General features: G+C 37.4%; 3 protein-coding genes across 3 annotated transcripts; 2 read left to right on the plus strand and 1 right to left on the minus strand.

The window, feature by feature from the left end:
* Nucleotides 1-7,099: 7,099 nt before the first annotated feature.
* Nucleotides 7,100-12,562, plus strand: LOC139316819 (complement C1q and tumor necrosis factor-related protein 9A-like). Its single transcript, XM_070943659.1, has 4 exons — nucleotides 7,100-7,156; nucleotides 7,455-7,625; nucleotides 9,461-9,523; nucleotides 11,766-12,562. Exons 2-4 carry the CDS (start codon nucleotides 7,460-7,462, stop codon nucleotides 12,560-12,562), a joined length of 1,026 nt encoding a protein of 341 aa, XP_070799760.1. The 5' UTR covers nucleotides 7,100-7,156; nucleotides 7,455-7,459.
* A 1,663-nt stretch (nucleotides 12,563-14,225) lies between these two features.
* Nucleotides 14,226-73,500, plus strand: MIPEP (mitochondrial intermediate peptidase). Its single transcript, XM_070943902.1, has 19 exons — nucleotides 14,226-14,482; nucleotides 18,054-18,227; nucleotides 21,259-21,347; nucleotides 22,979-23,065; nucleotides 24,348-24,411; nucleotides 25,438-25,620; nucleotides 28,528-28,684; nucleotides 30,082-30,130; nucleotides 30,661-30,721; nucleotides 31,261-31,313; nucleotides 35,801-35,954; nucleotides 36,482-36,559; nucleotides 39,957-40,161; nucleotides 42,275-42,384; nucleotides 54,377-54,451; nucleotides 58,668-58,787; nucleotides 66,625-66,746; nucleotides 68,627-68,700; nucleotides 73,293-73,500. Exons 1-19 carry the CDS (start codon nucleotides 14,315-14,317, stop codon nucleotides 73,388-73,390), a joined length of 2,121 nt encoding a protein of 706 aa, XP_070800003.1. The 5' UTR covers nucleotides 14,226-14,314; the 3' UTR covers nucleotides 73,391-73,500.
* Nucleotides 73,501-103,168: 29,668 nt separating this feature from the next.
* TNFRSF19 (TNF receptor superfamily member 19) lies at nucleotides 103,169-135,680 on the minus strand. The gene is made up of 9 exons (XM_070943903.1): nucleotides 135,582-135,680; nucleotides 123,225-123,314; nucleotides 121,665-121,775; nucleotides 119,868-120,046; nucleotides 118,526-118,611; nucleotides 105,749-105,913; nucleotides 104,867-104,992; nucleotides 104,133-104,235; nucleotides 103,169-103,529 (listed from the first exon to the last, which is right to left on the minus strand). The coding sequence occupies exons 1-9, from the start codon at nucleotides 135,678-135,680 to the stop codon at nucleotides 103,169-103,171; spliced, it is 1,320 nt and encodes a 439-aa protein (XP_070800004.1).
* Nucleotides 135,681-144,179: the final 8,499 nt, after the last annotated feature.

A 144,179-nucleotide genomic window follows, 5' to 3' on the forward strand; every position in this document is an offset into this window, starting at 1 on the left:
TGGATTTTGAGTCTAATTCCAAAATAGCATTGGTACTGGGTTAGAGAGACTGAAATTCTGATTCACCTAGAAAGCACTCAGCCAGGGGGACGATGCCTTAAAATAGTTTTGGTGCTCAGTTGTTCATCATGCTGTTCATACTTGCTTTTGATATTAGCCATACTTGTTTTTGATATTACCGTCTCAGACAAATGGCTGTCCAACCTCTTCTGAATAACCTCCAGTGTTAGAGTACCCACAACTTCTGAAGGGAAGCTGTTCCATTGATTAATTGTTCTCACTGTCAAGAAATTTCTCCTTAGTTCTAGGTTGGTTCTGTCCTTAATTAGTTTCCATCCATCTTGGAGGCCAGCTAGATCCACCTGTTCAATGCATGATCTCCGAGAACATTTTTGACTGATCCAACCACAGTCTGGGGACCCCAGAGAAGGGGACTATGCCTAATAAGATATTATATCCCTCTTGGTCATGTATAAACCATCTTAGTAACTCAGCTCGTTCCCTTAAAATGAACATCTTTAAAATTTGAAAAAATCCATATTTTTAAAATGTGCCCCTAAAATTGTGTCTTAACAATTGGGACTTGTAACAAAAGTCTATAATGTATTTTAGATGGCTGACCAGCCATTTTTGGTTTGGGGCTCACTATGTTAAAATATTTTTTGTTGTAGTTGAGCGTTGTAGGGGAGTATGGCTGGGATGAGGTGATGTCATCAGAAGACAAGTGCATTTTTTAAAATTATCATTTTGGCAGGTTGAAAATTGGGCAAAGGTTTTCTTCATAGATGCATTAAGTGTATTAGAAGTTTAATATATCTATTTCCTTTTTATTTACCACCTAATATCAATAAGTCACAGCATTTTATTTATGGTGGTTTGCAGCCACACTTCAGTACTGTGATTTTGAGAGTATGAGGCATAGATTTTTCTACCTTTAATCATAATATCAAAATAGCCATATTTCTTTCCAGGAAGACCTTCTTCTCCCCATCTCACTTTTTTCTATTTCCTCCCCAAAAAGTTCTGTTAAACATGCTTTAAGTCCTCTTTACACTGTTTAGATGGAGGGACTGCTATTTATAATTACAAGAGGCCACCATTTCTGTTGGTACTCTTAGTTCAGGACGAGAAGTAGTGAGGGATAGCTGCTATTTTGTCTAGACAAAAGAAAGAGGATTAAAACAACATCCTCTATTCTCTGCATGTGTCCAGTTCCTTTTCCAGTAAATACTAGATTTAGTGGTTGAAATGAATAGAATAGAATTCTTTGAATTTGTAGATGCACTGATACATTCTTCAGAAAACCCTCAAATGTCCTAATGTTTTCTTTTATTCGTATCCTTTTCATGTATTTATAAATTATGTTTACACTTGTATCTGTCATTAAATACATGCTTGACGAAATAAATAAATAAAAAATAAAAAATGTTACAAAGAGAGGGAAATCATACTGTTCATATTAGGAAAGAATAATGCTATGCTCAACATTTTGCTTGGCAAACTGTTTTTGTTAATAGTCTGTTAGACAGCTTTTTGCAGCCTAATTGTGTACTGTATGAAGGAAAAGCTTTTGTAGCTTGCAAGAGTATTTGAAGAGAGAAAATTATTAGGTTTTTTTCAATATTGATAATAATTTGGCCTGGAATACTACAAAAACCTGATAGGAATGATCACAGTTTAGATTACTACAAGAACTCTTGTAAGCTATTTATCCTAACAAATTAAGTGTCTAATATTTCCTGACTAATATTTTATCGTCATCTGCTGATTAAATTCTGAAAAGCCAAGTTAAGGTTTGTATTTGTTCTCATGTTTTCTACTTTTTACCTCATCCCTTACCCAAAGCATATGAATTTCTATAATTTTTTTCCCATAAATTTCAATTTTCTTACATTTAAAAACCCTGATTTCAAAAACATACTGCTAATAGTATACAACTCTTATTTAAGAAACACAAAGGCAAAATGAACATGCAAAGGTAAATTAAACCTGACTGGTCTATCTGGAAATTAAAGTACATTTCAGAATGTTGTGTTTCCAATTGATAATAAACTTGGCTTGATCAGAATTTCAAATTTTAAACAGTGTAATTGATTTTAAAGCTGTGTACCAATTCCACCCTACATTCAGAAAAGTGGATATTGAATTTGATTGTTGCTTGGTTTAACTTCTTAGATGCCTTCCAAAGTCTTTGTCACAAGAGGGTGAAAGCATAAATTATTATAATAAACAAAATTAAATAACCAGCATCCATGGTTTGAGATTTCTCATATTAAATATTGTGCACACCTGGAGTCCCCTATTTTATAGGATCAATTTCTATAATTCAGGACAGTAGCCATGCTGGTTGGGTATGACAACATCTGTTGAATTAACGTGTGAAGACTGAAGGGCATTTTTACACAGCATCTTTAATTTAATCCTAGATTAATAAGAGTTCTCCTTGTGTGAATGAACTGAAAAACAGAAAATTCCACCCTGCTTTTCTTGAGAAAGAGAAGTGCCAAATTCTGAATCCTTAATTCATTAGTAACTTACATTTTAACAAGAAAGGTGGGCAATATTTCAAATTCAAAATATGTCTTAAATTCAAATGAGTTGTTCTGATTTATGGAAGTTTCCCAAGCTGTCCTGACTATCTTGGAAGTGTCTTGGATTCAAAATGGGACTGCTTCATGTTCAGAACACTACAGAATAGTCAAAACAGCACTGGAATATTTGCATTCTGTCTGGAACAGTGATTTTAAACTAAAAACCATTTCAAACTCAAAATGGAAGATGTTGAGCTCAAAACACTTAACGTGCCACTACTTTCTTCAAATAAGTTAACTAGAGGTTATCTTCTCATGAACTAAACTGAAAAACTTGGCTAGTATTATTATATAGTATATTGCCAATTTATTCATGGACAGCTCTTAAGTATTATGCAAAATATTTACCCTTTGGGTTTCAGAAACCAGAACTTTTAACTTAAAATAAACCTTGGCTATAAAAGTTGTATTTTAATATTTTAAAAAATGAAGAGGTTGAAATTTTGTTGGTGGGGACATTTTTTTTTTAAAAAAAAATAATGTTATAGATGCTAACTTGGAGCTCCAGCCAAAGGATCTTAGCCATAATAAAAACAATATTTTTGACAATTGCTTGTTTTCCTGTGTACATGAGTTTGTTTATAATGGATGCATTCTGGAAAAAAAAATCAATTTAAAACTATTAATATGTGTACAAAGTATTCAGCTTGTATATTTTATTTTGCAAGCGTTCTGTGACTTTTTTCTTTCATACAGCTTGTGCTTTCTGCATCTATACAGGTAGTCCTCCACTTACAATCAATTGTTTAGTGTCCATTTGAAGTTACAGTGGCACTGAATAACATATGGAATTATAACCATTTTTCACAATTATGACCATTGCAGCATCCCCATGGTCACGTGATCGAAATTCAGCCGCTTGGTAACTGGCGTGTATTTATGACAGTTGTAGTGTCCCAGGATCATATGATGATCTTTTGCAACCTTCTGACAAGCACAGGCAATGGGGAAATCAGATTCACTTAACAACTGCAGTTGTTAATAACAGCTGTGGCAAGAAAGGTGAACAAATGGGGCAAAACTCAATCAACAATTGTCTTGCTTAGCAATGGGAATTTTGGGCTCTTTTGTGGTCATAAGTCAAGCACTACCTGTATTTGTTTCAGCCATAGGTCATGGCTTCGTTTTAAAAAGGCTGTGCAACCTGAAATTTAATATGTGTATATGGGCCCTTCAGCCTGCTATGTATTTGCTGTAATCCCACTGGCCAGATTTATCACATTAATATGTTATATCAAATGTATTTTCCTGCAATGTATATAGAAATGTACATTCCTTTTATCGTCTTCGAACTTTATATTTTAATGTGCATAACATTTACCAGCAGTGTCTTATATAAATGTTACTGTACAATTTATTTTGTTTGTGTGATTTTTTTTCACAGTGCATGAAGTGAAACTTTAAAAAATGGAGTTTATTGGCAGCAAATAAACTTGTGCTTTTATTTATCTGGCCTACTTCTGTTTTCAAAAAACTTTTTAAGTAGGTTCTAAATGTTCATAGAAATGCATAGTGCATAAGTATTATGTGCCTTATTTGCCATGTTCAACTCAAATGAAGTAAGGGACATACATTCTTGCATTCTACATTAATATTGCTACATTCACATGTTATATTGTCATAATTGCTTTTGCCTAAACATGACATGTAAATCCTAGCATGCTCTCTATATGATCTGCAACTTAATGGGTTTTGTGAATTCAGCCAAGTGTGTCATTTGATAATCTACACTTAAACTATATGTTTGTGTGTCAAATGACTAAGAAAAGGAGAGGAACAGTTTTGAGTTTTCACTAAAATTACTCCTTTGTCATCAGCCTAATACTAACACCAAGAAATAATTTCACCACTAATAATTTGCACAAGAGGCATGGGATATCAGATGTGGACCACTGAGTCTTGGGGCTATTTTTAAATATATATATTTTATCCCACCTTTATTATTTTATAAGTAATTCCAGATGGCAATATTTGATAATACTACTCCTTCCTCCTATTTTCCCCAACACTACAACCCTGTGAGGTGAGTTGGGCTGAGAGAGAGTGACTGGCCCAAAATCATCTAGTTGGCTTTCACATGGTCATTCACAGTAAACCATAAAATAAAGTGGGTTGTTCAATTATGTGTACATATTCTATTTGCTGCATTCCATTCAGAAATAGTACAAGTGACATGTCAGGCACAGAGGAACACTGGGTGAAATGGGAGGGACTGTTCTTAAGGCCACAACTCTTGGTTTTTTTTTTGTTTTTTTTTTTTTTTTGTCTTCTTGCTTCATCCTGCACCTGGGACCTGACACTCAGAAGAGTTCTGGAGCGCTCTTTCTAAAAAGTTAGTTATGGGTGTATTTATTTTAGTATATGCTTTCTATCTCATTATCCAAAACAATTCTTGGTGAAGAATGGAATGGAATGGAATGGAATGGAATGGAATGGAATGGAATGGAATGGAATGGAATAGAATAGAATAGAATAGAATAGAATAGAATAGAATAGAATAGAATAGATCAATATGAAAAAAACTAGTAAACAAAATATGATAAACTGGTGTTCAGAAATAATCTTAACTCCCAAGATAATGTTTAGAAACGGCCTCATAATTACTTACAAAAGTAGTAGTATTATTTATGCCCCTATTAGCTTCTCTGTCAACCATTATAATGTACCTTGTCATTTGATTCACTGTTCATAACAGTCTAGAAGACGATTTAATGTGAAATCATTGCCAAAGGCATTTGTTTAGTGAGCTTTCTGTCATATCTAAAATGACAAGACAGCAGTAGAGATTTTGAAAACTACACCTTTTTTTAAATCATTTCTGTGCTCTGAACATGTTGTCACTGCTTGTCTCTGTAATCAAAACAAAACATTTTGTTCTTTTTTCTCAACGACAAAACAGTCCAGTTCTGTTTGAAAAAGCACCTTTGAGACTAACACTGCTTATTTATGAGGCTGATTAGTTATTAACAAGTGTCTTCCTTTTTTGGGGGAAATGTTAATATATTACTCGTTTTGCTGAAATAAAAATGACCAGCTTTAATCTTCTGATTTCCTGCAATTGCAAAGGAGGAATTATTTCCTTATCTTTAGGTCTTCTGTCTCTTGCTGAAGTTGAAGTGATCTGTTCAACTTTCCCTAATTTTCATTGTCAAACCATTTAATTCTCCAGAAATTTTTGAGGAACTGTACCATAACCAACAAACTCTAAAGAATTTGAATAAGCCATTGAGATGCTATTACAGTTGCCAAAATTTTTGGGATTAAATCAGACCTCCCCAAATGAATATCCATTGGTCAAGGGTTCTGTGTTCACATGTTAACTTGTATTATTGACATTGAGAATACAAAAGGAGGAATAGTTGTTATACCCTTCATGGATATGGTATCATTATGTAGTCATCAGGTAGCCAAAGAGGCCCAGTAGCTCAGTGGCTTAATGACACTAGAGATGATCTTTACTCCAGAGGTTAAAATCCTAACTAAAAGCTCCTGTCACTCGCCTCAGCTTCTGCCTACATAACAGTTTGAAAGCATGTTCTATGAAGTAGATAGATAGGTACCACTTCGATGGGGAGATGGGTTAGTGTTCTGTGCAGGCAGTCAGATTCCTTCCAGCTCTGAACCTTCCTGGTTGCGGTGCCCATTTATCAGTGACCTCAGAGAAGGGAGGGGGCCTAGAATGATGCTGTAAGAAGAGCCACTCAACTTACTTTCTGGTGCTAAGCCACCTTGGGAAGCACAAAACTTTGCCCTACAATAGAGCTGGTAAATTGACTGCCAAACTACTACACTGCAATAGCATTGTGGTCTCCTGGCTAATGTAACAACACCATACAATCATCATCATCATCATCATCATCATCATCATCATCATCATCATGTAGTCCTTAATTAAGTTCTATCTTAGTGAAATGAAAAGATTAATAGCAGTTCTGGTCTTGTAGAAGAGTAAGGAAGTTGTTTTTGTACATTCTTTTTCAAAGGGGCAAGGATCTTTTTCCCTTGAAACATACATACCAGGGGTGGGTTCTACTTACCTTTACTAAAGGCAGAAGCTTCTGCGCAGGCGCAGAAGCATTTTGATGATGTCGGGGTCGGTGGGCAGAGCCTCCCGCCGGTTTTACTACTGGTTCTATGGAACCGGTGCGAACCGGGGGCAACCCACCACTGATACATACATACATACATACATACATACATACATACATACATACATACATACAAGGAAACATGTATACAGGGAAGCAGAAGCTCAGATCAGTACAATTGCATATCCAATATAACTTCGAAGCCCCCGTTGTGTAGAAGGTGGTAGAATGCTGTGCAGTTATTATCAGCATTTGGCAGTTTTGCTGATGATTAATATTTAAATACTAAAATCATTCTGCATCAACATCTTGGCATCTATCTCTACATTAATCATTGAACATTTCTGAAGACTGAATAACACTCTTTAGAACTTAGTAACCAATTAAATGATTATCCTTATTTTTCCTTCATGTACAACCATTGGAGGAAAGTACAATATGTCTAAAAAACATCCATCTGAGCAGCAATAAGTCAAGGTAAGCCTTGAATGCAAACTAGTTAGAATAATTTCCTTCATAAAACCTATTATTCTTTCACATTACCTATGCTAGTCTTCCTCAAACAGCTACTATTGGTGATATTGGCTGGAAGATAATGGAAGTTCCAAATTCAAGACACTTGATGTACTAAATGTATATTTTTCAGGATTATGAATAATGGTCACTGAAACTCTAATACCTCTTTATGACTCAAGTTTAGCATTTACTTGGAAAAGTGTGGTAGCTAGTGATTTTATAAAACCAGCAATATATTGATTCTTTTATTTGAAATTAGATAAGATGAAACTCTGGATTCTTTTGCTGGCTGTTGCAGTCAGCACAGAAGAAACGCCAGGACAGAACAGCTGTGTTGAAAGATATCCTGGAATTCCTGGGAATCCTGGACACAATGGCATTCCAGGACGAGATGGACGAGACGGAACAAAGGGTGAAAAAGGAGACACAGGTATCATAATGTTTTGTTGTAATGAACTGTATGTTCATTACAATGTTTCTGAAGCATGCATAAAAACATATCCTCAATACTCCAATCTTTGTCCGAAGCTGTAATGGTCAATCAGCAGCCTGATAGTTGACTCCTGAAGTTCATACCAAATAGCTAATGAAGTTGTTATAAAAATTTAATTTAAATCAAGGGAAAGTTAAATTTAATACACATTTAGAAGGAAAGAAAGAAGAATGATTGGGTGTGACTGAAATCTGCAGCTGCTTCCCTGTCACAACAGCAGAATTATCCAGGTGATAAAACCAACAATCCCTATCCCTAACAGATTGATAAATGTCAACGAAATTTTAGTGTCACAAGGAATAAATTCTTATGGTCCACCATATGTAATGTACTGAATATACATACTAGAGCTATAGTATTGCCATTCAAGGCATTGCCTCATTGACACAAGCAGGAGATGCCTCATTGATACAGAGTCACTGCCAGTGACAAAATTAAGCATATGTACATGTTAAATACTACCCGAGGAGAAAATGGTCTGATTCAGACAAAATGCTAAGCTATGGTTTGTTTAACTATGTTTTATTCAATTAACTATCATTACCTAACTTCAAATTACCTGCTAAACCATAACATTATTAATTCATTTTTTCTGAGTTTAAAGAAATAACCCTAAATCTATAAAATATCTTAAAATACTCATACTGTACATATTAAAAATTACCATTCATTAAGCCTCTTAATTTCCTCTTAATTTAATCTAAAACATAGTAAGATATCAAAGATAAATCACCTTAGATTTTAAAAAATACAATACATCTTTAGTCAGGTTCAATCCAATATCTTTCTACCTGTAACACACTGCACACACTCACTGCACAATTTCAATTGAAAGTAACGTGACAGGTCGTTGATTGTTTCAGCCAAGGAGTCATGAGAACTGAAAGAGCAATACAAAATATGTTAGAAGTATTTTTAGCTGCTGCAATCAACCTCCGATTAATTCTAAAATCACAGGTCCAACAAGGCACGACCAGCAGACTAATGCACAAAAGTCTCATTAATTATTATTATTTATTAATTCAATGTTTTTATTGGTTCCTAGTATGATTTGATTGCTTATTAGTATCCTATGACTATCACTAAGTGTTGTATCTTACGATTCTTGACGAATATATTTTATTTTTTCTTTACGTATACTGAGAGCATATGCACCAAGGACAAATTCTTGACCAATAAAGAATTCTATTCTATTCTATTCTATTCTATTCTATTCTATTCTATTCTATTCTATTCTATTCTATTCTATTCTATTCTATTCAGTTCTATCCTGCTTTTTCTCTAAGAACTTAGAACAGTGTATCTGTAATTTCCTCTAATTATGCCATACAACAACACCCTTTTAAGACAGGCTGGGTTCAGAATGACTGGCTCAAAGTCATCTACTAAATTTTCACAGGTCTAGCCCAATACATTCATCCTTTATATCACACTGATACTTTATTATGTGGTGAAGAAGTGTGTGCAGAATACATTAAACCTGAGCCAACCCATCTCATTTAGCCAGTTATGAAACACAGGATACTCTTTCTTTGATTTTCTTTGTCCTTTAATTATTGATATCTGCCCCACTATATGGACCAAAGTAATCAACTCCACAGGAATTCTAGAACTATTCTTTATAGAGAGGCTATAACAACAAAATCTTGCAAGTCTGATTGTGCTATAGCATCTCCTTTTCTTTATACTTCAGTGAATTAGGAAGGCATCTGTTTGAAGTTCTGAATGTTATCTCATGGATATGAACAATTACTATATTTTGCTACTATTAGGTGACCCAGGAAATCCAGGAAAGTCAGGCCGAGATGGCATCAATGGAAATAAGGGAGAACCAGGTAGGAACCAAAACTGGTCTCATCCAGAATACAAGGTTGTGCTTATCTACTAGGAATGTCCTGTGATTAGGTGTTGACTACGATACATACCTATGTTTTGTTTCAGGAAAACAGATAGAATGATTGTTGATCAAACAGCTATATAATAATTATTTTTTTATTTAAACTACCATGTTTCCCCAAAAATAAGACCCTGTCCTGTATTTTTTTGAACCCTGAAATAAGCCCTTGGCCTTATATTTGGGGAGGTTTTATTATTTTGGGGCACATGGAGCAAATTGGGGCTCCTCTTGCCGTCTTACCTGATTTCCAGCTCTGCGTTTAAATAATTTTTGGGGAGGGCTTATTTTCAGGGGGGTTATTTTAGCGCATATGCTCAAGGGCTTATTATCAGGAGATGCCTTATTTTTGGGGAAACAGGATATTTATTATAACCTCATGGACAAATTGTCCAAGATGCAATTTTCCAATTCAGTCAAATAACAACTGATAACCATCATATCTATTTATAACATTTTATAAAAAGCCAGAAAAACGGGGTCTATCAGCCTTCCCTAATCTGATGTCCTCCAGATATGGTAGATTTAGATTATCCAACAGGAACCAGGTTGAGGAAAGTTGAGGCCCATAAATTTCTCACTCCATGAGAAGAAAATGCAATGCATCAGATTTGGTGTCTTGCCAGTTACTGGAGTCCCACTGCAGTTTGGAAGGCTTAGCATCTGTGGTGAAATCCAATTTTTTTTACTACCAGTTCTGTGGGTGTGGCTTGGTGGGCGTGACTTGGTAGGCATGGCAGGGGAAGGATACTGCAAAATCTCCATTCCCACCCCACTCCAAGGGAAGGATACTGCAAAATCTCCATTCCCTCCCCACACCTGGGGGAAGGATATTGAAAAATCTCCATTCCCACCCCACTCTGGGGCCAGCTAGAGGTGGTATTTGCCGGTTCTCCAAACTACTCAAAATTACCACTACCAGTTCTCCAGAACCTGTCAGAACCTGCTGGATTTCACTCCTGCTTAGCATGCAGCACTGATCATGACTTTGGTCCACTTTGGCCATTTTATCAGATGGCCAAAGTGGCCAAAGATATCTCAATATCTTTCATATTGAGAGCATATTTGATTTCCTGACAGCATAGTGATATTCCTGTACTCTTCTACTGGTAGAATCTTCGGTACATAATTTGATTTTAGATGTCATGGACCAAGACGTTATACTGGTAGTTTTTAATACAGTACTTTTTGTCCAGTGCTTTGGAATTAGTTCTAGAAAAACACTTTTATGCACACAGAAGCAGGAATTTATCACCTGTCTCAAACTTTTTAAAGGGAGTTTTTTTTATAGATACAGGCAGTACTCAATTTACAACAGTTTGTTTAGTGACCGTTCGAAGTTACAATAGCCCTGAAAAAAGTGACTTAGGGCCATTTTCCATACTTATGACCATCTCAGCATCCCCATGGTCATGTTATTTACATTCCAATGATTGTTTTTCACAGTTACAACCTTTGCAGAATCCCCATGGTCACGAGATCAAAATTCAGATGCTTGGCAACTGGTTCATATTTATGACGGTTGCAGTTTCTCGAGGTCATGTGATCCCCTTTTGAGAACTTCTGATGAGCAAACTCAATAGGGAAGCCAGATTCACTTAACAACTGTGGCAGGAAAGGTCATAAAATGGGGCAAAACTCACTTAAAAATTGTCTCACTTAACAACAGAAATGTTGGGCTCAACTGCGGTTTTAAGTTGAGGACTACCTGTATATATATTTTTGTTAAGCCATGATGCTACATTAAACACAGCCAAAGATTACATCATTTTCTGCCATTGGACCTTAGGCTGGAGTACAAAACTTAACTCTGTCAAGAGCCTGGATATGGTTTCTGGCCGGGCCCAAGCAGGCCTAATGGTGTTAAGGAATTTTAGAAGGAAAAACACACTTTTGGTGGAAGTCCCCAAAGACTCCAATTATCCAAACTTGTTCTTTCTGACATAATTTGAGACCCTCTTATTTCATATGTTTGCTTGGGAGATCCTCGCAGCTTCTTCTTTTTCCTTCTAGTCCTGAAAAATCAAAGGCAGCCACATCTCATCTGCTCTTGGTTTTGTGTTAGCTAATACAGGAATAACAAACACCTCTTCCTATTATCTTGGATTTCTGCTTCCATCCCTCAGGTGACTGATGCTTTCACAACTCTGTAAAAGATTAACTGGTCTTTCCTTTCCATTTAGGGGCTGACGGCAGAGTTGAAGAAAAAGGGAACAAAGGTGATAAAGGAGAGCGAGGCTGGCCTGGGAAATTTGGGCCAAAAGGAATTCCTGGACCAGTAGGAGACAAAGGTCAACAGGGGGAGCTAGGACCGCAGGGAAGGAAAGGGATAAAAGGGGACCTTGGGCCAATTGGCCCCAAAGGACAAAAAGGTGAAATTGGAATTCAAGGTGAAATAGGATTAAAGGGGCCCATCGGTCCAAAAGGCCACGTGGGTCCTAAAGGAGAGATAGGGGGCCCCGGACCAAAGGGCAGTAAAGGCAATCAGGGAGAAAGGGGTTGGAAGGGATCACAAGGAGAAAAAGGGAATCTTGGCAGTACCCCAGTTATTGCCAGAAGTGCTTTCAGTGTGGGCCTTACCGCTAAATTTCCTCCACTCAATGTTCCCATCAAATTTGATAAAGTCTTATACAACAGCTTCGACCATTATAGCACCGAAACCGGAGTGTTCACCTGCCAAATCCCTGGGGTCTATTATTTTACCTACCACATCACTGTTTTTTCAAGGAATATGAGAGTAGCTCTAGTTAAAAACGAGCACAGAATGCTCCACACTGCAGACATGTACCAAGGGGCCGAAGACCAGGCATCTGGAGGAATCGTCCTGGAACTTCAGAAAGGGGATCGGATATGGCTGCAGTCTTATGGAGGAGAGACTTTCAATGGATTGTATGCAGATCCAGATGATGACACGATCTTCAGTGGCTTTCTTCTATTTAGTACATCAGAAGCACCAGCATCTGCGTCCTCCAGCATATAAACTGCTTGCTTGGTTTTGAATATGTCAATTATATGGCATAGCTTTGTTTTCACATGAAGTTTCCATCAAAGTTCATGAAGCCAAATCAAGAACTCCCAGTCAATTTTTTTTTTTTTGCAGAATGATGCTGAATACCACTTGTGCATTATTTTGTTTATACGGTTCCTAAGTATATTTTTGCTATTTTTTTCAGAAAATCTACAATTGCACCAACACTAATACAAAATGCTAATATCTTACATAATTATTTAATCACAGTATTCTTTTAATCGAGTAAACCTGTTTTAACTTTTTACAAAAATATTTTAGACTGTTATAATCCACTGTTATATATTTATACCTAAATATGTTTAAATAAAACAAAATTAGTTTTTTTTCAAGATAAGAAATAATCCTGGGTTTCTCTTATTTTTCATTTCTACTGTCCTCAGTCTTCAGTAGAGTGATTCCTTGATCACATATCACATTCAATCATTATTTGTTTTAACCATGCTTTCTTGTGTATATTAGAAAAAGCCAGGTTTGTCCTTTAGAAAAGAAAAGTAATAATCCCTTGCTTGGGGAAAAAAAATCTAGTTTATTTAAATTTTTAGTTGCTGTTGTCCTGGAGTTTTGTGGATTGCTTGGAATCCGAAAAAGGTACAAAATCAAATCAGAAATAAACCAAGGAAATAAAAAGCAAAAGGGTTGATTTTGGAAAGTTGTTAAAACAGGTGAGACAGATTCACTGGAAAGAAAACTTTAAAATAGGTTTTGAAGATTTGTTTATAGATATTAAGAAATAGTATATTTTTTTAATTTGTATTTTTAGAAAAAATGACCAGGTCGTGTATATAAGAAAAGAAAGAAAGAAAAATATGATTTACTTGTTTAAAGATAAATAGAGAGTTGTTTTTATTGGGGTTTTGCTGATTACAATTTAAAGATGAATTTATTATTAATAATAAATTATTATTTATTAATTTAATAATTAATTTAAAATAGTAAATATTAAGTAATAATAAATAAAAATAAATAACAAAATATAATAATTATATTTGTGAATTTAATTATTATTTGTATTTGTGATGCATTTTTGAATGTTCAGTTGACTGAGTTTCATATTTCATGAATAAAGATAATAATATGTCCAGTTGACTGAATTTTTAAATGTATAAAAGAGATTATAATAATAATAATAATTCATCCTTCCTGATAGACTGGAAAAAAGTAAAAAAAAAAAATCCCCCCAGAACAAAAAGATGGAAAACCAAATCTGTATTGTAAAAGAAAATGATGCAGGTGTGTCTAGTTAGCAGCCAAAATCTCATTCGACTTGGGAAAAGTTTACATTTTATCTGTCGGAGGAAAAAAAACAAACTACTATTAATAGCTGTCGTTGGTGTTAGGTAGTGGAAGAGCAAGTACGCCTTCCTCTGCAGCATTCTGCATCTGCTAGTCACGCAGAGGTCTTCAAACTTGGCAGCTTGTGGACTTCAACTCCCAGAATTCAAGTTTGCCAAGTTTGAAGACCTCTGTAGCTAGTGCTTTGGCTGGGGAATTCTGGGAGTTGAAGTCCGTCCTGTTCCTACCGAAGGCGCCTTAACGAGAGTGTAAGGCCGAGCAAACCCGCCGGAGGGCGGGGGAAAAGCAGGTTGCGCCGTCGCTCCTTCTCACGGCCGGGCCGCGGAAGAGGCCGTCCCCGCAATCCGGAACCGTTTGGCCGTTTTGGAGGCGGTGCGTCTCTCCGAGGCGAGCGGTCTCCTGGCTACCATGTGGGCTGGATGGCACCGGGTGGCGCGCAGGGCTTCGGGCTGTTTGAAGCAAGCGAGGCTGGGCCGGCTCGGCGGCGGCACCCAGAAATGGGTCAGCACCAGCTGGTCCCCGGTGGCCGCCGCCTTCAATGCCCAACAGCAGCGGCTGGCGGTGGGGCAGAAAACGGTGAGAGGCGGACTTGGAGTGAGATGGGGCCGAAAACGTCCAGAATATCCTTTGGCTTCTTTGTAAAAGAGACTCCGCAGCTTTCTTCCAAATGAGCTGGATTACAGTTTCCGTAATCCTTTGCCATAGCCATGCCATGGCAAGGGATTATTATGCATGTTGGGGATGCTGAGTTCACAGAGCTGGAACGGCACAACAACAAAACAACAACAATACAACAACAATACTAACAATAATCATGGCACAGTCAGCCAGATGTTCAGACTGGCTTTGGTATTTTTGTCTACCTACTGAGTCCTTACCAAGGACCTGGCATAGGCAAATCTGGATGTTTGACAGTGTTAACAGATATCGTGGCAGGATGGAAGCTGTTCCCAGTAAAGCTACCTTCTGCATTTTTTTTTAATTATTATTATTATCTTTTATTCCTTAAAAATGAAACTCAGTCAACTGGACATTTAAAAATGTGTCACAAATCCAATTGACTTGTGCTAATGGTTGATACAGGTTGCTGCCACCTCCTAGGTATCAACCAAGTACCTTCTTAAAATATATGATGTTCTGAGTAGCACAGTTTTATGCAGTTCCGCTGATGTTATTGCAGGAAGCTGCAATTTCTTGAAGTGTTTTGTGAAATTCTTGGACATGGTACCAAGTGCCCCGATGACAATGGGTATCACTCTGACATGTTTCATCCATAGCCGTGTAGTTTCTATGGCCAGGTCGCAATATTTCATGATTTTTTCCAGTTCTTTTTCTTCGACTCTGGCGTCTCCTGGTACCTAGTGCTAATGGTTGATACGGGTTGCTGCCAGCATCCTAGGTATCAATCAAATACCTTCTTAAAATGTACGATGTTCCAAGTAGCGCAGTTTTTTGCAGTTCCGCTGGTGGTGAGGTGTTGTTGTTATTATTATTATTTACTTTATTCATTAAACATGAAACTCAGTCAACTGAACTATTATTATTATTATTATTACTACTACTACTACTATTTATTATGTGCTGTATTAGAGAGATGGAAGGGCGCATTATTATTTGGTTTGGTTTGTTGCATAGTCAGCCAGATGTTTAGACTGGATTTGGCATTTTTTATCCACCTATTCCCAAGGATTTAGCATAGGCAGATGTGATTTAATGGCTACTATTATTATGAAAGTTGGCGGTACTATGAGAGTAGGAAAGGGGCATTTAACTATTATAACTCATCGCATGGTCAGCCAGATGTTTAGACTGGATTTGGCATTTTTTCCCTACCTTTCTACTTCTTTCCAAGGACAGGCAGATGGGCATGTTTGTCACTATTGTTTTTTTGGTGCTTTTGAATCAGTATTGATTTCTCAATATTCTGAGAGTACTCAATACTCTCAATATTGATTCAACAGTTCTCTGAACTGTTACTATTATTATCCATATATTGTGTGGTGGGTTGGGCTGAGAGAGTGTGACTGGCCCAAAGTTACCCAGTGGGCTTTCATACCTTTTCCTAGTTTTAAGACCAGCACCTTTACCATTATACCAGGCTAGCTCTCTTTGGGGCACAAATTTTAAAATGATTGGAAGCCCAATCCGCTGACAAGTGAAGAATGAAAGCCCTCTTAACATTGAACTTGGTTTATAGAGTTCTTCCTAAGGTGCACTAGAATCTGCCTTTCTGGAATTTAAAACTGTCAATTCCAATCTGAATCTCATCAGATTTGTGGGCTTTTAATTCTTGGCCTCGGTTATGTTAAGGGATTCTGGGAATTAAAAATCACTTCCGGAGGCTGCCCAGTTGCTCAAGGATGCTAAAAATCATTTTGTGGTGTTCTGGATAGAGGCTAGGTTGTGGTTCTCAGCATTGGGGAAAGTTAAATTGAAACAATGCATGACAATATACTGTTACCTTTTATTTTACAACTCTTCATATAATACGACTTTCAAGCAGGCAGACACTGCTACAGTAGTGCTTAAAAGTTTGTGAACCCTTTTGAAACCTTTCTCCACGAGTCCTAAAACTAAATAAATTAGGCCAATTAAACTAATTAGTCAAAAAGTTTATACTTGTTAATTTATTTATTAAGGAAAAAGATCCAAAGTTACTTATTTGTGAATGGCAAAAGTACATTTATCCAACACATGTACTCATTTAAGGACTTGCCTGAAGAATTGTTGGAAGAAGCGAAAAAAGATGTTAATCATTTCTTTCACTTTCTCTAGAGATCTCAGTTCAGATCTTTGGAACGTGTGGGACAATATATTTTCCCCTTAGTTACTGCTCAGAGTCATTACTGCTGATTTTCTGCCCTTTGTTACTGTCCGCTATTCTCAACATCAGCTTCGAGCTTAATGATTCGATATAGGACACACTAAAATCTAAATTAACCTATCACATTTTCCACTGCTGAGTTTTGGGAGCCCAATTAGATGGTTAGCTTCATAGTACAGTACTGATAGTCCTTCGTTAATGACTGTTCTATTTAATGACTGTTCAACCTTACTATAGCACTGAAAAAAATAAGTTTACAATTGATCCTTTAACTTATGACCATCGTAGCTTTCACACAATCACATATTCACCATTTGGGTGTATTGCAACCAGTGCACATTTATGATGGTTGCAATATCTCCATTCATAACCAACATCCAACAAGCAAAATTAATGGAGAAGCCAACAGTAAGTCACAAGTTGTGATCACATAATGTTGTGCTTAATGACTGCAGATAATTCACTTAATGACCAGTGATTGGTAGTTTATTGTTATTCATATAAATCAAATTACAGTTTCCAAAGGTAGTTAATTGCTTATTAAAGGTAGATTAATTATTAACAGCTACTTGAATTTTCTAAGTAAGCATCCAGATACTAAAGAAAATTTCTGGATAAAAAAAGAGAATTCAGTTTTAAGATACACCAAGTTTTGCAAAAAAAAGAATAGAAAAGAAAAAAACTAAGGTTGGGAGGAGAAGAATCCCCCCCCCCAAAAAAAAGAATATATCTCAGTGGCTAAATATTGACAATAAATGGGGAGATCATCAAGGAATGGAATAGAAAGAAAAAGCCTAAGAAGTAGGATACCATGTTTGGACTGCAAAAAATATATAAATGTAGAATGTTATGTGAGAATGGGAGACAAACTTCTGATTTGCAGATTTCATTTTTAATTCCTATTTAAACAGTAAACATTCATTTACTATCAGTATAAGTCTGTATTGGCACTCCCGACATGATAGAATATTATTCTGACCTTTTGATTGCGATTACGAGGACTGGTTTTGCTGGGAAAGATATATGTGAAGTTTATTGGAACACTCCAGATTAACAAACTCTAATTTTTCAGAATTAGATGCTGAAAAAGTAATTTAGGCTCCAAATCAAAATTGATTGAGAACTCAGGAAAATGTGCAAAGGAGTTGTGCTTAATATAATTATCCTTTTGGTTCTTACTGTATTACTGTAAAGGTATTTATCTGGCAAAATTACATTGTCAATAGGATTTTGGTTCATCATATTCAGTTTCTAAAATTCTATTGTAGAATAGAATATTACACTTTAAAAAATATGTTGATAATGTTTTTTTCTATGGTTTAGGGTCTGTTTGGTGTACCAGAACTTAATTGTCCGGAAGGATTTCAAGAAGCTCAAAAAAACTCATTGCAAGAAGCAGAACGACTGGTCCAAAAAGCATGCGTTACACCTCCTGGGAAAGAGATTGTAATGGTTTTTGATCAGCTCTCTGATGCTTTATGTAGAGTAGCAGATCTGGTAAGACAGTATTACATCTTTGAAATTGTGTTTTGTTAATCCATTGATACTGGTGTATTTCTAGGTTAATTTGAATTCTGAAACTTTCTGAAATGTAACATGAAATAATTAATTATAAATTAGTGTACTAAACCCATACTTCTATGGAAGGTTTCATTCATTTTTTCCCCTATGTAATCAAATCCCCTCAATGTAGATTTTACACAGTGGTCATTCACGTCTGTTTTTAGTCCAGTTTAGTTCATCACCCATCTCTCTATTCTTGATCATCCTGATTTACCACACATAATCCTCAAATATCCCACTCCCATGTATTTACTTACTTTAAACATACTTTTGTTTCTCTTGACATATCTTCCATACACTAGAGCAGGGGTGTCAAACTTGTGTCGTCACGGCGTTGTCATGTGACATATCGTGACTTTTATCACCTTCGCTAAACCGGACGTGGGTGTGGCTAGTGTATGACGCATCCGGCCCACAGGCCGTGAGTTTGATACCCCTGCAGTAGAGCAATCAGCAGACTGCTCTTCTACACAGTCTGAAACATTTGTTCTTTGTAGCATGCTGTTTACTCTCTGCTATCTTTTTATCAACATTACCAAGGAGACGTAATATGTCCTTCTCTCTTCATTCCTTCTTAGTTCTGAATCATTCGGGGGGAGGGGGTGTTTCCTAGCATTTCCTCACAAGTGCAAGGTTCATATTTTTGAGGTGAGTAGGTATCAACCAAGTAACAAGAAATGAATGATTGAGGAGTTGTCTGAATCTGATATTATGGGCTGAGAGAGTGACTGGTCCAAAGTTACCTTTCATGCCTAAAGGAGGATTAGAAGTCTAACCTGGTGCTTTAATCACTACACCAAACTGGCTCTCAAAATAGAAGTCTCTGCTCCAGAGGCACTGCTGGATAATTCTTTAAGCATTCCATATTTCTCATGCAAGCCTTACTTCTATTATATAACTCCTTTTTTCTTTACCATAGACCCGTGATGGCGAACCTATGGCACGCGTGCCTGAAGTGGCACACAGAGCCATGTCGCCTGGCACGCGTGGCATTGCCCGTTCCTCTTTCGGGTTGATTGTCACGTGCACATGCACTCCAGAAACCCGGAAGAGTAGCTGGCTGAAACAGGAAGTTCACTTTCGGGGGGGGGGGGCGCATGTGACCCAGGCAGCTTCTCTTCAGGGTTGTGGCCTAGGCACACGTGTGCGCTCCCTTTTCGGCACTCGGTGCCGAAAACGTTCACCATCACTACCATAGACCAGTGGCACCCAAACTTTTGGGCACCAGGGACTAGTTCTGTGGAAAGAAGTTTTCCTGCGGACTGGAGTGGATGTGGTTTTGCGTGCTGCCAGCATCCTGTGGATGGGGCTTCACTTGTTTGCATGGCCTGGTTTCTGGCATGCTGTGGCCCAGTGCCAGTCCACGGACCGGGGGTTGGGGACTCCTGCTTTAGACTTTCTCAATATACAAGTATTTTTTTTTTGTCATATTTATACATTTCTGAATGATCTGATGGATTAGAGCAAAAATCTGATATTCTCAGATTCAAAAAAGTAACATGACAGCTTTCAAATTTTGCACATTAGCTTTTTTACCCTTCCAGTAAAAATTGAAAAGATAGAAAAGACCTTCCAGGCATTCTTAAATTAATTTCCATATAATTTTTGGCTTCATCTTGCTACGTTTCCCTTTATACTAGGTAAGAATAATGATGTTCTTCCAGGCTTGAGACACAAATGTACACATCACATTGCTATTCTATAAGCAGACCATATCTATATTTTAACATTTAACCTTGGACTGTAAGGCGATCAAACCAATCAGTCCTAGAGGAGATCAACCCTGACTGCTCTTTAGAAGGCCAGATCCTGAAGATGAAACTCAAATACTTTGGTCACTTAATGAGAAGGAAGGAGTCACTGGAGAAGAGCCTAATGCTGGGACTGATTGAAGGGGATGGCAGAGAATGAGGTGGCTGGATGGAATCACTGAAGCAGTAGGCGTGAGATTAAACGGTCTCTGGGGGGTCCATGGGGTCATGATGGTTAGTTGCAGAGTTGGACATGACTTTGCATCTAACAACAACAATCCCTCTAATTACACCATCTATAGTTTCAGGCTTACCTTTTTTCAGCATTCTCACAGCATTTGTGAGAATGCTGTTTTTATAAACAGCATTTTTATAGGAAAATGTTGTTTTTATAACTTTTTTCTTGGGCGCTAACATAGCATTTGTTTAAATTTACTCTTCTTAAATCATATTTCTACTTTCAGCAAAATTGTTTTGCATATTCTGTGCCTCTTTTAAACTTATCCATTCCTTGCTCTTTTGATGACATTCTTTGCATGTTTTTTTGTTGTTCACATTATACAGTCACTACCTCTTATCCTCATTTTTAGTAATTCATCTCGTCTATGTATTATTGTTTTATCCCATCATTCCACTTAGAATATTGTTTTAATTCTTTCTATTAGTGTAATGCCAGATACTGTATTTCAAGCAGTTTTCACATTGCTTTCCTTATGTCTATTTCCCATTCCTTTTTGTTGGAAGATTTACATTTACATTTTACATTCCATGTTTCAGTCTTCCACATGACATGGTTTTCACTGGTGGGCCCATAAATATTGTCCTCTACAACTTTTCCCCCCAGATTTCCCCCCCCCCAGATTTTTTAAATACCGTAATAGATATACTTACATTAGAACTTGTTATCTGTTGCATGTACATGTTGTCAAACAGCTGCTTGACAGTATTTACAGTAGAACATTTACTGGTCTTGTATACAATCTTGCCTTGAAACTGTCATGAACAATGAATCTACAAATTTTTTCTTCAACCATGTTACAGAAATATTAAGGTAAGGAATAATTTTAGTTGTAGTTCTTTGAAAACTCATGTATGTTTATCAACATTTCAAATCATGCAATGTTTATGCAGTTAGCAACTTTTTTTTAACCAATGTTAATACAATATTTTCTCATTTTTTTTTTGTGCTTTCATATTTTTTTTTACTATAACAGGCTGATTTTGTGAAAATAGCCCACCCTGATCCTGCTTTCAGAGATGCTGCTGAGGAAGCCTGCAGAAGCATTGGTACTATGGTAGAAAAGTATGCTTTATTCAATATTTTAAAATTTGTATCAACCTTCTACAATTATCTTCCAGATGTGTGAACTTCTGCTCCCTACATTTCTAAGCAGCCTGGATATTAATTGAGAATTCTTGGAATTGAAATCTGTGTAGCTGAAAGGTGCTCAGATTGGGGAAACCTGGTTTGTCTAGTTAATCTGTGCTGTAGTGATCAATAACTCAATAGCAGAAAATAGCACCTAACAACATTGGCTGAGTTTATAAAAAATGCTAAGCAAGATCGAACTTACTTAATATTAGGATGGATAAATTTGTTAGGGAATTGCCAGCTAGATTGCAGGGAGGGGGGGGTCAAGCAAGGATCTAGGTTGGAGCCATTGCGCAGCCACAAATGGCATGTGATTTTCCCTCAAATATAAAGCCTTAATCTGTTCATTTCCCAGGAGAAGGCAAACAGTCTGGTGAGATTTTTATAACATAGGTGATAAACAATAACATTACAGCCATGAGCTGTTCTGATTGCTTGTGCTGTACTGCAGGAAATAGTCTTATACAATTTCTTAATGTGTATAATCATTGATTCAGTAGTGAAATCTAAATTTTTTTACTATCGATTCTGTGGGCGTGGCTTGGGCGTGGTGTGGCTTGGTGGGCGTGGCAGGGGAAGGATTCTGCAAAATCTCCATTCCCTCCCCACTCCAGGGGAAGGATACTGCAAAATCCCCATTCCCTCCCCACTCCTGGGGGAAGGATATTACAAAAACTCCATTCCCACCCCACTGGAGCCAGCCAGAGTATTTGTCGGTTCTCTGAACTACTCAAAATTCCTGATACCAGTTCTCTGAACTGCTCAAAATTTCTCCTACCGGTTCTCCAGAACCTGTCAGAACCTGCTGGATTTCACCCCTGGGTTGATTCAAGGTATAATGTGTGCCTCTATTACTCACTAATCAATAGCAAGGTATTCTAATTTATTCCCATGAAGTAACATCTAGTCTACTAAGAAATAAAATATTTCCAAAGAAAAGCCATGGTGAAATTATAGTTCTTTATAATGGAATTATAAGAGCTAATATATGTTTCTTGAAACTATATTCAGCCATTAAAAACATGTTGAGTGGTTATAAGGTTGCTTGTCAGTTTAATCAGTTCTTATATTGTTCACACATAGTGATTGGCAACAAGTATGATTTGTTTTTTGCAATATGTGAAACAATCCATTATGCCTTAATGTCATACATGAACCAGATCTTTAAGTTGCATAAAGCCTTTAAAAAAATGGAAAAATCACAGAAAACACAGGAAGGCAGTAATTGAATAATTGGATGAAAATATCATGCAGATGTTCTGGAAAAAGTGAGTGTATAAAATATGGTAATTCCACATTAACGTCCAAGATTGGAATCACTCTAGGATTATATTTCCTGTTGCCTTGTTTATCATTTTAATAAGTTACTCACATACTTTGGGGAATGCTGGAAAAAAAAAGTATTTGTGATGTAAATTGCTTTTGCTGTCTTCTTTCTACTGGCTATGTCCGTGATAACTTTTTCTGAAGTTGAATAAGTTTATAAAACCTGATAGAAAATACAGAAATTAGTAATACCTAACTGTAAATGTAATACTGACTATATTTTTTTATATTTCTAGATTAAACACAAATGTAGATTTATGTCAAAGTCTGAGAAGATTGTTAATTGATAAAGAGGTTATGGATTCTCTTGACCCTGAAACAAGGTACATTTTAATTTTTACAGTAAGAATTTTCTTGTAATGTTCAAAGTGAATATGCAATACTATATTCCACTATATCAGCACACATCTTACTGCGGAACATATTGTGAACTTGCTTTACACTATATAATATCTATGAATGCATTATTTATCCCAGTCTTGAAGCATTTTTACTAAACATGCTGGAATCTGATATTTTCAAGTGTTATTATTTGCATTGATACCTCTATTATTTCCATTTTTCTCCTTTAATAGCTGTTCCTTTCTTCAACTGCATCATTTAATGTCCTTTCAAAACCTACTTCTGATTACAAAGAAACATTTGAAAAATTGCCTCTTGTTCATCATATTTGGCATTCTTGATTATTCTGGACTGCTTAAATTATTTTTGGTTTCTACTTTGTCTTAGTTCTGATTCTTTTCTTTTTCTGTATGCTTCTTACCATAGTTGACTAAGACTATACTCAATCTGGTATAAAAGTTTGGCCAACAAGACAATGAAATAATGCACATATATGGGCATGTACATACAGATCAAATGAAATAATGTGTTTCGTTTGATCCACGAAGTATGGTTGCCTTTAGTTCTTGGCAGATTTAGTTTCTTTTTAATTGTTTAAAAAAGTAGCTTGTGCTACAGGTTGTAACTGAATAGGATAAAATATGCAGCAGTGATTAATTTAAGAAAGAGCTGATAGATGAAAGGTGTGTGCTTATGTGTGCTTTGAATAATCTCTTCTCTTTTGAATTCAAATTACTTTATTGTCCTATTAACTAAGACGTATAAAGAAGCATATTCCATTATCTAAAAGGTGGATACATATATATGATTATTTGTTTCCAGCATCATCTGTCAATCAATAAATTACAAATATTATTGTTGTGTTAGTTATCTGGCATCTATTTGCAGTATTTCTCTAGTAATTATAATATTCCTGATAACTAAGGTTCCATGCTAACTTAAAACAAGCAATATTTACTTTCTGTGATGTATTTCTAAATATATAGTCATAAAACTGAAGAGGCATGTCTTAATTTTAAATGAATTTCTATCAAATACAGTAATTAAATAATAGAACAAATTGTACACATCTTTGTTTTTCATATGATACTATGAATAAAGAAACAAGTAGGCTGCAGTATGTAGCTGCTTACCTTTTGTAAGCGTTGTTGAACTGAATAATTTTTGTACAAAATTTACTTCTTAGTATTTGATTTGTAACATTTGGTTTATATTATTATTTATTTGACATTATTTTCTGACAATGAAATTTTATTCTTTTAGGCGAGTGGCAGAGCTTTTCATGTTTGATTTTGAGATCAGTGGTATTCATTTGAATGAAGAACAGGTATTTATTGTTTACAAAGATTAAACTAGGCAGTCATTTTGATGCCACATATTCCTTAACTAGATGGCTTGCAATAATTGAAAAAACAGCCAATTAAAAACAAACATTATGTTGTATACCTTCATTTCCTCATTTTTGACCAACTTCTATTGGGTATGCATTTTGCATGGAGTACACGGTCCTGAAAATCATGAGGACCCAAGCCAAAGAGGGCTGTATAGGTAATAACCATCACTCTGAATTAGACCTGATATCAGGGGTGAAATCCAGCAGGTTCCGACAGGTTCTGGAGAACCGATAGCGGAAATTTTGAGTAGTTTGGAGAACCAGTAGCGGAAATTTTGAATAGTTTGGAGAACTGGCAAATACCACCTCTGGCTGGCCCCAGAGTGGTGTGGGAATGGAGATTTTGCAATATCCTTCCCCCAGGAGTGGGGAGGGATTGGGGATTTTTCAGTATCCTTCCCCTGGAGTGGGGTGGGAATGGAGATTTTGCAGTATCCTTCCCCAGTCATACCCACCAAGCCACGCCACGCCCACGAAGCCACGTCCACTGAACCGATAGTAAAAAAAATTGGATTTCTCCACTGCCTGATAACCATTAACAGCTGCCTCAATTCTCACAACACACACGTTACACCTCAATCATTTGCTGGAAACCAGTTGGATCCATAAGTTGTCTAGTGTAGATAAGATAAATATTATGCTTTCTGAACTTGGTTGTTTTCTTGCAGACATTTCATTACGAAACTAGGCAATGTCATCAGTGCTGGAAGGGAATGGGTTTTGAGCTCATTCTATGTACTAGTGGCTTGCCCTGTCAGTGTTGGTGGTTCCTTGATTAGACTATTGTTTACAAACCAGCCATCAACAGGCACGTAGTATTAATTGCCTGTGGAATTTATGGATGCTACTATTTTCAGTTTTTTCTGTAAATATTTTAATATTATGAAATTCATTCAATATATTTCATATTATGAAATGTATGAAAAAAATATCTATTTTATGTTTTTTCCTTATTTGCAGCGCAGGAATGCAGTAAATCTTAATGTCAACATTTTGGATTTATGTAATGAATTTCTCCTGGGGTCTCATCTTCCAAACAAGATTGAGAAGCATGTGTTACCAGAACACATTCGCCATAACTTTGCAGTTGAAGGCAGTTTTGCCCAAATCAGTAGTCTCAGTGCAGAAAGTCCAGATGATTTGGTATGTATGCATAAAATGTATTATAGCCCAATATGGTTTGTATAATTGTTTAGCAATACATATGGGTAGCTTTATAAGTGGCCATCTTTACAGTGTACTATTTTAAATGAAGCAAAATAAATCATCCAAGTAGTAGAACCAGGAAGGAAGTATTTTCTGTAACTTGAAGTGAGGCATATTCAGATTACACATGGAGAGCTGCAAATTGTTTTTAAATTTACATCTGCTCTAGTGTATAAAGTGGACGGAGTGGCGAGTTCAATTTTTATGATTAGAAAAGAGAAAAAGGTGCTGCTAATTCTCCTTCATTTTATTATAATATTCTCTACATATTGGGGCACTTGTGGAAGCATCAGTAGTAAATAGAAGAAAATTTCAATTTTCAATCTCCAGAGGTGAAGCCAACAGAAAACATTTAACTACACCATTTCTAATTTAGAAGACTTCTTTTTGTGGGATCCTTGGAGCTCTTTGAGTTTGGTTGTTTTCTTGCAGGCATTTCATTACCAAACTAGGCAATAGTTTGCTCTCATTTTATATACTAGTGTCTTAACACTCTCAGTGTCGGTAGAGTGGTCTTGGTGGTTCCTTGATTAGGCTTTGTTTACCAATCACCCATCAACAGGCACATCGAGATCAACTATATCTACATACCATTCAAAAGAGACAACCTAAAAGCTAAAAAGGAAATAAAAAGACCAAAACCAGCAATCAACATCCAGATGAACAGAGATTAACACCAAGATTAACACCGACAATAATCAAGAAGTAAATAATACCTCAATCAAGGAACTACCAACTCAGACAAATAAGATGTAAGCAACATCCTAATCAAGAACCCAGAGCTCCCAGGTTTCTTCTTACTTTAACAGAGTGTAGTCTGGTGAGCTGGAGGATGCTGAATATGGAGATATGTTGAAGGACAAAGGAAGAAGGAAGAAAAAAGAATCAAGTGTAAACAAAGAAGTCCTGCATTTTCTTTTCCTATCAAAAATTGAGGCCTCTACCTTGTTTCTGATAGAAAGCGGTCAAAGATGTTTATGTCTGGGACTGTCATCCTTAATAACCAAAGCACCCATTCTATAGTGAGGCAAAGGAGGCAAGAATCAAAATGGCCCTTAGCATGATGCCATTACTTCCCAGATGGGCATGTGATTTGAGAAACTCCATTACGACTAGAAGCACTAGTTTCTAGGGGTATTGTTAATTTACAAGAATGAACTAGAACAGAGGTCTTCAACCTTGGCCACTTTAAGACTTGTGGACTTCAACTCCCAGAATTCCTCAGCCTTGCTGGCTAAGGAACTCTGGGAGTTGAAGTCCACAAGTTTTAAAATGATCAAGGTTGGAGACCCCTCAACTAGAATGTACAGGAAAGCCGAATGATAGGTTTCTTTCATCACCTGCCTCCAAGAAAAAGGAGGATATTTCAGAATTTAAGGGATCAAGCAGAGCTTAATCACAGGAACACAACATAATTTATACTGCAGAAGAGGTAATCTCTGTTGTACTTTTTCTGGCATTGGGGTGGGTGCTAAAGAAAAATGGAGATTGGAGAGCTAGAACCTCAGGCATAGGGATAAAATAGATTCATCGGGCATTGAAACTTTAGGATACATGCATTAAACTCAATTATGAAAGCCTTCCTGCTGGTTCTGAGAATTTGGTTGAGGCTTAATTATACAACACAGCCAGAATCTTCCATCAGAAGTTCTTCAGGTTTGTAAATTGGAGCAATAAACTGCTGTTCAAAGCATTCCCTTTCAGGCCTTGTGTTAGATGAAGGGAAAATGATTCCTCGGGGGGACAGGAAGCTTCACCTTGTCTTGTAGGAAGAAAAAGGTGGTGTTAACCCTATCCAGCTCTTTTCTCTTGGCTGTATCTTCTGACAACCTGTGAGAGAGCAGGCTGACCAGAAAATTGCTAGCACCTGTGCTGTTTGTAGCACCCTTTTCTTTAAGCCTTCTCACAAGTTCACTTATCAGCATGGCAAAGCTGACTATCAAGGCTGTGATACACATGAGGGAAGGAAGGTGTATGTTGGTGGAAGTAAAGCAACCAGAAAGAGATGGGCTTTTTAAAACTACTTGCAAGAGTTGGAGTAGCAGGAGTAGTAGCAGCAGTGGGGAAAAGTGGAGAATAGTGAACAATAATAAGTGAGCTCTTAAGTATGTTGTTTAAGGACTTGTGTTATTAACTCTTTTGGTATCTTGAAGCCACCAAATTAAACTATGCAGTGTTATAATTTAAAACACCCCAGGACATGGCCAAATAGGTACTTTGTAAAAAATTTAAAAAAAGGAGGAAAAATACATACATAAAAATAGTCTTCGTTTGTCATATGGAATAATATTGATCAGTCTTTTCATTCTATAATAAAGGACTAGTTCATTATCACAGAGGGAGAACAGATGGACATTGCACCTGAAATCTGCTAATTGAGGGCATAGTTGTAAACTGTTTATTTTTTGGAGTTCCTCTAATATAGAAGCCTTTTCATACATGCAGATGATAGTTTAACTGTCAGTGTTTTAGTGTTAAATTTATGTTTTTACCGACAAAGAAATAAAGGGAGACTGGTATAGACCTGTTTCTAGCTATTTAGCTCTCATCAGCTAGCCATACCCTTCTGGGATTCAAACCCAGGCTACTTGCATATTAGTAGATGTATTAACCTCTAAGCCACAGGCTCTCCTCCCTTTGTTGGCTATACCAGGGGAAAGACTTTTTGTCAGGGCAACTGATCTACATAATTATGGGATGGAAGCAATATGCTCTGTTCCATAATTGGGTAGACCAGGTTGCCCTGATAAAAAACACTTATCAGTGTTTTACTATCATTTATTTTGGTTTTAATTATGCTTGTGTCTATGTGTATTCATTGCTTTTATTGTTGTTTAATACTAGGTACGTGAAGTCGCCTACAAAGTTTTTCTATACCCGAATGGTCAGCAACTGCAATGTTTAGATGAACTGCTTGCCAGTAGAAATACTCTGGCCCAGTTAGTTGGCTATGATACATTTGCTCATCGAGCTCTTCAGGGAACAATGGCCCAGACCCCAGGTAAATGAATCTTTGCACTGAAAGAGATGAGAGAGATGAGAGTCAGTGCTGGCTATGCAAGCTACTGCATGGAATTAGGACCAACTTTTTGCTAGCAATATAATGGTTACATTTTGTAATCTTCTAGAAGTTTATGGGATTTTATTTTTTAAAAAATAACTTTTTGCTAAAGTAGATTGCCACCATACTATGATCAACACTGTATGTTAATTTGATCTTTTACAGAAACAAATTCCAAGTAACCAAATGTCAATAAAATCATTAAATAGAAGCACTTTTATTGTTTTATACTTTGTCATTTTTGCACTGGTTATTGATACATATTAAATTTACTGGTTTTGCGTGTATAGGTTCAGGGAATAGTCCGTGTTTTGGTTTAAATACTAATACAGGTAGTCCACCTTTAGCAACCACAATTGGCACTGGCATCTCTATCCCTAAGCAAAACAGATGCTAATGCCACCTCCTTACTTTCCAGCTCAAAACTGACAAGATTAAACAGTTTCACATTTTTGTTTTTTGTTTGCTTTCTAACTGCTCTCCCACCCTTTGGAATGCTCATCCTGGGATAATTAAGGAATTAATGTTTATATATTACATTCATTGGAGAGAAAGGGATTACAAGAGAATAATCAGACACACAAGGAAAAGACGTATCAAAAGTAATTTACTGAGACCAGCAGCCGTGAACACACATTGCACAAACTGTAATTCTCCCCCTCTCACCTTTCCCAAAATGATCTGTTTGTATAACATACTAGCAACTGCCAGCATATTGCTTTTGTTGCATATTATCCATAGTGTGCCTGCTTCTCATAATTCTTTTCTCTCCAAACTTTCTGCAAGGAACAATAAAAAGAAAAAAAACAACAACATGTCAAGCAGAGGACATAAACTGACTGTAACTGACTATCATGTAACAGGACTGACACCTTTTCTCCCTAGAAGTCAGGGTTTAAACTTCCTGTTTCATGGGAAAACCCTCTTCCCTTCAGTCATGTCTGATGCTAGGCTAACAGGCAACAGTACCTTGTAATTTCAAACGATAGCTGAATAAGGTAGTTGGCAAGCAACAACTACCATAACATCTTATATGCAGTATTAAACATCACTATTTATTAAATTGTGCCCATTTTATTTGTGTCCGTCTCCACAGGGCTCAAAATAACCTTTGTTATCTTCAGAGATTTGGATTTATATACCAATATATTTTCAGTTGTAGTATTGTTTATAGCAATTTTGAGTACTGAAATACTGATTACTAATGTATTCAGTCTTTTTCAATATGATTTTAATTCGGTTTTTAATTATAGCCAGTTTAGTAAATATGTTTATTTTATATAAAGCCTAGAGTTATGTTGTTATTTCTTAAAAGTTTCTTATATTTCTCTTTTTAGAGACAGTAATGCAGTTTCTAACAAAGCTTTCAGATAAATTATCCAGCCGGTGAGTCTTTTTTTTCAAATTTAATTTTATTAATTAAGTAAGCAATTTCGTCTTGTATTAAGGCAAAAATCCTTTTATAATTTTATAGTAATAGGACTTAAAATAGGTTTCTTATTAGTTTCTTTTTCAGATCTTGATTAAAATATTAAACTGTTTTAAAAGGTGTTAAATATAAATGCTTATGGAGCCAGCTTGATGTAATATTAATATATTAGCTAGAAATTAGGAGACCTGAGTTCTAGTCCTGCCTTAGCCACAAAGCCAGCTAGATGATATTGAGCCACTCAGGCTCTGTCCTAAGACAATGATAAGACATTTCTGAAATCTTAATTATTTTCTAATAATGGGAAGAAGGAAAGATTCCCATATAATTTCTTAGTATTATATATTACTGGAACAGTCCTAAAAAATGAAGAAATTGCATTTCTCTCTCACACAACATTTTATTGTTTCTGCTTGAGTTATATTTATCTTTATACAAATTAATTAAAATTATTTAAAGAAAAGTTAATTATAAAATTGTTTTGTAGCACTCAAAAGGATTTTGAAATGATGGAAGGTATGAAAATGAAACTATATCCTTTCAAATCAGTAAGTGATGCATTTTTTCTCCTTATAACTAATCTAAGTTGAACCTTAATTTGAAAAATATTTTCAATAATTCCAACAATAAATTGACTTGATATATAACTTTCCTTTTTCTTTTGTATTCATGTCATTTCAACATTTGGTTTCAAGATTAATATTTTTAAGAAATAACATGCTGAAAGATAGATACTACTTTCAACGTAACAAATAAAAACTTAAGATAGAAAATATAATATGATACCTTAAGTTAAACCTCTTCAGGGTTGAGAAGAATGAGATCAGACTTGAAAAACTATACAAATTTTATAAAGTTAACTGAGTCATTATCTTCTTTTTTGTTTCTGTTTTTGTATATTTTGAATACTTTAATTATACAGACTTAATAAAATAGTGTGTGTATTCAAAAACTAGGGTTAAAGCTTTCAGAAACACAACCCTATGTAAAGTATATTATAATATCATTCATAATAAGTTAACCACCGACGTGATACCTGCTAAAATACTTTGTTAGTGTTTCAAAATTTGGTTTCTTTCATTTTCAGAAATTAATGCCTTGGGATCACCCATACCTTAGTGGTGTCTTGCGTGCTGAGAGGTGAGCATTGGGCCATTCTGATAACCTCTCTAGTTTTTATTAAGAGTTGTTAGGCATGAAAAATTAGGTTCACTCTCTGATAACTCCTTTTTTGGGTTCTTCCTGTCCAAATAATAATTTAAGGTATTTCCATGTCAATACCTTAAATTGGAACTTAAAACCAAAGAGCAGAGAAATCTACCAATAATCACTTTAGGTATCTTCAGAGTCAGTTCAGCGGATCCTATAACTGCAGTGAATTGTTTTGGAAGGGCAAGGAAATAGGCAAATCTTATCGGGTACAGCAAAATCTTTTCAGCCTAGCTCTATGAATACGGCAATAGCATTTTCAGATATTTCAACACTAGGGGGAGTTCTTGCCTAAATTTCACTATTTTTTTCACAACTGTAAAGTTTTATTTTGGATGAGCAGTCTTTTAGATTTACTATCACGTACAAATAGTGTAATTTGCGTTCTACTCAGAATTGTATTTTTAAATAATGGTCTGTGATACGATTGCTTTTACTCTCTATATTAAAATCCCTCAGTACTATATTTTTGAAGAACCATGAAGCAGGGTTTTTCAGAGAGGCATTTAGAGATATCCGAAGGATTTTGCTGCCCAGATGGTGACACATTAGGAACTTTTTGTTTCAGCTTATACAATTAATTTTGTGTATTTTAATATAATACCATAATTGTAAACTGCTTTGGGTTTTCAGAGAAGCATATAAGCTGAAGTAATGCAATTAAATTAATAAATGACTTTTGTAAAAAATAAAGCTCTTGGGAAAAATAAGTTTGCTGCATATATTTTAAAAATTGCTAGACCATTTTTAATTAATTAAGATGTGTATTTTCTTGTACCAGAAACAGGCAATGTGAGGCTCTAGAATTTGAACCCCAGACACAATGAAAACTCCTTAATCTCCCAACACGTAGACAGATTCAACAATAGTTTCAACTGAGAAACTAAGAATCCTAGTCCAAGCTAAACAAAAAATGCTAGGGAGTTCCTGGAAGTTTGGCATTCAGACAGGTCAGCCTTCCATAGACATATAGAGATAAACCAAATTTACACACCATTCAAAATGCACACTAAAAAAGTTAAGAAGAAAACAAAAAAGACCAGAAAACATCCTGTCCAGCTGCCAACATCCAGATAAGGGAATTAATAGCAGACAAATAAACAAGCAGGAAACAATATCCTTATCAAGGAACTACAAGGAGAAAACCACACACCCTACCAACACTGGTTTTTATAGTATTGTATAAAAACAGGGAGCAAACCCAACACTCACTAGCACTCATGATGTTACCTATTTGGGTAATGAAATGTTTGCAAGCAAACAACCAAGCCCAGAGAGCACCAAGGACTCAGTTCAACCCTGAGCTACATACATTTGTTTCTATTGGAACGTAATTTATTAGCACAGGACTTAATTTTAGTGAAACATGCTCAGGCGTCTGCTATAAGACTCCAATCCTGTATATATTTATTTGACAATAAATCCTACAGGACGTATTAAGACATAGCTATGAATCAATTAGGATTGGTCTGTGCATGGATTAGCTAATTTCCAATCTTGATTGAAAAAGTGCTTTGAGGATACAATTCATAAGCTTTTGATAGACTGTATTTCTTACTAAGGCTGTAATAGTATGTTTAGGAATAAATCCCATGAAGCTGAGCAGGGTTTCCTATGTTTGCTTATTTAGAAGTCTCAAACATCAAATTAAACTTAGTTGGTTTGAGGGCACCCTGCAGGTCTAGGTGATCATTTTTGGGTGGTCTGTATTATTTCAACTGTTAAAATGGTAGCTAAGTATGCATTTCTATGGATTTTGAAAAATACAGATTTTGTTTATAAATGAGGAAAAATGCACGTACACATGTACACACATATGGATGCTACACAATAAATATTGTAGGTTAAAGATCTTAGACATTGATTATCTTTTAAGACTGTTTAAGGGTGCAGTCTGGAGAATCTCTCCCTCCACCTCTATCTCCCTCCACCTCTATCTACCTACCGGTACCTACCTAACTATCTTAATTTTTTCCAAATTATCAGGAATGCATTTCTTTTAGGCTATTCTGAACAGTGTATGTGTAATGTGTTACAGTATATTCATACTGGAGATGAGTTATTAGAATTGGGATACGTAGCTCTTTATCAAAGACCACAATTGAAATGTACTTTATTCAGGTCAGCTGTGTTGGAACAGAGTTCATGAAATGGCTATACAGTATATAATACACTGTAGATCTTGGACTGTGGAAAATATTGCTTCAAAATGTGTCTTAACCACAAAGCCATGGGTGATTGTGAGTTAAATCCAATAGCTTGGCCTAAGATGAGGTAATTTTGTGGCCAAAACTGACTGTATGATCAGGACCTCTAGAGAAAGTATGTTGAGGAACCTCCCATCCTCAAGAGAGTGGGCAAAATTGAAAGGATCTCTCTGTGGTAAATTCCCACTCAGTGGAACACCCTTTACCTAAAGGTTTATTATTTTATTGACAACACAATACAGAATCTTTACTGTGGTTGATGAATGCCACATGATATCTCAGCTGAGTAATTTGTAATAGATATTTGAACGTAATAATTTTCATAATTATTACGGCTATCAAAAACCCATTCAGTGAAGTTGATGGCAGTCATACACAACATATTTTCCCCAAACGTTCAGTATAATTGAGAGTAATTTTATATGCCTGTATTTTGTTTAAACCACTGAAAGCATACAGGCTTTGATATAATTGTTTATCATAGTCCACTGAAATTATTGCCCTTTAGTAGCATATTCTTTAATGTTTGAATCGTGCTGTTCATAAGAATAATGAACAAACTTTACTTACTTCATTGGACCAGTTGACCTGATTTCTTGCCTATAAAAATTTTACTGAGCCAAACTGAAATCCTTGGATTCTCTCCCCTTCACAAACCTCCACCGGTCCTGCAAACTGTTCCTTTTAATGTGAATCAGGATTTCAGTTCAAATAAATCAATGTCCTCTTTCATTTATCAGCTTTATTGCTATGTATGTTGGGTTATCACACAATAAAAAGTTTTCTATTCAGTTGTTTAGGTGATATATTAGTCCAATGTTACTTCTGGTGTAAATTGCAAAACAATTTATTACAATACAATACATTACAATGTAATGCAATACATCTACATGATCAACAATAATTACATTACATTTTATTAGGAAGCCTGCATGCTGTAGAAAGACTTGAATGTCATTTTGATTCTCAAAATGCTTCCAGGTTTCAGATGGATTTCCAAAGCTTAATGAATAGCTGTAATCCATAGTTCTTTTGTAAGGCCTGCAAGTCCAGAAAGAAAGACAAAGATAAGCAGGAACATTAGAGAGAAGGTGGAAAAGAATTCTTTGCTCAGTATTTTGGGAATACTTAAGGTTCCCAGGAAGCATTTGCAAAACCACCCACATGTATTTGATTAATTTAACTATGCCTTTTATTTTGATCACAGGGATTATACATTTTTCTTATGAACTGGTTTATTGGCCACTATTACTTATGCAAGTAACCTGCCACATACATTTCTAAAAAAATGTTTTAAGGCTTTTGATTATATCTTTTAAATGGCCTTTATATGTCTAGTGATAAATGATATATGTCTGAATGCCAAGCTTCCAGGAATTCCATTGCATTTTTGGATTTGGCTTGATCTAAAATATTATCAGTTGCCGATTGAAACTGTGGTTGAATCTGTCCAAAATTTGTGAAATTAAAAAGTTTTCATCATACTTTCGGACTGCCAGTTGGTCATTGTAGATGCATTTTGCCAGTCTTCTAGCTGTCTTTTGTAGATGTTACTATGTCCTTATATTGTTTACTATATTCTCAACACTGATAGTTTTCTACCATCAAGTCGTCTTACTTCATATGGCATAATCAATACATTGACAACCAAATATATTGTAGACTACTAATATTTTGGAATGTGCTTATTAGGTTTTGTGTAACTATTCTGATCTGACATCATGCCTAATACAAGATGTTGAGTGAGTCCATCATCCAGCTGTTTTCTCTCCTCACTTCTCACATCCATTGGTAACGTCCAGTGTGGTGTCAGTAGGCTGTTGACTTTCCTTGCTTTAGAAGGAATATCCATTGATGTGAGTCAAATAAGCATAGAGAGCAGTGGAAATAAAACTATCTAAAATGTCTTTTTCATACATAATTTAAATTTGGGGAAGAAGCCTAGCAATTTCCCTAAAATTCCAGTCTCGTTAGCAAATGCATGTATATGAGATAGCAGTTTGTTTTATTTTTATTTTATTTTATTTATTTGTATCTTGCCTTTATTGACAATGAACATATCCAATACACCTTCCACTCCTATTTTACCCAAGAACCCTGTGAAGTGTGTTGAACTGAGAGTGACTGACCTGAAGTCACCTAGTTTGTGATGTATTTAAGAGGGATAGCCTCGTGTTCTTTTGTAATACATGTTCTTTTTGGATGTTTTAGGTATAATATTGAACCAAGTCTGTATTGTCCCTTTTTCTCTCTTGGGGCATGCATGGATGGACTGAACATTTTATTCAATAAGCTTCTAGGAATCTCTCTTTATGCTGAACAGCCTGAGAAGGGAGAAGTGTGGTGTGAGGATGTTCGTAAACTGGTAAGAGGTTTAATTTCGAATTGTCTCAAAGTTAAGAGACAAAAGCAATAAAGATACTACATCTAGAAAGTAGGAATAAAAATAATAATCTTTCTCCACTATCTATTTAAAACTTTGATTACACTACTTGAGTTGACTCTACGCTAAGTTAGTTCTGCTTTAATCTTGCTGAAATTCTGTTTCATCAATCATAATTTATTTAAGTAAAACTTGGAGAAATTATTGAAATTGAAGTGTTAAATCTGTGATTGAGGAAAAAAACACCGGTCAGATTTACTAGGTTTATACGCATTTGTAGACTTCAGGCTCTAGCAATTGCTGAGTTGGTTTCTGTGAGCAGCTAGGACTCCACTAAGAGTTCATGTGACAAAACTAATTCAGGCTGATTCTGTCTTCAACCTGCCTCCATTATTAGATGAAAATCAAATGTGGAATGCCGTTAAGCAGTTTTTATATTTAGTTTTTGGTATGAAATTATCAGCACTCACTACATGGCAAATTTTTCAACTTTCACGTTTTATTTTTAGGCAGTTGTCCATGAACAAGAAGGATTATTGGGATATATTTACTGTGACTTTTTTCAAAGGCCAGACAAGCCTCATCAGGTAACTCTCTAACATCAACGATCACTTTGACTTTATCATCCCCACCCTCCAAAAATTAATACATGGTAAAATATAAAACGTATTTGATTATTCAGAGCAAATCAAGGATATGCCACTTAAATTAAAATACATTTGGTTAAAAAAAACTTGAGTTAAATAAAATCCAAGGGTTTTTTTAAATTATTTTTGCAATAATAACATGTTTAAGAATACAAAAATACATGTTTAAGAATACAAAATAGTGCAGATGATTGAGAGTCAGAATACACTATGTTAAGGATATTGGTGTTGTGTTACCAACCAGCAGCGTAAATGCACAAGGAAACGTTGCTGAGAGCAATGAATAAGAGATATGCAAACTGGTTTATCAAAAGCTTACTTTATAGTAGAAAAACAGTCTCATAGTCTTTAAACAAATTCCAAGTCTTTGCCAGTTAAATCAGTCCAGTAGTTACAGAATCTTCTTATCCAACAAACAGTAGTTGGTTAGAATAACAAACTCACTCTGGTTCACAAACCACGATGGTAGCAGATCCATCAAACGATGATTAGCAGAATGCAACTCCTCTCAATGGTAGCATATCATATCAGCTTCATCATCAAACTGAATACGTTACAATACCTTGCTTAAATACTCTCACAACCAGTCATTACCTAATTACAGCATGACTCAGCATTACAATGAATCAACAAGAAAACATTTAAAGTAACATAATATATTTTCAGATTAAAGGTACAGTACACATATATTGCCTGGACAACTAGTTAGGCTCAAACCATATCCTAACACACTACCTACCTTTTTTTATGTCTCCTGCGTTAGAAGTAAATACTTTCAAATTCCTTCTGTGCCACCTCAGACATCCAGAACTGCCAGGGTGACCAGCTCCTGAATTACGGCCTGAAAAGAGGATGATTTTCAGTGACCATTGTTTTGGAAACAACTTAATATTTAACATAACTTTAAATGAGGGAATGAAAAAAAACCATCACTTTGAGCTTTTGGAGAAAGAATGCTTTAATGTTTAGTTCTTATGTGATATAATGTCCCACAGTTAAAAGTGCTTTCTTCATTTTAGTGCATACAGAATATTTTGGCCACTGGCTATGTTCTCTTAAGACAGCAGGCCCCAACCAGGGAGAGAGGTTTTTCCACGGACAGGAGAGGGTGTGGTTTCTTATGCTGCCTGCATGGTGCAGATGTGCCTTCATTTGGTTGCATGGCTCAGTTTCTGGCATGATGTGAACTGGTAGCAGTCCATGGACCAGGGGTTGGGGACCCCTGTTTTAAGGCATATCCAAGAAGATAGCTTAAGTTTTCCATATCTACAGACCCCTCATATCCTGGACATAAATTGTTTCAACTTCTACCCTCAAAAAGATGCTATAGGGCACTGCACACCAAAACAACTAGACACAAGGACAGTTTTTCCCCGAATGCCATCACTCTGCTTAACAACTAATTCCCACAACACTGTCAAATAATTTACTAAGACTGTATTACTATTATTCTTCTCTTCCTTACTAGTAGTATCTATCTCTTCCCACTTATTATTATAACCATGTTGCTTGTATCTTTCAATTTATATTGTTTTTATTTGTTTCCTAGTATGATTTGATAGCTTATTAGTAACCTTGACTATCACTAAGTGTTGTATCTTTTTATTCTTGATGAATGTATTTTATTCTCCTTATGTACACAGAGAGTATATACACCTAAGACAAATTCCTTGTGTGTCCAATCACACTTGGCCAATAAAGAATTCTAGTTTAGTTTAGTCTAGTCTAGTCTAGTCTAGTCTAGTCTAGTCTAGTCTAGTCTAGTCTAGTCTAGTCTAGTCTAGTCTATATTCTGAAAGATCAATGGAGCATGAGTTCCTATTTTCTTTATTATATCAGAAACAAATACTGGCATTTGAAACCAAAACCTATTTCAAATAGCACTATCCAGTAAGCCTTTTGTAAATGACAACATTCCTTGATTGAAACAAAAACCATATTGGAATTAAAATAAATTATTCTTTATATATTCATTCAACTTTGAATATTTTTAAGGACAGAAAAGTAGATATAACTCTACTAATGAATTCTATTATATCAGAATTTAGGTATATCTCTTCAGATGTAGCTGAACTATAACTTTAATAATTTTTCATTATTATAAATGAAATGGTTGGTTAGGGCTGATGAGAATTGTAGTTCAGTAATATCTGGAGGATGTTCTCAAGCTGCACAAGGAAAGGTTTAATTTTAAAATGAATGGTAATATTAAAAACTATACTTTTTCCAAATCAGAATGAATATGTTTGGAAACTGTTTTTCCTTCAAAGATGGTTAAATTAGATTACAAAATCAGTAGTGTGGTGAAATTCAAATTTTTTTACTACCGGTTCTGTGGGCGAGGTTTGGTGGACGTGGCAAGGGAAGGATACTGCAAAATCTCCATTTCCACCCCACTCCAGGGGAAAGATACTGCAAAATCCCCATTTCCTCCCCACTCCTGGGGGAAGGATATTGCAAAATCTCCATTCCCACCCCATTCTGGGACCAGCCAGAGGTGGTATTTGCTGGTTCTCCGAACTACTCAAAATTTCCGCTACCGGTTCTCCAGAACCTGCTGGATTTCACTCCTGCATTAGATATAAAATTTTGTCTATTAATTACATGTTTTAATAACACTATCATCTTAGATATTTCTTGCTTGGTCTTGGCCATTTTGGAACATTATGTTAAGCAATATACATATCAGGTCCCATTCTTAGATCTGATAGTAGAGTCCTATGCAAAAGTATTGCTTTCTTGGTGAGAATATGTTTAAAAGTATAAAATTATACTGTGTTACATTTTAGGATCTATGACTTGAGTGAAAGCTCATGGAAGGAGCTTTCCTCATTCCCTTGTTCTGGAAGTCCCCATAGCTTCCCAAAAGGCACTTTAATTAGGAAATTCTCATATACTATTGGAATGAAATGCTTCGTGGAGATAGGAATTTCTATAATCTTTCAAAAATAACTCATCATCTACAAAAAGTGTGATCTCCCAAAGCCCAGAGAACACACTTACTAAATATCGGTTGGCAGGTGTGCATTAAATTTCATTCAAATTTAATTTAGGGATTTGGTGTTCAGTTGAAATTAAAAGTAAGCTAGAAAAGAAATGTATAAAATATGTAGAAGTTTAAGTCCTGCAAAAGGCCTTGTTTTGCTTAGTCATAATTCAACATCATTTTTGATATATTTCAAAAATTAAAAGATAATGCTAATAATTATAAACAGTTTGTGACTCTTACAAATTGTGCTGGTATTACTCTAAGATATTAACATGGCAAAATATTGAATATTTTTGATAGAGAATGGTTATGTGAGTGTGTATGTGTGTGTTTTTTTAAAAAATATAGGATTGTCATTTTACAATCCGTGGAGGCAGACTGCAAGAAAATGGAGAATATCAACTTCCTGTCGTTGTCATTATGCTAAGTTTACCTCAGTCCAGTAATGGTTCACCAACGTTGCTCACTCCTGGAATGATGGAGAATCTCTTCCATGAAATGGGACATGCTATGCATTCTATGTTGGGAAGAACACGTTATCAACACGTCACGGGTAAGCAATCAATATTAAAATCCAAGTATTTTATGACGTGTACACTACATATTGGTTCTTGTTGCATATAAAAGGTAACTTCCTTGTTTAATGCTGGCTTCTAATATGTTTAACACGATCTTCTGTCGTGTTAACAAACTGATTCCTAGCAATATAAATATTCTAGTCTGAGTAAGACACAAATTAGGTCTGCACGATCCTTTTTTAGTCACTCTGTGTTTCATAACAAAACAACTACATCCACTGAAAACTTTTAAAACTTCTAAAAATAGGTTTAGTAGCAGAGAGGTGTCAAAATGAATTAATAGCAATAGCTAAAGCACTTAAGACTTATATACCACTTCATAGTGCTTTACAGCACTCTCTAAGCAGTTTACAGAGTCAGCATATTGCCCCCAACAAAATAGGTCCTCATTTTACTGACCTCAGAAGGAGGGAAGTCTGAGTCAACCTTGAGCCTGTCAGGATCGAACTCTTGGCAGTGGGCAGAGTTAGCTTGCAATACTGCATTCTAACTACTGTGCCACCACGGGTCAATTAACATACAGTCTTACTTATTAAATAAATCCAGGTAATTTCATAAATCCTGGCTTCTGGCATGCTGCGGACTGCTGCTGGTCCACGGCCCGTGGATTGGGGGATCCTTGTTCTAGTCCAATCCCCTACTCAAGCAGGAGACCCTATATTATTGCAGACAAATAGCTGTCCACTCTCCTCTTTAAAACCTCCAGTGTTGGAGAGGGTCACAGGCATTTACGGAGCGCATTTTTGTTTCTTTTGTTAATCCATGTCTTAGCTTTTACTTTCCTACACATGCATCTCAGTCTTGCGTATGATATGCTTTCTCCATAAGGTGTTATAGATACTGAACTTTGCCAGCCATCCTACCATTAGTCTTTCACGTAAGGTGGATAAGGTTTAAACTGGATTACCAGCTGTAATCATATTTCTGATAACATAAGAACAGTACTGGACACTTCAGACACATTTTGGCCAATATGGCGCCCTTTCCAGTCATACCTTTCCAGCCAGCACCTTTAACCTAAAGATTACCTTAGAAATCCCGTGTCACACTAACAAAGAATTACAGCACACAGTGTATTGACACACACTCAGGACTTTTAAAATCAAATCTATATTCCATGTAGACCAGGGTCTCCAACCTTATCAACTTAAAGACTTGTGGACTTCAACTCCCAGAATTCCTCAGCCAGCAAAGCTGAGGAATTCTGGGAGTTGAAGTCCACAGGTTTGACAAGGTTGGAGACCCCTGATATAGACCACCAGCCACAGAGGATTCTCTTAGCCATGATGGAAATAACATCTCAAAGTTATAATGCTGTGTCTTTTGGAAAGTCTCCCTCTCCAAAAAGTGTCCTTTTCTGAGGATGTTTTGGGTACAATTTTTGAAAAATAACATACTGTTTTCGTTGCTCCAGAAAGTGGCACTCAGGAAAGGCTTGAAGCACATAGGCAATTATAATAGAGGAAAAGCTTGATTTGAGGAATGATGTTTTTGATAGAAAGAAATTATTTCATCATCAGATGTCTTGAAATAGTCGAAAAGAAGCAGCAAACCGAAAAACCTGTTCTTTGAATGATTGACATCTTAAACAATAAAGGAAACAATATGAATATTAGATATGTGATCTCATTAGACAGATGTGGATGATAATATTTGCAGACAGGATTAAATTCTCAGGCATAGTTTGATATTTTAAGTAAGCACAGAGTTAAGGCAATTAGACATTTGATGTTTAAAGTGAGATCAGATTTGCTGCAGCCTAGCTTAAGTTTATAAAAGGGGGTGATTCACAGCTTCATAAGGTGCCTCACCCGGTTGTTCAAATATTTTGTTTTACTTTGTGATTTGCTAAAAATATGTAGGAGTACTGTATAAATGTAGCTTTCCTGCCAATGAACAGAGTGATACTATAAAATGAAATATTTACATGACAATGAGTTATTGCAGCTTTATCAGGAGTGCAAAATGGAAAGTTGAGAAAAGTTTTTAGAGAGACGGAAAAAAAATAATAGAAATATTTTAGCGTCCCGTGTATTATTATTTTTTATTATATATATTTTTGTAATTTTTTTATATCATCTTCTATAGGTACAAGGTGTTCTACTGACTTTGCTGAAGTTCCTTCTATCTTAATGGAATACTTTGCAAATGATTACCGAGTGGTGAACCAATTTGCAAGGCATTATAAAACGGGTCAGGTAGGAGAACATTTTTTTCCTAAATTAGTCCAAGTACATAATGTTCAGTGAAAAAATATTTTATTCTTTCCCATTAACCATTATACAAACAGAAGTGTAGTTGTTGAGTCTGTCTTTTAAACACTCTTCCCAAAACGGACTTACAAATCAATGCTACCTTACCTTTTTATGTATTATAGGATTTTTCAAAGCATTATATAGGCTAGGGATGGTGAAGGCTGTTTCAAAATACTCAGTATTTTTTAGCAGATTTTCCTTATTTATCAGGATCAGACATACAGTTAGTCCTTGACTTACAATGGCAGTTGAAACAGAATTTCTGTCACTAAACCATATGTTCGTAAAGCAGGACTGCTATCACTTAATGACAGCAAGTCTCTGCAGTCTTGATTGCTTTTCCATGGTTGTTATGTGAGGCAACTTCTTGCTGGCTTCCCACAACCAAAGCCAATGAGGAAGCTGGCAGGAAGTTGCAAGTTCCAGGCTAACAGGCAGGTAAGTATTTACTGCCAGTGTTTACTGGAGGGTATTTGTGAGAGGTGCAGCATGGGTTAGAGAGGGTGCAAAGGGGTACACCAGGTGTGGCAAGGGTCAGAGAAGGTGCATGAGGATGCAAGGGATATGTGAGTTGCTGGTGTGGAACAGCACAGAGGGACTGAAGTAGGTCATGAGGGTGGGGAAAACACCCCAGCAACCTGTGACCTTCCCCCGCTGGCTTCTCCATTGACTTTCTACAGAAGTCAGTAGGGAAGATTGCAAATGGACACCATGTGATTGTGAGATTGCTGTAACTGGATGTAAATATAAATCAGTTGCCAAGTGCCCACTGGTCATTATCACATTTATTCAGCGTCCTTGTAACGTTGAATAGATTGTAGATCGGGGACTATTTCTATAAAGTTTAGTTGAAAAATTAGATTGGAATGACTGTCCTTCAGGATGTTTCGGTAGATCTGCTTGTTGTACGTGAATGTGCTACACTTTGGATATATAGCAGAAAAGGTGTTCCAGAAGGGATGTGGGGGCATGCATGCCACAACTTTTGGCATCATTTTAAAGAAGCTGCATATTTTCCCAAGAATGTGTTTGAAGTAAGGAAGTGCTGACAGCATATGTCAAGATGCTTCAGAGTCAGTATGGGCAGGCTGCCAGTGTCTCCATATCTCCCAATACATATTTTCCAGGATTGCAGAGCTACAAAGCAAATCCATAAAAAGACACAATTTCTCTAAAGAGGTACGACGAAGTGTAATATCAGTGCCCATGCTCTTCAAAACCCCTTTTCTACCTTGGAGCAGAAATGATCCACATAGTCTTTGAGTCCATGCAGTTTTATTTCCAACAGTTTTTGGAAGTGTTTTGCTTATACAATAAAGGTAAAGATTCCCCTCTCATATATGTGCTAGTCGTTCCCGACTCCCACATATATGAGGGGGCGGTGCTCATCTCCATTTCAAAGCTGAAAAGCCAGCGCTGTCCAAAGACGTCTCTGTGGTCATGTGGGCGGCATGACTAAACGCCAAAGGCGCCCAGAACGCTGTTACCTTCCCAGCAAAGATGGTCCCTATTTTTCTACTTGCATTTTTTTTTATGTACTTTCGAACTGCTAGGTTGGCAGAAGCTGGGACAAGCAACGGGAGCTCACCCTGTTACACAGCACTAGGGATTCGAACTGCTGAACTGCCGACCTTTCGATTGACAAGCTCATCATCTTAGCCCCTAAGCCACTGCTTATACAATAGTGTTTATCAAATTAAAAATATTCCCAAACCTAAGCATTTAACATCAACTTCACATAGATATTTTCTGTTACAAAGGAAATTGTAACTTTTTAATCACTTTCTGGAATTATAAAATTGAATGGTAAATTTTAAAAAAAATGCATCCAGGAATTATTTATATAGAGTAATGGTAAACATGCTTTCTTTGAAGTGGGTCCATAGATTCAGTTTGCAGGCTTATTGTTTACTACATGGCCATCTCTTTAATTTTTTCGAATGCCTTAACAGAATTTGTTTCTTTTTAATTCACAAATTTGGAGCCAAGCATATTAGAACTCATTTCTTACATATTCCAAAGTCTGATCTGTGGTGGAAACTGATTGGCATAAACTTGCTGTGCACCAGGAAGCAATTGAATCAACTTTAATTTTGACTTGATGAATAGACAGGATGACAGGATTAGGATTCATGTCTGAAACTGCTTTTTTTGTTGTAATGATTTTAAATATGTGCCTCTTGTGTATATTTTTAAAAAATGAAATTATTTTAAAAATAATGATTGTTTGAATGTTTTATCCTTTGCAGTTTTAAGTATAAATATGCGTAATCAGAGTCTGAGAGTAAACCTGTTGTTTGTTATGATAATGTGGCTTGCTTACAATCTATCTTGTTTTAGGAAAGTCTTGTTTTCAACCTCTTAGAAGTGGAGCCAAAAACATGCTTGCTTTCTTCTTCATTAGTTATGCTCACTGAAAAGTGTTGCATTGATTTAGTGCTCCTAATTATGTCAGTTTTACAAAAATTTATGCAAAAGCTTTTCATCAAAGATTCTTGGTTACAGAACAAAAAAAGGAGATCTAAGAAGTGAAGTTTCCTTAAACAAAAGAATTATGTGAAAACTCCCAGTAAATAGTGTTTTTTAAACAGCTTTTACTTCTCAATAAAAGTCTAGTCTGTGTATCTTCTTCTACATAAGACTTGCCCTTGCTAGATCAAACTGAGGAAATTCCAAGGGCAGCTTTCTTTTCTCAGTAATGATTTGTCGTATTTCTCACTAAGTTCTATGTGGTGAGAACCTTTCAAGTTATTCTGCCCTAAAGCTTTTAAGAAACAGTATGAATTTCTGTAATGTGTTTGAAATTATCTAGTCATTTATGACAATAGCTATCAACGCAACCCACACATCTTGTAAATTCACTGATAATTATATATTAGGTATTCTACTACCTTTGGGCTATTCATAATTTTATAGCCTGTATATATACTATACGGTATAAACTATACACTACTTAGTATTCTTAACTACATCCCACTGAGTTCATCAATATGTTTATGTGACTGTTGATTTCCATTATCTTCTTTACTCTTTCCCTGGTTTTTGTTTCAGCTAGTCTCTTATATCACCTAACAGTGAATGGCAGGATTTTGATACTTTTACTTTTTCCATCCATTTCTTTCTTTCCATCCATTTCCAATCAGTCATTGTTCTATCCTTTCCTCCTGAAGTTTCTGTATGTCCTAAATATAAATAGACCAGGGGTGAAATCCAGCAGGTTCTGACAGGTTCTGGAGAACTGATAGCGGAAATTTTGAGTAGTTCGTAGAACCAGCAAATACCAACTCTGGTTGGCCCCAGAGTGGGGTGGGAATGGAGATTTTGCAATATCCTTCCCCCAGAAGTGGAGTGGGAATGGGGATTTTGCAGTAACCTTCCCCTGGAGTGGGGTGGGAATGGAGATTTTGCAGTATCCTTCCCCTGGAGTGGGGTGGGAATGGAGATTTTGCAGTATCCTTTCCCTGCCACGCCCCCCCCAAGCCACACCCACAGAACCGGTAGTAAAAAAATTAGGTTTTCACCATTGAAATAGACTCTTCTGAAGGAGGGCTGCTCCTAAATATTTCATTTTTAAAGCATGTTCTGTACATTCAAATCGACCATGTGATAAATAGAATAAAAGAATTATGGACTTGGTAAAGGACCGTAAGGATCATCTAGACAAAACGCCTGCAATGTACAGGCATACAGGTTAAATCATCCTTTAGTGGTGGCTCTGCAGGCCCTTAAAAAGGTGCAGAGACGGAGAAGCCATAATCTGTAGATAGACTGTTCCCCTATTACACAGATTCTATCATTAGGAGTTCTTTCTTTACATATAAATGAAATGTAGGTAATTGCAACTTATGCCCATTATATTTGGTCCTAATTTTTGTGACAGTGAGAAATAGCTCTCGACCATCTTCCGAATAGTACCCATTTATTAGCTGAACACTGATACTATATCTCCATTTAGCCTTCTTTCTTCAGATTAGATATCCCAAATTCCATTAGCCTGTCCCCATAGCTCATGTCCTCAAGTTCTGTATCATTTTCATCACCATCTTCTGAATCTATTCTAACCTATTAAAATCCTTCTGGAAATGTAGTGCTTGAAATTGCACACAGCACTCCAGATGTAGGCTTACTTTCCTCTGGTTTGTCACTGGCTCTATAAAGAAAAGCTGCATTGCCGCTCGTAATCTAAATTCATGATTAGCATTTAGTATCTCCTGGATTGTTTCTGTGATAGGCAGACTGACATTTTGAAAGGCTCATAAATCATTAACATTGAATGAATGTTATGAAATGAATTTTCGTTTCCTTTTCAGCAAGTATTTAGAAATGCTTGCCTTAATTATAGCTGGACAACCCCTGACTTATTGGGTCATCGTTTCGGTTAGGTCATTGTTTCAGAGATGTTTACTTATCCAAATCAATCAAGAGAATGACCATGGGCAGGCAAAAAAAAAAGCAATGAGAGCAGAAGCCATTTCTGATTTGCTGCTGGCTCCCCCATTGACTTTGCTTTTGGGAGGTCTGCAGGGACAACGTCAATGGGGAAGCCGGCAGCGTAGGTTGCAAGTTGTGTGGGTAAGTTGTACCTCACCCATGCGTCGTCCTCCAGTTTTTCACCTTGCACACCGACAGGCTGCACCACAGCCTCCTCAGACCCTACTTTTGTGCGCTGCAGTCTTCCGCAACCTCTCTGACCCTTACCACACTTTTTGGGTACTCTCCCTGGCCCACACCATGCACTCCTGGGCACCCTCCCTGACCTTTGCTGCATCTTTCACACACACACTTGCTTCCTGAGGGCCCCAGGAGGCAGCAGCCACTTACTTACCTTCTAGCCTTGGTTTTGCAACTTCCTGCTAGTTTCTCCACTTCTTCGCTTATGAGAAGATGGTAGGGAATATCAACAATCATAATCAAATTTAACCTTTCTGCTGGTTTTCCTATTGACTTGATGGAAGCTGTTACAGATGATTGGAAATGATGATTGCGTGAGCAGTAGCACACGGTACTGAAATGGCAAGGCTGAAACAACCACAGCCTTGTCAAATTTCAATGCCATAGAAGTAATGGATCCCAATTTTTGTAAGTTAGTCTGTTTGACTATTTGAGGTATCTTGGCTCAAAGCTTGTTGAACTAAATGAATTATAATTAGAGGTGCCTCATACACATACTTTCCCAATGTATAAAGATCTTCTGTCAGTCAAACCTGTGCATAGATATAATTTGCAACAATTTCATATTTACAGTTGCCGCCGAGCAATTTTTAAATATGCATGACTACAAAATAAATTGTTCTATAATTTTCACATACAACAGGATGGATATAAATGTGATTTTGCTATAAATATGTATGGAGGAAAATCTCATATGTGATACATTTTTGCTCAGATGCTGCTGCTCTGATGCTAGGGGTAATATGGTGCTTCAAATAAGATAGGATAATATTTCTCCCTTGCAAATATCCTGTGGACTGTGTGACACAGAGATAAATTATTTACTTGTGTTACCCATTCCCCAATTACAAAGAACTCCCTCCGTTTGGTCCAGGGAACTGCAAACCTGAGTTTCCATTCAGTGTCTTTGTGGGATTGCGGTTTACCAAAACATCAATTAGCAGGGTTCTGCTATTTTGTCCTGTCTTAAACAGGATGCCATTTGACAACTCAGAACCCTCTTTTTTTGGGGGGGGATGTGATTTGAAACAGCTAAACTATAAAACTGTGAAAAACATTGGAAAAGCCAATTTGGCTGATGCTCTGCTAAGAATTAGAGCTCCATAAAATAAACCCCGTTTACTGCTGTGAAAAGTTTCTCAGTGTTTTTAGTTTGTTATAATATTTTTCCCCCCAGTGGAGAGATGTCAAATGTGCAAATGCAAAATCTGTTTTAAATGTTTCGGCTACCATAGTAAGACATAAGCAGTCAAAAAGAACATTTAAAATGCACGATATTGTTGGATTATACCAAAAATCCATTCTTTCTTTCCACCTCCAAAACTGGCAAATAAAAAGCATTTTCTGTGGCTTGTCTTCTTGCATAGGTCTCATACATCTCCTGTCTCTGAATATGAAAGTTTCACTTACTTGTAAAATCTGCTTGTTATTTATAAGTCATATTCATGAAACTTTATAATCTTGTTTAAAGATAATCCTATGCTAATTGCCACATTATAATTTTAGCTGGTGAATTCCATAATAAGTTATGTATTTTGTAAAGAAATATTGCTTTTTATTCTGAATTTCTTGCCAATATGTTTTCACTGGGTAATAATTAGTGGCTCCTAATCATGTTTCTCTCTTCACATCATTCAGTTTAGCTACATTTCCTTTACAACAATGTACACTGAAGTGCTTGGTAAAACATTGCAAATGTTTAATGAAATTCCACCCCAAAAGCCACTGCATTCAAGGAATTGGCAGTTAAAATGTACTTAATTCTTTTGTTTTGCTTTTTGAAAAGGATATTTTAAAAAGAAGTTAGCCAATTGTTTATGTCATAGATTCAAAAGATCAATTTGTTTTTTCAGTTGTCCTCAGTATTCTCCAGGAGTCTCTTCCAACAGCAAAGTTAAAAAGTATCAATTTTTTCCTATCCTGCTTCTTCAGAGTCCAGCTTTCACTTCTATACTCTGTTTCCCTGAAAATAAGACATCCCCTGATAATAAGCCTTATCGGGCTTTTGAGCAAATGCACTAAAATAAGCTCCCCAAAAATATTTAAACACAGAGCTGGAAATCAGGTAAGATGGCAAGAGGAGCCCCATCTTGCTCCACGCACCCCAAAATAATAAGACCTCCCTGAAAATAAGGCGAAGCGCTTATTTCGGGGTTCAAAAAAATATAAGACAGGGTCTTATTTTCAGGGAAACACGGTAGAACGTCGCAGGGGATGGCATGCATAATTCTGATCTTTGTAGATCAGGGTTCTCCAACCTTAGCAACTTTTAAGACTTGTGGACTTCAACTTCCAGAGTTCCTCAGCCAGCAAAGCTGGGAGTTGAAGTCCACAAGTCTTAAAGTTGCCAAAGTTGGAGACTCCTGTTGTAGATCATGGTTGTCCCAAAGGTGCTTTTTCAAACAGCAACTGGACTTTGTTTCTACTAGAGGTTCAGAATTTCAAAGCAATTCCTGATGTTCTTCTAGAAAGTGGTAGGTAAGAAAGTGGTAGGTAAGAGCCGTAGCGGCACAGTGGTTGGAATGCAGTATTGCAGGCTAATTCTGCTGACTGCCAGGGGTTCAATCCTCACCTGCTCGAGGTTGTTTCAGCCTTCCATTTTCTGAGGTCGGTAAAATGAGGACCCAGATTGTTGGGGGCAATATGCTGATTCTGTAAAATGCTTAGAGAGGGCTGCAAAGCACTGTGAAGTGGTATATAAGTCTAAGTGCTATTGCTATATGTTCACATCAAATCATGGAACCTGATTGGCATTCTTCTTCTTCTTTAATTTAACATGGAACTTACATATATCTTTTATGTTATAATTGAGCTCATTCACCTCCTTTTAGATTGAATCATGAAAGAAGAGAGTACATGTAGTTCCGAGTTGGAGTGTGCAGTTGTTTGGTACTCTCTGAGCTTGGTTGTTTGCTTGAAGATGTTTTCTTACCCAACTAGGTAACATAAGTGCAAGATTGAGATTCTTGCTGATGATGTTACATTGTTGAATAATGAAATGTTTTCAGGCAAACAGCCAAGCTCAGAAAGCACCAACAACTCCACAACGAACTGAAGCAATGTTGTAAAAGAAGAGTTCCTCCACAACGATGTGAAGAGACTGATAGTTCTACAGAAAATGATTACTTCAAGTTTTTGCTGCTAAAGGTGGTTCTACAAGCTATTGAATCATAAGGCGTACTTAGTTTTTACATGTGGCTTCTCCACTTTGGCTTTTTTTTTGTAAAATAAGTGATGACATGGCGTAATACGCCATGTATTGTTGTTCATCTGAGGTTGTACTTTTAAGAACTGCTAAGGACTAGATGGTTTTTATTATGTCCTTGATATGTAAAACTATAGAACTTAAAGAGGGTGTACTTACTTTTTCACATGACTGTATATTTTTATGTTTCCAACTTCAGCATTCCAGATTCCAGTTCACAAGTACAGAAACTTGCTTGCGTGTTCTGTTTATATGTAGACATTCTAGGTCAGCAATGGCTAACCTTTTTGCAATCGCGTGCCAAAAGTGGGGGGAGTGTGGGGTGGTCGCCCGCGTGTGTGCCCACACCCATAATTGTAGGTGCCCTGCACCCTGTGCATGCACACACGGCCCCCCATGCTCCCCCGCTTTTGTCATGTGTTGGCACGGTGGACCTGGTAGACCCGTTTTTCACCCTCTTCAGGCTTGAGGCTTTCTAGGAGCCTGGGGAGGGCGAAAACAGCATTCCCTACCCCCCTGGAGGCCCTCCGGAGGCCAGAAACAGCGTGTTTGCTGACTTCCAGTGGGCCCAGAAGGCCCGAAAATCAGCTGGCCAGCGCATGCATGCGTGCTAGAGCTGAGCTAGGGCAACGCTCGTGTGCCCACCAATATGGCTCCGCGTTCTAGGTGTTTTAAACATTATCCCTTTTAGGGAACATAGCAAAAAGCAGATGTTGAAACTGTTAGGGCCTTCCCAACCCTAACATAATGTCTTTCATACAGACAATTATTAGCAGTGAGTATTACTTGAAAATAGTGAGGAAAACTGAAGAGAGTGGGTAGAACAGATTTTTCCTTAAGTTCAGATCTGTGATTCCTGTCTTAGAAAAGGAAATCTAAACACTGTCCAAGGAGCCACAGAACTCTGGCATTCATGATTTCCACTTTTATAATATGGTCAGAATATTCCTGAATAGAGTCATAATCATATTTTATGTTTTTTACTACACTTTGCTTAATCTGCCTTGCTACTTTTCCTAGCGTAGCGTGGCCCATAAGTAGGCCAAAAATGCATAGTGAACCTCATTAAAAAAAACACACAAAAATATTTAGAACCTCTTATAGCCCTTCTTGTATCGACCATACTTATCACGTTGCAGTGTGGGTGAAGATATAGATTGTAACACAATGATGCAGTATTGTATGTGTATTTAATTTAGGTTTGTTCCCCGGATCTACTGCCACATCCTGCTTGTTTAATCAATGCATACCACTGCATCATTATGGGCTATAGTTCTGGAGCCCAGAGGAGTAAAAGATTAAGTGGTAAAGTAGTAATTATCAGCTACTTTCTTTTATTAGAAGAGCTAGGAAGAAAATATTGTTTTCCATTTGTTTAGCTTTCATCTGTATGGTGTTAATTAGGACTGTGTGTGGTCTGACATTGAAGTCTGTGTTTTTTTTGAGTATGTTTATGTTCTTTACAGTTTGGAGGGGAGAAGAGAGTTATTTTTCTAGTTAAAAAATCTGACCCTAATCAAAGGATCCATATCTGGGGAATAAGTCCCAGAATAGCTGCATTACTACTGTATGGAACAAATGTGTATTGGTTAAATGGTGCTATAGAAAATTACAGTGTTGCTTATTTAATGCTCCTAAATTTTTATAATTATATGACTGTTTTTGGATGAGAAAATTATAATCTTGCCTGAATGACTACTATGTGAAATAGCCTTTAAGTTTAGGAATGTTTCTTATCTATTTTTCACTTCCAGGATCTCCAGTATTAGTTATTTGTGTGTGTGTTGAATAGCTTTTATGCAGCTGATTTGTTTTATTCACCAGTATGGTCTCTAGAGATAGACGTAAGTACTAGTTTTTCCAGATATAATAAATGGTATAGATTTTAGTATATTGGGCAGAGGTGGGTTTCATCAAGTTCTGACCAGTTCTGGAGAACCGGTAGCGGAAATTTTGAGTAATTCGGAGAACTGGTAGTAAAAATTCAGACTGGCCCTGCCCCCATCAATTCTCTGCCTCCCAAGTCTCAGCTGATTGGAAGGAAATGGGAATTTTGCAATAACCTTCTCCTGGATTGGGGTGGGAATGGAGATTTGACAATATCCTTCCCCTGCAGTGAGGTGGGAATGGAGATTTGACAGTATCCTTCCCTTGCCACGCCCACTAAGCCAAGCCATGGCCACCAAGCCACGCCCATAGAACCGGTAGTAAAAAAATTTGAAACCCACCACTGATATTGGTGTGCGTGTGTGTTTGTGTTTATGTGCATGCACCTTTAAGTCACTGGCAACTTTCTGGATTAGTCACTGCAGTTATTTTTGCAACTGTGGAGTCCTTGATGCTCTCTGAATTTGGTTGTTTGTTGCAGGCATTTCATTACCCAATTAGGTAGCGTTATCATTGCAAATGAGTGTAGGGTTTTGCTCCTTGTTTACATACAAGTGGCTTGCCAAGTTTCCTGGCAGTTTCCTCCTTGATGGTTCCTTGATTTCTGCCTAGTAGTTTGTCTGGTATGGATCCCTGCTTATCTGAATTCTGGAAGGGATATATTTTAGTCTTTTTGTTTCCTTCCGGGTTTTTTATTGTCTTTTGAATGGTATGTAAAGGTAAGTATCTCTAGGTGTCTAATAATGACTGATATGTCTGAATGCCAGGTTTCCTGGAATTCACTAATATTTTTTATTTGGCTTGCTCTAAGATGCAAGTAGTTTCCCAGTTGAAACTGATTTTGAATCTGTCCGCGTGTAATGACATTAAGGAGTTTTTGCCATGTTTTCTCTGCTAGTCTTCTAGCTGTCCTGTCCTCCACTGCGTGTTGTAGATGACCCTTGGTTTTTCTGGCATTGTATTTGGAAGTCGCTTGTCATTATCATAGGACTGAAAGAGTTGCCCAGCTGGTTTTGTGCCAAAGGTGGGGCTAGAATTCACCGTCTACCAATTTCTAGCTTGATGCCTTAACCATTACACCAGATCTGCTCTCTGCAGTGTATTGTGTATATTTCAGATGTAAAGTTTGTGGTATGACTGAAGATTTACCAAGGCATTTTAGAAGCTAAGAAAACCTTTCCGTTTATTAGGCAGGATTATATGGGCTAAGAAGTAGCAGGCTACACCTGGAAAATGTAGCCCTCTGTTGAGCTTTAAGTTTAAAATTGTTGGCAAGGCAGTTCAAATCATTAAAAAAACACAACCTATAGATAGCCAAAAAATTAAATCAGTACTTTAAATTTTACATTAAATTAAGATATAAAGTCCAAACCCCAATTTTATGTGTTATGATTCCCTGCATAAGATTGTAATCCAAGAATGGTTTCCAATTACAATTAAAACGGGTGAAATCCGGCAGGTTCTGACAGATTCTGGAGAACCGGTAGCGGAAATTTTGAGCAGTTCGGAGAACCGGCAAATACCACCTCTGGCTGGCCCTAGAGTGGGGTAGGAATGGAGACTTTGCAATATCCTTCCCCTGCCACACCCACCAAGCCACTCCCACAGAACCGGTAGTTAAAAAATTTGGATTTCACCACTGAATTAAAACCTGTATCAAACTTACTTTTTAAATGCAGTTATTCTATTTTATTCTAGACATTGAAACATGCCTCCACAATTTAGCCAGTCATTTTTCCAACGAAGACATCATTTTTCCTCAATAAAAGGCATCAGGATCTTTGCAGACATTAACATGCACAATGCCAATTTATATATTTTGAAAAGATACGAGTTAGTGAAATTTAATAAGAATATCTCAGGTTGCAATGCAACCCTAACTTTTAGAATGTATTTGTTTTGGATCTTTTTTTGGTTTTCTGTTCTCCACGGCTTTTGGCTCTGTTTCCACTTGTCCTAATATACTTCTCTTTCAGTAATAAGAATGTAACAAGGTCAAGCTAAACTAAGCATCTCTTCATAAAGGACAGTTAGAAACCCAGACGTTGTTCCTTCTTAGCTTAAGGATATTGTGCAAACCTACCTTTATTACCATTTTTGTTTTGTTTTGTTAATCGTAGATAAAAATTGTTTGAAATATGTCCTCTTTTTCTTCTCTTTTTCTGTTAAAAGCCACTGCCTAAAAACATGGTGTCAAGACTCTGTGAATCTAAAAAAGTATGTGCTGCCGCTGATATGCAACTTCAGGTATGTTAATTGGTTCAAAGTGAATTTAAATATATTTTGAAATTGTAACAAAGCTTAGATTAGTACACTAGTCTTAAATTGTAAGATGTAAATGATTAATGTAGAGCAGGGATGTCAAACTCGATTTCATTGAGGGCTGCATCAAAGTTGTGTTTGACCTCGGGGGGCTGGGATAGGTGTGGCCAAGGGCACATGGCCAGCTCGACATCACTCATGTCAGGGGTGCCCGTGGTGGCCTGAGCACTTTGCCAGTGAAAACGGAGCGGCCCTCCTGAGCTCAGTTTTCGCTGGCTGAAAGTTGCAGGGGGCCGTTGGAGCTGAAAACAGAGCTCGGGATGGCCGCACATTTTTGCTGTCAGAGGCACTACAGGCCGGTCCTTCGCTGTTTCCAGGACAGCCCAGTAGGCCAGATCTAAGTACCTTGCGGACCAGATCCTACCCGTGGGCTTTGAGTTTGACACCCCTGATGAGTCTGTGCAACATCTTAACAACACTGGAGTATTAAGAAACATCTTATTTTAACATTGTCTATGATTTTAATGTATCTATTTCTGTCTGTCTTTCTGTCTGTCTGTCTGTCTGTCTGTCTGTCTGTCTGTCTGTCTGTCTCTATCTATCTATCTATCTATCTATCTATCTATCTATTTATTTATCTATCTATCATCTTTGCTTAAAGCTACTAATCTGTTACACCCCCTTAAGGACAAACTGGGTGCAAGAGTTGGCCTGTCTCTCTATATCTCTCTTAATTAAGAGCCTGTAGTACAGTGGACTAAAGCACTGTTATTAACATCTGCTGCTTGCAATTACTGCAAGTTCAAATCTCACCAGGCTCAAGGTTGATTCAGCCTTCCATCCTTTCAAAGGTAGGTGAAATGAGGACCCAGATTGTGGGGGCAATAAGCTGACTTTGTATAAATATACAAAAGTATGAAGGCTATTGCTTAACGCATTGTAAGCCGCACTGAGTCTCCGGAGAAGGGCGGCATATAAATTAAAGCAAAAAAAAAAAAATTCACCACATAATAGATGACACATTCTGAGTAAAGTGTTTGGTTGCTTATGAGAAATTGCAGCAGACACTTTGATCAAATAATAAGGCCAATAGTATATCACTTTACTGAAGTGTCTTTGTATATATATATAAAAATCTCCCTTAATTCAAAATAGGCTGTAAATTCAAATCCCACTTTAGGAATGAAAGCCAGCTGGGTGAATTTGGGCCAGTTGGTCTCTCTCTGCCCAATTCCCGTCACAGGGTGGTTGTTGTGGGGAAAATAGGAGGAGGTAGGCATACTGGCTATGTTCCTTGAATTATTTGTAAAAGTAATAAAGGTAAGATACAAATAAATAAGCATATAGCACATTGACACTTCATTTGTTTGCCCCTTAAGTAAAATGTCTTGAAAACCACTAGTTTACAACAACATTATTATTATTATTATTATTATTATTATTATTATTATTATTATTATTATTATTATTATTGCTTTAATTAATATGCCGCCCTTCTCCGGAGACTCAGGGCGGCTTACAATGCGTTAAGCAATAGCCTTCATACTTTTGTATATTTATACAAAGTCAGCTTATTGCCCCCCACAATCTGGGTCTTCAATTTACCTACCTTAGAAAGGATGGAAGGCTGAGTAAACCTTGAGCCTGGTGAGATTTGAACTTGCAGTAATTGCAAGCAGCAGATGTTAATAACAGTGCTTTAGTCCACTGTACTATAGGCTCTTGTAATAAGACATAATCCGCTAAGGAGAGGAAACAGGGATTGTTTACATTGCAGGAGAGAATTTAGATGGTTTGTTAATCTAGCTTTGTTGTTTTACAAAATTAAAAATTAAACAGGACTGATATAATCCTTTAGAAATGTTTACATTTTATTTATTTGTTTGTGCATTTATAACAAATTACAGGTGTCATCAAATATTGTTTTATGAAAATACTTTGTATTCTGAAATAATGAAAAAAATAGGTTAATTTTTGAGGAGATTAAGCAATAAAAATTATTACAAGTTCAGTAGAGATGGAAATCATCTCAAAATAACTCCCCTTTTCACTTGTTCAGTATAACTAAATGTAATACTAATTGGTGAAAAAAATATATATGCAATGTTGAGAGTGGGGAGAATGCATGATTTATTAGCTATCACATAATCCACATTTCAGTCACTTCATCCAGTATTGATTGAAAACCAACCCATCTAACTCATTAACACACTAGTGGTGGTTGTTTGGATTAACTTCACTCAAGTAATCTCTTTGGAGGTCCATTATGTTTCAGTGACTATTCAGTTTGCTTCAGGTAATTAGGTTGATGACAACATGAAATGATTCTTATTTTTGTGAGCAACTTTAAAGAAGCATTAACTTCAAAGGAGAGGAAGGGCTCTTGCTCAAATTTGCAAATGTTCCCAAAGCTCTGCCTTTAGAAAACCTCTGACAGAGTTTAAAGGGTGGGAACAAGCATCTATGCATGGGATGGTGCTTGTTGACCTGAAAAGTGGACCCCACCCTGATGGCTGAAAAATGCGATAATGATGACGACAACAGATTCATAGCATGAATCTGACCAGTCAAGGAACCCATCTATTGTCCTAAAGTCCCAATGAAGATGCTGATTTTTGCTCTTCTAGATAAAAGGTAAAGGTAAAGGTTCCCCTCGCACATATGTGGTAATCATTCCCGACTCTAGGGGGCAGTGCTCATCTCCATTTCAAAGCTGAAAGCTGAAGAGCCAGCACTGTCCGAAGACATCTCTGTGGTCATGTGGCCAGCATGACTAAATGTGAAAGGCGCACGGAAAGCTGTTACCTTCCCACCAAAGGTGGTCCCTATTTTTCTACTTGCATTTTTTACGTGCTTTCGAACAGCCAGGTTGGCAGAAGCTAGGACAAGTAACGGGAGCTCACCCCATTATGCAGCACTAGGGATTCGAACCGTTGAACTGCCGACCTTTCAATCGACAAGCTCAGCGTCATAGCCACTGAGCCACCGCATCCCTCTAGATATGCTGTCTTTAAAATAATCCATTCTGAAAGGAATTGGCCCTTACTTCCTTGAGGACGAGAGTCATAATGGCACAGTCATAAAAACTTTCTTTTGGCAAAGAGACAGTTCTTTCAGCGTAAGCTTTCATTGGAAATTGCAGGATGACTAAGAGTTATGCCTAGGTCATCCACCTCATCCTGCAGAAAACAAGGATAATCTGAAACATATTTGTGGTTACATGCTTGTCCCTTCCAAGCCACTGCAGGATATCAAGTCTTAGATAATTATACTTTTAAATTCTTCGCTATTTCCACTTCATTTCTTTTCCAAATCCATAGTTGGATTGAGGAAATGTAGAATACCAAATTCATGATAAAGGTGCTTAGTTTTTATTTTTATCATCAGAGAAATAATTTCTGGATTAGGCAGATTAGGACTGCTGTTTATTTTTTATATTAAAACTCATACCTATTTCTAGCTGTTTTCTTTTGTTTGTTTTTAATATGGGGATATTTTAAAAGCATACTTGAATCACTCGAATGTATTAAGTTTTGTTTCCCCATCCACAAAAAAAAAAAAAAAAAAAAAAAAAATCAAGAAAGTTCTCAGATACATTTAATAGCCTTCCAGACATTAGGAGCAAAAAATAAAAAGCTGTCCAGCAAAATGACTTGTCCCAGCAAAGGCATGTTATAATGTTCTGCCAACTTTCACAGAGCATGGAGCTAATAATTGGTTACTTAGATTTATTTCAAATATCTGGGTGCAGTTAAATCAGTATTAAACTAAATGTGTGTAACCTGAAGTTTAATCTTAATTTCAGAAATCATTCCATAATTTATTTCAGATATATAAAATAACAGCAGTTTTATTCATCACCCAAACTTCTAATAGGGTAGGATTAGTATACAGTATACTAGTATACAGGCATGCAAACACATACTTTATGCAAAAATATGGTATTTAAAGATCAAACGTACAGTTCTATAGAGGTAGACGGGATTCATCTTGAAAACTTGAATGCCTCAGCAAAATAATTGTAAATGTAAGTTGTTCAATATTATTTTTCCTGAAGAACCAAGAAGTACATTCTACTATAGCTGTATTTTTAAAAATTTTGCTCCAAGTCTGTGTGTGTGTGTGTGTGTGTGCGCGCGTGGGTGTTTGTTGGATCTCTGCATTTGAGTGTAGATATTTATCTATTAATATATTTCTCTAGGTTTTTTATGCTGTCTTGGATCAAATATACCATGGGAAACATCCTTTAAAAAAGTCAACCACAGAGATTTTAAAGGAAACACAAGAGAAATTTTATGGATTGCCATATGTTCCTGACACTGTGAGTAGCAATATCTCATAAAATTAAGAAAATAAAGGTTAGCGATTATCATCTTCATGTTAACTGCATAAAGTTATTTTCTTTTACTGACATATTCAACATCCTATTAAGTAAGTATTTTGTAATGATTTCTTAATGAGTATGTTTTCCTAAAATTCTCATAATTAGGATTTCAAGAACTGCCTGACTTCTCCCATTCTGCGGTTTTACTTTTAGTGCATTCCGATTAAGTAAATTCCTATCAAAGTTAATGGGAACCACTTGGGATGCTACAGACATTTCAAGGAGGGGGAACACAGGATGCATGTTATTCTCTTTCATTTCCTTTTTTCCAGTCATTATTTTCTGCATTTTAATGTACACTTCATAGAATATCCAAAGGGATATACTCTGACATACATCAATGAGAGAACTTTTAGAAAGTTACGTGTAATCTTGTAGGAGGGGTGGGGGTTGAGTTGTTAATGTTTTATAGAAAGCAGGTGGGGTATTTTAGAATCAAATACACATTGTTGCCAATTCAGTTTACAGAAACAGAAATTCCAAAAAAATGCATTTTTTTGAATCAGTTTTGAAAATAACACTAAGTTTTGGAATGCTTCTAATTTACTGCTTTGGTTAAGCATGTTCACTTTAAACAGGGTCATTTTAAAATACAGGGTAAAACCAGCTTGAAGAAGCTGAGTGTAGGAAGAAAAATAATGAAGTGACTATGGGATAAGCCTCTTTGTGGGATGTTCTGTAAAAACTCTGTGGTGGCTGCTTTATAGGTGTCATTTCATACATTTAACATTAATTTCAAAATCCTGATGGCTTCTTCTCAAAGAAGAGCTTTTCATTTCTGCATCCAAACAGGTACATTATAGATAACACCACCATATAGAGAATATTAATACTGCAATCCTGTATTTTCACTATAAGTCACATTGAGTTCAGTAAAGCTTACTCCTGAATAGACACATCTGGCTTTTGTATAGAGAGACCCAGATGTCTCTACTTTTGCCTGCCTTTTGTAAGGCATTGAAGAACTGGATCTTCCCCCAGCATTGGGCCAAGAAGTTACGGGAACCTAATTTATTTGGTTTGATTTGTTACGGATGTATGACCTGCTTCAAGCACAAGATGTTTTCATTGTTATTAGTGTTTAAACTTTTTAAAACTTGGTATTTATTATTTCAAGTTACATGACTGTCCATCTCAAACGCATATCTCTGGTTAACATTCTTAAAAATATTAAAGTATAGAAAGCAGAAAACAACACAGCAGCCATTAAATTAGCATAGCAATAGTAGTAGAACTAAAGTAGTAGAACTATATACCACTTCATAGTACTTTACAGCCCTCTCTAATTAGTTTACAGAGTCAACATATTGCCCCCAACAATCTGGGTTCTCGTTTTACTGACCTCAGAAGGATGGAAGGATGGATCAACTTGAGCCGGTCAGGATCAAACTGCTGGCAGTTGGTAGAATTAGCCTGCAATACTGCATTCTAACCATTGTGCCACTACCACATAGCATAGATAGTATATGGGCCAGCTCCCAGCTCCTGAGTCCCAAGTGGGTGATTTTTGTTAGCTGCCCAGAGTCACATGGCAAGTGGGTAGACTACTGAATTAACAAAATTCAAGTTTCATTGAGGTCTAATGGACATACTGGTAACTAGTCTCACTAGCAGTAAAGAGTCTCAAATCCCAACAACTCTTGTTATGTCAATCCTGTGCTCCATAATAACTGGCATATTTTGGTATTCAAGACCCATATGGTATCTTTCTAATAACACCTAAGTGCTTAACTGCATGTGAAATTCCTTTCCTCTTCTCCAATATAAACCACTACAAAAATATTTATGTCTCTTGTCCTACTTGGTTTATTTATGAGTTGCTAATAAAAGCAGAGAAGCGTTATAAATGGAAACCTTTAATCTCTTTCTTGACTCATTTTTCAAAATGTCATGGGTCTTTTAAAGTCTTCTTTTAGAGTTCTATTTTTGAACTCCATCTATTATTTTTATATATGATTTTAAGTTATAATTCCCTATACCTGAGATTGAGTCTTACAGTGAAATTTATTTTTGAGTAACCATAGTTTTGCATTATTAAAAGGCAATAATGTTAATGAGCAAAGTAGAAGTATGTCTAAAGAGCACTGAGTATAACATTACTTTAAATCAAATCAACAAATACGTGATAAATCAATGTGACCATAGAACTTTGTTCACTATTATATGTCCTGAAGATAAATATTTCTTTCATCCTCATGTTATTACATGTTCTTTTTGTTACTCTGCATAATCTAATTTTAAAAACTAGATTTCAAAAGTCACAGTTATCACAAAGAATTGCTTATTAACATCAGGTCCAAAAAAAACCCCAATGTCAGACTTGTAACTACACAGAAAGAACACTTAGATAATTTCTAATGCCAGGGTTCACAAGGCTTTCATAAAATTAGAAGAATGACTTGCAACAGGCCATTTTGTTTTCTAGATCACAAAATGCCAGTGTTTTATTCAGTAGTTAAAATGTGTTTCCTTCTTTATCATGTATACAAGCGAAAGTGATGGAGTTAGAAGCAGTGATTGTAGTTTGGAATCTGTTGAGCATAAAGAAAATTGAGATTTAGGGCCTCAAATGTTAATTTCATATTAACATCTTAAAAGCCCATTTTAATCTTCAAAGTCTTAATTCTCTTTGGAAATAATCCTGAGCCTTCTACAATTTTTTTTTTTGTAATTTGTCTTGCTTTTATATCCTATGCCTTGGTTCACTTCCCCAAAGCATTTATCTGTAATGTGATTCGTCTCATTTGTTCCAGTTTTTTGCAAAATAGCTTATATGACTTACTTGGAGTTTGAAAAATGCTACCCATGTTTCCCTGAAAATAAGACCCTGTCTTATTTTTTTTGCCATTAAAAAAAAAAGCACCAGGTCTTATTTTCGGGGGGGGGGATGTCCACTGACTCACCTCACTTGTGAGTGTTGCCCACGGCTTCCTTTTAGCTGTCAGAGGCCTTCAGGAACTTCTTTGACTTTGGATAGTTGCAGCCAGACCTTGCACACCTTGGCCCATTTCTTCTGCAGTCAGCAAGGCTTTATTAAAGGCCTCTGCAGCCGATAACAGAGCTCCGGATTGATCTAGTTAGCACTAGACTAACAAAATAGCAAATCAATCATACTGTTTCTTATCCAAAAGAAAACTTCATATTTGTGTGAAGATTTGTTTGTCTTTATATTTAAAAGGACTCTCTTTTATTTTAGTTGCTACAGACATCTTTTATAAATATGAATTTGGTGAAAATATTAATAATGTCTTACTGTTCTCTTAGCATTAAAACATATATGCTTCTCTTGCTATTTTAAATGATGAGACACATTTAATAACTGCATGAAGTTAAAAGTATTTTAATTATTTTTTTTTAATTTGTATGCTGTCTAAATCCTAACAACTACTTTTGAGCAGTTCAAAAGTAAAATTTCAGCCCCAATAATCTAATCTAGTTATGTAGGTAACAAAATCAGCAGGTTTTTGTTATCTTTGACAAATTAATTCAATGGAATACATTATTTTATCGTCTTACATTTTTATAGATGCACTTTCATTAAAAAAAACTAAAACTTCTATAGAGCTTTTCTAAGACAGAGTCATATTATGTTTTAGAGGGCCATAAATAGAAGTACTTTATATTATTTTGGAGCTGGAAAAGGTGTGAAAGAAGGTAATTCAAATAATCAAGTGGCCATAACACCTTACCTATAAGAATGGGACCTAGAATGATTGGAACTTTTTAGTTTGGAAAAAAGGAACTGAACATTAACATATTCAAGATGTTAGAACAGACAAAACAAACTATTTCTTCATGCAGTGCAGGATTAGCCTGTGGAATTCATTAACTCAATATATGGTAATGATCACTAACTTGGATAAGTTTAAAAGGGGATTGGCTAAAATTATGGAGGATGGGGAAGAGCAATTAGTCTTAAAGAGTTAACTCTACTGGGTTAGAAGCAGGATCTCTCCTCCATCTCAGAGTCTCAGAGGCATATAGTAACTTTCCTATAGAATACTTCATTGGCCAAGTGTGGTAGTCACACAAGGAATTTGTCTTCGATGTGTAAGCTCTCACATGCAAAACAACAAAGTAATAATAATATCAAAGTAATAATCATAGTAATAATAATGCCAATAAGGGAAGGTAGAGGAACAGATGTGAAAGATAAAAGTAATAGAGCCATACTGCATGGGTAAATATTCTTAGACATAAGGCATCTCAGAGACATGTAGTAAGGCACTGAAAAAAAAAATTGCATGCAGAAATTCTTAGCCTAATCTAGCTTTATGTTCTTATATTGTTTTTGTTTTAAAATTGTCCTTGTTCATAACACTTTAGATCAGGGGGCCCCAACCTGTGGGCCACGGCCCACTATCAGGCCGTGGTCTAATCACCAGGTCGTGTGAGTGGCCAGCCAGTGCGTGCATATCTGTGCACATGCACGGCCCCACTTGATAAGAGAATGGTCTACTCTTGTATTCTTGGAAGATTAAGACAAAATAAAAGGAATTTATTAATCTGCCAGGTTGAGCTTTGTCTAGTCAGTTTACTTGGGATGAAGGCAAGTCTCAATTTGAGCAGAGGTTCACTGCTCTATGGTTGTTCTCAAGCAAGAGTGTCTTCCTCAAAGAGGAACATTTGAAAACCACTTGTTTGGAAGATCAAAATAATTCATTATCAGGCTCCAAAGTTGTAAAAAATAGTATACTTTCACAATTTTGTTAGTCTATTTGAGAAATAATTCAGAACCCCAGTTCTGTTCAAACAATACAGCAAACATTAAACCTTCTCCTCTATTGAAACATTAAACCCTCAGGTGAAAAAGATTATTGTAGATCAAAACTTTAAAAAAAACCCTTACATACTGTACTCTGTTGCTTAATTTTAAATCTGCTGTGTGTTTTGTATTATGGGAAAAGAGACTAGGTAAAGTGGGGGGGGGGGGGTATACATGCTGCTGCCAAAATATTTTTGCTCTAGATGTAGAATAATCTAAGTTGAAGCTGAAAATATTATCAGACACTGGTTCAGGAAAGTTACTTGAGGAGGAAAAAAAATGTTGATTTTAATTTGAAAGCTAAAATATGCTTTTTGTTTAATGTCTTCTTTTTATGTTGCATGCAGCCTGCAAGCAATTATAGAAAGAATAGTTGTTTGTTGGTAGAACATAAGGAATACTTTATTTTAGAAGAGCAAGCATTTTATAAAAACAAGACCAGTGACTATTTGAGAAAAATGGTAGAGTTTTATCACGGGATAGAGTTGTGCTAGTTTATTTGGAAACTATTGAGAGCAAGTTCCAAATAATAGGATGGTGCAGCATTCCATCTAAGTAACAAGATTTTGATTAACCGTTTTTCTATTTTACAAAAAGAAAAGCTGATTAATTAGCTAGTATTAATGCATATGATAGGTGTGTACAGGTTGTCCTTAACTTACAACCACAATTGAGTCCAAAATTTATGTTGCTAAGTGAAACATTTGTTAAATGAGTTTGCCCCATTTTACGGCCTTTCTTGCCACAATTGTTAAGTGAATCATTGCAGTTGTTAAGTTAGTTACACAGTTGTTAAGTGAATCTGGCTTCTCTATTGACTTTGCTTGTCAGAAAGTTGCCAAAGGTGATCACATGACACGTTATAAATAAGAACCAATTGCCAAGCATCTGAATTTTGATCACATGACATGGGGATGGTCATAAGTGTGAAAAACGGTTATAAGTCACTTTTTCAGTGCCATTGAAACTTTGAACGGTCACTAATCGAACTGTTTTAAGTCAAGGACTATCAGTACAGTATATGCACAAATATGCATACAATTTAGTTCTGTTATTAATGCCAATTTAAATTTATCATAAATTATCAGGCATGAAATATGCTGTCAATAGCCAGTAGATTCTGTTTAACAGAAATTAAATCCATTAGTAATCACTAACTTCTGTTTTCATTAGCCAATTAAAAAACTACTTGGACATTATTGGAATTTTTAGGATTATTTCATTATTTCAACCTATATATGTATTTGTATAATATATATAAATCATATTTCTTAGCCACCCCTCTCCCTTGGTTAAATCTACTTTTAACAATTAAGTGTTCCTTTTCCCCCCTATAGCAGTGTTTTTCAATCTTGGCAACATTAAGATGTATGGACTTCAACTCCCAGAATCTCCAGCCAGCTTGAACACACATTTTAAAGTCACCAATGTTGAGAAACATTGCCCTAGAGCCGTGATGGCAAACCTATGGCACGGGTGCCACAGGTGGCACGTGGAGCCATATTGGTGGGCACACGAGTGTTGCCCTAGCTTAGCTCCAGCGCGCATGCGCGCACCAGCCAACTGATTTTCAGGCCTTCCGGTCCCACCAGAAGTTGGGAAACTGGCTGTTTCCGGCCTCCAGGAAGGCCTCCGGGGGGGATGGGGAAGGCTGTTTTTGCCCTCCCCAGGCTCCTAGAAAGCCTCTGGAGCCTGGGGACGGGGAAAAAACGGGCCTACCGGGCCCACCATGCCATCACGTGCCAAAAGCAGGGGGAAGTGGGGGGGGTCACGTGCACATGCACGGGAGGGTGGGGTGCATTGAATTATGGATGTGGGCACACGCACCCACGACCCCCCCCGAAACCCCCACTTTTGGCACGCAACGGCAAAAAGGTTAGCCCTCACTGCCCTAGAGATACCTTACTGGCTTTTTAAACACTGCTCAGAAATGATATTAGCAGTACTTAAAACAGAAACGGAGAATGAATCCATTACAGACAATTAATATTAAAATTAACAGATACACATTTGTACAGGAATGGAAAGATTTCCTTGACAAAGGGACACATTGGCATCCTTCACTCTCAAGAGACTATGGTATCGTGCTCTGGAAAGAGGTCCTAAAACAGCATCTAGTGTGACTAAAAAGGCCAATTTGAGAGTAGCAATCCCTTCCACACTGAGGGCAGATACATTTTGTCCCCTGCCCAGCCCCCAGATTTCACTGGTTCCAGGACTGCCTCTTTGCCTCAGCCTGACGAACAAGTGTCTCTTCAAATTGGAGAAGGCCATGCTACGTCTTTAGCCTTCAAGCTGAACTATCAGAGGTCAAGGTTTCCCAGTTATTAATGTCCATTCCCAGGACCTTTAGGTCCCTTTTGCAGATATCTTTATATCGCAGCTATGGTCTCCCTCTGAGGCGCTTTCCCTGTACTAATGCTCCATACAGGAGATCTTTCAGAATCCGACCATCAGCCATTCTCACGACATGCCCCAGCCAGCGTAGACGTCGCTTGACTAAGGAAGATATGAATTATTAGAATTGTTAGAACTTGTAAGAGAAAGTACTAATTCAGTCCTGGGAAAGAAAAAAGGCATGATTTCATTTGGTATAAGAGGAATTAGAGGAAAACTATGGCAAGATTCTGTTTTTATAACCTACAATGATAAAGTAGAATTTCCATAATCCTTGTGAAGTGTCTTCCCTGACCTGGCCTCCTTTGAAGGGCTGACAATAATTTATTTCCATGTTTGTATTTGGATAAGTGGGAAGATGTTCTTTGAATGGTAGCAAAGATCTACCTCTACTGTAAGTTTTCGGTATTTGCAGCATTCATACGAGATAAAACAAAATGGCATCTCTAACTTGCAAAGTGACTTTTTTTTTAAAAAAAATAATAATAATTAGTTTAAGAATGACTGACATACAGTATGTTCATGTGTGTGAATTATAAATGGTTACTTTAGTTTCAGAGCAAAAATAATTGAGAATTACAATTTCCTTTTTAACTTTGTTTCATGTTACAGGCCTGGCAACTCCGATTCAGCCATCTTGTGGGATATGGTGCTAAATATTATTCCTATCTCATGTCTAGGGCTGTATCATCTATGGTATGGAAGCAGTGCTTTGCACAGGATCCATTCAACAGGTATAAAGTAAAATGCAGACCACTGCACTTTTTTAAAAAAAAAAGAAGTGTTGATTAACCTCCAGGTATCATTGAACTGTTTCATCTATACTGTTCTTCTTCTTTTTTTTGTTACAATATTTTTATCAAACCCAGGAGTAAAGTATTTAGTGCAAGTTGAGTTGAGATCGGGACCTATTGTGGCATTGGTTTATGTAGATGCACAAATGCACTACACCTCTGGATATGGCAGAAATTCAAGAAGAAAAACACTTTGGAACCTCAGCTGGTATATACAGACATATAGGGTGTGATAGGATTCTTCCGCTGCTCAGATCTGCTGAGAAATGAGTTAAACTGAGAGTCTCATTCGTGCTATTTTGAATATCCGGTCCATGGAGATTCTGGAAAGTTTACAAAAAACAATAAATACATATATCCATACAGGTAACCCAGAACCAAAGGAATAAAATACTCTTTAGTTTTTTTATGGAATGCAGGGAAGGAAGGGTCCAAGCATATCTCGTGAAATTATGTGTTCTGAAGAATGGGGCAACCATTGAGAAGATCTGTCACTGCACTGTGCCCAAGTTGGCCTCCTTAAAGTAGGGGACACCCAAGCTTAGTCAGTTCTGTCAAGGTGGGTGCCTGATGCTTCCACCATATTGGATTTTATAATCTTCCAACATTGCTTTTCCTTCTGTTTTTCCTGCTGAAAATAGAAATAGACTTTGTAATTATGCAGCATACAATGGGGACATTGTAGGGACATTGCCTTTACTGTTAAAAGTTAAAAGATTAAGGATTTGTGATAGCCATCAGCAGTTCCCTTACTAAGAAAAGATATCTGGTTTGATAGTAGTCCCTGAGGGGGAAAAAAAACTTGGACTGCTCAGTGACTGCACACTGAATACAAATCAGCAGCATATTGTAGCTGCTAATGAAAGCAAATATAATTTGAAGGTGCATCAATAGAAGTATAATTTCCAAAAGCATGAGAAGTAATAGTTCTACTATATTCTTTAATGATCAGGATACAGCTTAAATCTGATGTTCAGTTCTGAGTAATATACTTTAAGAAGAGTTCAAACAAGCTGGAACCATATTCAGAGGAAGCAACAAGGATGATCAGAGAATTAGGAAGTGAAGCTTCCAAGGAGGATTGAAGGATATGGATATATTTAGACGAGTAATGAGAAGGATGTCATATAGAAGGTGGTCAGGACCTCTTCTTCAACTTCCAGAGTCTGAGATATAGTATAATGTATTTAAATTGCAGAAAAGCAGATTAGAAAAAACTTCTGAACAGTAAGAGCAGTTCAAGAGTGGAAACAAACTCCCAGAGAATTAATGGAGGTTTCTCAGCCACCTGAGATATTTTGCTCTGGATTCCTGTATGGAGCAGGAGACTGCACTCAGTGGCCTTTCCCATATGACTATATCATTTTATCCTTAGTACAGTACATACACTTAACCTTTCCAGATAACATGTTGGTTCACATACAGACACTTCCCATGTCAAGTTCCATGTGTGAGCTATCCACTCCTCATTTAAACCCATGGGTCCAGAGTGAGCGATCTGTGATGCTTCCATTCTTTAATACAATTGCCATCAGTTACAATCAGCATGTCAAATGGTCAGGAGCTACCATTTGTCTTCATTAATTTCCTCTGGATGTTTCCAGGGCACCACTAATTTGTTGTAATTTGCCTACTGTGCTCTAGTATAAATTTATTTATTGAGTGCTTTTCTGGAATGGAGTATAAGAGATGTAAAATCTAAATAATTAGATACTTGGTTTCTTGCTAGTTTAGTGAGGAACTTGGAGAGAGGTATGACAGGAAGCTGAACTGGTTGTGATTGCAGATAATTGGAACCATAATGCTCTCTCTTCCTTCAGAGCAATGGGTGAACGTTATCGGAAAGAAATGCTGGCACATGGTGGTGGCAAAGAACCGGTGCTCATGGTTCAAGGTAATATAAATATTGTTACCCTTTTATTGCGTTTCCTCAATATATATTTAGGAATGACCATGGTTTGTAATTTAGCATGATTTCAATTGTTGTCAGCATTTCAACCTGCATTTACTCTAGTGCTGACATAAGAAGGAGAAGAGGGGGCAGCTGGCAAGAGGATGCTTGACATTTCACCTACTTATTTTCCTTGAAGATAATATCCCCTAGGAGATGAGATTGGAGGGGGGACATTCCTGGGAGCTTAAGTAGTAGATATGGGGAGAGTGATTTGGAAGAAGGCCAATGAAAAGCAGAGAATTGGGGAATGGAAAGGGAAGGTTTGGGGTCAGGAAGTCAGAGTTGGCTACGCCACGATCGGGGACAGGTTGTCGTGCTTAATAAAATAAAGATTTCTTCAAAGACTATCTGTTTGGAAATGCAATTTATTTTATTTGAGACGACATCGAAACCTGACAATTGTACTTTTTAAAAAAAAACCTTATGAAAATTTGCTTTTTAAAAATGCTCTAGCCATCAATTCTTATTCTCCAGGGACAATCTATCCCTTTTAGAAACCACAGAATGAGATGGCTTCAGTTACCGTTATTTAGGGATAGCATATGGTAGTCTTCCAGCATCATTCTCATTTTTCTCGTTTTTTCTAATGTTGTAATGCCATAGCAATAATAATAGCACTTAGACTTATATACCGCTTCACAGTGCTTTTACAACTCTCTCTAAGCAGTTTACAGAGTCAGCATATTGCCCCAGCATATCAGGGTCCTCATTTTACCGACCTCGGAAGGGTGGAAGACTGAATCAACCTTGAGCCACTCAAGAATTGAACTCCTGGAGTGAGGGTGAATTAGCCCTGCAATACTGCAGCACCACGGCTCTATGGTTGTTGGTTATTTCCCCCTTCCTTATCAAGAGCAGGGACTTAATGTCTTTTACCCCAGTGAAGCCAGGATGAGGGATATAAATTCAGAAATAAAATTAAAAAATGGCTAGTTGTTGAGCACAGCTCTTTACTTCTATACTCTATACTCAATTGCTGGTAGATATTTTGATACTCGCAATGTTACCTACTAAGTACAGGTTAGTTCAGTTTACTTAAAAGGTATATTTAGAAGATGTAATGGATATTTTACCTTTGCCATTAAGCATCAGTAAGTAGTAACTTAGTCATAATAGTGGGACCAGCATAATTACAAAATTTCCAAATAATAGGATAGCCACCTTTTACTGCAATGTTTAATAAATGAAGTTTATTAATAAATGAAGTTTAAAATGTCTGGCTACATTTTATTTTGTGGTTTGTTTTTTAACTTGCATTATTTATCCTTTAAAACATCTTCAGGATGTTATAGGCTTTATTGTTACCATTAGCAAGGTGTGTATTTCGCTTAATTAAACTTGTGTTTCACCAAAACTTTAGCAAGAACTCCTCTATTATAAACTTCCAAGTTGCATTGAGATCTTCTCTCAGTGTTTCTTGTTTCTTTTTGGGAGCACTATTGTACACACAAAAATGCATATTGAAGCTAGTTGACTCTTGTAGATACATATTAAAGGCTTCAGTGGAAGATTTCAGTTTGGCTAAAAGCATTCCGTAGTATTACTAGAAGGAGAAGAAGAATTGGCGAAAGAAAACCAAATGTCCGAGGCATGTTGAGCGATTTACTAGGTACTACTACTCTAAATTGTGTACTAAAATTATATTTATGTTGGCAGTTCTAAAGGGATGATTCACATCAGAGAGAAGCAGTGTTTTTGTAAAGTTTGTTTCTCTAATGTTAAACAATATCAGAATTTTCCTAATGTAACTTTTAAAAATGTTAATGACACAAGAAAGGCGTGTGTGTGTGTGTGTGTGTGTGTGTGTGTGTGTGTGTTAGGCTGTGTCTTTTCCTTCTATATATAAAAGAGCAGATGTTCTGAATCACCATTGATTGTTTAAACTACAAAGACCAGTGCATCGTTTCCCAGCATTCTCAGCTAAAAAAAAAAGCAGAGAAGCAATTTAAATGACAGTTTAACTTAAGTTGCAGTTGGAAAATACCATCTCTGGATGCAACAAAATTTAAGAATATTCTATAAACTATTGAAGGAGGCTGTTTGACTTTTTTCTTAGTGTTAAGTGATATGTATTAGCCATAGGTGCAGTGACAAAATGCATGCCTCGATGCAAATTATGCCTCTTATCTTACAAATATAAAAGAATGGAGATTGCATCATGAAGTCACTGAGATTAGGACAGACACCGACAGCATTAGCGTGAAGGCTGTTTTAAATTAACTCTGCCCACACATTTGGCGTGACTAAGAATGCTTCCAAGCCAGATAGTAATTAATGCAAAGAGAAGAGATGCTACAAGTATTCAGGTTGGCTGTTCTGTTCTGAAAGTGGCTTTGCTGATCCTGCTAGCCTGTTTTGTTTATGGGAAAGCTCTCTTTTCTCCACAGAAGGCAGCCCTGGAAATTCTAAGTTATTTTGTGTATCAAAACCTCATGTCATGAGGGTTTTTGTATCATGTATGACAGGAGTGAAATCCAATTTTTTTCCCTACCGGTTCTGTGGGCATGGCTTGGTGGGGGTGGCAGGGGAAGGATATTGCAAAACCTCCATTCCCACCTCACTCTGGGGCCAGCCAGAGGTGGTATTTGCCAGTTCTCCGAACTACTCAAAATTGCTGCTACTGGTTCTCCAGAACCTGTTAGAACCTGCTGGATTTCACCCCTGATGTATGAGGGAATTTGTTCTGTATGCGGCCTTTGCCGTCCCGACATATGAAACCTTCTGGAACCAGTGAAGAGAAACGTCCCTGAGTGGCAGGCCCATTTCCTGTCTGACTTTTTCTGAGGTGAGGAGGGATGTAGGGACTGGCATGTCTTCATACCAGTTTTGACTCCTTGCAAACACCTGGACTAGTCCCTGCAGTTTTCATGGTAACCTTCCCCGCCAGCTTCAGACAAGCAAAGTCAGCGCGGGAAGCCTTAATGACCGCATGATTCACTTATCAACTGCAGTGATTTGCTTAACAACTGTGGCAAAAAAAAAAAAAAAAGGTCATAAAAGAAGGCAGAACTCACTTAACCGCCTTGCTTAGCATGGAAATTTTGGGCTCAATTGTGGTCGTCAGTTGATGACTATCTATATTGGATCATCGAAGTATCAAGGAGTAAAGTAGCTTTGCTTGAAGTGGAAAATGAGGTAAAGTATTGCAAACTATATATAAATGGCAGGAAACTAGAGCGAGTAGATGAACCTGTGTACTTTGGCGGAATGTTTATGGAAGATGAGAAAGAGATGAAAAAACTGTGTGATGTGCAGATGTTGTAGCAAGGATGTGGGTGGTATATAGTCTGTAGAAAAGAAAGAATGTTTACCAGAAGGAATGAAAATAGCCGTGTATAAGAATGTACTTCTGCCCACTTAGTCATATAGAAGAGTGGAATATGTCAAGACGAACATAAATGTTGAATGCAGTGGGAGGAAGTTTGCATGGAAAAACAAGAACAGAAAGGTTAAGAATGAATTGTTGCTGAAGGAATGTAGATTGAATGCAAAAGTGACTGATGAGCACAAAAGAACTGTTGAGGTGGCTTGTTCACCTAGTGAACATGAATGAGGATTGCAGATTTGTATGGTATTCCTAAAAGTATTCTTTATTGGCACCTTCAATCTAATGTATATTTTTAAGCCCAGAAAAGACATAACTTCTTTTAAAGAACTATTGGCAGGTTTCCACCTGCCCACCAGATTTAGTAGGTAAGGCCTGCTCCATGTCCCGTCCATGAAACAATATCATCTTGTTGGATTTAGGAGTCATGCCTTGTAAGCACGTCTCTGGAAATAATGAACGGCCCTAACGTTCTTAGTTTTTCACAACACAAGATGTTAAAAACCCATCTCTTCCTCCAAACATTTGAACTCTGCTGGTTAATGTTGCCTCAGTATAAATTGGAATTGCTGCTTGTGATTTCAGTCATTTACAATTTGGATTATTTAAATTGTTGTTTTAAACTTCGTATGCTGTCTAGAGCAGAGGTCTCCAACCTTGGCAACATTAAGACTTATGGACTTCAGCTCCCAGAATTCCTCAGCCAGCTTTGCTTGTGGACTTAAACTCCCTCAGCTTTGCTGGCTGAGGGATTCTGGGTTGGAGACCCCCTGCTCTAGAGTTACTACCATGAATAAGCAGTGATAGAAATCGGGAGAGAGGGATGGAGGAATGACATCAAATCCAAAGCCCACTTTCCAGATTTGGATCTGAATACTGCATGTTTCTAGAAAATTGAATTGCAAGATAAATATTTGGAGGAAGAATGAATAGTTCAAGAGGAAGGAAAGTTCTTAACATTTCTTTTGAAAATAATAGATTTAATTCCTTGTTGCTATTTGGGGAATAAAGTGTTAACTGTTGATAATTTGGTATTTCCAATTCAATTCCCTGATTCCAGGTTTCAAGGCAGAAGACCCGGGCAGCTTTGTTAGGGCAATTCACTGTGGTGGGACTTATTCTACTTTCAGTTATGGTTAATTTTTATCAAGTGTTTAGAATCAACATTAGATTCATTCTGAGTTTATCTCCCTTTGATATTTCCTAGGTATGCTACAGAAGCAACCATCAGTGGAAGAGTTTGTGGAAGCCCTTGTATCAGACTTAGATCAAGACTTTGAAACATTCTTTATGGATTCTGAATAACAGAGAAGAATATTCTGGAAGTTTTTGAATGTATTGACAGTGTACATAAAAGATGGCATTTGTAAAAAAAAATGTGTATATCAAATAAATGCTTTACTTGAAAAGTAAAATGGTTTTTTTTTTCTTTATAGAAAGATAAGAACTTAAGCATGTTTGTGCAGCATTCACATATTTGGGATGATTTTTATTTGAATAAATGTATACTAAAATAACTGCTTCAGAAAAAGGAGACCTCAGTACAACAAGCAGGTTACATACATACCCATCACCAACATGCCATGTACAAAGTGGTAGTAAGCAAACGAAAAGAAATATACCTTAATCTAGTTTTATGTAAACACCATTTATCATATCTCACCTTAGCTTTTCATTCTTGATTGTACCATGTTCATATACCACTTTGTATTGGCCTTTTGTTCTTTACATTTCTTGTCATTTTCTTTTTAAGAATTCCATCAACTCTATCCAACCATGACTTTTTTTTTCCCTTCCTCTCACTCTGTTCTCTCTTCTCTCATATATTTGTTTTAGGGTCCAATCCTTGTTCAGCCCTTCTGTATGATTAAATCATCTGAATGTGCTTCTTTCATACTGGTCATCCCCTTTTACGTTCAATCAACATTCATTCTTCTCTTACCACATACATTTCTTTCTGAAGTATCCCGTTCCTGCTACGTTGAACTTCCTGTTATGTTCCTCAACTCAGTGCCACATAACAAAGGGGGTGACTGATTTCCTTTATGCAGCTTTGCACAAACGTTGACTCCTCTGAACCTTTGCATGTCTTAACTTTTCCTCAGTTACTTTGCCATTCATCGCAAGTCTGAAGCACTAACATGAAAGCATTCATAATTCCCAGGTCACCAAAAGACCATGTCTTGAACAAGAAAGATACAATACGATGAAAACACAGGATTTCATCTGGCAGTTTCATGAAGTTTCATCAAGAGGAAGGAAAGACTTATATTTTCTTAACATTTCTTTTGAAAATAGTAGATTTAATTCCTTGTTGCTATTTGGGGAATAAAGTGTTAATTGTTGATAATTTGGCATTTCCAATTCAATTCCCTGATTCTCTGTCCAACTACTAATTAGAAAACAAGGGAAAATAATGCGTTAGATTCAAGGAATGCAAGGGAATAAGTGTTTGTCTCTATGTGTCTGTATTCCTAATGAAACTCTTGCTGCAGAGTACATAAATAAAAGAGTTGCATATATATTTAAATATGCTTAATATTATTTTTCTTTGAAACTGGGTTAGATGCCCAAGATTCAAAATGATTACACCTAAATTGATTAAATCAGGTTGCTGGGCTCAGAAAGCAATTTTGTGTATTTGAAGTTCTCTTTAAGTCTTGCATTTGATTTCACTTACTCTACTCCACAGTATATAGGTCAGGGGATGAAAATGAGAAAAGCAAAGAGGAAATTAACACTGAAGGGCAAATGCACTATTAAAGTATCCGGGAGCAGAAAGCAATATTAAATATTTTGTTTTCCTTGTGAGTTGCAAGCCAGAGGGTCAGTGCTGGCTGGATCACTTTATGCAAGAAGTAGCCGTCTTTTTTTTTTCCTCTGGAGCTTTTCAGTGGCAAGCTCTTGTGAGTGCCCAAGGCACATAATTTTGTTCCTTAAAGCCTTTTCTAAGCTTTACAAGTATGTTTTTATAGTTTGTCACTCAGGGGCTCCTTCCCATTTCCAACAATGTATACCGGGCACTCCTTTTTCAAGCACATTGATGCAGTTCTTCTTTGCCATTCTAATCCTGTTGTTATTTTTTAAATAGAAGTGTCCATGCGTGCTTAACGTTCTTCCATCACAATGGCAGGAAGTCATGCAATTAATTCAGCATGTTAATGCTGTGCACTCAGTTTGGCTCTAACTATAACTCTGGGGAACTAATCATATTTTCTTTTAAGTAGAAGGTTTTATGAAGAGTTCACTTTAAATTATTAGATTTAGGATGCAATAAATAGTGTTAGAACAGGGGTGTCAAACTTGATTCCATTGAAGGCCGCATCAGGTTGTGTTTGACCTCGGGGGCCTGGGGTGGGCATGGCTGGAATGGGCGTGTCTAGCTCAATGTCACTTATGTCGACACCTGTGGGGGCCCAAGCGCTCTATCAGTGAAAACAGGCTCCTGACCTCCGTTTTCGGCTGCGACAGCCTCCTGCAACTCTCTGCCAGTGAAAACCGAGCTCAGGAGAGCTACGCGGACCGGTCCCTTGCTGTTTTCCAGTCAGCCCCATGGGCCAGATCTAAGCACCCCATGGGCCGGATGTGGCCTGCATGCCTTGAGTTTGGACATCCCTGTGTTAGAATAATGACAGAACCAACACTAGCCGTTCTTTTTCTACACTCAGAAAAGATGAGTGATAAACATCTCCTCTTGTTTAGACTATTGCAACACACACTACATGGGCTTCCTCTAAAGAGCATTTGGAAACTTCACCTGGTGCAGAATACGGTTGTGTGGGTAATACATGGTGCCAGATATACGGCACATATAATCTCACTTCATGAGCATTTGTTACCGGATTGTTTCCAGGAGCAATTCAAGGTGGTAGTTGTCACCTTTAAGGACCAGGTTACCTTTTTCCACCATTTCTTTTTTCTTTTTCCTGTCCTAAGTAATGAACAGTTTCTGACTTCCTGTTTGAACTGCTTGATTCTGACTGATCAGTGTCTGATCCCTTCCATCTCAATTCCCTGATGCCTAAGACATCAGTTTGTAATTGGTTCATTTCACTGTGTTGAGCTTTCCCATGTTCATAGAATAACAGAGTTGGAAGGGACCTTGGAGGTCTTTAGTCTAACCCCCTGCTTAGGCAGGAAACCCTACAGCACTTCAGACAAATGGTTATCCAACATCTTCTTAAAAACTTCCAGTGTTGGAGCATTCACAACTTCTGGAGGCAAGTTGTTCCATTGATTATTTATTTATTTATTTATTTATTTATTTATTTATTTATTTATTTATTTATTTATTTATTTATTTATTTATTTTATTTAATGGGACTTGTATGCCGCCCTATCTCCACAGGACTCAGGGCAGTTCACAACGATTAAACCAGAACAAACAGAGCATTAAAACTAACCATGTTCTAACCGTCAGGAAATTTCTCCTTAGTTCTAAATCGCTTCTCTCCTTGATTAGTTTTCACCCATTGCTTCTTGTTCTATGCTCAGGTGCTTTGGAGAAAAGCTTGACTCCCTCTTCATTGTGGCAGCCCCTGAGATATTGGAACACTGCTATCATGTCACCCCTAGTCCTTCTCTTCATTAAACTAGACATAACCAATTCCAGCAACCGTTCTTTATATGTTTTATACTCCAGCCCCTAATCATCTTTGTTGCTCTTCTCTGCACTTTTTCTAGCGTCTCAACATCTTTTTCACATCATGGTGACCAAAACTGAATGCATATTTGTTATGCTCTATTTTTTCCCATATGGCAACATCAAAAACAAAGGCGTTTATCTAGCCACCTCATGAATACCATTAGTACTCCAAAAGATCATCAGCTCATCCTCAATAGCATGTTTATTTATTTATTTATTTAGGTTTTTATCCCACATTTATTATGTTTTATAAATAACTCAGATGGTAAACATACCTAATACTCCTTTCTTCTCCTATTTTCCCCACAACAATCCTGTGAGGTGAATTGGGCTGAGAGAGAGTGACTGGCCCAAGATCACCAAGCTGGCTTTCATACCTAAGATAGTGCTAAAACTCAGAGTCATCTGGTTTCTAGACCAGCACCTTAACCACTACACCAATGGAATTCAAGCTCCTATTGAGTTTATGTTGAGTGCCATCTGACCTGAAGGGCCCATCATCTGACCATTATATTGTCAATCATTTTAGATTTTTCTAGCTATGTGGTTTTCTTGTAAAAATACAAATGCTTTGTTATTGTCTTCTCCAAACAGTATTCATTTTTTAAAAAAATAATTTTTATTAATATATTCTATATACCAATACACAAATAAAATATACAATCCCGCCACCATGGTATAATGTGATTACATTGTCCATAAATATATTCAAAATATAGTCCAAACAATATTCATTGATGCCTTTGCCATTGTCACTAAAGTGATCATCTGTCTCCAGCATCTTCCTATATTACTGTTCCTAAGTATTAGGATGGCCTTGGGTGACCCTACTGGGAATATATTTATTTTTATTATTTTTTTAATTTATTTTCATCAAACATGTATTTTATAACAGATACAAGTGTAAACATAATTATAAATACATGAAAAGGATACAAATAAAAGAAAACATTAGGACAGGGATGGTAGGCACGCTGGTGCGCTTATGCATGCTCCTTACAGACCTCTTAGGAATGGGGTGAGGTCTATAGTAGACAGTATAAGGTTAAAGTTTTGGGGATTTGGGGAAGAAACCACAGAGTCTGGTAGTGCATTCTAGGTGTTGACAACTCTGTTACTGAAGCCGTATTTTCTGCAGTCTAGTTTGGATTGGTTTACCATGAGTTTATATCTATTGTGTGCTTTTGTATTGTTTTGGTTGAAGCTGAAGTATTCATTGGCTGGTAGGACATTATAGCAGATAATTTTATGTACTATGCTTAGGTCAGACCAAAGAGGGCGAAGTTCTAAATTGTCTAAGCCCAATATTTTGAGTCTGGTAGCATAAGGTATTTTGTTGCAAGCAAAGGAGTGGAGGACTCTTCTTGTGAAATATCTCTGGATTCATTCAATTGTATTAATGTTTGATATGCAGTGCAGGTTCCAGACAGATTAACTGTATTCAAGAATTGGTCTGGCAAAAGTTTTGTATGCCCTAGTTTGCAGTTCAATATTACCGGAGAAGAAGCTACGCAAGATTAGGTTAACAACTCTTAATGATTTTCTAGCAATGCTGTTACAGTGAGCTCTGGCAGTTATACTCTTAGCTTAGACTCCTAATGTTTTCCACTCATCCCAAGAGGGAGCACACACCTGCCACAACAAGGCAGCGCAGCATAGCACAGTAGGGCCTGGTGGTGCAATGGTTAAAGTGCAGTTTTGCTGGCAAACTCTGCCCACAGTCTGGAGTTTGATCCTGATGGGACTCAAGGTTGACTCAGCCTTCCATCCTTCCGATGGTCAGTAACATAAAGACCCAGATTGTTGGGAGCAATATGCAAATAATGTTTCAACATTGTGAACCGTCCAGAAACTGCTGTAAAATGCTATGGGGTGGTATATAAGCCTAAACGCTATCACTACTTATGGGCATAACTACATAGACCCCGATAAGTGCTGCCACTTGCTTCTTCTCTGCCTTGATGGTACAAAGTCAGGCTCTATAACAGGGGCGTCAAACTTGTAGCATCTGTTGTGACCCAGGCCCAAGTAGGTAATAATTGACGCAAACAGTTCCAAAACAAACAGATTTTATTAGAACAGCGGAGAATTAACTCATTCTCAGCATAGTCCAAACTAAATTAAAACAAACTCTTCATAACACAAATTCTTCTATACCAACCTTGGTATAATTAGGCAAACTGCCAAAAGTTTCTCTTGGCAAAAGTTCAGAAGGAGAAGACACTGACCAGAGATAAATGCAGCAAGACAAGAACAAGTCTATCAATGTTGTTTTCCGACAAAGAGTCCAAGAGCCATTGCTGGTCTTTTAAGCCTTATGGGAGGGGCCAATCATCTCTTGGCCCTACTCCCAAGTCGTCCTCTTTGCTTTAGCTGCTCTTGCCTTCTGGCAGCTCTTCTCATATGTGCACTAGGAACAGGCTCCTCCTGTTCCTCTGCCTCTCTACTGTCAGTCTCTGTGCATCACTCCCTGATGGCCCTGGTCCCATCTCTGCCTCCGATGCAGAGCCCTCATCCAGGCCTTCCCCAGCCTCCAGGACTGGCCCATGTTCTTCCTCAGCCTCATCGCTGTCCGACTCTGCTGCCAGCTCCGTGGGCTGCTGGCGAACCACAACAGCATCACCTCATGTGACGTATCACGACTTTTTTCCCCTTCGCTAAACCAGGGGTGGGCGTGGCCAGCATGTGATGAATCCAGCCCGCGGGCCGCAAGTTTGACACCCCTGCTCTGTAACAACAATTAGCTTCTAACTGATGGTTATGAGGCCCAGCAAGTTTCTATCCAGGCTTTGTACTGAGCATTATTTTGGTTAAGTTTATGCAACATGCTAAACCAGGATTTGATTAAATATGCTTTGCTGAACAAGACATAGTGACCTGGTTTGCTCATGATATTAAACAAAAAATAAATGACATTGTTATCCAGGTTACTAACGGGCATACTCCTCAAGGTTCAATAGGCTTGCCAGTTCCCAAGGTCTTTTCAAGAATTGAAGGCAGTCTTCCCTTTTATGAATTTCAGCCTATAAACAGAGCCAATTATACAATGCTAATTGGATCCTGGAAGAGCTGGGAACTGGGCTGAATTAGACTATGACTGATTTGATTATCTTTTCTGTGATTGTATTTATGCATTTAACACATCTTTATACTGTTCTTCATTCTGATTAGAATCTGAACATTCTATTCAATCACAACGTATTGCCTCTCTTTGAAACTTTGCTTAATTGAATGTTCTCAGAGCTTCTTGGAGGAAACACCGATAGAAAAAAAAAAAGAGTGTGATTGAAGAAATAACATCAAAGCTTGATGCTTATTTTGTTGATTTTATGAACAAAGCCCTCCATCCTAGCAGCAGGATTTCATAATAGAAAACCTTTATAGAAGCATGACAGATAGCAACAGAGTTCAGAGCTGTTTTGTAATAAATAAATAAGGCAACCAGATCTGGGCTGTGAAGAATTACTTCTTTGCTGGTGTGTTGATCCAGATTGGTTGATATGGTCACTCTGTACTAAAAGTAAAAAAACATGTGGATGAATATTATGATTCATGAATCATTCGAAACAGTTGCAGCTCTTTTTAGTTTTAGAAAAGCTTGGGGTTTTTTTTTCTTTCTTTCCCCTTTTCCTCTCTTTCTGGCTTAAAGCTTTGAAGCTACCCAACTGATGGTGGTAGTTATTGTTAAACACTGGAACAAAAGGCAAAGATGGAGCAAAAATTTAAACAGCTGCTTAGCTTTATGTCTTTATGAATAGTCTATGAGAAAAAGCATAAATCAAGCATGTGTTTGTGTGTTTGCAGAATAAGGAACAACAGGAGGCCAAATTAGTTGGCTTTGGTACTTGCAATAAATGCCTGCTGCATTTAATATCTCCATTGAACTGATTTTCTAGTTTGAAAAATAATTTTGGAATCCATACAGCCCCATTTGAAAATCAACCATATCTTTTTGAGTGGCACTGAATTGCGAAGCAAATCCTGCGCTTTGGAACATTACTAGAGCTAGTCCTTGACTTATGGCCACAATAATCAATATTTATGTTGTTAAGCAAGGCAGTTGTTAAGTAAATTGTGCCTAGTTTTACAACCTTTTTTGACACTGTTAAGCAAATTGCTGCAGTTAAATTAATCTTGTGAACGTTAAGCAAATCTGGCTTCCCCCGTTGACTTTGCTGGTCAGAAGTTGGCTGGAAAGGTTGAAAATTTTTTTTTTTTTTTTAATTTGATTTATATGCCGCCCTTCTCCGAAGACTCAGGGCGGCTTACAATGTGCTCAGCAATAGCCTTCATCCTTTTGTATATTTATACAAAGTCAGCTTATTGCCCCCACAACTGGGTCCTCATTTCACCTACCTTAGAAAGGATGGAAGGCTGAGTCAACCTTGAGCCTTGGCGAGATTCGAACCCTGCAGTAATTGCAGGCAGCTGGTCTTAATAAGCTTAATAACAGGGTGCTTTAAACCCCTGTACCACCAAGGCAAATGATGTCCACATGCCCCTGGGATGCTGTAACCATCATAAATAAATAAATTCAGCCAAGCACCTGAATTTTGACCATGTGACTGTGCAGATGCTGCAAAAGTTGTAAGTATGAGGACCAATTGTAAGTCACCTTTTTCAGTGCTGTTGAAGAGTTGTTAAACAAATAGTTGTAAGTTGAGAACTAGTTCTACCATATATTTGCTTAGGGGAGATGTCTATGGAGGTTCTCAGTCATCCAGGTCGTGGTTGTCCCAAAGGTGGTTTTTCAAGAGGCAACTGGACTTCGTTGTTTTTCTTTGAAGACGTTTCACTTCTCATCCCAGAAGCTTCTTCAGCTTCAAAAATCAAGATCAAGTGAGGTACTAATACCACTCTATAAAGCCCTAGTAAGACCACACCTAGAGTACTGCATCCAGTTTTAATCACCACACTATAAAAAAGATGTTGAGATGCTAGAAAAAGTGCAGAGGAGAGCAACCAGGGTGATTAAGGGACTGGAGACTAAAACATATGAAGAACGGTTGCAGGAATTGGGCATGGCTAGTCTAGTGAAGAGAAGGACCAGGAGAGACATGATAGTCGTCTTCCAATACTTGAGGGGCTGCCACAGAGAGGAGGGGGTCAAGCTGTTTCCCAAAGCACCTGAAGGCCAGACAAGGAATAATGGATGGAAACTGAACAAGGAGAGATTCAACCTAGAACTTTCTGACAGTGAGGACAATCAATCAATGGAACAGCCTTTGGAAGTTGTGGGAGCTTCATCACTTGAGACTTTCAAGAAAAGATTGGACTGCCATTTGTCAGAAATGGTATAGGATCTCCTGCTTGAGTGGGGGGTTGGACTAGATGACCTATAAGGTCCCTTCCAACTCTGTTAATTTGTTAACTCTGAAGCTTCTTGGAGCTAGGGGAGAGAAATACTTAGTTCAATAGAATAAAGATTGAAATGTCAACATAAATTTTAACTATCAGCTGCACTTAGTCATCATGATGAGATAGATGGTCATAAAATTTGAAATAATCAGTGAAGCACTGTCCATTTTCCTTTTTTAAATGTTTTTGTCTTGTTCTCTACTCAACTGGAAATCTGAAATAAAGGTACATGTGTTCTTTGATTGCTGGAAACATAGGAAACAAAGCAACAACCTCTTTTACTAAAGAAGAAAAATGTTTATTTGTTTAGACTTAGTTTGTTCTGGGAACTCAACCACTGTCGATTACAAACCACAATTTATGGCATGAACTCCACTCATGGATTACCAAAATATTTGTGATATCCCTGGATGACAACTCTGAAGCCAATTTTTAAACTTAAAAAAAAAGCTGATATACCACAAAGTTGCCAACATTTAATATTCTCGTATGACATGTTAATACTCTCACCCCATTCCTAAGAGGTCTGTAAGGGGCGTGCATAAGTGCACCAGCATGCCTACTGTCCCTGTCCTAATGTTTTCTTTTATTCATATCCTTTTCATCAGTGGTGGCTTCCTCCCGGTTCGGCCCGGTTCTCCCGAGCCGGTAGCGGTGACGATATGACATCACCGAACCGGTTCTGCCCCCCACCCCCACGTTATTCTTACCTTTTATTTGCCCCCACCCCCAATCTATTGCTGCCTCCTGAGTCCGCTGCCTCCTGAGTCCCAGCTGATGGCTAGAGGGAAAAAAAACTGTTTAAACTCTTGCCGCAGGGCTTCAAAGGGCCGCCCTACAGCTGATCAGTGTTAAAAGAAAACAAATGAGTAGACCAGTGCCTGCAAAAATAAATGGGTAGACCAGTGCCTGCAAAAAATAAATGGGTAGATTGGTACAGCTCTGCAAGCAGTTAAAAGCCTGGTAGACCAGTACCTCTGCTAAATCCTAAATAATTGTCACATGACCATCAAGCCACACCCACAAAATAAGCCACACCCACAGAACCAGTAGTAAAAAATTTTAGAACCCACCCCTGCTTTTCATGTATTTATATAATTATGTTTACACTTGTATCTGTCATAAAATACATGCTTGACAAAAATAAAAATAAATAAATAAAATATTTGAGATTCTGTAAAGGCCCAAGAATGACATTGCTGAAATTTCATGAGATTTGAGGAACACATGAGATTTGGGCCACATTTTTTAGCAAGATGATTGTTGGTTGTTTCATATTTATTTATTTATTTATTTATTTATTTATTAAATTTCTATACCGCCCTTCTCCAATAGGACTCAGGGCGGTGCACAGCCAAGATAAAAACAAAGCATACAAAATTAAGAACAATATTAAAATAATTAAATGTTTTGGCCGAAATTAAGATAACCCAATTTAAAATCAATTTAAAATTTAACTCAGGCCAGCCCAGCTTGTTGAAATAAATAGGTTTTCAGGGCCCGACGAAAAATCCGGAGGTCTGTTATTATACGTAACTCTGGGGGAAGGTTGTTCCAGAGGGTGGGCGCCGCCACAGAGAAGGCTCTCCCCCTGGGGGTCGCCAGCCGACATTGTCTGGCGGACGGCACCCTGAGGAGGCCCACTCTGTGCGAGCGTACTGGCCGGTGGGAGGCTATTGGTGGCAGAAGGTGGTCTCGTAAATACCCCGGCCCTAAGCCATGGAGCGCTTTAAAGGTGGTCACCAACACCTTGAAGCGCACCCGGAAGACCACTGGGAGCCAGTGCAGCTCGCGCAGGAGAGGTGTCACATGGGAGCGCCTCGTCGCCCCCATAATCCCCCGCGCGGCTGCGTTCTGGACCAGCTGGAGCCTCCGGGTGCACCCCAGGGGGAGCCCCATGTAGAGAGCGTTGCAGTAGTCCAGGCGGGAAATGACTAGTGCCTGAGTGACTGTGCGTAGAGAGTCCCGATCTAGAAAGGGGCGCAGCTGGCGTATCAGGCGAACCTGATAAAAAGCCCCCCTGGCCACGGCCGTCAAATGATCTTCTAAAGACAGCCGTGCGTCCAGGAGGACGCCCAAGTTGCGAGCCCTCTCCGTGGGGGCGAGTGATTCGCCCCCAATAGCCAGCGATGGCGTCAGCTGGCTATATCGGGACGCTGGAAGCCACAGCCACTCGGTCTTGGAGGGGTTGAGTCGGAGCCTGTTTCTCCCCATCCAGGCCCGCACGGCCTCCAGGCACTGGGACATCACTTCAAGGGCATCGTTGGGGTGGCCTGGGGTGGAGATGTACAGCTGGGTGTCATCAGCGTACTGATGGAACTCCACCCCAAAGCCACGGATGATCTCACCCAGCGGCTTTACATAAATGTTGAACAGAAGGGGCGAGAGGACCGACCCTTGTGGCACCCCACAAGCAAGGTGCCTCGGGGTCGACCGCTGCCCCCCCGTCAACACAGATTGCGACCGGTCAGAGAGGTAGGAGGAGAACCACCGCAGAACGGTGCCCCCCACCCCCAACCCCGCCAACCGGTGCAACATGATACCATGGTCGATGGTATCAAAAGCCGCTGAGAGGTCTAACAGGACCAGGATAGAGGAGCAACCCCTATCCCGAGCCCTCCAGAGATCATCCACCAACGCGACCAATGCCGTTTCCGTGCTGTGCCCAGGCCGGAAGCCGGACTGGAGCGGGTCTAGATAGACAGCTTCATCCAGGTACCGGGGAAGCTGTTGCGCCACCACACTCTCAACAACCTTCGCAACAAAGCGAAGGTTGGAGACTGGACGATAGTTAGCCAAAACAGCCGGATCCAGAGAGGGCTTCTTGAGGAGGGGCCTCACAACCGCTTCTTTCAAAGCGGCCGGCAGGACCCCCTCACTCAAAGAAGTGTTAACGATCTTCTGGAGCCAGCCTCGTGTCACCTCCCGGGAAGCCAGAACCAACCAGGAGGGACACGGGTCCAATAAACATGTGGTCGCGTTCAGCCGTCCCAGGACCCTGTCCATGTCCTCGGGAGCCACAGGATCGAACTCCCCCCAGATAACACTCTCAAGACCTGCCTCAGTCATCCCATCCGGACATACCCAGTCAGAGGCCAGTCCTTCCCGAATCTGAGCGATTTTGTCATACAGATACTGCACAAAATCCTCGGCTCGACCCTGCAAGGGGTCATCCCGCGCTTCCAGATGGAGGAGGGAGCGGGTCACCCTGAACAGGGCGGCCGGGCGATTATCTGATGACGCGATAAGAGCGGCAAAATAACTAGATTTCGCCGCTTTTATCGCCACTAGGTAGGTCTTAATATGAGACCTCACCAGTGTTCGGTCGGATTCGGAGCGACTGGTCCTCCAACTACTCTCCAGGCGTCTTTTCCGGCGCTTCATCTCCCTGAGCTCCTCGGAGAACCAAGGAGCTAGGTGAGTTCGGTGCCGGGTCAGAGGCCGCAAAGGCACGACACGGTCCAAGGCCCCGGCAGCCGCACTATCCCAGGCGGCCACCAGGTCCTCAGTCGAGTCATGAGCCAGAGTCTCAGGAAATGGCCCAAGCTCCATCTGGAACCTATCAGGGTCCATCAGGCGCCTGGGGCGGAACCACCTGGTCGGTCCCGCCTCCCTGCGGCGGGGTGCAGCGGTTAGAAAGTCCAGTCGAAGGAGCGAGTGGTCAGACCATGACAAGGGTTCGATGACTATATCCCCTGTATCAAGGCCACTCAACCACTGACCAGAGACAAAAACTAAGTCCAGAGTGTGTCCACCCGTGTGAGTGGGGTCATGAATTAACTGAGTAAGGTCCATGGCCGTCATGGAAGCCATGAACTCTCGAGCCACCTCAGACGTTTCGCCGATAGATGGCAGGTTGAAATCCCCCATGACTAGAAGTCTGGGGGTACCAACCGCCACCTCAGCTATGACGTTGAGCAGCTCGAGCAGGGCCGTTGCCACGCGGCAGGGAGCCATGTACGTGATCAACAAGCCCATCTGTACTCCACGACCCCACTTCACAAAAAGGGACTCACATCCGGCTATCTGTGGAACAGTGGTCTCCCTCGGATCAAGACTTTCCTTTATAATAACCGCCACCCCCCCCGCCCCTGCCCTGAGCTCTCGGCTGATGGAATGCTCGGAAACCTGGTGGTATCTTCTCTAGTTGTTCCTTTTCTTACTTATTTATAGCATTTATTTATTTAGCGTATGGTTGGTCACACACAGTATTAAAACACTTCATTTTTACAGGTTAAAAACAATTAAAACAATAAAAAAAGCAGTAAGAAAACCTAAAAGGAAAACAGAAATAACATTTCAAAGTTTAATGTCGAGTTTGGAGATCCAGTCAGTAGCTGCCGTTGTTATGCAGAGGAAGTCCCTAGAATCTCCTGGATACCTTCTGTTAGGGCATTCCCTCACTATATGCTGGATAGTCTGTCGAGGGGCCCCGCAATCACATTGTGCTGAAGGTGTCTTTCCCCATTTATACAGGGAGTCAGCACACACCCCATGAGTTGTTCTAATTCTATTATATGTCACCCATATGTGTCGGGGTAGGCTAAATCCTGGAGGTATACTACTAGGACTGATATGCTCGGAGACATCTTGGGGGGAACAGCTATTCCACGCCTCCATCCACTTTTGTGTGGTGTTCTGATGATTGGCCATTATTTATAGCAGATACATACTTTTGGTTGTATGCATAGGAATGCTATAGTTTCTAGACGGTGTGTTACAGTTATGATCCTAAGAGTAGGGATGCCATGAGTGTTCCTCTGATTTCTTGATATAGTTGTCCATCCAATTGAAAACTGATGGTAAGGCAGAAGTTGATGAGATCCATTATTCTTTATTTCCTGGCTCTAGGGCAAACCCCACTCTATTCTGATACTGAAGACGTTACTTGGTATGGTAATGAAACATCTGTGTCAGTTTTGGAAGCCATTTTTTCTTTTAGCTTCCTGACTGCCACATTTTTTTAGCCTGGGAAATTGGCAGGGGGGTATTTGGTTGGGGGGGTGGAATTTAGCCACAACATTCCTTACTCTGGGAGTCAAGGACGTTTGCCTGCACCTGGATGGGAGTGACTGGGGATTGTCTCCAGTTGCGTTTGAAGAATGGATTGGACCAGTGGTGAAATCCAAATTTTTTTACTATCTGTTCTGTGGGTGTTGCTTGGTGGGTGTGGCAGGGGAAGGATACTGCAAAATCTCCATTCCCACCCCACTCTAGGAGAAAGATACTGCAAAATCTCCATTCCCACCCTACTCCTGGGGGAAGGATATTGCAAAATCCCCATTTCCACCCCACTCTGAGACCAGCCAGAGGTGGTATTTGCCAGTTCTCTGAACTACTCAAAATTTCCGCTACCGGTTCTGTGAACTGCTCAAAATTTCCACTACCGGTTCTCCAGAACCTGTCAGGACCTGTTGGATTTCACCCCTGGATTGGACCATGGGATGAACTTGTGGGTGATGAGCAGGGTTGTGAACTTTCAACTGGGTGGGGAAAACCTGGAAGCTTTCAGATTCGGGTTTTCCCAGATGTGCCAGCATGACATCTCTAATAAAGTGGAAATTTGAAGAAATTATTGCCTTGGAGTTCTATTTCGTTGGGGGTGTTTTATGGAACCCTGACAATCTGCAGGAAAATAGCCATGCTCAGAGGGCACCAAGGACTCTATGAATCAATCATGCTTTTAGACATGAATAGAATAGAATAGAATAGAATAGAATTCTTTATTGGCCAAGTATGATTGGACACACAAGGAATTTGTCTTGGTGCAGATGCTCTTGGAGTACATAAAAGAAAAGATACATTCATCAAGAATCATAAGGTACAACACTTAATGATAGTCATAGGGAAACAGTCAATATAAATCTTAAGATACCAGCAACAAGGTTACTGTCATAAGGTCATAAGTGGGAGGAGATGGGTGATAGGAACGATGAGAAGATTAATAGTAATGCAGACTTAGTAACTAGTTTGACAGTGTTGAGGGAATTATTTGTTTAGCAGAGTGATGGCGTTCGGGAAAAAAATGAAAAATTAATGATAACTGTGAAATTAAAAAGGAACAAACAAACCAAAATAGCAATGAATTAACTGTAAGGGTATCCCAATGTTCACACCTGCTACTTTCAGAATTTTCTTGTTTCAAATCCATAAACTGTCCATAAATAGTAATTTGAACCTTCATTTCATGGCACCTCAGTACCCCAAATCAAGTATTTTTTTTGATGGGCTTTGGAATGGGGGGGGGGGAGAGATAAGAAGGAAACAGAGTCGGTCTCCTCCGGGTCCCGTCAGCTAAACAATGTCAGCTGGCGGGCCCGCGGGGGAGCATCTTCTCTGTGGCTGCCCCGGCTGTCTGGAACCAATTACCTCCTGAAGTCTGGACCACCCCCACCCTATTGGCCTTTCGCAAAGCAGTGAAGACCTGGCTCTTCCGGCAGGCCTGGGGTCGTTGATCCCATTATAGTGATCTTGCGAGACCCGGCCACAAATTGGAGTGTATGTGTTTTAATGTTTTAATGTTTTAATGTCTTCTTTTAACTTGTGTATAGGATATTGTTGTATTGTTTTATTCTCTGTTGTAAGCCGCCCAGAGTCCCTTGGGAGTGGGGCGGCATAGAAATGCGACAAAATTAAATAAATAAATAAATTGCATATCCTTGCGGAAGCTTCAAATCCCTATTTTACCTTTCTGATCCCCAGCAATTCAAAGCAAAGAGATGGACCATTGGATGATGGTCAACACCACTAAGCCTCTTAAGGCACACATTTTGCTCCTTAAATCCTCTGACCTCTATCTCCTTGTGAAGAAAACTTTGGCCACTCTGATTTTGGGGACACAATAACAACCGATTATATCAGACTGTGGTGGTGGTATTTTTTAAGAAAAAAAAACCTAGCCTCACTTAGTTTGGGTGCAAAAAAATTGCAGATTCCTGCTCTAAATTTCCTTCTCCCCTCCAACCCACCAGAACAGCTGCCCATCACATCTAATTCTGCCATTAAATAAATAAATAAATAAGAATAATGTCATTCTTCTTCTACTTTCGAAGGAACCCCTTTAAGGAGAAGTCTTTGATGTGACCATTTTTTAAACCTCTGTAACTAGTAATTTACATGCCACACAGTAGAAACCAATTGCACCTTGAGAGAGATGGATTATAGAGACAGAACAATAATTATACCTTTCCTGTTTTAACTGCTCATGATTATGGCTTACTGATAAATCCAGAGGGGTGAGGTGGGAAGCAGAACTGAAAGCTTCAAAGGTATTTGTGAATACATTTACCTCCTGCCCCTTTAGCCTGGCTGTCTTCTGGATTCTTTTGAATAAACCAAATGTAAAAGGAAGAATGGGGGCCACCGAACTAGGTAAATAAAACACAGCTGTGTTTTGCAAATACACCTTTTTATCCTCTTGAAGCACAGTTAATGTTTTATAGTTTGCCTTCTGATATGGCTCAGTCGGTGGCTGAGATGAATGAGTTGCCCCTCCTTAGCTGGAATCAGCTATTTTTGATTTCTGGTGGATGCAGATTTTAGGATCAGGACTTTCTCAAGACATACATATTGTTGTGCCTCTAAGCTGGGATTTTCTTATGAGGGCTTATATTCCATTTGATGTTATTATATTGAGACTTTTTCCCCTAGGAATTATGGGGAATGAATTCATGGGGAAGAGGCAGGATTACCTTCTGTACACCAAAAGCAGAGCATTTGATATCTAGTTTGTAGACACAGAGTAGCTGAAGGTATGGTCCTTCATTATACCTGAATTATACTACACAATTTATATTTTATCTTGCTTTTTCTTGTTAAAAGACTTGGCAGCCAGTACTATTCCAAATAGTTGCAGGATCCAATCTGGGCTGGTCAATGGGACCAGAAGTTTAGTCTTCCGAGCTTTTAAACTCATGTTGGAGCCCATCCTTAGGGAACTTCTCTCTCTCCAGAATCATTCCAAATAGTCTTCACAAGACAGTACGGTAGTTACATTAAAATTCAGTCAGTCAGTTCAGAATCTGCCAGATTCTGGGCAGCTCACAACAATTTATTAAATTTGTACACTGTTCAATTCTCAATGCCTCTGATCTCACAACAATCAAAGAAGTTATAATATAGGTAGGTCTCCACTTATGACCACAATTGAGCCTAAAATTTCTGTTGCTAAGAGAGAGGCAGTTGTTAACTGAGTTTTGTCCCATTTTAGATGTTTCTTGTCACAGTTGTTAAGTAAATCACTGCAATTGTTAAGTCAGTAACCTGGTTGTTAAGTGAATCTGGCTTCTCCATTGACTTTGCTGATCAGAAGGTTGCAAAAGGTAATCCTGGGACACTGCAACTGCCATCAATATGAGTCGGTTGCCAAGCATCGGAATTTTGATCATGGAGATGCTGCAAAGGTCATAAGTGTGAAAAATGTCATAAGTCATTTTTTCAGTGCCGCTGAACCTTCAAACTGTACTAAACACACAGTTGTAAGTCGAAGACCCTCTGTAAGGTAAATAAACCTAAAAGTTAAATATAGAAGATTGCAAGTGTGATAAAGCAAAGAACCTCAGTGTTCCTTGCTAAAGGAGCCTAGGCGAAGAGCCAGGTCTTCGCAATTACACAACAATAGAGTGCTGGGCCATCTGGATCTTGGGGAGCCTAAAAGGTAATGTAACAGAGAAGGGACACTTCCATGATCCCAATGGATGACTGAGTGTGCCAACCCTGCAAGATCAAATCGGCTATGAGAAACAGGCACTCCCTCAAGTAACCAGGTCCAATGCCATGTAGGGTTGGCAACCAGCAATTTTAAACAGAAACAGATCACAGGCATCCAGAAGGCAGAATCTAAATACCAATACTTGGAAAAAATGGTGAATGTCAGAGAAAAAGAATGACAATTTCCAGGGATAACCCTTACTATTGGTTAAGATGCTATTCATATCCTCTAAATTAAGATGAAGAATCTTTAGCTTCCCACAATGAGTGAGTAACATTTATTGTCCTGCAAAATACTATAATTTTCACTAGTATATCTTTTCAGTGTGAAGGGGAGGGGGCATTACCCTGGAGGGGCATGTCCAATCCTGCTTAATGAGGAACTTTTCAACTTAAGCAATACCTTAGTTCAAAGTGATGCCTTCAGCCAAGATGCCAGACCCTTTAAGGAGCTCTAGGAGATACAACATGAATGGTCAAAGGTCCAGTGCTGTTTTGCTCCAAATTAATAGTTGACTGTTCAAAATCCCATTTCCATCATATTTCTCAAGATGCTGTCATTTTCTTTGACCTTGTCAGTGAATTAATTACATATCTCCACCATGTAGAAATATTTCATTAGAGTTTATGAGCTGAACTCCATTTCATTATTACCTGTGAATCAAAAAGAGATCAAGATATGTCAAAGACTAAGGATTTAAGATTTGACATATACAATACAATACAATACAATACAATACAATACAATACAATACAATACAATACAATACAATACAATACAATACTATACTATACTATACTATACTATACTAATATAATATAATATAATATAATATAATATAATATAATATAATATAATATAATATAATATAATATAATGTGAGTCATTTGAACATATTTTGCTTCACATATTTAAAGTTTTGAAATAGACAGGAAGGAAGAAAAAGAGACTGAGAATTACAGTTCCCATCTCTTCCCACCATTACCTACCATTGCAGGTGCTGGGGGAAATTGTCATTCAACATCTTCTACACCATTCTTGGGTTTCTGAAGGATTTTAAAAACACACTGTGTCGTTCTCTCTCACACATATAATTTATAGAAGTATAAAAGTGTAAAATGTGAATAATATTATCTAAACATTTATGAAAGGGACTCAAACAGCATACATGGTCCTCTTAAAACTTGTGTTGTTATACCAGCTCTTAACTATGGTATATTGTCCTGAACATTAACAACTGGGATATGTGCATTGTGGAAAATCTTACTCTAAAGTCTCAGCTGCTAAGACTTAGAGTTGCCAGGTGTCCACTATTTGAGCGGACAGTCTGCTTTTTCACATTATGTTCACTATTTTTTTTTTTCACAAAATAGTGGACATTTTTTTTATTCAAAAGCTTTATGATGAAATGGTACGTAATCTAAAGCTGTACAGTCTAAGAGAATAAGGATAGGAGAATCGTGTTTTGTCTTTTTTTTCATAAGTTAAAATGAGACAAAGATCGAATATCCATTGAACTCGATTCTCCGAAAAAATTAATGATGAGATTAAAATAAAAATATATTATAAAATTATGTACAGTTCACATTTTTAAAATGTATTGTAACTTGTGTCGACTGACCTAAAATGGCGTCGAGTGATGAGAGTGACAGTGGCGAGATTTTGAATTCTTTAAACAGAGTGTGCAAATACACCAAAGACTGGGAAGCTACTTTTGCATGGAATACCAACAACGAAACTGACAGAACAAATACGACGGCCTACTGTAAATTGTTTGTAAGAAAATATATAATTTAATTGTAATTTTTTTTTATTTTTTTACTACTTAACCCACCCACCCACCCACTCCCTGCTTGTCCGCTATTTTTTGGAAGCAGACCTGGCAACCCTATTCCTTCAGTTTGTTAATGGTTGTTGCCTGATATCAGGACTTGTAAATCAGGGATCTAAATAGTAGGCTGAATTTTAACATGCAACAGTCAATCAACCAACCAACCAACCAACCAACCAACCAACCAACCAGAATAAAGCTGGAAAGGCTCTTGGAGGTTTTCTTGTCCAACCCCCTGCCCAAGCAAGAGACCCTATACCCGTGATGGCAAACCTATGGCACGGGTGTCACAGGTGGCACACGGAGCCATATCTGTGGGCATGAGAGCGTTGCCCTACCTCAGTCCAGCATGCATATGTGCACTGGCCAGCTGATTTTCAGGCCTTCCTGGCGCACCGGAAGTCGGGAAACGGGCTGTTTCTGGGCTTCCGGAGGGCCTCCGGTGGAGTGGGGAAGGCTATTTTTGCCCTCCCCAAGCTCCTAGAAAGGCTCTGGACCATGGGGAGGACAAAAAAATGGGCCTACCAGCCCACTGTTCCATCGCATGCCAAAAGTGGAGGGGGGAGTAGAGGGGTCACATGCTCATGCATGGGGGGACTTGACGCATTGAATTATGGATGTGGGCACACACACGCACAATCCCCCCCACTACCCCCGCTTTTGGCACACAACGGCAAAAATGTTAGCCATCACTGCCCTATACCATTTGAGACAGGTGACAGTCCAGTCTCTTCTTAAAAACCTCCAGTGATGAAGCACCCACAATTTCTGAAGGCAAGCTGTTCCACTGGTTAATTGTCCTCACTGTTAGGAAGTTTCTCCTAAATTCCAGGTTACTTCTCTCCTTGATTTGCCAGCACTTAGTCTTCATGGACATTTTAGCTAGGCCCTTTGTTCTATTTCAGGATGGTATATAAGAGGAAAGGAAGCTAATATGCATTTACAGCAAAAGTTTTGCTATATAGACCAGGGGTGTCAAACTCACGTCATCATGGTGGCGTCATGTGACGTATCGGGACTTTCCCCCCTTTGCTAAACCGGTGTGGGCGTGGCCAGCGCATGACGCATCCAGCCCACAGGCCAGAAGTTTGGCAGCCCTGATGTAGACTGACTAATTGAATAATTTTTAAACTGCTGGGCAGGGAACTTCCAAGAAGAATTCTGGGAGTTCAAGCTCACACATCTTATAAGTTTGAAAAACATGGATAAATACCACCTAACCTATTTACCTGATTAACTTAATATATTTTCTTTAAAAAAAATCCTCCTCCATTCCACATGGACTTGCCAGGTTAGCTCTCCACAAAATACCTTTAACAGTGAGCTGGATTAGCACAACATTCTCATTTCCAGAACCATAGATCACACCACTGTTTCTATTACTGTCATTTTATGATAACATCTAATTATTTAAGTGGATTGCTGCTAGATTTTTTTTCATTGTGCTACTGTATTCTGTAATTATAATTCCTGCGTATTGTTCCATTTTGTCTCTTCGTTTGCAATTATTTTTTGTCAGCACCAAAAGCACTGGATAGCAAATATTGCGTAGAAATCTTAATATCTGCAACAGCTTTATAACCAGATCCTAAGCGAGAAGCAGCACTGTGAGCATCACAAACCTATGAAGTCTATGTACAACTATTGCCAAACTAGTTCTATTGATTAAATAAAGGGAGATTAAATAAAAAACATGTTGCCCAAGATTCTTTCTGAAAATAGAAGAGTTGTTGATAAACTGGTCTTTTGAAGTAACAGCTTCTTCTCTCACCTGCTGATTGATTGTTGAAGGCTGCTCCAACAAGAATAACAGGTTACAACTGCAATAAATTTAAGAAAGATCCTAATTCCCTCTTTCCTCTTGAATTATCAGGAGTGCTTAACTTTGATATGATTCCCAAGTGTTGATCTACTCACCTGAGAAGCCAAATGCCACATCCTGAGGCTTTTTGAGAAAGGTATTATCCTGGTATTACACCTCATTACAAAGATTTATTGCGATGTGCAGTTTGTGTGTACTTCATTGGGTTGCTTAAATAATTGTAAAATGTTGAATGAAGCAATGTAAAAATTGAGCTTGCTGTTCCAGAAAACAGGAATTTTGCTGGCAGATGGTTGCAGGAGGCCGTCACAGCCTCCCAAGCAGGGGTGAAATCCAGCAGGTTCTGACAGGTTCTGGAGAACCGGTAGCGGAAATTTTGAGCAGTTCGGAGAACCGGCAAGTACCACCTCTGGCTGGCCCCAGAGTGGGGTGGGAATGGAGGTTTTGCAATATCCTTCCCCTGCCATGCCCACCAAGCCACACCACGCCCACAGAACCGGTAGTTTAAAAAGATGGATTTCACCACTGCCCCCAAGCTCCATTTTGGGCCGCCACATGCACCCGCAACACAAGTGACATTGAGTTGGCCATGCCCACCCTGGCCGTGTCCATCCGATGCCCAAGGTCAAACACAACCTTGATGTGGCCCTCAATGAAATGGGAGTTTAGCATAAGCAAAAGAGGAAAGACAGCCCTTTTAGTAACAGCCGTGCTGCAAATGTAATTTCTTGGCTAAAAAGTTCCAAAGTTTTACTTCACAACCTCTGACAGGATAGAACCGATAGAATAAAACCAGAGTAGAATCTTTTACCATTTATCCTGTCAGTTGCCTCTTTGCTTCTTCTCCAAACTATTGCTAAACGTATTCCTGAATCTCATTCTTTACTCCTGCTGTGAAACCCAGTAGGATCTCTGGCAATCCTTTCGCAAGCTTTTCATCTTGCAAAACAGCCTCAAAACAGCTCCCATGTGTTATAAAGCCAAAGACAGTTTTGCCAGCGCTCCTGCTAAAACCAAGGAGGATTAACTTGAACCCTATTAACACAGGCCTGCATTGTGCTTCTTTGTTATGCGAGTATATCAGTCCCATTCTTTCAACAACAGCACACATTGAAGCCAATAAGGGTTTTGTTTTTGCCTTTTTAAAAAAAAATGAATTGGAATGTGCTTGAGGTTGTAATGCAATCCTCGCTCCACAATGAAGTTCAGTAAAAGAGGAAGAGAAAGTAATTTAATCTTCTGGAGTGAGTGCTTAAAGGGAAATTAAGGGTTTTAACCTTGCCATCTAATGCCTCCAACGTAGGAAAACTTGTAATTATGGCATGTTCACAAACAAATAATGAGTATTTTTATTTTATTTATATCCTACCCTCATTACTTCATAAGTAAGTCAAGGCAGTAAACATACCTAATACCCTTGTCCTTCTATTTTCCCTAGAACAACCACCCTGTGAGATGAGTTGCACTGGGAGAGAGTGACTGGCTCAAAGCCATCCAGATGGCTTTCATACCTAAGGCAGAACTAGAACTCACAGCCTCCTTGTTTCTTAGCCTTAGCCTTAACCACTACACCAAACTGGCTCTAGGTAATTTAGCAACTTTTAGGATAAAAAAGTATGCTTAAGAATACAAGCTTAGTAGACAACTTCAGCATAGCTTTCCTATTCGAGTCAATCGATAAAATTTAATACAATTTGTTTTTTTCCTTAAAGATAATTTTTTTTTTTTTTTAGGATTGTGCAATACTTTGGATTCAATCTCCAAATGGTGCTTTAAGCACATAAGAGGTAGAAAGGAACATTTTCCCCCAACCCCTTAAAGCAGCTGCATCTGTTTTAGGAATTGTAGGACTGCCATCTGTTGCTGATGAATATTCCCATATATATATATATATATATATATATATATATATATATATATATATATATATATATATATATATATATATATATATGTAGGTCTTTGGTTATTCGGGTCTTCTCCCACGTAAAATTGGAAGTGTCTTGGCGACGTTTCGACGAAGTCTCATTCGTCATCTTCAGGCTGGTGTTTGCATTTGCTCCTGGAAGCACGAAGCCGAGAACACCAGCCTGAAGATGACGAATGAGACTTCGTCGAAACGTCGCCAAGACACTTCCAATTTTACGTGGGAGAAGACCCGAATAACCAAAGACCTACATACAAACACCCGCGAAAACCTGAGAAAACAAATATATATATATATATATATATAATTGTTTTTTTCTGTCGAAGCACCTGGTCAGCCCCAATATGGGAGCATACTGCTTCTCTTTCGCCTTTCAGCTCCAATCCAGGAGCCCCCAGGCAGTCGCTTTCACGACAAACTATTTTGTTTAAAAATAGTTTTTATTGAATATAAATATTAAAAAAGACATACGTAACATATACACAACTTCTTATTCTTTTTGTGTATATGTTGTATAAATGTTAGTTCACGACAAACTGTTTTGTATCAAATTTATATTTGCTGATAAAGAAATAAATGGAGAATATATATATATATATATATTTCCATTCTTTAGGAAATAAACTTTCCTTGCAGTCAGGTACACACTCCTTCAGGGAAAACTCATCACAATACCTGATTTTCTTACAAAGACTTCTTCATTTGCATTCCTTTATAGGAAAATAACACACAATGCAACAATTCTTTTCACCCTGGGCTGACCTGGCTCTGAAATGAATAAGTCACCACCCTAAGTATCAGTGGTAAACCTGCAGCATCAACTGTTGGAGACAACCCAACGGGCAAGACGAGATTTCAATGCAAAACAGACCACTTCTGAGCATCCTCTTTCTCTGTTCTTTGTGTTGGCAGATCGGATGAGGGCGGCAGTTGTTCCCCATCGGAGGCAGCTTATTGCTGATTGCCAGTGTTAACCAGTGGCAGCCATGCTTCTCCTTCCTCTTCTTCAGCAGACGGCTGTCCATCCAGTCAATCACACCCACCCACACCGATGCCTCTTCCTCTGAGCCAGCAATCGATGGGGCCATCCCAGTCAATACCTGTTGTTTGGTTTAATAAAACTTCTTGTTCCAATCCTCATATTTATTTTTAAAACCCTAGTAGAACTTGCACTTGTTGCACACATAATGCTCTATAATTTTCAGGCAGTAGCAAAAGTGCAGACTTCTAACCATTTATTTTCACCTTTTTTCTTAAGGGTATTACCAGTGTAAAGGCCTTTAATTTTTCTTGTTCTCTTCCCGGTATTTCAAATTAGCTGAGTGCCACTCTCCAGTATGATAGAAAAATGTTTGGGACTCCCTTTCAATCCCTCCCTCCTTGCTGGATTCCTTTAACAGTCAGCAACTATTTAGATAATGTCCTTTTCTGTCCCATGTGGCTGAGCGCACACTGTTCTCTAGTTATTCCACCCATTTCCTATCCTATTCAACTCAACTGCTAAACCATTGAGGCACTCAGGTCAGAATTATCTTCACAAGCAGCTTCCATGCTAAAGTGTAAAAAATATGCTATTGTTCATGATCGCAAATTTATGCCTCGATTAAAAATGTGAGGCTCATAATTAAGAATCAGGAGTTGCTCAGATATTTATCCATGTTTCATCTTTAAGCATCATATTATTAATCTAAGCTGCAACAGAAAGTGGCACATCCCATATTCATGTACAAAAAGATGAGTATTCTAAGACATACATATATTATTTGAATGACTATTTATTAACAAATAGAAAAATATATAAACATGTACACAAGGCTTCAAGTCACACTTGTATTTCTACATATAAAATATTTTAAAAATATTGTGTTTGAGAGAAGTCTATGTCAGTATACATTTTTGCTCCCCACTTCCCGCCCATTTCTCAGCCCTGCTATTCTTCCTTATTGTGGTGGCAGAGAGCACGGCTGAGAGTGTGCACCAAATGGATCGCCCAAGGCATGAAGGTAACCCTAGTTGCCCAGCTAAAGTAAAAGGCACCTATACTGGGTGGCAAGGATTCATTTATTTATTTTATTAAATTTAATGGTATAATTTTATACTGAGTGGGAGAAGGCAATGTTAAGCTATTCCTGTATTTCACTAAGAAAATCACATGGATAGACCAGGTAAAGTGATTGAGGAAATAATGCTGAATGATGGGCTTCTCACATCAGATGCATTGAAAAAGCTACTGAGAGATATTTTTTTGAGTATTAATGCTGTATATGGTGTGGTTAGATTAAAATATGCAGGATGTAGTTGTAACGTAGGAAAAGAAAAACCGAAGCCACAAAGACAAGAGTTGCAATGGGCATGCGGAATGTACGAAGCATAAATGTGGGAAAGTTCAATACAGTGAAAGATGAAATTAATTAACTATACGTTGGCATCTTAGGCATCAGTGAACTGAAATGGCCTGAAATTGGATACTTTCAGTCAAAAGATCATCCTGTTTATCACTTGGAACATGAAAAACAATGAAGGAACAATGTTGCATTCATATCCAGGAAGAATAAAACTAAGACAGTACTGACAACAGAATCAACACAAATTTGAATCCTACGGATTCTACAGAAAAGCAAGCGGCCAGATGATGAAGCCTATTTTTAAAAAGGCTGAGGAGCAAGAAACATTATTGATATTTGATAAAGCCAAAGAATAACAAAAAGAAATTAGCAAAGCGCTTCACTGATACCACCAAGGTTTTCAATTGCATTGATCGTCTCATGATGTGCAATGTCCTTGGGAAAATTCAAGAACAACTCATTGCCCTTACGCAAAACCTATACTTAGGACAGGAAGCCAAGTCTGCAAGGAACATAGCAAAACAGACTTGGCTCCAGGTTGGCAAAGGACTGAGACAAAGTATATATTTTCTCCTTATTTATTTGACTTACATTTATTTATTAAACGCATATACTGCCCATCTAGCTAAGAGGCAACTCTAGAATAAAGGAGGCTAGATTGGAACAAGATGAGATGGTTTCAAAATTTGGAAGAAGAAACATGAGTAATCTTTTCCACACTACTCTAATAGCTGAAAATAATCTGCAAGCCCTCATAATGAAAATCAAGGAGCACAGTGAAAAAATGGGACGAAGATTAAATATAAGAAAGACCAAACTAATGACTGGTACAACAACCAGCCTCAGAATTGACAATGAAGATACTGAGAATAGCTTTTGCATTTTAGGATCACCTATCACCTATAAAGCAATATGCCACAGACTAGCACATGAAAAGGCAGCAATGAAAATCTGAGAAAAAATATACAGATGCTGTGACCTACAAAGATCAGCATCATGAAGGCAAAAGTTGGGCTTTGATTAAGCACAAAGGGAAGAAGACTGAAGTTTCTCAATGCTGGAGAAGACTCACTAGGAAACATTAGTAGCCAAGAAAATAACGAACAGATCACAGAACGAGTCAGCCAAAAGTTTCGTTTAAAGCACAAATGGGCAAATTATCATATTTTGGAAACATTATACGAAGACCTAGCTTCTCTGATAAGTCCATAATGTTGGGAAAGACTGAAGAAAAGAGAAGAAAAGCATGATCAGCAAATGTGATGGCTGTATCACTGAAAGTTTTGAAGGGACATAGCAGGGACAGAATCTTTTTGCATATATCACTGTTTGACATAGGCAACATAATCAATATGAATTTAGTTGAATCAAACATTTCATGAACAGTATATTATACGTAATTTATACTTCTTAGTTCTTCATTTTTAATACGTGGGCGGGTGGGTAATCTAATTATATAAAGTGTAAATTACACAAACAAAAATGACCATTGTCCATAGATAGCATAGATAATGGATAAGGTTGACAAAATTAATTTATGAAAAAGCTTTCATAAGTGAAATTTCTATACATATTTTATCAAAAGTTTTACACAATACTGAAATGCATGTCAGATTATTTACAAAGTTTACATAAATATGGTTCCTCATGCAAAAATTATATAAATGTGAATTTTGCAATAATAATGTTAACATAGTACCCTGCATACCTATCTGCCTCGGATGTCTGACCTTACATCCTACTTTTTTGTGAGCCTTAACTTTCAAGTAACTACTGTATGGATAAGACTGCATTCCCTCAATTATATATTTGTGGGTTTAAAAATGTAGCTTTTAAGACTGCAATTTTATCCATATTTACTGAGAAAATAGATCCCATTGAATTCAATTTTTATCCACAAGTAAGAGGGACTAGTATTGCAGAGTGGCAGAATTATTCTAATGCTCTCTTTGCTACTATTTTAAAGAGCAGAAATAATTACTGATATATACATCTCTACCTACTTTTTCAAGCAATGGGACTTTTTTTTTTAATAGTTTGCCCTCTAGTTTGGAGACATAGAAAGTGATTGGAAATGGTAGAGAGTTTCATCCTGAATGCTTTCTGCGCTAACTCTGCTCATTTCTTTATTAAAAAGAAAAAAAAAAGAAATGTAAAGAATCCTAGGGTCCTGAGACACTGTCCAGGGGGGCCAAAGGCATTCATAATTTTAGGTTTTATTTCAAACTTTTTAAAAAAATGTATAAAAAAGCACATTAAATTTCACTGATATAGTAAATGCCCGGTATAACTAACAAAACATCCCTACTGAAATAAATGACATCTAATGTGTTTTTTTGAATTATGAAATTCTGCCAAACACCAGCATGTAACAGCAGTTATTTATAGGGGAAATATTTCATTGAAAATGTGAGTTATTTTACCTCCAGAGTAGGCAGCACCGAACCTACCGGGACTTAGTTCAAGATAAATGTCAGAGAGCTGCCCTATAAAGAACCGTGCAAAAGGCTCTTGAGCACCACTTTTCAATTTCTACAATGTGTTTTTTCCATATAAGCACTTACTTATGCAATACTGAACTGTGACAGCAGAGGATATTTCCAGGCTCACAATAAATAAATATAGACAAATCAGAAAATTTCATTTTTCTTAAAAAGGATTCTTTGCAGTGCTAGGATTCTTGGCACATTCACAGGGATTCAACACAGCTTTGTTACAAATCCTATCAAATGCTTCCTTTTTGTCAATATAATAAAGGATAAATTCCTGTCACACATCTGCTGTTAGTACATATACTCAGAAGACTATTCTACTGCTTGTTATCCTTACATAATCTCCTTAGCTGTGAGTTCAATCCATCAAACTATGTCTGAATGAGGGACAACCCGCAGTTGCCCCTGCTCTTTGACCACACTGCTCCTTGAAATCTTCTCATACAGCTGCTTTGTTGCAAATCCAACTGCCAAAGAGCTTTCAAATGCTGCCAATTTATTTCAGCTGTTTTTGAAACAGTACCACTGAGACCCAGGCAGCATTCCATTCACAAACATTAGAGAAGAGGCACTCAATTTAAGGGCTGCCAGGAAAGGTCATGCGGATTCCTAAAAGAAAGAAAAGAAAAAGAAAAAGAAAGGTGTTAAGACAGAATGCAGCAAGTCTCTCTTATTTTTGTCCTCCATTTTATTGGCGATAACCTAAAGGCTTTTGTATGCCACTTAACTTCTCATTGTGACAGAAAAAAAGCATCTTTCTTTTTCTCTTGATATTTTTCCTTCTTGATATTTCAGATCAAGGACTTTTCAATCCTATTCAGAGAAAGCTTGTAGTACATCTGCAACTGCTGTTGTACACATACACAGTTACAGTTTCATTTTCAGATGATCTCATTAGTTACTGAAAGATGACAAGATCTACTAAATCAAACACAGGATCTTTTTTTTTTCACCTCTCTGCAAGCCTCCAAAAGTTGGAAGAAACCCCCAGAGTGGAAACTACAACAAGAGCGACTGAAGAATCCTAAACCCCATTTGACACATCCAAAACCCAATGACAAATTTGGAACAACTCTAAACACACAGACGCAAACATTTCTGCAGCCAATAGAAACATTATGAACAACTGACAATTAGACTCCTTCTCTTCTTCCCTGTTTATTCTCCTATCCTAACTCATTCCTGCATGTCCACTCAACAGTTTTGGAGGACCAAGCTGCAGCAGTGCCCCACTTGGGGAAGTAGAGGAACTCATACCAGGAGGAGCTGCTACCCCATGGAAATCAGTGTGGTCTTTTCCTTACTTGCATTGAAAAAGATTCTCAAAGAGAACTGTTCCAGACAATATTGTAATTAGATCAGGACTTCTCTAATAATTTTTTTTTGCTTGCTCTATTCTTGACTTTTTATTTATTATTATTATACTGCTTTGATTTTATTCTACCATGGAACTTTAGACTTCTTTTCCCATGTCAAGTTAATTGCTGACAGTCATTTGTAGTAAGATATACATGTAATAAATAAATTATAAAAAATACAAACACGGGAGGCAGGGAGTCTTATTGCGCTGCTGCAATTAAAATCAGGACCTTCGACGGCTCGCCCTGCAGTTCAGAAGTGGCCAGGAATGCTTTGAAACATCTTGTTTAGGTTAAGACTGAGCCGAAACTGGGGCAGGAAGGTGGAGGAAGGAGGCGTGGCTAAAAGAAACAGACAGCTCGGTCTCAACAGGAAACAGACGATTCAACTCATTCTTGGCCACTCCTGGGAGCTTGCAGGAGAAAAGTAGTTTTAAAAATAACTTTTTTCTGTAATTTTCTCTTCCTTCATTAATTAATGAAGAAGACAGGCTCTTTGTGATGTCCATTTAATTGAACAAGAAAATAATTATTCCAGACAATACTGCTTAACAGTTTCATTTAAACTATCTAGATAACTGCACTTACCTGTTTATCAGTTTGTTCTGTCATACTCTGTTGCTGAGAATGGTTCAGCAGCCAAAACCTGATTTAAGGGAGCAGTGATACTGGAAAGTTCAGGTGATTCTGTCAAGTTTCCAAAATGAAGGTTTGTAGATGTGACTACATTTAAATCCTGTTTGTTCTCTGATTCCATAACGTCTCTTTCTATCTCTAAGGAGCTGAAAAGATTTTCATCTTCTCCCACTAGTTCAGGGTATGATTCAGAGAAAGAAATACTATCACAACATTCTGGTTTTTGGATGAGAGGCCAAGCATCTGAAAGATCTCCACAAGTGGAATGTGAAAGAGAACCAAGAAATGCTGGAATCATTTCTCCAACAGAATTTGAATTCCTGTAAAAAGTTAAGAAACAAGAGTCATTTAACAAAGATTCATTTATATATATATATATATATATATATATATATATATATATATATATATATATATATATATATATATATATATATACTCTGTAATGTGCTGATTGCATATCAGTAAATATAAAGTATGATTTGTGTCAAATTTCTGCATTGGGAGCAGAAAGATGGCATAAAGATATAATTAAAAAATTAATAATATAATTTTACATCATACTGTCAGTTATAATTATTGCAAGTGACAGGGAAGGAGAGAAGTTCAAAATGCAGGAAATAGGCACAACAAAATTATGCTTTTCAGTACTAACAAAAGTGCAACAGAACTGAACACTTTAAAAACAACAGTACAGAGTAGAATATAGTTAGAATATAGTTAATTTACTTGAACTGGCTTTTGCCTGCATATTGCACATTCCCCTTTCCCTTTCAAATTAGTGATTGAATCTGTTAGAAATGTCTGTTCCATTGACTGAAAACTCTACAGGATATCACATATTCCAATCTATCATGTAATAAGGACAAACAAATATTCAGTAGAAGAGTTAGCAAAAGGCAGAAGTTAAAAACCTGAAGTACCTTTCATGAAGTGTAGTCTCAGAGTGAAAAGGACAGCTATGACAACTATGTTCAAAGCTACAGGACTCGTCACAGCACAGCGATGGAATCAGATGCACTGGACCTTGAAAAAAGAAAACCTTAAATAAGAAACAAAGTGCATAGAGTTTTCTAGAAATGCACATAATTTATACTTGTTGAGACTAGCTATGAGCTGGTTCACAAAACTCCCATAGTGTATAGTTGACACATAGTGAAGAACAGCTGTTGGCCTCTGGCTCTCGCCTCTCTGTTATGCAAGAAAATATCAACAACAAAAGGAGTTGTTTAGGTGACATTAGAATTTAATGCCTAGCCAAACAATCCGTCCTCCATCCACTTTGGGGAAAGGGGCAAGAGATGGATGATGATAATCATATGTTTGAGAATGTCACAGCACAGGGCTCATATCTGCTCTTATACAAAATCTTCATAACACATTTAGCCTTTGTGATGGTGGTGTTGCATTTAGCCTTCATTTAAAGTTTTAATCATAGAAGCATATATTTTTACATTTGTAATTTTGATTTGCTTTATATTATTGAATGCTAGTAATTCTATTACTTTATCCCTATTGGAATCTTTGCTAGTGTAACATCTTGCATACTAAATAGCAATTTATCCATAGTTACTTTTCTATGCTTCATTCAAATTTCAGCTTCACTGTGTTTCTCCTATTTAGACTAACCCAGCAAGTAATTTAAGACCATACTTACCACACATCTGTAATGAATCCTGCTGGCCCTGGCAGCATGTTCTATGTTCATATATATTAAGTTGTGATCTATCAAAACATGCAAGTTCTGAACCTTCATAGTGAACATCCTGTGATTGTACAGACCCTTTAGAACAGAAAAGATATTGACACTGGGTGTTAACCCATTTTATTTACATTTAAATTATTTTATAATCATATCTAGTAACATTACACTTTCATTTAATTTAGAGCACCTATTATAAAAGTTTTCACATAATATGAATTAAAACATTTTCTTGGATCTTGTTGCTTTATGCCTATTTCAATATGTTCTAATTCTGGATCCTCATTATTAAGAAAAATAATTAGAAATATTTGGCAGAAGAAAGCTGAAGTTCCAACAAGAGCCTAAATTGTTGTTAAAGGTTTACAATAATCTGTAATTCTGAATAACATATCTCTTTTTTCCATAATTTTCTAATTTAAAAAATCTAAATACAACTGAGTAGCACGAAAAGTATCCGAAGTTAACTGCTAATCTTTCTTCCGACTCTCAGAGTTTTCACACTGCAACATGAATTTGGGATATTAATTTTTGATGTATTTCTGTATGATCTTTTGAATGGTTCACAAAATGGCATGAAAATCAAGACAGGTATAGACGGAGTATATATTCAACATATTCACATTATTTATCCTCTTTGATGTAATTGATCAAAATTACATTTGGGAAACTGTGAATCAATTCCAGGTTACACTTAAGTTACAGTTAGTTAAGCTCAATTAATTTTTTTTTTCACAGACATTTATTAGATGGTAAAACTCAACTTAAAGATGACAAGGTTAAGAATATTAGTAATAAATGTAATGTTGTGGCGGGAGTGGGGGGAGAGAAACTTACAGTTTGGCTTCTTTTCCATGAACTGTCTCTTGCAATAGATAACACACAGGATGAAGAGCGCTGAAAGTACAGTTGCCAGTGCACTGCATATCACAGCAGCGAGAGCAGTGTCTCGTGGGCTGGAAACAGTTGATGGGATTTTCACCAAATTCACTTTTGTGGTGCCTATATGTAAATAAAAGCATACCTCTTATGAAATTATAGGCAGGGAAGAACAAAAATTCAAAGCTCTTTAGGTATGTGTGATAAATCCTTTTAAGAATTTACACTGCACAGCACAGACTAATAGAATTGGAAATGGCCAATGAAGTCAAACCCCACTAAGTGCATGAAGCCAAAGAAAAATATCTTAGTGAATACTACTGTTACTCAATCTCTATTTGAATATATCTAGCAAAAGGAACGTATCTTTCTCAGTAATTCATTCTGCTGTCAAACTACTCTTAACAGCAAAATACTTTCCCCTAATACTCAAATGAAGTTGTCTTGTCACTTAAGACTGTTATTCTGTACACTATATACTTTGAGATAACAGGGAAAAGCTCTTGTCCTTCTTCTATGTGGCATCTATTCAAACATTTGAAGAATCTTACTGATCTCCTCTCAGTTATCTTTTCTCACAGGAAATCCTACCCCAGTTCCTTCAATCTCTTCTCATATCAGTTAATTTCCAGTCCCTTAATCCTCCTCACTGTCATTCTTTGCTCTCTGTCTCTTTTTTAAAATATTTCCTAAGTATAGTGCCCAGGACTGAATACTCTACTTGATATGGTGAAATTGTAACTTTGCCAGCAAGATATATACTGTAAATGTGTTCACTGTAACTAATTCTTATACAGAGGGTCAGATGAAGATGTTTTCTATTACTGTTTCATAAGTGGATAAAGAACAGCAATCCAGATCTACTAATATCAGCAAAGGGACACCAACAGGCTCCTCCATTAATTTTATGCTATGCTCTGAGGCCATTTAAACAAGATCAACAGAATCTATTCACTGCTCTGTCTGTCCAAAATTTGTTAAAAACAGAGTCAACCAGAGGTGGGTTTCAGCAGGTTCTGACCAGTTCTGGAGAACCAGTAGCAGAAATTTTGGGTAGTTCGGAGAACCGATAGTAAAAATTCTGACTGGCCCTGCCCCCATCTATTCTCTGCCTCCCAAGTCCCAGCTGATCAAGGGGAAATGGGGATTTTGCAGTAACATTCCCCTGGATTGGGGACAGAATGGAGATTTTACAGTATCCTTCCCCTGGAGTGGGATGGGAATGGAGATTTTACAGTATCCTTCCCCTGCCACGCCCACCAAGCCATGCCACACCTACCAAGCCACACCCACAGAACCGGTAGTAAAAAATTTTGAAACCCACCACTGGAGTCAACCATTATCAACTGAAGGTATATTAAATACAATGGCTAAAATCCAGACTTTCAAGGAGTGGTACTATAATAATTAACTAGTCTTATGAAAAGAAAAGAAGCAATTTTCACCAATTTCCCCAAAATATTGCCCCCTTCATATCTGAAACAAAAATTTAGGAGACTATCAGAAACAAAATAAGGGGAAGATGAAGTTGATAAAAATCTTCTGAGTCTGGATCTGGATCTAAGGCCGAAAGTCAATAAAATGATTTCTAAAAATGGAATTAAAGAAGTAGCACATTTGTTTTTTCAGTATATTCTACCCCGAAACAAGCAAATTGAATAGGTATTTCCATTTGTACTAGAAATTTATAAATTTTTCAATGTGGTTTGCAGGACTGCACCAGAAAATATAGCAGCATGATCATTTGTCTGTGACTGAGGAAAGCAACTGCAACATAGGAGATCCTATGGCAGCTGCCAGGAAGCTTTTGCTGCCACTATGGGAACCTGGAAACTGACTATTTGTAATCCTTCATGTTCTAAACTCTTTCAAATCGGATCAAGTCAAATTAGAACACAGCACTAGCATAATTTCTATGATGAAAATACTGAAAAAAACCCAATCGGAAAATCAAAAGAAATTCATCCATTTATCTTTTGTCTATTCTGAATGCTAATGAATTAGGAAATTGATGTTGAAAATAAAGAAATTACTACTTTCAATATATCAAATACAATAATATTTAGGAAAGTTTAATAATACATCAAAGACTTTTAAAAACATTTTGGGAACCTTATTTTTTTTTTGTTTGATTAGTCTTGTTCATCATTAATGGGGATACATTAAACGTTTGTATGGGCCAGGCAATATGGGAGCTATCTCAAAATGAGTTTATAAAATAAATATATGATTTCTATATATTACCTGCATACAGTGGCTCTCTACAACTTATAGTAAACAAAACCCAAAGGCAGAGCCTGCCACAATCACTATATGCATTCCTTGTGAATTATTAACATCTGCAGAAGGCTATAATTATCTGTATTCATATATGGTTTTTAAGTTACAGAAATCTACAAAACCTGTTTATCAGAGAAAAAAAGTATAATCTGTCAGTAGATAAAAACCACCAAAAACCAAGTATGTACAGTATATCTAATGCAACAAAAGATATGATGTAAAACATTTAATGCTTATAACACTACAATTGACTATTCAACAACTATAAATTGCCATATTTATGGAATCTCAAAAAAAGCACTGGCTTCACGTGCAAACATCCACAAACATTTAATGTAATAAAAGATTAAAAGAAACTGTTCCAACTTATTAGCTTTTGAAAAATGTTAAATCTATTACCACAAGCTGGTCTAGACAAAACTAAATGGGTATAATTTGCTGAAAAATTATATGCGAAGATATAATGGCCAGTTAAAAGATCAAACACTGACAAAGTATCTCCATTCACTTCAACATTTCTTTAATCTTTAAGCTCAGATATGTTGGACTCCAATTGCATTATAGCAGCTGAAGTCTAATACATCTGAAAAGTGCCTGTTTGGCAAAGGCTGGTCTAACATGTAAAAATATTACTTTAAATTTCCAATATATATTTAGTAGAAAAAAAATATCAAATGGTTTTCATTATGGTCTCTCCTGTTTACTTACTATCACTTTACATGGGGGAGAATAAAGTTTTATATTCTGAGTAAACAGGAGAGAGATGACTAAGATACAGCTAGGGGACAAGAAGAAAAAGCTAATCAGACAAACGTGTCTCAGATTAATCATGCGGTGTCCATCAAGACTACCATTTAAATTTTCAAAAATTAATTACACATATTATTAGATTATGCATAGTCCTTAGCATAGAATTCTATATTTCAATTGAAAAGGAAGTGATATTTATATTTATGTCAAGATTTTCTAGATGACTGACTAAATCCTTTGTATCAGATCTGTTAAGCCAGAAAGAGTCTACAATATATTACTATGAGCTGTTGTGTGAGAGAATGACCAGTTTATCAAAGATAGTATAGACTGAAATTCTGCCAATAGAACTAAGTCATGAGCAAAAGTGTATAATTCAACAATAATGGTTATAGTATAAATTAGAAAAACTGAAGTATTTGAACCATTTTCTTATATAGTTTAATTATATAATAGAATATGCTGGGAATAGTGTTACATAATTATAATGATGAAAAATAGAAGTATTTTTATAAAATCACAGCAGTATTTCAGAAAGAAAAAAAGTAGATAGTTTGAAGCCCTAGTTCAGGAGTGTCAAACTCGATTTAATTGAGGGCTACATCAGGGCTGTGTTTGACCTCGAGAGGCCGGGATGGGTATGGCCAGGGTGGCCATGCCTAGCTTGACATCACTCGTGTTGGAGGTGCCTGTGGTGTTCCAAGTGCTCTGCCAGCAAAAATGGGCTCCCGATCTCTGTTTTCGGCTGGGACAGCATCCTGCAACCCTCTGCCCGCAAAAATGAAGTTCGGAAGGGCTGCGTGTGGCCCTCCTGAGGTCCATTTTCGCTGGCAGAGGCACCATGGACCGGTCCTTCACTGTTTCCAGGGTGGCCCCGCAGGCCAGATCTAAGCACCCCGTGGGCCGGATCTGGCCCGCAGGTCTTGAGTTTGACCCCCCTGCCCTAGTTTCATAAATATATTATTGATGAAATGATGTTATTTACAATAGTAGACTTTTCACTTATATACATAAACATCCTTATTTAACACAGATTTGCCAGAGTAGATAACTGTTTCCTGGATTACCTGTCATCTGTAAACCAATAACCTTTTTGAAATTTGAAAGAATAATAAAAATTCAGATTATGTAGCTAAAAAGCCCGACAAATTATTACGTTACTATTAAGTATAACATTTCCAGTCCTATAAAAAATTGCCCATATAATGTATACAGGTAGTCCTTCATTTAGAACAGTTTATTTAATAACCAAAGTTACAATGGCACTGAAAAAAGTGACTTATGACTGTTTCACACTTACAACCATTGCAGCATCCCCATGGTCACATGATCAAAATTCAAATGCTTGGCAACTGACAAGCAAAGTCAATGGAGAAGCCAGATTCACTTAGCAACTGTGTGACTAATTTAACAATGGCAGTGATTCACTTAACTGTGACCAGAAAGGTCAAAAAATGGGGCAAAATTAACTTAATAACTGTCTTGCTTACAAACAGAAATTTTGGGCTCAGCTGTAGCTGTAAATTGAGGATTACCTAAAATTATCTCTGCAAATTTATACTAAATATTCAGAAACTTTCAGAGGAAAGAAACAATATTATTATTTTCTTCTTCATGCATCCACTTATGGATTCATATGTAATATAAACTTTTTATTATTGATACCAACTTCACATAAAGGTATTTATGGAAATAGATCCAATTATAAAGTACTATCAAATCACATTATCAAGATTAATGATTACTCATTTAAAACACTTCCATTTTTAAAGTGCACATAAAAGTTGTTAATTAGAAAAGGGTAGACCAGTGGTTCCCAACCTTTTTTTGGCCCACCTAAGCATCTCTAAAATCCTGATGCCCCCCACCCCATGACATATAATTCTTACTATTCAAAAAATGACTCCTACTCACGCGGAGGAAGCCTAAAAGGCCATTAACTTGGTTTAAACAAGGTTCCAATTGCCCCCATCAAAAATCAAACTGCTCCCCTGTGGGGTGTGGGGCCCACATTGGGAACCACTGGTATAGACTGATGATCTGCTAAATAATTTTAATTAAAAAATAAAAAATATTATTTTTTTGAATCTTAACTATATAACAACTGGATAACTCATGCAGCATTAAATCTTAAAATAATGTACTATTATGCCATTGGCTTCGAACATATTATCTGAATTATCTGCTAGTTTTAATTGCGAATCTTGGTTCATGTGTGCATATTGAATTTATCAACAAATTGCTTGTTTTCTGTTGTAATTATAGTAATTAGATAATAAAAAGAAATGTTTCCACATTTTTTTCTGTTTCTAGGAGAGCTAGAACAAACCCTTTTCCCTAATAAATGGGGAAAGAACATCACGCTCTGTATTTCAAGAAATGGGTTGGAAATTTCACCTTAACTGTGTGCACAATCAACACAGTGGCATATTAAATAGCACATCAATGGCCAACACAGCAGACATCATACCAAGGAAGGATAGACTTAAATGCAAATATGATACACAGTATTTCATTCTTTATCTAGTTTTCTGGAAGCTGAGGACATAAGGAACATAAGCAATGCTTGTTATCTCTTATAAATTAATCTGGTTATAATCTAAATTACTTGACTGTTTACATCTTGAGTAGAATGGTTTTTTAAAAGGTATGCTATTTTCTCAAATGGAACAAAAATGAATTACTGAAGTATATTTTCAATTGTCTGTCAACAAATTTTGTGGGGTCAATAAATTCTGAGCAAAATAAGGCTACCAAAGTATGTACAGATCACATTCTTGTAATCTTGTAGTTTAATGAGCTGTAGGCAAATGTTTAGTTAGTAATTAATATCAGGTGTAAATACTTTCACTGTCCTTAAGGGTTAGCTGTTTTAATAAATACATAAGAGAATCCATTCAGTATAGGTTAATCAGTACCCATACTCCATTCCCTCTCAGGAATTTCAAGTTCACTTAAATCTGATAACTAAACAGCTATTTCTTTGTTAATAAAAAATAATGATTAAGTTAAATATCTTGCAGACATCCTATATGTAAAATAAACACTCATTCAGCCCCTGGCAAAGAAGGATCCTAATTATGGGATTGACTCAAAAGATGAAAGACTGGTTCTAGTATTAACTTGTGTAAAAGCTGGTTAAGAGAAATACTGACTTTTATCAAATCTCATGGCTGAAATTAACACTTTCTTTCCTCTTTCAAGAGAATAAAGCAGATGTTCCAGTGTGTGCACAAAAGGAATAAGAAATCTCACAGTATGTCACATCCCTATTTAACTTGTCCTTTCTCTTTAACAAGGAAGTGCAGCTCCATTATCTTTCAAGAGGCCTACACAAAACATACTTCCTCTATAACCATTTGGCATAACAGGCAGGAAGAAAGGGAAAAAGAACAGGTGGGTATTCCCATGGAACTTAAAGGTAAAGGCTTTTCTGTCCAGTTGTATCCGACTCTAGGATGCAGTGCTCATCTGTTTCTTGGATGAGGGAGCCAGCATTGTTCGAAGATAATTTCCGTGATTACGTGGCCCGCATGTGACCTATATACCAAAGGAGCATGGAAATTGTACCTATTAATCTACTCACATTTGCATGCTTTTGAACTACTAGGTGGGCAGGAGCTGCGGCAAGTAACGGGACCTCACCCCATTGCACAAAGCTCGGGTCTCGAACCCCTCTGACAGCTCTCCAGCTGACAAGCTCAGCATCTTTAACTGCTGAGCCATAGCACTCCATATGGAAAATAATCTGTATCCCAAATGTACATTCATCTAAGCACTATCTAGTGTTGTGTGGGTAAATATTTAAGAACCAGCTTTGCCAATTCCATTGCCACTTCCATGCTGCTAGTTGCAGAACATCTGATCAGAGATTGGTGATTTCCAAGACAATTTACAAAAAGCAAATGCAAACTCAAAATGTAAATAATAATAAAAATGATCTAGCCTATGACTTGATTAAAAAGATCATTATTTTTTCTCTGCACCAATTTTTCTATAGTTAATAAACAAATGCTAAAAATGCAAAGTATTTTATTTGTAATGGAATAATAAACTGTGATTTTTACTCATTAGGTGTCTGTTCAGAAAGGAAGCCCAGTCAAAGGAGAAAAAAACACCAAGAAGCATCTTAAAATAAATTATAAGAAGACATTGATTTAAAAATATTCCTTAAATTATTTCGGCGCAAGAAGCTCAGGTTTACCCGACATTGTATAAAGGGGAGAAAACCTTGACGTATGAAGGTTTCTTGGATGTTCAGGGTAATCCGAAGTCACGAGAATTATTAACTCTTCAAGGATATAAGATAGACTGGTGGTCTTATTCTCAAGTGCACTCCAGGTATAAAAAAGATTTACATAGTGAAGGAATCTACCGTAAAAGACAAGAATTGGATAAGATCTTATTAGAAGGAGGGAAAGGGATATTATCTAAATGTTATGCATATTTATTGTCTCTGCAGATAGGACAGTATGTAGTGAAAGATTGTATGATAGCATGGGGGCGAAATTTTGGATATCCCCTTGACTTCCAGCAATGGGAACAGATTTGGTTGAAAAATATGAAATTAACCATGGCCTCCTCATATAAAGAAAACATATATAAAATGGTCTACCGGTGGCATCTCCCCCAGCGAGATTAGCTAAAATGTTTCCCGGGACATCTGCCTGCTGTTGGAAGTGCGGTTACAGCAATGGAACCTATTTTCACCAATGGTGGACCTGCCCGCAGGCGGTTAAATATTGGAAAAAAATACGGCAATGGATTTTGGAAATTACACAGATTAATTTGGAATTAAGACCTGAGATTTTCCTATTGGGGGCAAAACCTTTGAATGTTAAATCAGATATATGGTTCTTGTTGATTCACATTATCACTGCAGCAAGATTAGCGTATGCGCAGGAGTGGAAAAATCAATACTTACCGATAGATTTGAAAATAATATATAAAATTAATGAGTGTGCGGAATCAGATAGATTAACTAGATTGATCAATGGTAAAAAAGATTCAGAATTTTATAACAGTTGGAAAGTATGGTACGATTGGGTCCAGAAAAGGTGGGATAGAATAGATATATGATGATGTATATATATATGGTGGCAAATATGTATGTATAAAGGAATGATTTTATACTTATGGACAATGTAATCATATTATACCATGGTGGCAGGATTGTATATTTTATTTGTGTATTAGTGTATAGAATATATTAATAAAAATTATATATATATAAAAAAATATTCCTTAAATTAGCTAGCAATAGGAGGGTAATTTATGAGCCTGGTTAACAATAAGGTTACTAAAAAGTATTTTTGACTACTGGGGTTAATAGATTAAAAAATGCAGCTTTTAAAAGGTTAGTCTTGCTGAACATGCCCAAATGTCATTTTTTATACAGAATAAACTAATTTTGATATTTAAAAAAAACTGCCTGGAGTGAACCAGAACTTCATTAAAGAAATGCTGGTATAATCAATACCGAGACACAGTTCATTAAGTAAGTCTAGAAACTTGTTTTGTTTCATATAATATATTGCAATCAGTATTTGTGGTAAAAAATGAAATAACGATTCCCATCCTATTTCCTTGAAAAATAAAACCAGAAATAGAGGGAACATAAGAGGATCCTGGAACAGAATTTATTAAACAAATGTTTAAGGGCCAAATTATGGTCTGCAAGGAAGCAGTTCAATTCCTTTAATCAGTAACTTAATGTATATTGAGTTGGCATCTGCCTCTATAGCCATATGCTAGGTTAAAAGTAATATGAGAATGCCTTCAATATCACAGTTTTAGATTCTCTGTTATAAAGAGCAGAAACAAAATAGTTATGTTTTTAATAAATTTGTATTTATTATACAAGTGCAATATTTCCTCTCAAATATCCCTTGAGCTGTCTTTCTGCCTATTGGCTCTGACCAGACAAAAGCATTAGCTATGCTCTAGGCATTACTAGTTTCTCATGTTTGTCTGGACATGAAAACGACAAATTACTATTGAGATGAAATGTAAATGGAAAGTTACTTTAAATATTAAATCTTATTATGAATCCTCCTGATTTAAAACAACAACTCTATTCTTGAAAGGCTGTTTTTAGGCGTGTGCATCTTCCAAATGTAGAAATACATTTTCCATATTTCATCTAGCTACTTTATCTAATGATGAAAAAAATGACTCAATATGTTCTACTTTGGCATAAATGTTATGATATTTGATAATGTTAAAGAACCATGTTTCTTTTAAACGTAGAATTAGAAACTAGTTTGACATTTGATGAATATATGATATTTATACTTAGTTTCCCTTTTCTTGTTGTTTTGGTCTTTTTTTTAAAGCTGATTCAGTATTCAAAGTATTTTTTGTTTTTGTAGTATTTTGTCAAATTTGTTGAGGCAGATAAACTAAAAAACAAAAAGTCTTAGCAGTGATCTAAATTGCATGTTCACATGAGCTAAGAACTTGTTATTCTCCTGAAATAGTAATTGTAAATATACAGGTAGTCCTCAATTTACAATCATTCTTTTAGCAATCATTTAAAGTTATGACAGCATTGGAAAAAAATGACTTACCACTAGTCCTCACGATTGTTGCATCTTTCCCATGATCACATAATTTAAATTTGGCTGCTTGGCAAACAGCATGCATTTATAATGGTTTCAGTGTCATATAATTGCCATTTGTGATCTTCCCAGTTGGCCTCTGACAAGCAAAGTCAATGGGGGAAGCCAGTTTTGTTTAATGATTATGTGATTCACTTAACAGCCACAGTGATTTGCTTAATGAATGTGACAAAAAAGATTCTAAAATGGGACGTGACTTACTTAATAACCACCTAACTTAGTGATGGAAGTGCCGATCCCAATTGTGATCATAAGTCGAGGACTACCTTTACTTCGTGCTGATTCATATGTTTTACTTTTCTATTCTAAATTTATAACTAAAATTATATTTACGTGCTTTTTTCCCAGGCCTTCAAATTTTTGAAAATCCAGTACATTATATGTATATTATATCTAGCAGAATATAATATACAGTATTCAGAAGTGCTTCCTTTATTTTCTGCAGATTTATTTGCTCTTGATTCCATTTCAACATATACCACAGCATTATTTGCTATTACTGAATGTTACAGAATTCAGTGTTTATCATAAATGTTTACTCAAGAGTGATTTCTCTTCTTCTGCCTTTTATTCTCCTTTTAGAAAGTCCTTTTAACTTTCTGATGGCCTTTTTACAATCCACAACCAGCTTTTTCATGAGTAAATATTTAAACCATAACTCTTGTTTTAAAAGTTCTACTGATGGAGAGTAGATGAAAGCAGCCCTGAAATTTATAGCTAGCTAGGTAATAATCAACTGCTATCAACATTCTCTGATCGTTATTAATGGTGCTATCACGTTATATGATCATAGGATTTTTAGCCTGGGAAGTCTGTGGACCCAATTTAGCATTCAAGAGCAAACAGTAACACACTGTAATATAGTGTATCAGCGTACACTTTGGGGAAGTTCTAAGAAATTTAACATGTTTACTAAACATTTAGAATGTTGTCCACATAATTATTGTGCCAGTTTTATTTACAATATGCTAAAGTTTCAAAAAAACTGGAATAAATTAGTTAATTTGTAAAGCAATTTACCTAGTATTAAAGTATTATAAAACAGCTTAATATCAGTATTCACCAACACACATAATTACCTACAGATGTAGGGAAATCTTCAAACAACATATTTCGACTTGATGAGAACAGCAACAGGTTTCATATTACTAAATCCTGACTGTTGTTCTCCATAAGGGATCTTTCATTAAATGCTTCAATTTGAAAAGCTACTGTTTTACTTTTCCAATTAGCAATGTTATTCTCCACAATATTCTTGCCTTCAGAGTTGTTAAAATGTCTCTTTCAATTTTTTAAACAATGAAAAATCTGTATTTCTGCTAAAATTGAGGTTTTGTGAGCCTAATGATATACTTCATTAATAGTAATATACCTCTGCCTCACATTTTGTAGAGCAAAAAACTATACTGGCAGAAAATTTATTTTAAATCAGCAGTTCCCAAACTTTCCAGTTTGGTGGGGGTGGGTGGTTGGGGGAGAGGGAATGCTTCTGTGTGAGTGGCAGGCGTATGCATAAGCACATACAGCTCCATTTGTGCAGGTGGCGTACGTGCATGCCCACTGCTCACACAAATGGTGCTTCATGTGTGAGCAAGAGCGCCTGTTGCTTGTGCAAATGGAGCTGTGCACACACAGGTGCACTCGGCAACCCCTTGTGTGATTCAGTTCCGAAGCACAAATGGAGCTTCATGTGTGAGCTTCATGTGTTTGGCCGCCACATGTGCAGCCCAGTTCCGAAGCAAAAATGGAGCTTCACATGTGTGTGCTCGCCCACCACTTGCGCTTGTCCAGTTCTGAATGTGCTGTGGCCCGGTAGTGAGCCACGCCTTGAGAGTTGGGGACCCCTGTTTTAAATAAAGCCACGGGTAGATTCCATTAATTTTGCTGCCTTCATTTTCTACAAAAATAACTTCTTGCATGTACTTCCTGTACCTATCATCTATTACTCAGGCTACTAATGTCAGATATAGTAACAGAACTACATTATGCTTAAAAGTAGTATGACTTAAAGAGTTGCCACACCATGAAAACCATGCCATACCATGCAAACCACCTCACCTATTATAGCAGACAAAAGCACAGGAAACGATGCATGGTGCAATAGAGAACTGCCTCATCACACTGGAGAACCCTCAATGTGCACCACAGCTGTTCCAAATAACACATGCATGGGGGATTGCACAGTGCATTAGCAATGATCTCAGTTGACTGTGAGAGCTGAACAGTTCATGAGAGAGATTATGTGAAACAGCAGGAGGGAACTTTCACCTTGCACTGCATAACTCTTGTACCTGTCAGCTCTTGCTTTACTATGTAACTCACCATTCCTATCAGCTGTTACAATAATCCTCAACTTTTCCTGTAATGGAGTCTGCCATTAATGTGCAGGTCGTTAAGTGGAGCATCAGGTGCCTCAGGGATGGGGCAGACCATTAAAGGGCTATTGCAGGCCCAGACTAGCCTGCCCCAGGCCTCCCAAGGCCTATCCCACCTTGTCCCTCGGGGTTCCCCAGGCCTCATCCTGCTCTCAAGCCGGCCATTCAGCCAGGCAAAAGAGCAAAACGGACTGGCAAATGGAGAACATTTACAGCCATGTGGCCACCCAAAGGACTTGCAGGAGTCAACCTGCTCCTCACCCAGGGCCAAGCAATACCTACCTTACCTTTTAGGGAGTGGGGTTGCACAGGAGCCTGGCTGATATGATGCAAGGCTCAGCTCTCTTGCAGAAATTGCTGGCCTTGTGGCAGCCTTGTGCTTTTCTCCTAGCAAGTAGTACTTCTCAAGAGAATATAGGGAACTTTGTTTTTTAAGGGGGCTTCACAAAGCCCACAAACATATGGAACTTCTTCAGAATTACACTCTTTGTGTGCTCCAGGGAATAATTATGAACATACAGGTAGTCCTGGAGCTGTAACACCAATTAGGGATTGGGATTGATGTTGCTAAGTGATGCGGTGGTAAAGTATGAAATTAATGACCGCATTACTTAGTGATAGCAATCCAGGTCATCCAGGTTGTCGTAGTAACCAGGAAAATGCAATTTACATCATGAATGTTCTAATATTTTAATATCAGAAGCACTTACAATGTGGTTCATAAGGAGGAGGTGGATCACCACAAGGAATACATTCCATATCCTGAAAGCCACCAAGCTTTGTCTTTCTATAAAATCTGGAAGACACAAGAAAAATATCACATTTCCCATATCTGAAAGAAAAAAAACCCTCAATACAGAATTATGCTAATAACATCAATAAAATGATATTGAAATAAGATGGGATCGTATAAACGGAGATTAAGCAAGAGATTCAGGTAGTGACACTCTTCTGATGGTCTAGGACACTTAAATGCTTTATTAAACAGAAAAATGAGGACAGCGGTGAGCACAGCAATGATAAAAAATGAGTAGAGTCAACTCAAGTGCACAAGCATGGGCAAGATTTTCCTTTTTCTTAAGTTTTATCAAAATTGTTTTTAAAATGGTGAACAGTACTATACAGAACTAACTAAAATGGCAGGAAACAGTATGCCGAATTTTGGCAATCATAACATTGAAATCCATCATTGCAACCCAGTGAATTCTGGGGAAAACAAAAAAACAGGTTTCTAGGCTCACTGCCCCCATAAATCCTACAAGTTCAAGCCTTTGGCCTAAAATCCTGAGGTAAATAAGGTTCAATTGGAAATCTGATAGGGAAGTGCACTTGCATTTGCTTGCGTGCCGGTGCAATTTTTCATGTGATCTGCAAAATTAATTTATTAGACTCTTGGATCATATTGAGAGGTATAGTCACACTGAAACCAGCATAAATTAATCCTTTTTTCCAGATTTCCAACTCATCACTGGGAGGTCAAGGAGGGAGGGCGGGCTATGTGAGCAACTCTTCTTGGGCCATTTTTAAGATCTCCACATTTCCACCTAAAATATGGTATTTCTATCTCTCCTTTATACATATCTGAACAATATGCAACGCATTATGGAATTCTGAAGAAAAGGAAGTTCTGCTATTGTGAGATGACTTTTCATTAGAACACCCTAAGAACAAGGCTTCAGGATATAATCACCTATCACATCTGGAAGACATGGTAGAAGGAAAACCTAGCAGACTGACTTTGATGTAATAGACTTAATACCCAGTGGACAATTTTACATATCAATTTACATCAGTTGTATAATTAAGATTGTGTAATGATGTAAACTGCATCATTTCTTAAATAAAAATAAATGCCTTTACTATTAATATTATAAATATTTATATTGAATGGACATTTGGAAGCAACAGACATTCTCTCCTCTCAATTTAAACCATGAAAGCAAGTTTTCACTGCAGTGTACAGAAGCAATTTGACAACTTTAAGTAGCAGAGCCAGCCAAAACTGAGAATACAAATTATTTACAGTCCTTCATAATTCCTTCTATAACTTACCCAGGCAAGCAGTCTCCACAAACAGCATTGCTAATGGCAGAACAATTGCTTTTCTGAAATCGATTTACTGAAGCACAGGCCAAACATTGTTTGCATTTTTGAAAGCCCCAGTCCTCTTTGAATCGGTTTGGCCTGCATGTCATGCACTGGGCATCCTCGCCATATCCAAAACCGCATTCCTGTGGGATTAACAAACGCTACTGTGACACTTAAAGAGACATGATAATGGGAAGCAACAAAGATGAAATGAGGTCTCAGGGTAATTATATCTGAAAATAAAAACTTTCTAGAGATAAAATAATCTTTTCAGCAGTTCCTAAAGTGCTGTCCATTGCTAATAATCCCCTTTACTTTTATAAGAAATACTAACTTATCCACTTTATCTCAGAAACCCTAGTATTTGAATGAAAAAGGACTCAGTGGATTCCCACTGCTTCATTATTATAAACTTATGGAAATTGCTGTCATGTCCATCTTTAAACTATGCCAACAATGTCAAAATTTAGAAGCTAGCCTGTGAAGTCCTTCAAGCAAGTATATGAATACCAGAAAAATAATTTTAATATAAACTTGCTGAGCTAAGCTTAAAGTGTATATGATCAAAAAAATGCTTACAATTATTATTTTATATAAACAATAGAAAAAGCTATACAACTAAATATAATGTTAAGTATAATGCAAAATACATCTCTATCTCTATCTATCTATCTATCTATCTATCTATCTATCTATCTATCTATCTATCTATTTATCTATCTATCTATCTATCTATCTATCACATTCTGCAATACACGGGGGCTCACATAAAATACATGAAATTGTATATAACCAAACAAAATATCAAAAAATATAATAGCAGCATAAAATTCTATCAAGTAAAAAAATGTGGGAAAATTTAAAAAAAATACTAAGATAATCCTACAGTTCCTCTAAAAACTGCTTCCTAATAGGGGCTGTTTACAAGAGGGGAAAATAAATTTGCACAATAAATAAAAATAATCTATTGTTAGACAATTATCATATAGGCAGATCCAGTTCTTTATAGAGAAAGAAACATCAACCTGGTGTTGTTACTTATGGAGTGCTACAGGCCTCAGTTCTTTTTAACTTCTATATAAAGCCAGTGGGAGAAGCATCTATCAGTATGGGGTGCAATATCGGCAAATTGCTGATCACATCCAAATGTACATCACCAATCTGGCAGTGTGGTCAATGTTTTGATTCAATATTTGAAGATAATTAGAATCTGAATGAGACAAATCAAGTGAAACTAAACTCAAGCAAAATAAGAGTTGTTGTTTGTCCACTGAGATTCTCACATGCTGCCTTTCCAGGAAGTGATGCTAAGGGAGAACCCATGACTTGAGGATCCTCCTGGATTGCTAGGTACTACTCAATGGGCAAGTAGAAATCATGGCCTGCTGATCCAGCTTCAGCCTTAAATGAAGCAGGAGTATGATCATGTCTCATCTATTACAATGTACACTAAATGAGGCTGCCTAATTGCTGGAAAATGTGGCAACCGGTGCAATAATTTCTATGGGACAACATGAATACAATAAGCCTACACTGTGGCCCTGCATTGCCTTAAGTGAGATGGGTGGCCATACAAATATAATGTATGAATGTTTAACCCTTAAACTATGAAAATACTTCTCTAGTAAATAATATTGCAACTTCCAAAATAGTTAATTTACAAGTGCTTTTTCAGTGCTATATGTAGTGGAGAAATATATTTAGTAATTATCATACCTGAAAAATCAAGAGAATAATTTTCAGAATTTTATATGAACATACCTTAGATAATTCCATTCCAGGGCCACATTGTTCACACAATATACAGTTTCCATCATGATCTCTATACTCCTGCTCTCTACACTCTCCAGTTTCACAAATTATAACATTTAACTACAAACAAAAGGGAAGCAGTTAAGATTACATTGTTAAAGAAATAAATCTTTCAAGAATACAGTCCTATATATACTCAAAATTTCCTCCCAAGAAAATACATAGCTACAGAAATGTACTTGGAATTGCTAATCAAAGTTCGGGAACATATATAACTGGAAGAATCTCCACAGACATATAGTAGTTAAGGTATTGAACTTGAATAGGGGAGACCCGTGCTAAAATCCTCACACAAGGATGACTTGGTGCGTGGGGGTTACTTGTGTTATCTCAAGGCAACCTATCTCACATGTATATTGCAGAGATGAAATTTTGCCATTTTAATAACCACATTCGGGCTTCAAAACTTGCAGCAGCAGCAGCAAGTTCATTTGTGTACCACCCCTCCAAATGATTTGTACAGATTGCTTTGCATCTGCAATTTTTAGGCAACTCAGAAATCACCCATGCTTATATTATTATGATGGTTGGTCGCACAGCCAGCCAAATGTTTAGACTGGATTTGGCAATTTTATCTACCTATTGAGACCTTTCCAAGAACCTGGGGATAGGCAGGTGTTGTTGTTTGATGACATTAAAGTTATTGTTGCAGAATGCAAGCTGTTCCAAGGAAAACTGCCTTTTGCAGTTGACTGATGGTAATTTTTGTCTATGGCAATGGTATTGAAGTTGTACCCAAGTTACCTATTACTATTGGTATATCTTTGCTTTCTTTTGCCATAGTCATTCTACCTTTATTTGCAGATTTTGTATTTTGTGATTTTCTTCAGTTCTTTCTCTGCTCTTCTGCTTTTTCCAGTATTACCATGTTTTTTGTCTTTCTCATCAACAGTTGTTAAGTCTGGGGTGTTATGTGGCAGGTCTGTTTAAATTTTGATATCTCAGAATACTTCAGCTTCTTCGTTTTCTATTACTTTATCATTTTGTGGTCCCACCAGTACTTGCTTGCAGGCAAAATGTATTTTTTGTAAATATTCTAGTACAATATTATTATGGTTTTTTGCAGTCAGCCAGATGCCCTATTATTATTACTATTTGTCAGTCCACCAGATGTTTAGATTGGATCTGATATTTTTTTCAACCTATCGAGTTTTTTCCAAGGACCTGGGAATAGACAGTTGTTCTTGTTTTTTTTTACATTAAAATAAATATATACTAACTTAGCTATCCTAAGGTTGATGTCAACTTGTGTTAATCAACTTGATATTGATCAGATTAATCTGATATAATAAATAATGACATTTGGTCAGTAAGTCAACATTTATAAAAGAGTAATTCCCTTGCCGCAGTGTAAGCAAACAATACAAACAAATAATACAAACTTTATAGTGCTTCACATGCTGGTTTGTGGTTATAAAACAACTATCCAATTACTTAGTTTTTTTTATTGCAAGAACATTTACTAGTACAACATACAATGCATAATAAGAAAAATGTTTATCTACTTACAACATATATCAAAAGTATCAGCAATCTAAAGATGAAATATTGCCACTCAAACTTTTGTGTATGCATTTTTCCTTTAAGAAAGAAATAGACCTGTAAACAAGAAAAAAAATAATTTGTGAGATTATAAAGTGCACATTATGCCTATGCTATATAATAACAGGCAGTAATAATGTTATGTCTGGATTTTATGTCTGAGTTGAAATTTCAGTGAGAAAGTTCTCATAGCCTCTATTAGAATGCTATCTAAGCATTTACTAATAGAAGGGACAAACACATAATTCTTAATAATAGTAGAAAAATGAAGAGGACAGAAACATTATTGACCAAAATGTCAATGTGATTGTTTAAAATATATTAACTATAACAACATTTACAAAATAACTTGTCTACTTTGCAAACTAACATCATATTGCATTTCCTAATTTAGTTTCAACTACAATTAAACTAGATTAACTTCCACTAGAGGAAGAATGATTTAATTTATGAAGATATAAACAAAGACATTTTGATTTCCTAATTCAAAGAACTTTTATTAAACATTAGATTTCCAACAATTAAAGGTGTTTCAAGTAAATTTATTGATAAACCCTCTCTCTCTAATAAAACTCCTGCAGGATAATTTTTGAATTTGTTTAAATCAGAGACCAGCATACTTCATTTAAGATCCTAATAGGTATGGAGGCAAAGACAAGTCTAAATAGGGAGATTTATAGTCCTCTATAGAGGTATGCAATTAATAGGTTTTTAATTATTTGAGTTAAGCATATGTATGTAATAATATGGTTAGATACATGAGCTAATGAGCAAATATGATGTCATCTTAGAATTGAAACAAGGGGCTATATCTGAAGCCCTTATATTCTTCTAGCCATTATCTAAAGCTAGCTAGACATTAGTTTCCAGCAATATTTGTTATATCCTAACTACTCTAGTTAGCATTCTTGCTGTTAGCACTTTCACTACCTTGTTACTCAATTCAACTTTCTCTGTATCTGAGTTTCCTGGCATTTAATTGAATATATCTGATCTTAGCATTTGTTTTTCTGGAAACAAATTTAGGCTACGGGTTTTTGCTTAACTTCCAAATTCTAATTTACTCTCCACAGGGTTGGTTGGTATTCACTTACCTTTGCTACCAGTTTGCAAATGTGAGCGTGCGCGACTACCTGTATGTTAATACTAATTACCCTATTGATATCACTGGTCATGAGGTAGTTAGGATACTGCAACGCAAAGTAACGTATATCATAACTAAGTTATTCCTTTTTTCCAGTTTATTTTTAATACACTTTCTAAACCTCAAAACAGAATGAACAGTTTTTGACTGTTTTGTTTTTTATAACAAACCTTCATTCATTACTCTAAAGAAAAAATTAAAGCTATCAACAAGAAAATATAAATGCCTTTTTTCCTTTTTATGACCCTTTAATCCCTTTAGTCAGGGTGGAGTCAACCCATGACCTGAATTGCTGAGCGTTTACTGGCCAGAAGCCCTTCCTGACGCCTACGCGGAGTTCACAGCAAATATTTCCTCTTTGCACCCTGATAGAGAAACATCTGCTGCTGCCTATGGTTGAACTCTCAGCCTTCCGAGTGGGAGGTAAGCGTCTTCACCTCTAGGCTACTGCGCCGCTTGATAAATACAATTTAATAAACTACAAAAATCAATTTAGATATACAATGTAGAGATTTCTTTCGCATGTCAGTGCATGACTTGCTATAATTGTCTAATACTTCCAGAAAGATAGCTTTGACAGATCTCAATAAGGAAAGCAGTCAACATCATGGAAGCAAAACATGCTGCAGAAATATTATCATGGGTATAATATACTATGGGCATAAAATAATCTGCCTATATATTTCATTTATTTAACTCAACTCCCCCAATCTAGTACAGTATCTATTCTTCTATAGGAGTCAAAATTTACAGTAAGAATTCTTGGAGATTGTAACCCACCATATCTGGACTATGAGAAAAAGCTGACCTGTATGATCGGTTCAGATAAATAGATAGTTAAATAGACTAACCATATTTTAAAGAACTCACCAGGTAAAGTGAATAGATAACACTAACCATATTATCTAATACAGATTTTCAAATTGGTAGAAAAATAAATAAACTTATCTAAACTAGTGCTACCTAGACCTCTCCTCTCAGCCTCTATCATATGACACCTTTCTGTCAATTGTTTTGTCTGGGTTTTCCTTCAGTGACCATTGCACATATTTACCCTAAATTACTTTTAACATGTTTTTAGCTGCCCAGAGTAATGCTCATGAGACGGGTGGCCATTTAAATTAATGCAATAAATTAAAATAAATACATTTGAGAAACAAAACATAAGCAATAGGAAAAAAAGCTGGTTTAACATCACACTAATCATGGTTTACTAAGAATAATGGCTTAGTTCATACAGGATCATATTGAGCCAAAATCAAATCAACCATATTTTTATTTAGTATGTGATATGTGAATCCAGATTCATAGATTCATTTGTATTCCTAACCAAAGTATTGAAGCACTTTCCTACTGTATTCAATAATATAGGCAATATTTTCCTACTTAATTTGCCAAATCCTGTTTGAGAAATTCAGCAAATTTAAATGTCACATTAGTTTTTAACATTAAACATTTCACTTGAGATGATTCTAGTATTAGTACAATACATCTTCTCAACTGCTATGATAGAAGTAAGCAGCCTCATTTTTAGAGGAAGAATTATTCAACCTTCTGACTACTGCAATTCATCAAATGGCTCTAAGGTAAAGTTTACAACTGCTGGAACTACTCTGAACATCTAGATGTTATATTTCAAAGAATATGTAGACCTTCAACAATTGCAAATTCTCTGAACTACTTCACAGCAGATAGAGTTGAACTTTTTCAAAGGTCAGACAAATTTCATACACTTTCTCCATTGTACAAAAATACCCCAAAGATAGCTCAGCTAATGTAGAAATAATGTATTAAGCTATTGATTTCTGAATCAGATCATGCACAAATAACACTATAATTTTTAATCTAATTTTCTGTGTGAAAAGTAAAGATTTGAAATATATAAATAACTGACTTGCCTGGAAGCAAGTTTTGAAAGAAACAAAATTGTGCCAACAGTGTGTTTCCTGCTTCTGTGTTCAGTACAAATATTTCTGTCTTATAAACAGACATTACCAAAGTTAATTAACAGGCGTGTCAGATGTAAATGCCTTATTCTCTATTGTGTAAATAATGTATATATGGGACATCAGGGGTTAACTTATTCTTTGGATTTTAATGTATTCATAATTTACCACTCCCATTCCTGGCTCCACCCCTTGTATATATAAGGAGCCACCCTCACCATTTTCCTTGCTTCTATCTTGAATATTCAGCGAATATAGAATGCCTATTATTATTAAAGAGAAATATATTTAAATCTCTAATTCTTATTATCTTTATTGAGTCTGATCCTGAAAATATTGCAACAAGCTGGTAGCAGAGGATGGTTAATTGACTCAATAAATAATTAAAAATGTCTAAGAAAGATAGGCCCAACACCAGGGCCTACAGCAAGGAAATAGAAACTGAACAAGAGATGATCAACGAATCCACTAACGCGATTTCGAGAGAATCCGAAGAATACACCACTGAAGAAGAAGAACTGATAAATGAAAATAATGACCAGGAAGAAATCGAAATAGAAAATAACGAACTCAGGTCAGAGATATTGAAGATACTAAAAAGCCAGAAGAACGATGAAAGCCTCATCGCGAACCTCCAAGAAATACTGAAGAACAACGGAGCAGCGAGAGAGAAAAACGTCGTTAAAAAAAAACCCAAAGATCAAAAAACTGTGAGTGAAATGAATACTGAGAAAGTCGTTGTAAAAAAGAAAAGATGTGATCCCGCGCGAAATTTTGAATGGCAGCCATCTTGGTTTCAACGAACTTCAAAAGAGAATGGAGCAGAGCCAATCAAAACGCTCAGTTCAAAATTTCTGGCGCGAAAAACGCTATCAGACGACGAAAGTGAAAAAGAAGACTCAAACTCTTCAGAAGAACCAGAATCAGAAAGTGAAGACGATTTAACAAAGTCTCAAGTAAAGTCAGCAATGAAAACGCTTTTTGCTGCTTTTGGGCCAAGATTGAAAATTTCCAAGGCACCAACGAAGAAGCAAGAGATCAAACCGACAACTCGAGACCTGCACGATCCCATCCTGACTTCGAAGGCGACGACACCTGAGCCCAGAGAGCCATGCCGATTCCGTCCTACACCGCAGACCGGATCAAGTGCCAACGCACACGAAAGAAAGAGAAGAGCTGTCGCCACCACCAGAACCCCTAAAACCGAACCAGAGACCGACTCATCTGAAGAGGAGCGGAACGAGAGAGCTGAAATGGAGAGAACCTTCCACGACGACGCCAAGGAAGAAATGAGCAACGCGCATGTGCAAAGCTACGTAGACGGCCCCGAAAGACTTGAACTGGCCAGAGAACCGCGCAGACTCGTTGCGAGCATCCCCATGCCGTTCTGTAATTTCCTGCACTTGCGAGACCACGGACTGCCTCAGGTTGTAAGTAATGGACAAAATAATGTGGGGAACTTACCCAGTGACTTCCCAAAACTTAGAATTGATGGCATTAATTTACAAGAGTGGTATCAACAGCTTCAGGTTGTCTTTATGAAAGAAAATTTACTATTCTTTATAACTAGTCCTCCAAGAAGACCTTGGACTTTAAAAATAGATTGTTTACATCATAGAGCATTTTTCATAATAATATCTAGCGTATCTCCTGCAATGTATCATAGCATCAAATCAAACCTAACTGTGTCAGAAATAATTCAATGCATGTTTAATCTATTTCACAGCGATAGCGTAGCTACAACTACAAGAATGTCTAAGGATTTCTTTTCTTCTAGAGTGAAACCAGGGGTTTCTATAAGTGAGCATTTGATATCTCTAAACAAAATAAGAGCTGAGCTGCAATTGAGGGGGGAAGTGATTTCAGATCAAACAATGAAAAGTGTTATTATCAATTCACTTGATCCATCATGGGATAGCTTTATGTCACACTTAGATACTATTAATTTAGGATATTTAACCATAGAAAGTCTATCTAACAAATTGATAGCAGAAGACAATTCAAGCAAAAATCGTTCCAGTAATCAAACAGAACACAAATCTTTTAGGAAAGTAGCTTTCCAAGAAAAATATAATGAAGTCTTTAGATGCCACAATTGTGGGTCCAGGGAACACAGTAGAAGAGACTGTCCCAAAGTCTCAAGGGAGAGACATAGGCCAGAATATAGGAGCAAATACAATTATAGACAGTCTTCCACAGATAGACACAAATATAGAAGCCCACCAAATTACAGAGAAAGTAGAGGGGGTAGAGAAAATTCAAAAGAGAGAAAATCTGGGTCACTAAATGGACTAAACAAACAAGAAAACACCAAAACACAACAAAATGAGAACAATAATTGGCTTATTGATTCTGGTGCAACCAATCACACCACTAACAACAAAAGTATATTATCTTCATTTACAGAAGATAAGTTTGTGATAAAGGTAGCTAATCAAGAAAAGGTTCAAGTATTAGGCAGAGGAAATGTGACCTTGCCTGGTTTAGGTAAAATAGAGGGGGTATTATTAATCCCAGAAATACCTCATAACATACTAAGTGCTATAAAACTAAGCAGAGATTCTGACATCAATATAGTTTTCTCAAAGGGGAAAGCAACTTTAGAGAAGGACAAAACAAATATAGGCACTGTGATGATAAAAGGAGGTCTACCCTATCTGATAACGAAAGAAAGATGGTTACATAACATTGATTCAAATATGGAAGATTGTATTGAAGCAGATGATGAAAATGTTAGTAACAGTGACAATGATGAATGTAAAATATCTCATGATCACAAAAATACACACAATGAGAAGAAACCAAAAATAGGTAAACCAATTCATGATGAGTGTGCTCACATCTTACATAGGAAGTTAGGACATGCAAGCTTTCCTGTAGTTCAAAAAATGACTGAACACGCAGAAGGTGTCAAAATAAAAAATTGTGAAAATTATTTGGAATGCTCAGTATGTAAATCCACCAAACTAAAAACCAGTCCCAGACCAAAAAAATCTAACAGATCAACTAACAATATTTTTGACTTAGTACATATGGATTTAGTTGGTCCATTAACTCCATCAATTACCTATAGAAAACGTTACTTTCTAACAATAGTGGATGATTATAGTCGCTATGGTTTTGTTTACACATTAAAGCACAAGGATGAAACCTTTCAGAAATTTAAGGAATTCTACAAACGCATAGAAACACAACATAATATCAGAATAAAACAAATTATGACAGATAGGGGATGTGAATTCATGTCTAAAGAATTCTCCCAATGGTTAAAGGATAGGGGAATGCTACATTTCACGTCCAATCCATTTTCTGCGTTTCAAAACGGGATTGCAGAGAGAAAGAATTCCACACTACAAACCATGATTAGATGCACATTAGAGGATGCTGGTTTAGGCAAACAATTCTGGTCAGAAGCCCTACATTATTCAAATTACACTCAAAATAGAACCTGGTCCAGTATTGTGAATAAGACACCGTATGAGGTGATGTACAATAGGAAACCTAAATTAGCACACATGCACATATTTGGAGTCACTGCAGATGTGCACATACCTAAGCAGTTGAGGAGAAAGGGAGAAAACGTATCCAGAAGATTAAGATTTATGGGATATGAAACTGGAACCAAAGGGTACAGATTCATTGATAATAATAACAAATTTATAGTCTCCAGAACAGCTGTGTTTCATGAGCAGGCCAATTGGTCTAAACTGCACCTTAATGAAATATTTCCAAATAAATGCAAAGATGCGATATCTTGCGAGGAAGGGACAATAGAAAATCAAAACATTAACAAAAATAAGAACAAAACCAAAACTTGGACAAATAGTCAGCATAAAATAAAGACAGACACATTAACAAAAAAGGAAGCTAGATATTTGCACGACAACCATAGCAAACCTGAAAGAGCTATTAGAAACAATAGAAATCAAATACCAAGTAAATACAAAGATTACATAATGCATATGAATGGAGAACAAATAACACCTAATACATATGAGGAAGTATTAAAACTCCCTCGTGAAGAAAGAGAAAAATGGGAACTAGCTATGAAAAAAGAGATGGAAAGTTTGCAAGGATTAAATGTATTCACTCCTGCGATCGCACCTAAGGATAAAACAATTATAGGTACCAGGTGGATTTATAAAATTAAGAACCTAGAAGGAGGCAATACTTTATACAAGGCTAGACTAGTTGCACAAGGTTATGCACAAAAATATCCAGAAGATTATACTGACACATACTCCCCCACGGTGAGGACAGAGAGTGTTAAAACTGCTCTAGTAGTAGCATCTGCACTCAATCTGGACGTATTTCAATATGACATACAGACTGCGTATTTACACGCAAAACTAGATAAGGAAATATATGTAAGAGCACCACATAGTCAATACACTAATAAGAATGAAATTTGGTTATTAAACAAGAGTCTATACGGATTAAAGCAATCTGGCAAGAGATGGTACGATTGCTTGGTAAAAGTACTAAAGACCATGGATTTCAACGCTACCACTGCTGATAACTGTTTCTTTGTAAAAAAGAGTGATGATCACATTGAATTTGTATTAATTTATGTGGATGATATTTTATATATAGGAAAACACAAAGAGAGCAGAGAAATCTTTGTAAATAAGTTAAACGAACATTTCTCGTTGAAATCTCTAGGTAAAGTGAATAAATACCTTGGTGTACAAATTAACAAAACTAGAAGGGGATTCAAACTTACTCAGAAAGATAAGATCATTGAACTTCTAAACAAATGTAATTTAAACAATGCCAAAACCTGTGACACTCCTATGCAAACTGATTTCCTTAGAAACACTGATGAGTCTTCCCCTGAATTTAAAGATAATACATTTTACAGATCAGTTATAGGCTCACTCCTTTATATATCTAATTGGACCAGACCAGATATTGCATTACCTCTCAATTTATTGTCAAGATATGTTAGCAAACCAACCATGTATCATTGGGAAGCTGTCAAAAGAATTTTAAGATATTTGAAAAGTACATTAGATTTTTGTTTAGTATTAGAACCTAATAATGACAAAGAACCAAAAATTACCTGTTATGCGGATGCAGATTGGGCTGGTGATACATCATGCAGAAAGAGTACTTCTGGTTATATTTTTCTATTGAATGATTGTCCAGTTTACTGGTACACTGGTAAACAAGAACTGGTAGCCACTTCAACCACAGAAGCGGAATATGTTTGTTTATCCAAAGCTGCAAATAACCTTGTATGGTTCAATGACTTGATCTCAGATGTTTGGAAAAAACCTGCATTACCTTTTGTTGTGCATGAAGATAATAAAGCAGCCATTGAAATATCCAGATCCGATGCCATTGGACAAAGGTCCAGGCATATTGATATAAAATTTAAGCACGTGAGACAATTATCTCAAGATGGATTCATCAAAGCAATACATTGTGATACTTCTGAACAATTAGCTGACATATTAACGAAGCCTTTACCTTCTAAACAGCACAAATATTTAACTTCTAAATTGTATGTATTATATTGTCCTGAATCTGAATGTAATTGGTGTTGTATAGCGAACCGGCATTTAGAGGGGGATTTGTCAGATGTAAATGCCTTATTCTCTATTGTGTAAATAATGTATATATGGGACATCAGGGGTTAACTTATTCTTTGGATTTTAATGTATTCATAATTTACCACTCCCATTCCTGGCTCCACCCCTTGTATATATAAGGAGCCACCCTCACCATTTTCCTTGCTTCTATCTTGAATATTCAGCGAATATAGAATGCCTATTATTATTAAAGAGAAATATATTTAAATCTCTAATTCTTATTATCTTTATTGAGTCTGATCCTGAAAATATTGCAACAAGGCGGTTATTGGGCAAATTCATTTTCTGCTGGTATTAAGAGACAATGTATTTATAGTATATACATTATCATCTGGAACCAAGCCATTCAACCCTTTTTCTGTGCATACAGAAAAAAGTATTTCAAATGTGATGTATATATATATATCTTAACAATTGTAGAAATAATTTCTGCATTATATGTATTAATGTCTGTGACTTTTTATACAACAATATGTTATTTAAGAAAAATATATTTAATTTCAAAATGTTCAATTGAAAAGCATTGTTTAGGCAAATAAAAAAATTGTAAATAATAAATGTTCTCGCAAATTCTCTCCAATTCCTAATACTTAAACTGTAATTTATTAATTACATTAAACTGAATATCTGTACAATATATTGTATTCATTCAATAGAAATAGGACAGAGAAATACTGTAGGTAATAATGAAAGCTTAAAGTAGGTAACATAAAGAGAAGAGTTATTAAATATTATATAATGTTAATCTACATGTATTATCACTATAGTAATCTATAACATAGCATCTAACAAGTTATAGCATATAATATGCTGTTTTTCTTATGTAATAATTTAACACATCCTGTTTTGCCAAATAGCCTTTATGAAGTGGGAAACTCACTTTTCATTTTTGTGGTAAAATTATACAAACTAAATAAAATATAACCTTGGAATAACTAACTTTCAATTGATATTTAGGAAAAGAAAATAACTAAAAAGATATAGGTTTTGTTATAAATTACATTAATAAATATTTTGCTATCAATTTTAATATGTAAACCTTCTAAAGTAAAATAACTAAAATAAGTGATCCCTACTTTAAAAATGGCATAAGTATAAATAGATAGGATAAATGATAGTATAAATCACTTTGTCAAATTCTATACCTTGCTCCATTCATCCTGACTGCCTAAAATGAACTTTGCTGTTACATCTTGATTCATATTTGACCTTCCCTGACTGCGTTGCTAACAGCTATTCCTTCTAATTATTTAATAACTTGATGGAAATAGGGGAAAGATTCAACAGAAAAAAATGATTTATTTATTTATTTAAATTTTTATACCGCCCTTCTCCCGAGGGACTCAGGGCGGTGCACAGTCAACAATAAAACACATATATCCATAAAATTTAAAAAACAGTTTAAAAACATATTAAATAATTTGGCCCCAAAATTATTAAAAACTAAACAAACCATTAAAATTCATGTGTAAGCCAGCCCAGCTTGTTGAAACAATAATGTCTTGAGGGCACCGCGAAAGGTACGTAGGTCAGGGATCATACGTATCTCCGGGGGCAGTTCATTCCAGAGGGCAGGTGCCCCCACAGAGAAGGCTCTCCCCCTGGGGGTCGCCAGTTGACATTATTTGACCTACGGCACCCTGAGGAGTCCCTCTCTGTGGGAGCGTATTGGCTAGTGGGAGGCTATCGGTGGCAGAAGGCAATCTTGTAAGTACCCAGCTTTAGCTATAGATGTAAAACTTCCACATCCTACAAGTAACATAATCTCCCCCCCAATGATCTACAAAGAACAAGAAGGGGCAATGAATAGTGTGAATGACAGGTTTTAGTCACGTCAAATTCCCTTTTAAACACCAAAAATGGCAAAAAAGGTGTCATTTTCATTGCTTCCTAAAGGCTAAGACTGAGGAGGCAAGCTATTTATGGGATGGGGCAACCATACAAAAGAACTTGTTCCTCACTCCATTTCTCTAGGAGGAGGAATATGGAGCAGCTCTTCCTGATCTGAATTCACAAATTCTACTTGGAACATACAGTTCCCAGATAACCAGAATCAAACTGTTTCTTCCAACACCACAAAAAATTTGAATTAGAGTATTTATTCAAAGAATAGGATAAGGAAATATTTATACAATGAAGGCTTAAATATATGAGATAGAAAAAAGTAGCTGAAAGATCATGTTTGTTTGCCAACAGTTTCATCATACAAATAAAGGCATTTAACCACAGCAGCAGCAAAGCATTATTGAACCAAACCAAAAAAATCCAATTTTATCAACTGAATGCCAGCATTTCTGGCAAGCAAACCTACTTGTTCCCAACCATCACAGTTGATCTCAATACTGTGTGTAGTTGCTGAGTTTACACATATTTACAGACCAGAGTTTGCAGATGATAAATAATATTAATAATCTCTTTAAGTGGTCTACATTGCAGTCCTGTAGAGATATTCTTGGCAACAAACCTCCTTGGGCATAGCAATATTATTCCAAGGAAGAGCAACAGCATTTTAGTTTTCTACTACACTTCATTCTTTTCTTTAATAGATGCCCTCAGAAAGTACAAAAACTTAAAAGCTAAAAATCCCCAAAACAGGAATACACAGTTTAACTCAGCAAACCTTTAAATCCAGCAAACACAGTTAATGACAGAAAATATCACTGAAGACTGAAGATCTTGTTGTTAGTCTTGTTGTGCATTCCTATGAGTTATAGAAGATGAAAAACTATCATCTCTCTTTTTTTTTTTAGCTGGGATGCGTTCATATAACAGATCCCACAAAACAGGCCCATAAAATTAATTTGGGTTATGTATTAAATAAAGCCAGAAAATTGGGATAATCCACCAAAACTGGATCTGGATGGATAATGGATAAGCGTGTTATGAGGACAATCTGATTCCTATGATGATATGAAAGTGGCCCTTCTATGCAGTGGAGTATCACCATTTCTTTCTATTCCTAAACACAACATACGTGTGTTTGTATGTTTTTTTTTTTTAATTATTGCTTATTGTAATAAACTTGGATGCCTATTGTAGTAAACTTGGATGCCACCCAATGCAGGGGAGTCAGTCTGGTGTCGGTGGGATAATGATGACAATCCCCACTGAGCCTCTGGCGGAGGGTCATGGGAAAGCAGGAGGCTCCCCCCTCCACCCCTCAGGGGAGCCCCTCTCCGGCGTCTGAACCGGTGCGAGCGCCCTGCCGCATCAGATCAAAAGGCCCATCTTTTCGGCCATCCTGCCTCCCTTCCCACAGAAGCGAGCGGGCCAGCCAGATGTCTCTGGGAAGCTGTTTGGCAAGGAGGACCGGAGCGAAAACAGAAATAGCCCTCCTCGCCCACTCCAGCTTCCCAACCCGTGTATATATCCTGTTGCCTAAATCCCAGGCGTAGCTCTTACTACCCGCTTTGAAAGTCGGCCAGGCTGGCGGCCACCGTTTCTTCCTACAACAGCCCTCCCCACCCTTCCTCCGAGGTCCCCTCAGCTTACAGAGGGAGAATCCCCCGCGCTGCCTCGCCTCTCGTGCTTTCCCCCCTCAGCCCCCTTGAGATCAGCTTCTCCGCTCTTCCCAAGCAGAACCGCTGCCTCCTCGTCCGGTCGCCCCACATGCTGCTCATCAGTTCCCCTCAAGTCTCACCGTCCAGGGTCGTTCCCGGGTGCGCTTGGGACACGGAGGAGCTCGCCCCCGGGGATTGGCGGGGCAACGGCGGCCACTCTCGCCACGCAAGGCTCCCATACAGAGCAACGCCGTTTCGGCGGCTCCAGTCGCTCCCCTCCTACCCCCCTCCCCCGCCTCCTCCTCCTTCTTCTTCTCGGCCCTGCAGCGCTCTCTGCGTTGCCTAGGCAACTGCCCGCCGCTTTCCCTTCCAACCGGGCTGGCAAGCTCAAACCAATCGCGGGTCGCTAAACCACGTGACCCGTCCCGGAGTAGGCGACGGTTAGAAACGCGAGAACGCAGCGGCCGGGAAATTAAAAAAAAAATAGGGGTGATTTCCCTCCCCCCCCTTTATCTTCTTTTATATCAGAGGTCTTCAAGCCTGGCAGCTTTAAGACTTGTGGACTTCAACTCCCCAAGTCCCCAAGTCTTAAAGCTGCCAAGTTTGAAGACCTCTGTTTTATATCTCGTTAAATACGGTCACTCATGCCCTCGTCACTTCACGCCTGGACTACTGTAATGCTCTCTACATGGGGCTCCCCTTGAGGAGCACCCGGAGGCTCCAGCTGGTCCAGAATGCGGCCGCGCGGGTAGTTATGGGAGCAGCATGGCGCTCCCATGTGGCTCCCCTCCTGCGTGAGCTGCACTGGCTCCCTGTGGTCTTCCGGGTGCGCTTCAAGGTCTTAGTTACCACCTTTAGAGCGCGCCATGGCTTAGGACCGGGGTACTTACGAGACCGCCTTCTGCCACCAATAGCCTCTCACCGCCCAGTATGCTCCCATAGAGGGGCTTCTCAGGGTGCCCTCAGCCAAACAGTGTCGACTGGCGGCCCCCAGGGGGAGAGCCTTTTCTGTGAGGGCACCCACCATCTGGAACGAGCTCCCCCCAGAGATACAGAAGATTCCGGATCTGCGCACTTTCCGCTGTGCCCTCAAAACATTCCTGTTTCAGCAGGCTGGCCTGGCCTAACTTTCCCTTTATATTGCTTTTTTGATTTTATTTTAAACTGGGATGTCTTGAATTATCTAGGACCAGAGTGTTTAGTATATTTTAATTGGTTTTTTATTAACGTTTGTATTACATGTATTTTTATCGTTCGCTGTTCACCGCCCTGAGTCCCTTAGGAATAGGGCGGTATATAAATTAAATAAATAAATAAATAAATAATAATAAATAAATAATAATAAATAATAAATAAATAAATAAATAATAAATAAATAAATAAATAAATAAATAAATAAATAAATAAATAAATAAATATCTAAGGCACAGAAAGTAGCATTTGGGTAGGAAGGGACCATGAATCGCCTTGAGAGGAATGCCTCATTTTTACATTGGCAATATCCAACTGATCTTGGCTGGAACGGAAAAGGCTAATTAAGAGTTGGACCTGGTTAATAACGGGGATCTGGGACCACTAGAAAATCCAGGTTAAAAGAGGAAGGCAGGCATTGTTGCCAAAAAACCTGCATGGACATATTCTTGTGATCACTAGAAATTCAGCTGGATGAAGACTTTTCATAGGCCCTAAATCGGATCTTCTGGAAAATGGAAATTGGTTTGCACTAACGATGGAAAATAACACCAGGATTGGAGATCATCCCTTGGCAATCTTGTGCATTCCCATGAGCTATAGAAGATGAAAGACTTATTAGCTCTTTAACTGAGGTGTATTCACATGAAAAAAAATGGCCACAAAAGATTAAATTGGGTTATGTGTTGATAAACTCTCCAAATTGGAATAATTGACTAAAAATCATGGTTCACTTTAAAATAAATAAGTGTGTTATATGAAGAATTTGTGTTGTCTGATTCAGATGATGATTAGGAAGGTGGCATGTTCTCTGCATTGGAAAGATATCCTTTTTTTTTCTATGTCCAATATCAACATAAGTGGATTTTATTTATTATTGAATTCAATGTGGATGCCACTGAATTCCAACCATCTCTCAGTGGCTCACAACGATCAACAAAATACAGAAAACTGACCAAAATAAGCACAGAAACAATTACAAAATAATCACAAGATAGCAATCCAACAGCAAAACAAACACAAAACTTTATAAACAATCCCATCTATACTAACCCCAAAGCCTAGATAAATGGCCAGTACTTTAAGATTTTCAAAAGCACCATCAGGGTGAGAGTCATACAGATCTTGGGAGCAAGTCAATCCACGGGCCACTACAGAGGTGGTGTGTTTCACTTTTAATTGATGGTGCCCAGAACATATCTATTCTTCCAGATCTGGCTATTTCCACGAGAGTCAGTGACTTGAATTCATCCCAGATCACACCATCAGATTGCGCCTATACCTTGGTAGGCCTGTCCAATCAGAGTCCAACTCAGAACGTATTTGACCAACTGTATCTGATAAACAGCCAGAATATTTTCACAGCAGCCCTGCAGAGCATCTGTCCCTATGCAACACACTCTGGATAGCTGTCAGCATATGCAATTATGGTGGAAAAATACAGGTAGCCTCTTCTGGTGCTTTGTTTCCCAGAGCTCCTCAGTAAACCACATGGCAACCAAGGCTTCACCTGAATCACTCATACGATCCTTGGAAAAAAGGCCAAGCTCCATCTGGAATCCAGTAGGCTCTATCAATTAATCAATTCACCTCAGTCAAGCTTAACTCCATCAAGCCAATCAAATAGGCCCTATCTTCCCATAAAGGAGGGTGGCATCAGCCGGAAGGCAATCAGTGATGTGTGATATAGGTGGATTAAAACATGACTTTTGATGTTGGCCTTTCTCAGCCACTAAAGTACTCTAAGAGTTATCATCATGAAGATAGCTTTTATTTTGTTACGCACAGCTGAAGCATACAGTACTAGGTTGTTTTAGCTAACTACCATTTCCTCCCTCTTGTACAAGTGACTGCATGCAGGGAAAGACAGATCTACTCCTGAGTAAGAGGAAGATGTACATAGTAACAATGAAAACATTAGCATGCCCATGCTTTTGAAGAACATTTCTTGTAGCATCTGCTGTAATTAAAGACTTAGTCATAACATAAGTGTTAATTGCATTAATACATTTAAAAAGATTTGCTGAATATTTCTGATGAATTAGCTTTTCTATAAGATGCAAACCAGCAAAGAATTCCTTATACCCTCCCTTTAGCGCAGGCAGTAGAAAAAATTATAAGGAGGCAAAATATTCAAGACATACCACCTAAATTCTACAGAAACTATCTCAACATAATCTGAATCTGCCATTTTAATATTACTGCACAAATGATTGTGTGCAGGAAGTCTTCTCAGGTTGCTTAATATAGTAAAACATTCGTTATATTTATATGGCACTTTTAGTAAAGCTGCTACTGCTGCTTAAAAGTCAGTCCTACTGAATTGAAGTTAAATGCTTACAGGTAGTCCTCGACTTATAACAGTTCATCTAGTGACCATTCATACAACAGTGACTTCAAACATTTTTCATACTTATTGCAGCATCTCCATGGTCACATGATCAAAATTCAGATATTTGGCAACTGGCTCATATTTATGACAGTTGCAGTGTCTTGGGTTCATGTGATCACATTTGCAACCTTCTGTTATGCAAAATCAACGGGGAAGCTAGATTCACTTATCTATGTTACTAACTTAATGATTGCAGTAATTCATTTAACAAACGTAGCAAGAAAATTAGTAACATGAAACAAAACTCACTTAACAAATGTCTTGCTTAGCAACAGAAATGTTGGGCTCAATTGTGGTCGTAAACTGAGGACAACCTGAATTTGAAGTCTCACTTTATTGAAATATATGAACTGAACTACAGCTGAGTCCATTTTATTTATTCGATTTTTATTCTGCTTTTATTTTTATAAATAACTCAAGGCAGCAAACATATGTAATACCTCCCCCCCCCCCCCCCCCCCGTTTTCCCCACAATAACAACCATGTGAAGTGAGTTGGGCTGAGAGAGCGTGTCTGGCCCAAAGTCACCCAGCTGGCTTTCATGCCTTAAAGCAGGATTAGAACTCAGAGTCTGTTGGTTTCTAGCCAGCAGTTTAACCACTACATCAAACTGGCTCTTCAAAGGGCTAAACTGCTAGAATCTCATCTTCATTTTCAATTCCCACCATACTGATCTCAACTAATTTGTTCTTCCTGTGCATCAAGTTTATTATTTTAATTTTTATTCCCAATCTATTCTGTTACTTTTATCTAGCTCCTTGGTCCCTTCAGAAGTTCCCTGTTTATAATCTGTTTTCAATCTAACAAATACCCCCCTTTTAAATGATATCACTGACTATCCCATTTGTTTTCATGCTTTTGATCTTCATTTTATTTACATGGTCAGGTTTTGCATTTCTAGCCAGTATCTTTCCTGACTATGAAATGCTTATCTTTTTCATCCTTCCCACCTTAAATATAATGGCATAGAATTCTTTTTCTTGTTAATGGTCAACTCTATAATTATGGATTATTTTTTGAATTGTCAACAAATTTAATTGCATTTAATACAACTTATGCTTGCAGAATTAAAGATTCGGACCTAGCATAAAAATTAAAAAGCTTAGGCTCATGTCCTCAATAACCACCTTTTAACCCCAATACTTTTTTTTTGTTAACATATATTACATTTGTACCATCCTCGTGATTTACTTACGCATACAAACAATTTCCTCCAGCAAAAGCAATAATAATTGAGGGTGAGACAATGAAGTTACTACTGAGCTGATCATTGCAACATTAAACATGACTTTTTTTTTTTTTTAAAGGCATGCTTAATACCATCACTTCCGTTTTCAGGGAAAAGCAGTAGCTCAGCAGTGGTACTGGAAAGGAATGAACATTCCCAGACTTTTCCTTTCTACAGACTGCTAGAGTAATCCAGGGGTGCTATTCAGCAGGTTCTCACAGGTTCTGGAGAACCGGTAACGGAAATTTTGAGTAGTTCGGAGACCTGGCAAATACCACCTCTGGCTGGCCCCAGAGTAGGGAGGGAATGGGGATTTTGCAGTATCCTTCCCCCAGGAGTGGGGAGGGAATAGAGATTTTGCAGTATCCTTCCCCTGCCACGCCGACCAAGCCACACCACACCATGCCCACCAAGCCACGCCCACAGAACCAGTAGTAAAAAAAATTGAATTCCACCACTGGAGTAATCCATAACTGAAAGCTATTGGGGACCATCATGCTTAGTGTTATCAGTGAGGCCCCTGCAGAATGATGAGACAACATTCTAAGAAGCCTGATATTAAATTAACAAATTTAAATGGCTAAAACCTCAAAATTATGACAAAGTTGAAGAGATTTTGGAGTTATCTCCTCAAATGTGGAGTGTGAAATGAAGATCGAGTGCACAGAAAAGGTCGTGAGATTATGCAATATCTTCTTTGTCAATTAAATTTTATGGGTGCTATATATACTCACTTTGCACTTACAGCACTAAATTACAATATCTTTCCTCCTGAGTTACAGGTTAGGTTGATCACAATGGGACATTTGTGATTGGTCAACACTGCTCTTCCTTCTAGGATGCAATGCACTGGCCCCAGAATCTAGTCCCCTCCATCATATTGCCTATTGGTAATTATGCACTTTCTAAGAATTTGCTCTGTTCTTGCTGTTGCTGTCTGCAAAGAACAATCGGCAAAACCTTTTGTCAGGGCTCTGTCTCTGAGTGGCATACTAGGGTGACTGTAATTCACTAGGTTGAATCTTCACAGCTACACAGCAGAGTGCAAGTGTACAACTCAGTGGATTGCTTATTGGGTGATCCACCTTCTCTGTTTCACAGTTCAAAGAGAACTGCTAAGCAGATCGGCTTAGAGGGTTGCTTCCTGTTTCTCTCCATGTACAGTTTCCCATGCCACTCTGAGAAGGAGGGGGGGAAGAGACATTAGTAGCTGCTGCCAATCCCTCCATTGAATACACTTCTTTCCCAATCAACAGAGTTTGTGGGAGGACAAGTTACTGAGGGCCAGGCCCAGGATATTCCCAAATCATAGCAGAAGGAAGAAGTTGCTATGTTCTGTTTCTTCTTTCATCACCTCAATATTTATAGTCTACTTATTCATCAGATACTTTCTTCAGATTAAATGCTTTCTTTTTAAGCATGTTTATTGGACGTTAAAAAAAAATCTCTTGATAATTTCACATACGGATATTCTCCCAGTGGTATTCTGTAGAATTTGAGCAAGGTCTCTTTTAATATTATTATTTTAATAATTCTCATTATTCTCTCTCTCCCTCCCTCCCCCTCCCCCCCTCTCCCCCTCCCCCCTCTCTCTCTCGCACACATCAAAGCAATTTAGCATTGCGGTACATTGTTGTAGCATGTTTTCAATTATCCCAGTTAAACCTATACTTCTGGCATTTTCTGGAGGTTTTCTCATCCAAGTATTCACCATTTCTGACTATCCCTAGTCTTTGAGCCCAAGCAAGATGGGCAGATTTTGCTGTGACATTTTCATCTAGTGATGTTTTTAAAAAGCTTGTGATTTACGACAATCAAAGATGTGAACTGGGATATCCTACTTGTGTAATAGAAAAGATGAAAAATACCTTTTCTTCCTAAAATACGCTGCTGACATGAATGCTTGAGTGTGAAAGGGGAAACACTTATGTAAAAAGACTTTGAACTCAGTGCAATTCTGAAAACAATACTTGGACTGAACAATTACCCTGGAGTAACTTTCCTCCTTAATTCTAACTATTTCTGTTTCGTTCTGAGCATCTTGGACAAAATAGTGGTTTTACTCAAAAATAAGAGGTCATCAGTTCTTCAAAAATAAAAAGACATTAGATATCAGTTATAATTTTGTAGACAGCATTAAGCAAAGATGTATATCAATTTAGGAAATGCCAATGACACAGCCTAATTACACTGAGTTATTTCCAATAAATAATCCCCTTTTTCAAGAATTGTTCAAGGGTTACTACTATGATGCAACATATACAGAAGGTAGTCACCATAAGAGCTGCTAAAGAATTTGCTTTTACAGGTAGTTCTTGATTTACAGCCATTCATTTAGTGACCATTTGAAGTTACAACACATTGAAAAAATGACTTACAGCCAATGTCCTCACAATGTTTTTTTGACACGAGTAGCAGCATTTACAGGTATCCTGAAGTTTAGAAACCAAGGGTTTTTGATTTCTGACAATCAAACCAGATATTCTTAATAGCACAATAGACTTACTAGTGTTACATAACTGATGATATCCCATTATATTTTGGAAGAATACCATATAATGACCACTTTTATATATTCTCTTTTATCCTTCGACTTATTTATTAATTTCAATCACTTGTTGAAAAGTAAAATCTATCTATTTGGGAAGTTAACTGAAGCGGCCCTTATGATATAGCAGAAATATCTACCATAACCTGATAACTGGAGCAGATCTGCACAGATATTAGCAAGAGATGCTTATATAGTACAAGAGCAACATTCACTTTATATAATAGTATTCTCCCAAATATATTATATTGGATCAATGGTGGGCTGCAACCGGTTTAACAATCAGTTCAATGAGAGTGTGCTTTGCACATGTGCCTAACGCGCTTGTGTGCAGCGTTCAAAATACAGCAATTTGAAGCTCAGCTGCTTACCTTCTAAGGCAGCCCCAGTAAGTAGAACAGCGGAGGCATGGAAATTAGCTGTGCCAGAAAGAAGGAAATATAGGATAGGATAGGGCGGGGGAAGGTGGGTGGAGCCAGCTGATTGTCGGAACTACCAGTTCGCTCAAACCGGTTCAAACCGGCAGCAGCCCACCACTGTATTGGACGGTTTCTTTGTAGAAAGAAATTGATGATTGCTTAACTGTGAACAATATGTTTCCATTCATCTCTTGCTGAAAGCTTTGTGCTGGAATGATTTACTGATTGAGGGAGTGAGTGAATGGATGTTTATATAGTAGAAGACTAAAGCAGCTCAACACAAGAATTGCTAAATTGTAAATGACTCAAGACTCCTTAAACCTTTAAAGCATTGTGCTTTTTTGAATGGCAGAAGGTTGCAGTTTTTAACTAATTCTTTATAAATATTGTAGCAACAGAAAATGAAGTATACAGATAGTCTTCGAGTTACCACAGTTCATTTAGTGACCATTTAAAGTTAAAACGGCACTGAAAAAAGTGACTTATGACCGTTTCTTACAAATAATTCCCTCAACACTGTCAAACTATTTTCTAAGTCTGCACTACTATTAATCTTCTCATCGTTCCCACCACCCATCTCCTTCCACTTATGACTGTATGACTGTAACTTTGTTGCTTGTATCCTTACCATTTATATTGATATTGTTTCCTGATTGTTTATTTGTACCATATGACTCCCATTAAGTGTTGTATCTTATGATTCTTAATGAACATATCTTTTCTTTATGTACACTGAGAGCGTATGCACCAAGACAAATTCCTTGTGTGTCCAATCACACTTGGCCAATAAAAATGAGGACCCAGATTGTGGGGGCAATAAGCTGACTTTGTATAAATATACAAAAGTATGAAGGCTATTGCTTAACGCATTGTAAGCCACCCTGAGTCTCCGGAGAAGGGCGGCATATAAATCAAATAAAAAAAAAAATTCTATTCTATTCTATTATGACTGTTGCGGCA

Source organism: Pituophis catenifer, unplaced genomic scaffold (assembly GCF_029215685.1).
Source record: "Pituophis catenifer annectens isolate HBS135680 unplaced genomic scaffold, rPitCat1.0.hap2 SCAF_4, whole genome shotgun sequence".
Classification (NCBI taxonomy): Eukaryota; Metazoa; Chordata; class Lepidosauria; order Squamata; family Colubridae; genus Pituophis; species Pituophis catenifer.

What these genes read in the sequence shown, in the direction of transcription:
- MIPEP (XM_070943902.1), top strand. Translation starts at nt 14,315, where the DNA reads ATGTGGGCTGGATGGCACCGGGTGGCGCGCAGGGCTTCGGGCTGTTTG. An exon ending in TATGTAGAGTAGCAGATCTG is followed by an intron (nt 18,228 to 21,258) that starts GTAAGACAGTAT and finishes TTACTATAACAG; the next exon opens with GCTGATTTTGTGAAAATAGC. An exon ending in GCACAGGATCCATTCAACAG is followed by an intron (nt 66,747 to 68,626) that starts GTATAAAGTAAA and finishes CTCTTCCTTCAG; the next exon opens with AGCAATGGGTGAACGTTATC.
- LOC139316819 (XM_070943659.1), top strand. Translation starts at nt 7,460, where the DNA reads ATGAAACTCTGGATTCTTTTGCTGGCTGTTGCAGTCAGCACAGAAGAA. An exon ending in GGGTGAAAAAGGAGACACAG is followed by an intron (nt 7,626 to 9,460) that starts GTATCATAATGT and finishes TGCTACTATTAG; the next exon opens with GTGACCCAGGAAATCCAGGA. An exon ending in TGGAAATAAGGGAGAACCAG is followed by an intron (nt 9,524 to 11,765) that starts GTAGGAACCAAA and finishes CTTTCCATTTAG; the next exon opens with GGGCTGACGGCAGAGTTGAA.
- TNFRSF19 (XM_070943903.1), bottom strand. Translation starts at nt 135,680, where the DNA reads ATGGGAGCCTTGCGTGGCGAGAGTGGCCGCCGTTGCCCCGCCAATCCC. An exon ending in TGATACTTTTGATATATGTT is followed by an intron (nt 121,776 to 123,224) that starts GTAAGTAGATAA and finishes TTTTGTTTGTAG; the next exon opens with TTAAATGTTATAATTTGTGA. An exon ending in CTGGAATGGAATTATCTAAG is followed by an intron (nt 120,047 to 121,664) that starts GTATGTTCATAT and finishes TTAATCCCACAG; the next exon opens with GAATGCGGTTTTGGATATGG.